The 103,050-nt window shown below is 40.9% G+C and overlaps 1 protein-coding gene across 6 annotated transcripts; it reads right to left on the bottom strand.

Annotated features, from left to right (window-relative positions):
- Positions 1–25,951: 25,951 nt before the first annotated feature.
- On the bottom strand, positions 25,952–76,114 carry ZNF644 (zinc finger protein 644). 6 transcript variants are annotated; one of them, XM_082287117.1, is made up of 9 exons: positions 76,074–76,114; positions 56,554–56,609; positions 44,410–44,482; positions 41,097–43,143; positions 40,112–40,667; positions 39,333–39,938; positions 36,657–36,779; positions 29,235–29,337; positions 25,952–28,750 (listed from the first exon to the last, which is right to left on the bottom strand). In XM_082287117.1, exons 4-9 carry the CDS (start codon positions 43,110–43,112, stop codon positions 28,558–28,560), a joined length of 3,597 nt encoding a protein of 1,198 aa, XP_082143243.1. In that variant the 5' UTR covers positions 43,113–43,143; positions 44,410–44,482; positions 56,554–56,609; positions 76,074–76,114; the 3' UTR covers positions 25,952–28,557. The 6 variants fall into 6 exon arrangements, with proteins under 6 accessions (XP_082143243.1, XP_082143240.1, XP_082143244.1 ...); XM_082287114.1 differs by having other exon boundaries at positions 40,112–43,143; XM_082287118.1 differs by lacking the exon at positions 36,657–36,779.
- Positions 76,115–103,050: the final 26,936 nt, after the last annotated feature.

Below are 103,050 nucleotides of genomic sequence, written 5' to 3'. Positions count from 1 at the left end.
GTGTCATGGAAACGAGGCTCATCCCTTAAACAAGGGTTAACTGCTGCAACAAACTCTTCGGGACAAGAGCAAAATCTCCATCTCTTGAAACCCTCAGGACCATGAGACTTTCTTGAAGGCACATTTTACTCGAACACAAATTATCTAGCTTAATGCCTTAGGACTGGATGGAGTTACACGGCCCTGTAATGCAGAAGGTCAGGCAGATGATTTAATGGTCTCTTCAGGCCTTAAGAGATGTTAACTTCCTCACTTTCCCGCCCACCGGTACCAATTCATCCCCCTCGGCCGCGGGAACGCAGTGCGGTGCGGTGCGGGCGAGGGTGGGAAGCCCCGCCCTTGGAGGCTGCCGCTCTCCCTGCTCTCAGCTGGGACCCGCCCGCTCAGCGCTGCCCCGGCTCCCTGTGCCCACCGAGAGGCACAGGCCTGGAGGAAGGGGCTCGGAGGCGTCTCCTTCCATCGCGGTGTCGCGGTAATTGCCCCCTTTGCCGTCTGGGGAGCGGGCAGAGCTGCCTGGCCGCTGAGCACACGAGGGTTTCGGGATGGCGTGTGCAGCCGCCCGCCCCGTCGGGCCTCGGGGCCTGGCGCGGGGTCCCCAAGGCGCGGGGTCCCCAAGGCGCGGAGCAGAGCGTACCCCGGCACTGTCTCAGTGCCGCTGGGGCTCGCACCCTGAATGACAGCCAGGCGGGGATGCCCCTTCGGCACGGGCTGCCCCGGGAACCCTGTCTCCATTTCCGAAGGGCCGAGCCCCAGCGGGCGAGACCTCGTTTAGCATCGACCCTCACTCCTTGCAGGGAGCGGGCAGTGGGTCTGAGGGTGCTGTTGCTGCTCCAGGGGCGGGGAAGGGCTGTCCGTGCCACCCGACCCCGCCGTAGTGCACCGGCTCCGCCAGCGCCCACGGACGCGGAGTGCCCGGCCCGGGGCGGCGGCGGGCGGGGAGGGCTGTCCCGCCTAAAGGGGCAGTGAACCTGCTGCTGAGGCACTCTGCACGGAGAAATGGGGGCAACCGACAATCCCCCGGGCGGAGAGGGGAGCCTCCGGCGGGGAGAAACCCAGGCGCCGCTGCCCCCACCGCGAGGGTGGGCTGGCAGCCGCGACGCCGGGCATCCCTGGCCACGGCACCTCTCATTGCCCTGGACACCTCTAAGGCTGCTGGAGAGTGCCGTGGGGTTAACAGTGGCTCCCCGAGCCCATCCTTACCCAGCGCTCCCGTCTGCAGAAAGAGCGTTTACGTTTACAGTGCTGGGACTGGAGGGACATTTACAACAAAACAGTTCGGATTCCTGAGGACGTTTTCTCTTCCAGCTGATTTCTAAATATAGCTCACGGCAATGCACTACCCAGCACCGTATCCTCACTCTGGCACTTAAGGAAATTCAAAGTCAAGCTAGAGAAAAAATCAGTGGACATAAAAGCAAGACAATCTTAAGAAAAACAAAATTAGCATCGAGTATTTAAAATCCGCGTCTACATTAAGGTCACCCGAATAGTGAGAAGGACCGACTATTCGTATTTTAAACCAGCTGTCTTTTCTATGGAGACAGTTGTTTGCCTCCTGACCCATCGACAGCTTATTAATACAACTTAATTCTGCAGTTGTTTCTGTTTAAAGAGTGTTTGGAGCGAATTGTTTCTTTTGTTTATGATCAAACAAACGAGGTCTGGTAATCTTGTGTTTTATCTTCCTAACATATGGAAAAGCTATTTATCCCAGCCAATCACAATAAAGTGAAGAAAACCCCATTTTATGGAAAGGTATATATCACAAGTTTGTTCATCATTAAAGATATGATTACCAGTGAAAACCCTCCGAAAGTGGCACATTTATGATTCCAGGAACAGATGGGGACATCCATTTTCCTTGCAAATACTTTTGAAATTGCTCTACTGGTAGCAGTATAAAAATGATATACAGATGCCAGTGCCAACGAAGCCGGGACAAGAGGTCCAGATTTACACAGTAAAAGCTTCACATGCGCTCTGTCAGCTTTGATTGATCTGCTCTATACCTCAGAAACTTGTTGACTGGGAAAGGAAACAGCGCAAATAATTCACTGCAACAAGGCAGATAATTCACCCGGCCAATCGCTCCGCTCCGCTCCTCCGGGCGGTGACATACGAGTCCTCCTGCCGCACAAAGAAGCATCATTCTCCAACGTGAACAGCGGTCGGTGTCACGGAGGGGGGAAGAGGGGGAGAGAGAGAAAGAAAGGTGAGAGAAGTGAACACAAAAGGAGAGGCGAGAAAGGAGAAGTTGCTTTTGGGCAAGGGGCACAGCCGTCTACCTTTTCCGTGCTGAGCACAGGCCGAGCCATTCAGCCCCAATTGTCATTATCATATTGATTAAGTTCATCAGAGAGCAATTTTAGGTTTAACGCCAGCGGATTGGGAGAGGGAGCAAAGAATTATCTAAGAAAAGCACAACATTCTTACCTCAGGGACGTTTCCCTGTTCCAGTTCATTGAGGGAGTTGATTAAGTTTAAATGAAGCAGACACTGGATAAAAGTAAGGGTATTGACCACTGGGCAGCGCGGTCTGTGCTTGAAAAGGCCTGATACATGCAGAAAAGCAAGATTTGCTAAATGCTCTAATCTTCAATCAAATCTTACATCAATACAGACAAAGTTTGGTAATGAGAGATTCAATGAAGCATGCGGGAGAAAGAATTAATCCTCTTGGTCTAAACTGGGTTCAACTTTGAAGCCTGCTCCGAAGGAAAGACAGTTATCTAAATGCTAAATAAGAAACTTATTGTACTTTTCATGGCATGCTAATCTTTTGTCTATTTCATCTCTATTATTTGTATGCTTATAGGCGGCAGTTGTCATGGTGATTATATCAAACCACTTCTGTGTGGATGGCTGCGAGGAATCAGGGCCTCCCTCCAGCCGTCCGCCGGGGCCAGCCCGCCCGCCCGCTGCTCTGTGCGCCCGCGGCCGGCCCCGCACCAGCGCCCCGCCGTTCGGCCCGCGGGGACACGGGCGGGGCAGGAATCGCCTCCCTGGCACCGGCAGCGTTTTGACAACACCGGCCCCTTCCTCCCACCTTTACATCACCCAAACCATAGGGATCTCCCTCCATGAAGAGGTACTTCTTTTTCCTCCTTCTTTTTCTCTCTTTTTTTTTTTTCTTTTCTTCTCCTTTTTTTTTTTTTTTTTTTTTTTTTTGGTGAGCTTGCCTTGATAAGCTTTTGATGTCACAAATCAAACACTCGCCAGGAGGTAGATAATGGGGAGTGTGATCTCCTCTATTTGTACATAGACAGCGCTTTTGCACCGGCGCTGCCTTGAACCAGTGTCAAATTCCCCGGGCTTTGTTGGACTCTGCCCGCCGCCCCCGGCCCAGAGCCCGGCTCCGCGGGAGGGGCCTCCCCGCTTCCCGCCCGGTCCCACCGGGAGCCGCGGCTGCCCTGGGCCGGGGCAGCCCCTGACAAGGGGAATTTAGATTCATGTTATGCAAATGCCGAGGTGAGTGCAGACACTCTAATCGCGAAAGGTTTGAAGAAAGAGAAGAGGAGCCGGGGGCAGGGGGCGGGAAGAGAGGAAGAGTGCAAGGATTTATCTTTTTTTTTTTTTTTTTTTTTTTTTTTTACTGCACGTCGCTGACACTTGAGGCAGGCAACCGGCCCAAGGGCAGCGCTGCGGGACGGGCTGGGGGCACCGGCCGCCCCGGCAGCCCACGCCCAGCAGAGCCTGGTAGAGCTATCGTGGCGGGGGGGAAATTTCCAGGGTGTCGATCCTAATTTCTCTCCCGGTGCCCGTGAGGCACGAACAGAGGCTTTTTGCACAGCTCCTGAGGGGAGGGAACCAACTCAAATAGGTGGGTGCGGGATAGAGGGGGCCTTCCCCCGGTTTGTTCCCTGCGGCATTATAATCTGAGCGCACAAGGGTGGCACCCGAGCTTTTATGTTTTTTACAAAAGTTGCCAAATTAAGGTCGGATTAGGGCTCCATTCAGGATTTGTGGGCTCTTTAGAGGCTGGGAGCTGCACGTACAGCCCGCTAGTGCTTATGAAAAGCTTAAAAAGTAATAAAAGGGGGAGTGATCCCGAGAGAAAGTAACATGTATAACTCTTATTAAAGGAGCAGCGAGCGGGGCTGTGAACTTGAATAACTGTTTTGAACTTTAATTTGTTCATTAACAGGATTTGCCCCTGACTGTGAATGTTATTACTTCTCTTAAAAGCGAGGTGCAAATGCAAAGCCATAATGAAAGAGCCTGGCAAAAAGTTAAACGCCTCGTAATTACACTAGCCTCACTGAAAACTTAAAGTAACACAAAAGTGAAGAAAACGGGAGCCGGGTTGATGCTCTACCAGCGCCCCAGCCTTGCACAACGGTGGCGATGAGCTCCGGGCCCCAGCTCCCGACCCTATCAAATCCCGATAGCTCCCTAAATCCGTGTGCACAGCAGTTGTGTTTAAAGAAGTTTACCCCATAAAACATTAAAAGAAAATTCCATGTTTTCCTCGGTGGGGGAAGCCTGGTTTATTCCTCCGACTGTCCTAAATCTTGAGTGAAACACTGTGTCTGAAGTCTGATCTAATCTGCATGTTTGTATCCTAAACAGTGCACATTAGCTCCTCTCTACCCCATCACATCGATAGGAGATAAAACTCTGGAGCACGGCAATAAAACAAACTACTCCTCCTCTCAGAAGGTATCTGACTTTGTACCAATGCGTTTGCCAGTTAGCTCCGCGCTGACTCTCGTTTCATCTGTCAGTTATCCCTTTCCCGGGCTTGTCAACTGCGTTTTTATAGATTCGCTTGTGATCTGCATCCTTCCTCAACAGGAACATGCAGCCAGGTCGCAATTAAATATACAGATACACGAGCTGTTAGCAAGATTCCGCCCTCCCATCCGCAGCCGAGCCGAGGAGATGATTGCCTTGTCACTTCTCCTTTAGACTTAAAGCGCCTTAAAATTCGCCGGCGGAGCCCCGTGTTCGGTAGCCCGGCGCTTGCTTTGTCCGCCTCCTCTCGCCCCCGACGGCTCCTTTGAAGTCCTCCCTTCAGCGGCTCCCGGCGGCGCCGCGCCCGAGCCCGCCCCGCCCCGCACTGCCCCGCACCGCCGGCACGGTGCGTTCCTCGGCAGCGGGGGCTCGAGAATGGGTTCGGCCGGTCTTGGGGGGCTCCCCACGCTGGGGAGACACGCCCAAAGCGGTGGACAAGAAATGCGACGTGCCCCGGCAAGGCCCAGAGCTGCCGGACCAGCGAGGCTCTGCCAACACCGCCGGCAGCCGGCACCTCCTCCGGCCGGCCGGATGTGCTTTGCAGCGTAGGTGCATATGGAGAATCCCGATCGAACCAGGTTTGCAGTCATCTTTAAGAACAGAGGAAAAGCAAGACGGCGCCTCATTGAGGAAGCGAGTGTGAAAACCCTTCTACTAGTTTAAAATGCTTTCCTATTTCTACAGCTGCCTGCACCATAAGGAGATTATACTATTTTAACACTAACAACTGGAGCCGATTCAATTAGACCACTATAAATAAACGCCCTATTTTATGTCTAATTACTTTCTTTTTATGTTTTAAGCACCATTAATCTCATTTTAAAAAAACAAAAACAAAACCAAACAAACCAACCCACAAAACTGTTTAATCGAACTGGTACTCAGAAAAAAAATTACCATATTACTCACAAAGCACATAACTTTAACTTCAACTCTACTTGCCAATTCTAGCGTGGACAGTCAGCACTGTCACCCCAGGGAAGATCTGAAAGCCCGGCAAACCCAGCTACCGTTTGAGAAGCAATAAATACAGTCTAGGCTTGACCAAGAAAACATCAGGCAGGACGGGGATACCATTTTCTGTGCTTCAACTCATCAGAATCGTAGTGTTAACTTGGAACTGGAAAAGAACTTGCTAAAATAACCATGTCCCAAGACAGTAACATCTTAACCAAAAAAACCCCACCCTTCTTCTACACCTGTAGATGAAGCAGCAGGCTGGGCAGGGCATGAAGCATGGGTGGGGCATGTTTCCTGCAAGAAACACGACAAACCCACACAGTGCCATTCAGCGCCACATCTGAGGGGCCTTCAGATCCCATCGTCCTGCCACTGTATCGCAAAAACTCTGCACACAAGCAACAGGGCAGTTATCTGACAGTGTCCTTGAAGGAAGAGTTCCAGCCTTCTCACCAAGCAAAGGAAAAGCGTTCCTGGCAAGGGTTGCTAAGTAATGCATACCCAAGCTGTAATCTGGTAAATAGTTCGAGAGCGTCGTGGGAACAGGAGCATCACCTCGGCCTTGACGTGGCCACACACACCAGTACAGGCTGCCGTGCTCGAATGGCTGTACTGTGGTGCAGCCACACAGCATTTCTCCCAGGACCAGGGCAGGAACTGCCAGTGTGTTGTTACTTCCCCCACATCTCGCGTCTGACGACTGCTTTACATTTGAAGACAATTTGATATAACAGAGATATATCCAAGGCTTCATCAGACACTGATTAAATTGTTCAACTTCACCAAGCAGGCTTGATTAACCACAGACTTGGAGCTGGATGTCACCTTCCTATGAGCACCACAAGCCTACCTATGAACAGGAAAGCCTACCTGCAGGCTGGTGGGAGGATGGCAAAACGGAGCCTGCAGGAGAACACCCCAACCTCCCCCCCCCCCCCAATCCCCCAGAGCCCCCTTGGGCTCAGAGGCTACTGGGGCTTCTCAGAGAGCAACTGCTTATGGGAAAGCAACACCCTCGGAGCTCATAGGCCCGAGGATGTGTCACCTGCTGGTCAAGAGCCCGTCGAAGTCAGAAAAGATTTTGTAAAATGAGCAGGCATCTATTTGGCTCGCAGGTGGTGTTTTTCACCATAAGCAGGGCAGGGTGCTTACCGCTCCCAGCAAGGCTGGGGTGAGGGTTAGGTCTTGGGGGTTTGTTATCGGGGTACATGATTGCTTTGCCATAGCGTCTCCAGGCTGGGGTGCGTTTGAAGATGCACCTTCTGGCTTCTGCTCCGTTATGTCTCTGGCATCCTCACCTTTAGAGACAACACGATGCTTTAAAATAAGCACTGGAAGATTAATCCTCTATGTATTTCTGATCATATAACGCATGCAATTCGACCTGCAAGATATATGGATTGTAACACTTTTATAAATCAGCATTTTACACAACACATCCTGCTTCTGTGAGCTAACCTTGTCTTCAGAGCTGACAATTCCCAGCACCATTGCTTTGAAGCATTGAAATGGTGAGACAGCAATCTACTCAGCCAGAATGTACCTCTCAAAATAAGTATATAAATACTGTACAATGCAACTGGAGTTGATTTATTAAATAGTCAGGAGTTAAAATCTTGATATATTAGCAAAAATAACCAGACCTTTAAAGCCAAGAGGCTCGTAGGCTGTAGTGAAAAAAATCATTCATGTAGGAAAAACATCTGTATTTTGATAACAGTACTATCACACACAGGAAAAAAAATCATAAAACTGTTTTTCCTTTCCGGTAGATAAACAATCACAGTGAAAAACCTTGCGATTTTGCACCATCTGCGTGAAATGCTTCCTAGTGAAGCGTTTGCATTTTAACTTTCTGTTATTAGCGATCCAACTTTATATTGCCGCATGAAAACGACTGCTTCTTTTCAGAGAAAATAGAAAGAATGATAACAAACAAAAGCAAGTCCTCGTCCGGCAGGGTCTACAGCCTGCGCGGGGACTTCCTGCGCCCCGGGGCTGCGGCAGCCGCCGGGGCCACCGGCGCGGCGGGAGCGCTGCCCGCGGCACGGAGGGAGGCCCGCGGTGCCGCTCACCTGCGCGGCCAGGGCGGGACGGTGCGGAGCCCCGGTATCGCGCTCACCTACGGATTTACCCCAGCGTCCTCTGCGCGTACAGCCTTTTTATTTTATTTTATTTTTTAAATAAGAATACTAATGCACTCGGTTGTATAATTTTTTTTTAATGGGAAATTATTGATTTCCACGCGGGAAATGCAGTCCGCAGGTATCGGTAGCAGCAGGGTGGCACCTCCGAGCATCGCCGGCGCTACCTTGCCGCCGGCTTCAGCGCCGTGGCTGCCGGCCGCTGCCGGGCTAGTGTCCGCGGCCATCCGAGTCCCCGCTCTAGCTCAGCAGAGATACAGATTTTTATATATTTGATAGGGATAATTAATCTATCTATCTCGTTAGCGATGCTCCCCAGCAGGTTGCGAGGGGACAAGGAGCCTGGCGGGGCGGGGATCGCCGAGCGGCGGGGCTGGCGCTCGGCACGGGCTCGGCGGGCGCAGGGCAGGGCCGGGCGCGGGCGGCGGGGCGCGGTGGCGGCGGGCGGTACTTACGGTGCTGTAAGCGGTACTTACGCTGCTGCGGAGCCGGGCCCGGCCGAGGGACGCGGAGCGAGCGCGGGCACGGCCGGGGCGCGGAGCCGCCGCCGCGCGGGAGCGGCGCCCCCTGGCGGCCGCGGGGGGAGGCGCCGCAGCCCCGCCGGTGCCGGTGCCCGCCGAGGCGGGTCCGTCCCGCGGCCCCCGGTGTCCTTCCCATGGCCGCCACTCGTGCCGCACTCTCCTCGGGCTGTGGCGATCAATTAGCGCCGCCAGGCCAATTGCCTCACGCCGCGTCGTGGGGGACACGCGCATCGGGCGCCCGGGAGGTGCCCCAATGCCGCACCCGCGGGCCCGCTACTGTCCCCGGTCGCAGCTTCCAGCCGGGATCCTCGCCCGGGCACGGCCCAGCTCACCCGGCCCGGTCGCTTCGCTCGCCTCGCCTCGGCTTTGCCCGCGCACGGAGCCGCCCGCTACCCGCCCTCCCCCCCCCCCAGCATCTGGAATCTGCAATCAAGAGCCCAATTTTGTCATTTGGAAACACTAATTATCTAATCACGCCACGCTGCAGAGCGTACTTGTCTGCCCAATTAGCTAGGACAATTATTAAAATTCGGGGGCCTAATTATGTCTCAATTTAATGCTGGCAAACTCGCGCACAGCGCAGTAATTAAAATCCTCCCCTCGCCTCTGCCTTTAGGGCAGCGGCTGATGGGACCTGTCAGGGGCCGCGCCGCGCCGAACCAGCCAAGCGGATTGTGCTACATGACCCCGCATTGTTAAGTGTGTCAACATATTAACCTGAATTCCCTTCAGCCCCCGTAATCACATTTGGAAGGAGGAAGAAAAGGGGCTAAAACATGAAGCATTTTATTAAAAAAACATAAATTCTTTTTAATTAATGCTGTAAGAGATCTGACGCGGCTTGAGCTACCAAATGCTGCAAGTCATATAAGACTGGTGTTTCTAATTACCAGTAAAGGAAGGTTTGCTCTTCTCTGTTAAAAAGACTTCCCTCTCCTCTCATTTAAAGCAAATGATCTTTCTTTTGGGTAGTGTATTTTTTAAAACCCAGCTAGTTGGCTTCCAGTGATAAAGTTGATTACCAGTTTTTTGTTTGATGATGGAGCACAAGTGAATATTGACTTCTGTGAGAATCAAACAGACGACCGGAGGCATAAATAAAACGGTCAGGATTTAACACTTGAAAGAAGTTAATAAAGTTGAAAATTAAAAATCATAATATTGGGATAATTTCCAAATATTTATTTTTGCTCTGCACTCAAATTTGATAGAAAGTCAGTGCTAAAACACAGAGCAGAAATGGAGTTAACCCTGTCATCTGCATTCCTGCCCGATGCAGCATGGGCACCTGCCACAGACAAGAAGCCCTGAGCCCACATCCCTCAGCAGTGGTCACTGCAGGCAGAAGTGGTTCTCTGGCCTTGCTGGCAGAAGCAGTCCCTTTTAGCACACCCCTTTCTGGCTGCAAAAACACAGCGCTGAGGAAGGTGGTTCCTTCATCTCCACTTAGTGAGTTCTCTGGTGTTTGGGACTACAGAAACAAACCTTAATTCCCTGAGCAGGGAAGGCCTGTCTGATGTGTGGCAGGGAGGGGGAAAGGGGGCCTCTTCTCCCACAGTGAGTGTCCTGCATCTTGGAAAAGGCCCACTCCCAGCCTTCTCAGATGGTAAACCCAAGTGCAAATCTGTGTTCTGGCTTGGTCCAGTGGCTGTCAGCATGTTTTCCTCTTGTCAGCAGCAATTGACTGGTCAGGTTCACCCTTGTACAGCAATTGTAACAGCTCATTGACAGACTAGTGACCCAGCCAGACCTGATAATGGAAAACTATTGATTTCTGTGGGCTCAGCAGTTCTAAAATGAATACCCAATATAATGTCATCAGCTGTCTTGGACTCAGATATCCCCTGGACTTGGATAAAGAGACAATTGCCTATCCTGACAATTTACTCACAAAAAACATACTGGATACAAACAATGAAGTGATCTCTCTCAGTATTCCCCCATCCCAATAAGCAACCAGCGATCAATGCTCCGAAAAATGTCAAGAAACTGCAGCCCAGATGTGGTGGTGACTCCAGCTGTCCCACTAACCAAGGAGGCCTGTGACAGCCTCTCCAGGTTTTAACCCTTGCCACCGAAGAATAAGCACGTAGGTAAGTGACACTACACTCCAGAGCCGTCCAGCAGCCTCTGGAGAGTGAGTAACGCAACCGGCACAAAGGCTGCCAGGAGACGTAACCCAACAGGGATGACAATTTACTCCCACCTGCAGGAGAGCAAAAAGGCTTGAACAAGTCCATGATGCTTAAGTTAATCATACTCCCTTCTGTGTCACAACAAATGCTCTGGGCTGGGGAGGATATCACGTAATAACAATAAATTCTGGTTAATAAAAATGCAGTAATGCAAGGCAAAATTTTAAATTTGTACAGCAGCCCTTACAGAGTTGAGATGGTTTGGGATAAAAAAGTACTGCAAGTCCAATTGAAATTTTTGGAGGGGGGAGATCAATGTTTAAAGATTTGCAGAATTGGATGGACTCTTTGCCATAAGCAACACCATATGTAATTTTATAGGGGAAGAGACACAAGTATGGCAGTCTTCTTGGAAAATGTTTAACTTGGGGGGGGGGAAATCAATAGCTCAAAGATTCAAAAACTCAAAGCATTTTTTGGTCTTAGGGAGTCAAATTGTGGTCTTTCCGTAGTAGCTCATTGCACACAGATAAAGCAGCTGTCACTTCTGTGCCCCTGACAGAACTCAAACCTCACTGACACACTGGCACATCAGGAACACGGGGATGTTTACCAGCACAAGGTCTATGGAAATTTGGATCAGAAAGATACTGGCTTTCTATGGGATCCCAAGAGCTTGCAGGAGAAGCTTTACTGCACCCCAGATCTCTTCCTCTAGGGCTTGGGGCCTTCCAGAACTTAAATTCTTCCAGATGAACCAAGTTTCCTGTAAGGGGTAGGAGGAGGAAGCAAAGATACTTACCCTGGCAGATGTCAGCAGACATTTAATTCAAGCTCCAACACCAGTGGAGATTAAAACAGCTTTATGATCCTGGCGAAAAAATTCAAGTGACCTTGGGGAAACATTTTTAATTATGAACAACTGGTCAGTTTTATCACAAAAATATCAGCCCTTCTTGAATGCACTTTCATCTTTTGTAGCCTTCTGCTCAGTGGCTTCTCCCTATACGTGCCTCATCCCCTGGCATCGCTGCTGTCCATGACATGCACATATGTATGTGTTGCCTTTGCCTTTCCCTGACAACAGCCCAGCTCTGTGATGTGCTACATGCACTCGTCAGGAGGAAATGACTGCACGGATTACGCTGACATGACTGCTGCTGAATACCTTTCAGTTTCTACATACTTTCATTTTCTACACACTTCCCGCTGTGTAGCCTTGGCTCCCTCTCCTGAAGACAGCTCCTGAACCTACCTATCTCCACTCGAGCTTTTACTTCGTGTTCAATTTCCATATGTTGCTTTCAAGCATTTCTCTTCTTGGCATCCCCTCAGGGCCTGATCCTGAGAAAGTAACTGTGCTGTACCTGAGAAGTGTTAAACAAGGCTGTGTGAATTGCCAAGTATACTTTGGGGTTTGCTTTTTTAATGATCATTTTGAATTAAATTAAATGTAAATCCTTTCATATCTTTGTTTTGTTTATCCAAAACAACCCCTAAACATTTCCCATTAGTTAGAATGAGGAACCAAAATCCCTCTTATCCATGTGGCTTGCAGAAGAGTTTTTCAGAGCACCAGAACCTCATGGGTGGTGCTCAGACCCAGATGTCTTGTCCCTGGAGAGGCTCAGCTCTATTCTCAGCTCCTCTTCCTGCCCATTTCTCAGAACCCCAAACCTCATGTTAAGCCAAGCGTAGATAACACCTCCACACTACTCCCTCCCTAAGTATCATGAATACTTTCAGGCCTTCAGATAAGAAGCTCCTGAGGCAGGGATTATGCTCTGTAGTATTACTGTTGTCATATTTTCCCTGTTGTAATGTTCCATGTACATTTATGTCATTTATAAACACAATTAACAGACATAGTGGAATCCATAATGGCCCAAAGAAGGGAATAACAGCAGAGTAAGCATGTACATTTTCTTCCTACAACTATGCTGGCTGTGGTGACTCCTAACCAGCAGATGAGTAGTAAAAATGAAACACAATTCTGGATATTTAAAAAGTATGGCAAAGCTGTCCATAGTTCTTTTTCACTTAGCAGAGGCTTCATAATGATGTTCAGCTTTTCTGTGCCTGAAGACACAGAGCTTGCTTTGTCCTCACAGCACATCTCACCTTCTTCCAGTGACTTACAGTAAGTCATAACTACAATGACCTACTGTCTTGATCAGCCACCAAAGAAGCATCCAAACACGGTCATCCAAAATGAGCCACAGGAAGGATTGGACCAGTCATTATCCTTCCCCAAGAAAGGCCACTCCGATGTGGACCCAACTGCACCTCCTGAAGATAATCACTAAGGGACCAGCTGTCACGTGTTTTCAATGAAAGGCATCAAGGGAATATAGAGTGCCACTTATTTACTAAAATTTCTAAATCAATCTAAATATATATTTTACAGTGTTCAGCATCTCAATAGCGTGCACACATACCTGTCTACTCACAGGTCCATGCCTATTGTACCACGTCAGTGAGCTCTGCTCTACTGGAGTTATTGTCACTGGGGTCACAGTCTGCCAGTATAGGCTGAGAATTTGTAGGCAAATGTCCTCCAGCAAAGCCCAAACTGGTTTTTTTAACATTTACACATTGGTTTGTGCAAATAATTGATTATGCTCTCAAGCAATGGAATGAAACTAAAGGGAGAAAAAAACCACAAACAGATCAATCTGAAATATTTTTTTCTGGTTTTCTTTGCTAAAACAAAACAAATCCATACATTTTGCAGTGAGGAAAGTGCTTTGTTTCATCCAAAATGTTTTGTTTTGGGCACTTGCAACAGAAAGAAAAAAAAATCCTCAAAGATATAAGAGGCTGGATTCACCACAGCTGCTGTCATTCCCTTCTTATCCCCTAACCTAGTAATTAGGGCAGTGACCCAGGATGTGGGAGATCCATGTTCAATCCCTTTTCTGCCTGAAGGGATTTGAACCTCCATCTCTCCATCTCCAAGGGCAGGGTTAGAGCCACGGTGCTGGAGGGGCCCTTCCCTGCTGTCTCCTTCCAGCTTGTCCCTCCTGGACAGGTGCTTGGCATCCTTGGACACCGTGTGTAACTTGGGTGCCCCATCTCAGCTGGCTACAGCCCAGCTCCTGAAGTCTGGCATGATGCCCCTGCCTCTGCCCTGTGGCTTGGCAAGTGCAGAGCTGCTCTGTGCCAGGTGGAGGAGTTTCAGTGACTCAGATCACTCTCAGCCACACTGCACCAAAATGTTTAAGGTGCATCCATAACCAGACCAGCAAGGTGTCCTAGGTCTGGGTATCAATGCTGTAAGGCAGAATGTGAGTCCTTCTTAGTTCCATACCATAATGCCAGGGCCTTCCCCCAGTAAATAAGAAATATGCTAGTATTAAAAAAATATATAAATATAGTTTACATAAATATCATATTTCTCTAAGCCTAAATCTCTTCCCATGTTTCTAATCACAGTTTGCTTCTATTTTCAATTATTCCCCTAATGATTTTTTTCTATTATTGTAAATTGCCTGTGATGTTAGGAAGGATTTACCTTAAGAAGAGTTTAGTAATGTGAACTTGTTACTCTCTTGCCATCTTTTCTTGTACCTTTTAACCATAATCAGCTTCAGAAGCAGCTTACACTCACCCAGAAATTGGTTGTACAGTATCGAGTATAGAACTGGACACGTGAAACATTCAGCCTTATGCATATGTTTGCAGAGAAACTTTGTACATACTAGTTCATATGCATCATTTTCATGTCACCAGTGAGATCAGCTGAAGTTCTCTAATTAGGAAAATTTGGCACCTCAATGCTACGTTTTTGCCAATTTTAAAATTAGAATAATATTAATAATGGTTTTTAAAATTATGTTCTAGTACATATTTCTATTGAAAATATTATCCTCCTTTATTCAGTTTTTGCTCTATTTTTTCCAGAAGATGAGTAAATTATCTGGCACTTCTTAGGAGCAGACTTTGATTACTGAGAAGCCTATAATTTCTTGGTATTTGATAACCTTTTATTTGGGCTGACCTCTAGGGACTGTCCAGACAAGTGGCCACACAAAGCCACAGTCAGAGAAGAGGATTCACCCATCCAAGTGTGAGAAGGACTCCTTTGTAATGAACATTAAAAAAACCCCTCTACTTTCATCTTGCTGTAAGAGCCTCTAGCACAGCATATTTACAGAATAATAAAACAGAGCTTCAGGCCTTTTCTTCTCATACATCAGTAACAGGATTCTCACATCACACTTACATGCTCTGTTTACTGTATAGTTTTCTGCATCTCACTTCTCATAGTGATTAGTCTCAAATACACTAAATGAAATACATCTTCTGCTACTGTTCTCACACAAGAATTAAATCAGGGCACAAAACTGGCTGAGAACATCCCTGTGGCAACTTCTGTCCCCTCCTCCCTCTGTGAGTACCCAGTCGCTACCATGGCACACCCACTTGTGTGACTCATTTATTGATGCTTAGAACAAACCATTATAAGATTGCTATTTATTCATGCTATGAAGAAGGAACTTCAAATGAAATCCCTAGTATGAAAAGCTATACAGATACAAAGCTAAGATGCTTCCCCTATCAAAGAGCCAATGCTCTAAAGAGACAGGAGGTGGGAGGAAAGAGCAGGGTGTTTTCAAGTACAGTCATCAGAGCCAACTGTGTGCACAAATAAAGGGAAACCGCCGCTCTCAGAATTAATGTTTTCTCTCCTTTGCACTGATTTTAGAAATTATAAAAAACTGTGGGGTTACTAGAGTTAGAAATAAAAACAGTGAATGAATGGTTTGTTCTGGGGAAAAGCATGAATCACAATCCATCAAGGTAAACCCGGACTTTCATCTCGAAAGCAAGAAACATCTGGGATTTTTATACTCACTTATGTTGGTGGGTATTGAAAATCATCTGCATCTCATGTGCATGTGTGAATGGGTGTGTGTGTATATATATGCTCATTGTTTCATTTAAACTTTATATCAATCAAAAATATATTAAATGGTACAGAAAAAGTAAGTCTTTCTTCTCATTGTAATTTTAATCTGAACTTGCACAAGAGAGGAAAAACCCAAGGTCTTGTGCTATTTTGGATCATCAGGAGGGGGTGGTTTTTTGTAATGAAGGTTCAGAGAGGCTGTAAACACTAAAGGAAGTCACTGAACTCATGCACCCTCAAGCCCAGAGATGCAGCCCCAGAATTCAGACACCCAAAGCCCAGCCCAAGGAGGGTGCAGCACCCAGTTGTCAGCACAAAGCCTACAGCTCCCTGCCTTCTCCGGTCTGCAACACTAAACCTGTCATAAACATACATCTGGCTCTCCTGAGTCCTCTCCAGTAAGGAGAAACAAGGGCACTGAGGAGTCAGGGCATGGATTTAGAGGCATCCTGCTGCCTGTGTGGGCCTGTGCCCACCCTTGTCCAGGAATGCTGATGCAGTGTTCCTGCAGCAGTGCTGGTACTCCATTGCAAGCTTCCCTAGCAAACAGACTGAAAAAGGAAAGAAAGCCCCTCTCATTCTGCTCTCTTATGTCTCCATCCATTAGCCCAAACACAGTTTTGAAGTGATTCAGGATCATGACCCAGGAGTCCGTCCACAGAATGATGGGCAACGCATCAGTGTGATCCTACTGCCATCCTGCTTTGCAGAGAAGTGTGAAGTGGTAACACTTTCATTGGCTACTGACAATCCCTGCCAGGAACGCCCCTATTCCTAAGCCCTATGGGTGCTTTCAATTTAGTCTCACTTGGAGCACCAGATGCTCTAATTACATCATCCTGGTCTTCTATACGAATTTTCAGATGAACAAATGCCACATCTGTAACAATGACAAGTACTATTTTTAACCACATCCACGATGGTTTTGTTTCAAAGCTCAAGAATCCTTTCCTAGCAGGCCCATTTAATGTTTTTACATGACCCAAGAGTCTCAGTGAGGAATTCCTGAGATACATTCGCTTGTATCTGTTTACCAATAGTTGAAGGCACATAAGGCCATGAACATTTTTTGCCCATCTGCTCCATAAATTTTTTTGTAAGGCTTACTGCAGAGCACAGTAAATGAGTTATAGGTGATCAGCTTCAGCTGCTGCTTTCCATTTTTGCCACATTTGTTGCTCAGCAGGCTGCACGTAAAGCCCATACCTGCATCAGCCTGCTTGATACAATCTCTGTCCCAGTGAAACTGTTAGATCCAGCATCCAAGTCACTGTACCTGCATCGTCACTTAATTAGTCCTCTGCCCTGGTTATATACAGCTGCTGGAAAAGACCCTGAGGTCTGTAAGTTATTTTATTAGAATATTATAGGAAACAGATGTTTTCCCCCTAATCCTGATGACATGTTTAAACACAGCCTGGGACAATTAGAAATACAATGCCCTGGAGACTAATTATCCATCACTGACAATTTTCCAGATTATCCTTTTTTGTTCTCACATTTGATACTTTACCTACCTCCATCCTCTTAGAGTGTAAAGAAAACTTCTGAAAAGCAGTTCTCTCCCAAATTGCTTCAACAACACAGCAGTAACATCCAACCTGACAAGTGACTATTCAGAAATAACAGATCAACTTAATTTAAATATTTAAATTAAAAAATGTAACTTACAGAAACTGTTTATGAAATTGTTATTTCTATAAAATATCCAGTTACTCGTTTATTTTACAGAATAATTTCGACTAAAAAAACTGTGTGGTCCAAGTTGTCTTACAAATAAGGCAACCCTTATGCCTCTGTATTTATGTCATACAAGGAAAAAAAGCTAAGTTTTTTACACAGTGCAATCAGAAGGAGAGAGCTATAAGGAGACAATTCCCCTCAGAGCCAAGACAAGAGCTGACAAAAAAAGCAGAGAGAGGAGTGACTGAGTTCAATTCTCAAAAAAGTTGTTGCCCAGGAGGAACACAGAGCAGCTTGGACTGGGACTTCAGAAATGGGAGCTGCCCGGCCTGCTGTTAGTGACAGTCTCTGAGGACCAGTGAAATTTAATCCATGATGCTTTAAAGGACAGTAACATGTACCCGCACCAGACTTGGGAACACACAGTAGATGGCACCTGTGTAGACGGCACAGGAAGTTTAGAAGATGGCACAGGAAGTTTGGAAGGGGAAGCAAATAAATCACCTCCCCATTGGTCACGCACTGGTGAAAAGAAAGCAGAAAACTTAAAAAAAAAAAAAAAAAAAAAGAAGAAAGTTTTAAATACGGGCAACTGGAAAACCGGTGCCTTTTTAAAGGACTTAAAAGCACAAGTACTCTGCCAGATGGAAGCTGTGGAGAAAACAAGCCCAGCTCCCACGTCCTTGCCCCTGCAGGACTGCGGCCGCCTGTCACACCTTTGCCAGCTCTCTGGAGTGAGAGCAGAGCTGCTGCACAGCCCCCACCGCCAGCACATCCCTCACCCACTGCACCCGAGAGCGACACAAGCACGGGCGGGAGATTTACAGGTGTGTCCAAAACACGCTGTGCCTTCGTCTTTAATCTCTTTCCAGTGACATACTCGCGCAGGAGGCAAAGTTAGGGGCGTATTGGCGCTTTTGTCGTGCGAGGTGCGGTGCCGGGTCCGGCCGTGCCGTGTCCCCCGGCCCGGTGGCCGCGGAGAGCCCCTTGCAGGAGCACGGCCCTGCGGAGGAGGCTGTCCCAGGGTCCTGGGTGACCAGGCTGTCACCGAATGCAACTCCGTCACGGTATTTAAATCACATTAAAGCTTTCTTTTATTACATATCCCCTTGTGATTTTGCCTGGCTACATTCTAATTACCAGCCTTGCTGCAGCACACGTGGGTTCTACTGCTCGCTCCTCCTCCCATTTTATGGGAAATGGCTTATCTTGAACAATCCTAATGCAAATATTGCAGCAACATAACTCTCTCCTTTCATCTTGCAGTTACCACTCTAAAGTACGAAATGTTTTCTGTGGGGGAGAGAGACCACAAAATATTCAGGGTTTCATGCATTTTTAGAAAAAGGAGATGCATCTGTTAAGGCTCCCCAAAGTAGTTTAATCACTGCACTATTCTCTTACATAATATCTGATCTTGAAGTATCAATATATTTTTCCACATCCGATGTTAGCTGCACCTGCTTTTCACAGATTTTGAAATTCTTTTTTTCTTTTATTTTTAAAAAAAAATTTTAAAAAACATTTTGCTTTTCTTATGCCCCACCTATTAACTGCTCAAATAGAGTATTTTAAAGGAGATGTGTCTCACTAACTTCTCATGACTTACACATTTTTTTTCTGAGCAATCTTTTTGGCAGTAGGCACAAATCCTCTCTCCAATTAGCTCACAGAACTAATCAGGTCAGAGATCATGTCAATTTTAATGGAGAACTTAATAATGTTCAGGAAAGCTTAAGAACTAGGATGTGGTTTCATTTGGTGTGTCCATAGCCCCATCCTTGGCCATGGCTCTGCCATCCCCCATTTTCCAATTACAGCACTAACCATACCTAAACAACAGAAAGATTTTATACCGCCTTGCTCTTGAGTAAGATCAAAATAATGTTAACGAAGGCAAAGTACCCATATGGTGAAGGGCTACATTTATACTTGCTATTTCATTTGATTTATCACAGTTCCATAGATGTAGATCCATAGCTCCTGGGTACAGGTCTGGAGATGGGTCTCATTAACCTGCGTGCAGAGACCACCTTTGAGTAGGGAAGTAGTTCGGATCTGCAGTGTGAAGAGGGGTAAGAATCTCACCTTTGCAAGTCTTCTAGAATTAAGACAGGATTTTAACAAGAACCTTTCCAGTTAAAAACAACACAACTAACACTTTCCTGAGGGCAGGGGAAAGGAACTGAGAGAGAAAGTACATACAGGGAAAGTTTAAAAAAAATAGGGAAAGTGCTCAGGTTTGCTCTGATAATAAACGAGCTCTCCATGACAGCAGCAAACAGCAGCTCTGGCTGCGGGCAGCACATGCTGCTGTTTCCTGGCAGCAGGAACATGAAGCAGTTGAAGCTCTGAATACATCTGGTTCAATTTTCTGTAACGGCTCAATTTTTATTGTGATCCCAAACCTGTCAGAGCTTTCTCTCTGTGCAACAATAATAACAGCAACAGCAGAACAGATTTTCAGCTTTGGTCAAATTCCCAGAGACAGAAAGCTGAAATAAAGCACCTGTGGTGGGCTGACCCTGGCTGGACAACAGGTGCCAACAAAAGCTACTCTGTCACTTCTCTCCTCAGCTGGACATGGGAAGAAATAAAACAAGCCTATGGGTCAGAATAAGGATAGGGAGAAACCACTCACCAATGGGCAAAAGACACTTAACTTGGGGAAATTAGTTGAATTTATTACAAATCAAATCAGAATAGGATCATGGGAAATGAAAAAATAAATCTTAAAACACCTTCCCCCCACCCACTCTTTTTCCTGGGCGTAACTTTTTCCCCGTGAGGACTGCAGTCAGTTCACAGCAGGTTGTCTCTGCCTTTTATTCCTCTGCAGAGGCAGGACTCCTCACACCCTTACCTGCTCCAGCGTGGAGTCCCTCCCCCGGGAGACAGTCCTCCATGAAATTCTCCAATATGAGTCTTCCCCACAGGCTGCAGCTCTTCATGAACTGCTCCAGCATAGGTCCCTCATGGGGTCACAGCCTCCTTCAGACATTCACTGGATCCAGTGTGGGGTCCTCCAGAGGCTGCAGGTGGATCTCTGCTCCCCCCTGAACCTCCATGGGCTGCAGGGGAATGTGCTCTGGCACCTGGAGCACCTCCTGCCCCTCCTTCTGCACTGACTTTGGTGTCAGCAGAGCTGTGGCTCTACATATTCTCTCTCCTGTCTCTGGCTGAAGCTGTACAGTTTTATCCCTTTAAATATGTTATCCCAGAGTCACTACCACCATCACTGATGGGCTTGGCCTTGGCCAGCAGTGGGTCCATCCTGGATCCATCTACTACTGGCTCTATTGGACATAAGGGAAACTTCTAGTGGCTTCTCACAGAAGCCACCCCATGACCCCTCCTGCTACCAAAATCTTGTCATGGAAACCCAGCACAGAACCTAAATTCAAATCCAGCCTTGATTACTTGAGTATGGGGAGCTCTCACAGGCCATTCAGGCATCTCTCTCAGATCAGGACTCTAGTTCAGTGCCTAGCATCAGACAGCCAGGATTGACATTCTTAGTCTGCTAAGGTAGGAGAAAAGCCTGAGATCTGTAAGACACAGCAAGATAAGCACCCCTCCACTTCAGAAGAGAAAAAAAAGTGCCCACTGTAAATCTGGGTGCTACAGCAGCAGGTATCATACACATCCAGATTGTAGATACCCTCCTGTGACACACTCACTGCTTTCAATTTTGAATGCAGCAAGAAGAAAAGTCTGGGCCATCGTACAACTTCCACAGCCCAGCACACAACATACATTGCAGCAGGAGCAACTGAAAAGCAGTTCTGACCTCTCTTCTCCCCACTCTTCATGAACCGGCTGCCAACTGGTCCGTAACATAGGAAATTACAGAAACCTGTAGGTTGCTGATTTTGTTTGCTGCTGGCAGTGGAGAGGGCTGCTCACATACTTTTTGCACAGTTCTCCATCTAAATCTGAAATCACAGTTTAATATCCTAAGAATTTCATGCCATCTATTGCATTTATCTTTTATCAGTAAATGGGCTGAGATTCTTAGCTCCAACGTTTCTACCAGTTTTTAATAGATATCCCTGTTTCACTGTGCTAAAACAACCTAACCAGCTGTGTATTCACACAAATCATTCAAGCAAGTGCTCCATTTTCTAAATTCTTCTGTGATTTCAGAAAGGCCAGGAAAAAAAAAAGAAAAGAAAGAAAAAAGAAAAGACAGTAAATTCAGCCCTATGCAGAAAAACCAGAAAGGTAACTTACGAGTTCAGCTCCCAGCAGCAGTTATCAAGGGTTGGTACCAGCTGTGTAACTTGGGAATTTTGGTTTGTGTAATCCAAAGTCACTCTAAAATCTAAACATTTCCTCCTCCCCCTCCATTTAGGTACAGAGAGCTACTGTCTCTATAGAAAATAAATCATAAATCAGGCCAATAGCTATGCTTTTAAGAGTACTAAGCAGTACTTCATCTGTTTTCACAGTAATATAGGACTTCCCCAAAAAGCTTCATCACTGGTAGCCAGCGGTAAAATGAAGTCCTAAAGAACAAGAGAGATGAAAAATGAAGACAAAACCCCAAATATGGATATAAGCAAAAACTGCAGAAAGGGAAAACAAACCAAGCTAGGGATGAAGATAATGAAAGCGGTCAGGTTAGCAGCCCAGTGAGACGCAGCTAAGTACCGTTCCCAGATGGGAACCTGGGCCTGAGGGCAAAGAAACGAGTTTGGGATCCTGCAAGAACACTCACATTCTGGGTCAGGGTCTTTAGTCATTTATTAGTACTCATGGTCAGCTGCAGCCAGAGAACACTGGGTTTGGTAGTGGAGGTTATTTCAATGAGAAGAGAATGTTGTAAAATGATGGATGTCAAATAGTAAAGGAGAAAATTTTTGGAGGCAATGAATGGCAATCTACGATGAACAGAACATGAAAAATCAGATTTCAGTGGCACATTTGTAACTGAGGCCATACATGGGAAGAGCAGCTCACATTCTTCCATGATTGGACTAATTGTCTATGGATTTATACACAGCACTCACAAAGATTCAGTAAATGTACTCCAGATAGCAAAGAGAATGGGTACAGTTGACTTCCAACACAAGAAATTGGATTTAAAGCCTCTTTTCCCTGTCACTGCCTATCTCTTCAACAGTTTTTGGCGAAAACTCCTTCCTTGGCTGTTTGGCTATGGATAGTATTTGCCTTAGCTTCCTCTGTGCCAGGAACCCAAGTGCACCCCTGAAGATTTAGAGGCACAGCAAATGCAGCCATCAGCTAGATTTCAGGGACTACAAACAAGTGTCAACCCCAGGCTTATACTGTCTTCTCTTCTTTGCAGTTTCTCTTTCAACCTATGGGGCTTTTGTTTGTTTGTTTTTAAAAGATTTTATTCCCCTGCTTTTTTATCCAAATAAGGCTGTTTTCTTTCTCCTACTTTCACACAATTAAGTTTTTTCAGGGAAGAGACAGATGAAAGAAATATTTATTGTCAGCAAGACTTCTACCTGGGTGACACACAATTCCTTATTTGGTTAAAACACAGATTAATGGTGTTAGTTTGCATTCTCCTTTATCAGTCTCTTCTTTTCTGAAGCCGTTTCAAAGAGCACAATGGGATTCAGAGCTTCAGCATTTGTTGCTACAGCAGTGAGAATGGATTTGGCTGAGTTTCACGGAGAGATATAAACATGATTCACAACTGCTACTGACTTAAAGATACATAATCAAAAGTTTACATGAGAAATTTTCAGTTTCCAATAAACAGATTTTTTAAAAGGGGTAGATTATATTTAGGAACACTTACCATGAGTATCATGTAAGCATGTTCCATGTTGCAGGTCTCTAACACAAAAGAAGAAGGGTTACCATCACTTGGTACACAAACCTCAGATCTCACAAGTTGGAAGTGTACTTTTAAGTGAAAATGTAGAATAGAAAGCCCAACAGTTGAGATGTATACAGCATATGGAGTACAAGCACCTTGAAAGCTCTGAAAAGGCTCCAAGGCCCCCTTTGTTCCCTAACTGGACAGTAAGAGTTGGAATTTTGGAACATCTGGGTTTCACAGTTACTGAGGATGCTATTTGCTTGGGGTTTAATTGCAGTGAAAAGAGCATGGGAGCCTGCATGAGAAAGATCTTTCAGGGCTTTTGTAAAAAATTTCGCCTCTACCTAGAGAAAAGCATCCCCACAGGAATGCATTTATTCCCATTTTTATTTCTAGCCAAAGTAACACCTTGTCAGTCCTCAGGCACCCTGTGCAAACCACCCTCATAGTCAGTGACACACTGCTCAGATCCCTCCACCTGCCATTCTGGCACACTGGAGCCACCCACACGTGAGCTAAGGCAGCCACGACCACTTTCCTGAGGGGGAAAGACTGCAGCCAGCTACTGGACTACAAGGTTTTTTCTACTTGATGGACTTGAGAATTACTAAGTAGTTTTATAAAAAGGCTGTTAGCTGACTTATGCTCAAATCTTGATAGGGGGATAGGGCACTAAAGTTAGAGGTATTTCTTAACTGCTTTTGTAAAATACAAGTTTATTAGCCTAGAGTACAACTAGAAATGTAAATGAGCACTGCCAGAGTTCAACCTCAGCAAAACATGAAAGGGATCCCCACTCCAGCCCTTATTTAAAACAAACCCACACCCCAAGAGTCTTTTATGCTGTATTTGATCAACCTCTGCATTTTTTTCTTACAGTGTGTGTGAATGGCTGTGGTATGGCAATGAATCCTTTCACACTGCAGGAGGACACCAGGGACTTGCAGAGCACCAGGCAGACTGGGTTTTTCAGTGTACTCTGTCCAGGTACATGTGGCAGACACTGTGCAGCCAGAGCTGCACGGAAAAATTGCTCTTAACTGGGAGAGAAGGCACCAGTGAGATCAGCAGCGAGACTGCAGAGTGAAAAGTGGGCAGACAGATGAGAGTCACTGTCATTTGGGATTCAGCTTCAGATTTGGGCCCTTGGCTCTGGTGATGTTCCTTTTCAGCCTTAGTCTCCAACACTGGAATGTAAATACCCCCCTTCTTGCCTCACCTCTCTAAATTTTCAGGTGGCTACAGCCAGCAAACGTGCCCTCTGCATCAGCACGTGACTGCTCTGGCTGGGGTGGAATTCCCCGGTTAAGTGACACGTGCAGTGCAGCTCACCTCCGAACAATGGGAAGAACACCAAGAAGCCTGCAGTGTTAAAAAGGAACATTTTATTGCAAGAGATTACAAACCTGGCACTACGGCCAAATGTTTCCATTACATCACAATTGCTACCCATGTATCAGGCAACAGCACCTACAAAGCATGGTGGATTGAAATATCTGAAATCATAATGCAGTCAGCTTTTTAAAGTAAGTACCACCCTGAAAAGTTTGGGTTGTTTCTTTAAACAAACTCAAAGCTATACAAATCAATTTTTTAAATATGAAATTGGTGTTTAAATATCCAGGCCACTAACTACTATTATAAAAAGTGGAAAAGTCTGTTAACCATAGTGCTGAACTAAAGAGGCTTTGTTCACAGCCCATAACCACTCAGTTAAAAGCAAGTACTTCTTATTCACTGCTAATGTTTCCACATTTGTTCAGCCCAATTTATCTTCTATAGGTTTTCAGAATCAGGTAGATTTAATGCATAACCCCTCTAAAGCACTGCAGGAAACCTAGAACCGTAACTGGCCCAGGAAAAGCATCACAGTCAGAATAGCACTGCATCTCCCCATCTCAGTCCTGTGACACTGACCTGTAGAAATTTTGGCTGCTCTTCTCTGAACCCCAATTCAGAACTCGTGTTTCTCCTGTGATCCACTTACCTCAAAGAGCTTGGTGATTTCCCTGAGCATGGCTGAAACAGCAGGAATTGGCGCAGGCACACAGCTCAAACCCAACCCCGCCTGGCCCAGGGCTCGCACCCGCCTGCTACAGTGCCCACCTTCGGCATGGCCGCGCTCGCTCTCCCTCCCCAACAGCTACCGACACCTACGCTCAGGTCCTTCCTCTCCCACCGGGAGGAGCCAGCAGCTCATTTCCTGACGCTGCTGCCTGGGGAAGGCGAGCCCCGAGGAAGAAGTTGGATCTGCGGGCAGAGCTGGGCTCCCTCAGCCCGTGGGAGCAGTCCACCTCATACAGTTCCCCCAGTCCACATGCGGCAGCACAGGGCAAACCGCAGGAAATGCCCAGAGGTCTCTGTGCGACAACGCGTGTTGTCTGCCCACCTCCATTTCCCACGCACCCAGCCCGAACACACTACCACTTGGCAGCAGCTACCACGGGCACTTTAAATTAATCCCCTGTCCAAGGTTCTGCAGAAACATCTTCTCAAGGAATGCAAGCAGTTTTAATTTTTGAAGAGAATTTGGAAATATCACTGGGACTAGGGAATATAGGCCATCACCTTATGAAAAGTGTATGGGGGTGGTCTTCTACAGTTTTCCCGAGGCTACTACTGAAGAGACCTTTACCAGAAACTAGGATAACTTCAAAAACAAGACTGTGATAAAGAACCAAAATCAACCAAACAAAAATTCCTGTGCCACTGCAGTCTTTACCCCAAAGCAATCTAAGCCAACCTGAACAGACTAACACTCGTGTTTAGATGGGCAACTCTGGAAGTCCAGCTCTTCAGCACAGACTGCCACAGAGCCTCTCAAGCAACGTAACATCGAATTGGCATCACAAAGTGTCTGATTTCATTTCCCCTCTTCTATCATATTATTTAGAATTTTGCTAACTCCAGAGAGGGAGATTTATATTTCCTTGTAGCTAGTGACAAAAAATACCTGTACTTCCAAACAACAGAAACCAAGAAAATAAATAGCCCCACTTGAGGACTAGAGGCTAAAGACAGCTAATGGTACTCTCATTTTTTTTTAAGATTATTCAGCCTGTATCAACCACATATGCAATTAATTTAATAATCAGAAGAGTTCTAGAACTCCTACATATTTTTTGAACTATATGATCACAACGATCTGATGCCAGCAGAGCACACAGCCTGTCACTGAAAATTGCTCCTCATCAATAGAATCTCATTTTGGAAACTGATCAGCCCTAGAGCTCACTGCTCTTCAGACACAACATTGCATCTTAGTATTACATAAAGTAGCTCGCAATTGGGGTTTAATGAATTAAACAGAATTAACCAGGGTTTTAAAAATTATTATTATGAATCTAGTAAGAGTTTTTTGCTAATGCAAAATTCTGCACAGTATGGCTTCACCTTACAAGCATTCTTAACAACATTAGATAAATAGCATTTGCACTTAATTGATTTTTTCATTTGCTAAACAGCCACAAAATATGGTGCTCTCACAAGCACCTTTTTTGGTGAGAAGGGTAAACAAGCACTCTATTAAAGCATTATAAACATTCAAGGTGATGGATCACTTCCCTCTATTCTGCTTCAACACATTGCTTTAAATCTTCCATTTTCACATCGTATAAAAAAGTCCCACAAGTACCCACAAATTCAGAAATTTGTTAGTCTGCATACACATAATTTGTCTGCAATACACTTCAGTATCCCAGTTATCTTTTCTAAAATCTCTAAAGTATTTATTCCTCCAGCCTTTAAATGTAACCATGTAGATTTTCCACTTACAAGAGAATAAATTTCAACAAGAAAGCTAAACATAACTGTAGCAATTTGTACAGTTAAACACCTGACAGCACTAATTTAATGATAGCCTTGACAGAGCTAGGATGGCCTTGTCTGAGGCCTCTGTCTTGCACAGCTGTGCATTTTTAGCCCATCTATTCTATCAGAACATTAACAAGCCTCATGTGTTAACTCTGAACTCTGTGCATCCAGGAAGACAGACATTTATTCATACTTTCCACCAATCAAATGTAATGCGTCTGTGAACAATTCAGTTTATTGCAAGTAAATGTACTTTTACTTAAGATCATGAGAAGATTCTAATCTCAAGCAAGACAAATCAATTCCACAAACTTAATTCACACAATGCAAATAAATGCTTCACATTATAGACATTTAGATTTTCTTTAAACCTTTTTATTTAGAGATTTTTCTGGTAAGGAGATATACCATAGGAAAGCAATTTCACTGGCAGTGAGGTATGTATATACTCTACCAAAATACTCCTCTTGCTTTAACTGCTTTTAACTTTATTTACATATAAAGAAAATATCAATGCATATCCTTGGCTTAACTACAGTATCTGTTACCCTATATGAGTAAAATGAAATGTTACTTGCATACAAAATTGATTTGTAGAGGAATCTAATTTGATTTAAACAAAAATCATGTTCTGAAGACAGTTTAAATGAACAAACACGATTCATCATGACCAAGACACCTGCACCATATTTCCATCCTCACAGCACATTTATTTCAATAAATCTGTAAGTAGGTCCTTAGCATGAGCATAGTGTTACAGTTTTCATACATATAATCACATCCAAAACAAGCTCTAAAATTTAAGTTGTAAACATTCTCTTCATATGTAGAAACATTTCAATCTGTGTTTGAATTTTCTAAAATGATCAATCTTTTAAACAGAATTATAAATGAAAAGCCTACTCTAACCGTGTAGTGAGCAATGCTTATTAGTACATTTCTACAGTGTTAAATAAAATAGTAGAGGCAAACTTCTGGAAGCAAGTCAGACTTTAAGTAAATTGTCATAAAAGTAACAAACTTGTTAACAAAAAGATGCTTTGTAATAAAGAAAGTTGGACTGAATCTACTATGATACAAAAACATAAGGGTAAATACCATCTTTGTTGACAAGTAGGAGGTAGCATGGATGCACCACTTTATTGTCAGTGAGAAATGCAACTGAAGTAAAGAATATTTCCTTACCACAAATTTCCAGTATTATGTACATATTTCTCTTAGAAATTTGTTTAAACAAGTTTCCCTCCACTTTTTAGTACAAAAAGCCTCATGTGATTTAAAAAAAAACACTTACACACCTAGATAGAATAGTACTAATTGCCCTATTTGAACAAAACAGTCTCTTGAACTATGAAGTACATGGTATTTAATGCCCTAAGTTGAGTAAATTGTATTAGCAGTTCTTGGTATTATACAAAACACTACATACATACAAACAAAATATAATAGTATCTTATTTTACTATGTAATTCTTTTTGGAATAAACAGAGCCTTGATTTGGGTAACACTGAAGAGAATGTGGTTTCTTTGTTTTATTAAAATCTGTCTTTTAAGTACCCATGTGCAACAATTTAAAAATGGCTGCCATACATATAATGGTCTTGTATTGATAGTGAACACAGTAACTGACAAAAACATAATAAACCTTAAAAACACATCTTCCACCCTATATAAAATATAAAGACTACTTACTGTAACTGTTAGGTATTCAATTTATTTTGATGTTACTGTAATCCACTTCCTCTATTTTCTGTCTTTAGCATTTATAAACATAATTTAGTGTAGCAATTTATTTTAAAAAATGATGAACTATTTCAAATTTACATCCAATTAAAATTTAAAATGTTTCTGTGTTCTATGATGCTGCTTCTGCCATCAGTAAAGAAAATGAAGTTTCAGTAATTGAAGCAGGCTTTTTAAGTAGTGATGTGACTTCAACCATGCCAGCTCCAGTCCGTGGAAGATTTGCGTTGACAATGTGTCGCTGCAAGTGCTTTATCCAGTCTTCTTGAACAGACAAAGGTCCTCGAAAGACCAGACCACAAAACCTATGCAAATATTACAATTAATCCATCAAGATATATTTATCTCTACTGAAAAATTACAAAACAGAGATAGTAAGAGGAAAGTCTCAATTTTTTTAAAATTTGTTTCTAAATGTTTTAGCTGAAAAGCTTAGTAATTGAGTTCATTAGTAGTGAGCACAAAACCCTGTAGCTTATACAACTCACACTCACACTTTCAACACCAGTAATAACAATCTGTTGTTCTTATATAAAGTTTCTTTGGAAGGACAAAGTATTACTCAGACACGACCATAGGATTTTAGCTAGAGAAACAATTGGCAAACTAACAACCAAGTATGACTGAATCAAATCCTCTTGTTCAAATTAATGAAAACAGGCAATTGCTTTCCCCCCTTATCATTCAATTTAATCACAAACATTTATGGATCCAATCATGAATCTTTTAATGACTAACATTAGCAAGCTCTTAAGAATGTATTCTTCCAATTAAAGTAACACTATGTACCTGCATCTGAGTATGTAAACTTCATCAGCACTATGAGGTAACGGCAGCATTTTCTTCTTGCTTCCAGATCTTGACCTTGACTTCTTTTGCTTACAGTCTAAAGCTAAGAAGAGAAATTTCCATATGTGAAAGTAATACTTCAATGAGTGTTAGTAAATAGAGATAATTCAGTAAATATTCCCTATGGCAGTAGTGAAAAGACATCTAACTCCTTATTATTCTATATTTAATTATAATGTAAATCCAAAACAATTACCGAGTAGTCTAAGAAATATACTGGCAAAACACATGAAGCTGGTTTTTTTTAGCTTAGCATAGTGCTTGCTCTTTGAAAGACTAGATAATTGACACAGCATTAAACTGTTGTTTTAGTATCAGCAAGCACCTACAAACCTATTGCAGAATTACACAGAAGCAAAGCACCACTGGAAATTCCCTTCATGCACAAAACACTGTCAAAATCTCAGAACTTGTTTTGTAGTTGAAGTACCATCGTAAAACCACTCATGTTCAACCAAGTTACAACTTTATGAAGTTGTAGCTTTCAGCTAGTACAATAAAAAATTTCTAGTTTGAATAAAACACCTGCCATTTGTTTTCAACACAAAGCAAAAATTTGTCCTTTTGTTCTAAGAATTTCAAATGAAGCTTCCCCTTCACTGCTGTCTGAATTCGAATGAAGCTTACAAGAAGTATGTATTAGTCCTTGGCAGTGGGAGCTGGTATTAGGACAATCAACAGGGATGGCAAGGCCACTTTTTAAATTCAGTCTAAGCATTTGAAACTATGTATGAAAGTAATGCGTGTGAACAGGAAACACATAGCAAATGAGTTCAGATAGCTTTGAGGTTTGTACCCCCCATAAACACATGTAATGGGAATCTGAAACAAAACCTGGAGATTCTAAGAAGCAGCCAAAGTGGATGAGTAGATTAAACTGAATTAATATTGTTATAATGCAAACAGCTGATAAAGCTCAAGAAGTTTGTGACTGCTTGAACTGAGAAGTGTATCTAGCTATGCTCTATTCCGAAACACAAGACACCAACAATAGAACTCCAACACAAAAACTTTTGCAAACAACCAGTTACATCACTTCAACAAAAACTCCACAGAAACCAGAAAGACAGTACCAGGTGGTATTCTTGATACCAAGAAGGCATAATGCTATGCTACTGAAGCATCTTAACAGTAAAATGGAAAAAAAAATTGTTACACTTGGCTAAGTTTTGACTCCTAGAATATAAAACAGAAGAATTAACCTCTGAGCATTCTGAAGCATAAGACATCGCCTGGTAAGGTAAAACATGTTGATTTAAAGAACACACAGTCTTGATTGCATCCTTAATTTTTCTCATGCCCTCCAAATGAGCACCTCTCAAGCTTTTACCTTGTGGCCCAACTTTTAACTTGGTAGACATACCAGATGTTTCCCAGTTCCATCCCCAGACTTAAAGATTCCTACCAATCTAATTTAAAATTTAGAATGAATTTCTGAGGCTTGAAGGTATGAGAGAACCAATAAAATAAGTAGAAAGCAGATACCAACCTAGAGAGACTTCTTCAGATCAACATTAGGAAAATGAGGCTTAACACCATTTTTTTCTGACAGCAACAACAAAACCAGTCTGGATATAAAGGCAGTAACCCAAAGTGGCACGGGGGGGAGAGAGAGAGAGAGAGAGAGAGAGAGAGAAATGGCCAAGATAACTTCTGGAAAAGCATTAAGGGGTTCTTAATACTTTATTCTCTCACCAAAAGCATATTCTTCATTTAATTAGGAAGAGAAAAGCGAACCATCATATCAGGTAGGAACTACCACATGCATAAATATTTACACACCGCCACTTCAGTAACATCATCAGCAATGTAAGCAGATAAAATACTGGAACCCAGACACCCATGATTTGAAGAGAACTGTTGGTATGAGGGGCAACTTATCTGCAGCAGTTACTACAGCAAAAGCTTTGCCTTTGCCAATTTTGTGGAACATCATGGGAAGAAGGGAAACAGAAGTTGGTACTATCCAAATGCAAACATGCCCATGAGTTCCATCTGATGACAGTTAGTTGATGTCAGTTGATATAAGTGGAAAAAAACAAAGCAGTAGACAACAGACTCCTCCTAGAGAGACCAACCTGCATTTGAAACAAGGGCTTGCTGATTTCCTTGATGTTGGCGAAGACATTCATTCCCATCAAGAAATTTGATTCTACTCACACGCATCTGGAGCATTTCAGAGAGCCTTCCCTTTCTTATTAGACCTGGACTGGTCTTCTGCAAGATTCCTGACACCTAACTGGTTTGTGCGTGTGCATGTATAATTTTCTTTTTATAAGAAAAAACCCCTCTGAACTACTGTGCAACCAAACAACAGCACCACTGACAGAAACTGCCATAATGAACCAGGAGAGGTAGCTTCTACTTCCTTGAAAGGTACCTTTTCCAAGAACAATGAGAAAACAAGGAAAACAAATGAAAGGGCATGTTCTCTGTGCTGTTTATGATGGAGACTCTGGATAGGGAAATTACAAAAGAAAGAACAGAAAGTATTACAGCAAAAGACCAAGAAAAAGACTCCAATGACGCAATGAATTGTCAGAGCAACTTAGCTAAATTTGAAAGTAGATTTGCCCAAGCAAGAAGCTGTTACAAAAGATAGAAAATACTAAGAACACTAAACCTGTGTTCAGCAAGGGTCATTTTTTGTTCCCCTTGTCTTTTGAGCTAGTGAACATACTCTTTCATATTTTAGGGAGCTCAAAGCAGCACCAGTACATTTTGAGGTTACTCCAGTGAAGCTGAAAAGTGAATGAAGAAGGAGTATCTGAGTAAAGCTGATTGAAAACCACAATTCAAACAGTAGTTATCAGGCATGTGTACCAGTAACTGTCACAATAATTTCATTTTGTCTATCCAGGGAGCAACAAGTTTAAATAAAGCCACAGACTTGAGTACTCTGTTGATATGATGCTTACAAGTGGTTGCAAACATCAAGTAAGTCACACAATTGCCTCCCCATAAAGTAGCCATGTTCTGACCAAAACTCAGTTACTGCTTTTTCTATGCCTTTACTGTAACAAAACATGACCTCCTCAGAAAGTATATTTTTATCACATCTGGGAAGAGACCAAGGATAATTTAGCTCTAGTAAACTGCATGGAAACTGCCACAAATTGCTAGAGAGAGGCAGGAACTACCTATCATTAGCACCTACTTAGTAGTTACAAAAGCTTCCAAACTATTATCCTTCATTCTCCATAAAGGCCTACTTCTTTTTGGAAGAAGTCTCTTTCAACTTCGGCCACCTGGTGTTTCCCAGTTAATAACTGAAAAACTTCTTGTAAACAACCAGTCACATCACTTCCTCAAACTGCTGATAAGACATGATGGAGAAAACAACCCATCGAAAACAAAAGACAACCAAACTCCGGAGGAATCTCCTTGAGGTACTTAGGTACAATTTCAGAGCACACTACTTCGAAAAATATATGCTAGGTAAAAACACTGCATATAAAAACCTCTGTGACCACTTATCAAGAAAGACTACAAGCAGATGGAGATAGGAGGTTTCAGTGAGCATGCCTAAGACAACATGAATTATACAGGTCACAATTAGAGGCCCTTTCACGCCGTGACATTTGGTCTGCGGTTCCAAATTAAACGGCTCTTCTTCCTGATGTCCCCCAACATGAAATGGTTCTTATTTCAGGAAAACTGAAGCTGGGTCTTTTACTCAGGCTTCATTACTTTTCTCATAATGTATGTAAGCTAAAACAAGTTGAATCATTGCACACAGAAGTAGAACTAATTAACCATTTGAAAACACCTGCAATTAAAAAGTAAAAAATAATGAATTATCCTTCTCGTACAATTAGTCACTAATTTTTCAAATTCAATCACTTGCTACCCATCCTCATCACTACCGCACAAATAAAGTACATTTAAAAAAACCCTCTGTGATTTGCTCTCTATAGGATTTTATAGGATACTGAAAATTAGATCATCATGCCAGTTGATTCATTATGACTGTAACAGCACAGAATAAAGACACACAAAGCCAGTAGATCTCAGATTTCTGCATACCTGATATGCTTCCACTGCAAACTTCCCAAAGCTACAAGTTTGACAAAATAATATTTGAAATTATTTGAACATGTAGTAGCCCTCATGAACTGCTACCTCAGTCACACTGTTGGCTTGAAGGCCAGACTCCTTGCTCTGTACTTTATTGTTCCCTCCCAAACTTCTGACAAAGCAGTCTCCACCTACAGAAGCAGAGACCAAAGGAAAGTAGTGATTCCCAGAAGATGACAGCCAGTAAGAAGAGACTGAGCAGGTGAAAAGAGTCAACGAAGAGAAGATGTAAAAAGCCAGGGCACAAGAAAGTATCAAGAGACTCGGGGAGGAGGGAGGAAGAGAAGCCCAGAGAGATAAGAAGAAAGGAAGCTGAATATACAACTATAACGAAGAAGAGTGAGATGCATTTTGAAGATTTTGTGTAGGTCTATCCAATGCTCTAAAGATACTCAGAAGAAAGAAGCAAGTTTACCACATGCTCTGAGAAACACCAATGTGTTGTTACACATCAAAACAGGTATAAAAGGAAATGAACATCTACTCAAGATGAACAGTTAGATCATTACATTATTAAAAATTGGACTGAATAACAACAACAAAAAAGTTCCAGCCAGACATCTGAAGACACAGGTATTTGCTCTACAGTGGATCTATAATGTGTAAGTATAGGCACAAATAAGGTTTAATAAAGACTAACCTCAAACAGCCAACGGTCTAGCAACTTTCACTTCTAGGATGTTTTTCTTGAGTCCATTCTAGGATGTTTTTCTTGAGTCCATTCTCCAAAGCTACCATTATGCCTAACTATGTCTACTATACTGCTGAAGCTGTAAAGTTGCATTTGAAAAGAAAAATAGGCTAAGATTTAACTAAATATGATGAAATTACTGGCTGGAGAAGCAGGGCATCGGCCAGAAGAGCAATATGGTAACAGTCAGTATCAAAAACATGTGCACACAAATGGAAAATCTGAGACTAGTACATAAGCTGAGGTAGTGCTCGGAAAGGTCTCACTTTGGTGGCATCCAGAGATCACATATTTCTCATCTATTTCTCCTAGTAAACCGTAGTGCCTAGATAGGTCCCATAACAACTGCCAAATAAAAGAATTAGTGTTCATGTTTAGTGAACAATTATTTTATTACAGCAAGAAAATGAGAATTATTCAACTGATGTGATTTATTTTTGGTAGTTATATTTACTTCAGAAGATATAAGAAAGGCTTAATGGGAAGAAGGAACCTGTATAAACGTGTCCTCATTGTCTCCATAGAATGGCTGAAGACCATTGAAGGTTCAGCTGTGGCTGAGGCCAAACAGAAGACATCTCAAAACTGCTCTCAACCACAACCATCTTTTAATAAGAAAACCCAAGATCTACCTAAGAGCAACACTCATAAGAAGTGTGTACTTTAAAACTAGTGTGTACCAGTTAAATCTTGTATTAAAATAATTCTCACAAAACTTACATTATGAAGTGGAATATCAAATCAAACAGCTGTTTAAAAGCATATTTTTTGGTCTACAAGCCTCGCATTAAGCTTGCTTGAATGAGAAGTCAATGAGCAAAGCTTACAACCTTCACAGAGTTGCAGCAGTGTCATGACTAAATTACTACAAATATACATTGGTTGCATGATGTTTTAACTAGAACTCAACACTGACTCCTTAAGTCAATGGTTTCAGCCACAGGCCTATATCCATGGTATAAATTATCTGGATTAGTTCCAGCTTCTGAGATCAAAAGATTTTTTTTTTTTCCAAAGTTTTGTTTCTAACCTTTTACTTAAACTTTGTTTCTAACCCCATTTTGTTTCTAGCCTGATTTTAAACCAAAGTCTAGGTCCAATGACACAAGATACATGGGTTTTCTTTCCATTCTTTTAAGAAAAGTGGCAACTGTTCTGATGACTATGCAACTACTTCACTAGCAGAATACATTTCTTAGAGGAAACAAAAATCCCTGAAAGCACCTTAACAAGCTTCCTTCACTTTTTTCACTTAGCAAAATGGAAGCTAGGTACAAAGTGCTTGTCCAGGATTCAATCTTTGTGTACTATTCTGTTTGCCAGTGTCTCCCTCACTGAATTACTGTTAAGTTATTAATGTGCAATTTAAATATACAGCTATTGAAAAATACCTCCTCGGTAGGTATATAAGAAAGGAACCATACCACAGGGCTAATATCAAATCACAGCAGTGATAAATGAAGTCCACTACCATCACCTTTTTACTGAATAAATATGAAAAATTTCAGAATCCCTGACTAAAGGCATATTCTTCTACATGTTAGATATTACTGCATCTGCTGACTTCCTTCCAAATCTCCTTTGTTATAGTATTAATGTAGTGTAACATAAGACCTGGCAGCCACAGGCCTATACTGTAAAAATATTTCTTTTAACCTTCTACAGAGAAAGCCTGCAACTCAGTTTGTCATTTTTAGCATAATGAATTACATCTGCAGATAAAAAAAGGATTATGCATTTTCCAAGACCATTATGTAAAAGTCTGTGTTTGTTGACACAGAGAACTGATGGCTGCCCTTCTTAATTATAGAATATTTCAGGCTTCATATCTCCAAATTTTCCTCATTATATTGCATCTCTGCTCCTCAATTTGCTGTTGATCATGTGAAGTCCCACTAATCTTAGCAATAATCCAAGTAAACTCAGAAACTGCCTACAGCCAAGCAAGCTGCAGGTCTCTGGAAACAAGCCAAAATACAGCATATTAGAAGAATTTCAAAATGAAGTTTGTTTTAATAAAAAGACATTAATAGCAGTGCTAAATGCTGTACGACCCTCACTCAATGTCAGAGCAGGTAGTTTTTGAGTTGTGAGTCGAACAAGATATGAAACAACTACACACAATATGCTGTTAGAAATATACAAGGTGTAAAATTACTTGCTTTTCCTATTTTACTGGACTATTCTTTGTAATTATATGTACTAGACAGTAAAAACTACTTGTTGTTTTGTGGCCTTTTTTTTCTCCCCACCGCTCTCATTTCTGAGATACTTTTAAGCATGTCATTAGAAGGCCAACTATCTGGTTTGGAAGTTGTGGTATCATAGGAGAATGAATTTAAGCAACCATCTCTTAGTTTTGCTTACATACCTTAAGTGTTGGATCCAAAATCAAAGAGTAAGAATGAAAATCAGACATGAGAGTGGACAACAGCAACATACGTTTTCTTACAAGTTGCTGAAGTTTTATGGCAAATAAATTGTTTACCAGCAGAAGCTTCAAAATTATTTTGAATTAACATATGCTTTTGTCCAGTCTGATGAAGAAAATGTATCATAGACAGACTTGCTTTTACATCTGTAACAAAACATACCTGTCCCAGTCAAAAGTCCAGCACTCTTCTTTCGTGCATAAGCGCGTAAGTGGTTGGACAGGCTAACAGCACTTGTAAACGTCGTATTGCAATGCACACACGTTCTAAGCTTCACAGGCATACCTATCATTCAAAAGAAAACTATAATCCAGTTCTCTCTTCAAAAAATGAAATTCTCAAAGCGTTGTAAAAAGTTTTCTGCAATAAAGATGGTTTAAAATATATTCACTGCATTGATGCGATTGTTTAGTATATTAGAAGGATCCAAGTTAACCGTTATTAGTTTTCCACCTAGTGCTTTAAGCCAAACCATGTTATTTGAAAAAGAACAGAAAGGAGGCAACTTGAGCCCAGTAGGCTACTCTGCATTTAGTACTTACTATCAAGTTCCTACAGATCTCCACATTATGAAGCTCTAATTCCAAAATACAATCCTGCAATTTGTACAGCACAATTCTGTTGAGAAATTTCAGAGCTTTCAACATTTCCAATAAAAAGAATTTGAAAAGCCAAGTTGACAAAGTGGTAATTAGAAGTGTTTTACCCGTAAGACTGAAGAGCTCAATACTAAAATTAGGCGGCTGTTGAAGGCTCAGAGAAAACGGTGGTAAAACACACCACTGAACAGTTGTTAGACCAAACATTTTGTTCAGTGCGTTTTCTATTCATTACTTTAGGTGCACAATTGATAATGAAAGTAAATGATTTGAAGTTTTTTGCTAAAATCTTTGTGCTAAATAAATATCAACAAAGCAATATGCTATTTATCACAGGAAAACAATGAAACAATACTGAATTCCTCACTTACAGACAAAGAAACCATCGTAACTTCTCCCCTGCTCAACTTCACCATAATGTTTCTCCCTGCATTTTACCAAAGATATATTGTTTTGGTCAACTAATATTTCAGGCTCTCTACTAATAAATTATTAGAAGAATAAATGAAAAAGCTAAAACTACTCAGCTGGAAAGTCTCTGTTTGCAGGAAAGAAAGAATGCTATTCTCCAGCAGCCCACAGAAGACATGCTGTTTTTTCAGGCAAGTTACAGAAGAAGAATACCTGGTTGGTTAAAGCCTTTTTAAAACTAAAACCAGAATTAGGAATATTTGCCCTTTTTTAGGAAAAACAGAAGATGTTCAACTTGATGTTAAATATTTTTTCATTAACTCAACTGGCACAGTGCGTTAGTTATCAAATTCTGTTACCTCAGCCACAGAAAACTATCGGGCCCCATTCATAACCGTTAGTACTATGCGAGCGTATGTTTATTTTTACTTGGTTGTTCATCACAACCAAACAGGTTCTACCTAGCATTGAGCAGTAAATATTATACAGAAAGCAAAACACAGTGTCAGGTTTGGCAAGCTGTTCCTTGAGCATTGTTTTTCAAATCATTAAACCTGTCAAAGATACACTTCTTTATTAAGCAATCTCCTGTCTTAAGGGACAGCCACAGACGTACAGAAGACATAAAATACAATTCTTTTCCACTTCTACTACGTTATTTTAGAAAGCTGCCTTTGTTAAGAGATTGATTGCCACACTTTTGTAGTCCCTTAAAAGAACTTCTGAGCACATCAGATTGTTGGGGTTTTTTGTTTAAAGGAAGAAAAGAATATAGGTGAAAAAGTACTAGGCACTGCCAGTTTTACTAACCTGGTTAATAACAAGAAAAGAAACAGAACCAAAAAAAAGTCAGGGGTATAAAAATAAGATCCTGCTCCTCATCTAAAGAATTCTGCAGCATTGGTGGTGTCCAACCAAGAAACCGGTAAATGCAAGCTCTACATACACATTAAAAAGGATGTTGGAAGAGTTCCCCAAGACTAGAAATAATTCTCATGTGACAAGTAAGTTAAAAACATCACTCTAAGAGCCTGCTCTATTAGTATACAGAGTAGCTAGGAAGCTGATTGTAGAATTGTTTCATTAGCACAATTCTCAGTGGAGGGACAATCTAGGTCCTTACTGGTCAGAGGCCGTGCATTGGAAACCTGCTGGCTACAACTGTGTGCCAACAAAGCTTGAACCAGCACAGGTTGTCACTCAGAATAGACAGGCCCTAAGCAAGCATGAGTTTCTCACAGCAGCCACAATTTGCAACAAACAAGAATTAATCTATGTTGTAAGAGTATGTTTGCCTAAAACCATCAGAATTAGTTGACAGTGATTCACCAATTTGCAGTATTATGCATTTATAATGGTATCAACAGTTCTGTTAGTTTGAGCAAATGCTGCCTTGCACAAACCTCAAAGATTTAAATGCAGTATTCCCAAACCAGCTGTTTTAATGCCCAAAAACAGGGTTGCAAGCCCAAACATTTCAGAACTGTTAGTCTACCAAATATGCAGGGACACTTCAACTTGTTTACTGCAGGATGTGTCTTCTTCCTTACTGAGGCTCACTTTGTGTCCGCTTTGAATTTGCATGCCCAGTCATATGCAGAACAGGAACTATGTTCCATGCAAAAACCCTTCAGTGCTGCTGAGGTGTTTTTCCACTTTAGGAAAAACATGTCAGAAAAATTTGCTGTGCTACCTCTCGCAGTCAAGTGTCCTCTGGAAATGAAACAAGAATTAAGAGAACAGAAACCCAAATAAAATACTCTGCACTTGTACATTTTCTATGAATTACACGATTCTTCGGAAATGTTGTCAAGAAACACCTTCTTACCTGACTGCATAGTCAAGTCCATTTTTTGTGGCTGATACATCAATGGACTGTCTTCATTTAATGGAAGAACACATTTCTGAACAAACCTCTTTCTTGCAGTTTGATTATGAATCTTTTGAGGGGAAATATCAGGATTCCTTTCTTCTCCTAATCTCTTGCTTTTCAGGAGTTCTATCAGTGTAAGCGACTGATTTCTTTTTTCATCATGTAGTACTGCTTTTGTTTCATCACATTCATTTAGGAAACTCAGCCCTTCTTCCTCCGATGCAGACACAGATATATCTTCAGTCTTTAGGCCATTATGGTATGCTTCAAGAGGTATAACATTCTGAGATAAAAAGTCATCATTTGATGCAAATTTCTGAGCAACAAATGGTCTGGGAATAATACGGCGACTGTTCAAAGCCTTTAGGATTTTTTCATACTTTTCTTCATTTTGCATCATCTCATTCAGAACACAGATGGGAGACTTGTGTGCATCCCACTTGGTTTTGCCAAGCCTCTTCAGGTGTCCTCGCACATGATTAGACAATCCAATTTTAGTATCGAACCAGCCACCACAGAGCTGACATGTATGCTCAGAGGAAGTTTCAGACTTCTCAATTGCTACAAAGAAAATAATTATAATGTTTGTTGACAATTATATATAGTTAAACATGACAACAGCAAATCACAAGAAGAGAGGCTTTACAACAAGATAAAGCAAGTCTTGTTTAACATTCAATAAATCCCTTTGTCCCCCCTTTACTTCATACCCAAATAAAAAAAACAAATCTTACCTTTTCTAACACGTTTAACAGGAGTCCCTGTTCCAGCTCTTTTAAAATGCTGCATTTTGTCACTTGTTGCTATCTGTTCTGGTGAAACAACATGGCGGGCTTCATAGCTTAGTCCAGCTCTGTGAAGATGTCCTCTGACATGATTGGACAAGCCAACACCTGTTTCAAAGGTTGCTGGACAGTACGGGCAGGACTTCTTTTCAAGCGACAAATCAGTCCAGTGGAAAACTGAATTATGCTTTGGCAATGCTGATCCTACATTTTCTAAATTCTGAGGATCATGCAAATCATGCAAGAAGTTACTACCCTCCGCATCTTCGTAATACTCAAAATAAAAGCCATCATTCTGCTCATAACCAAGTGAAGATTTATCACCAGCTTCATTATCTTCCATTTTACCTTTGAATATGGGGAATAGGTTTACATGCTCCTGATTAATATCATTGTAAGATTCATCCTCCACAGACTGTGTAGTGTAATCACATAGTTCAACATTATCCCATGAACTTTCATCCTCCGTTTCATAGCTGTCTTTTTTTTCAGCAGAGTTTAGTTTCTGTAAAACAACAACAGTCATTTTATGCAGAAAATCTGGATAGCAATCCAAATCATCTCCTGTAACAGAGCCTTCCCTCTTGGATTCTTTAACCACTCTTTTTACAGCTACATGCCTATGATCTTTACAGCCTTCTGCCCTTTTGCAATCAAGGCTATTTGAATCCATGACAAAACAATTATTACTTGATGAAGAAAATAAATGCAAAGCACTGACAGATTTGGACTCTTCCTTTTTTAAATGCAAAGGGTAAGAGTCACTAGATTTTTTAATCATCCTGTAGTTTTCATATTTGTGTCTATATAAATAATTACTTTTTTTGGCACTAGCTTTCTGCTTTGCTGCTTGATGAAAACATTTACGTTTTTGGTCAATGCTATTTCTAATAAAAAAGTTCTTGTTTGTAGAATTTAGATTGCACACACTTACAGATGACTGTGAAACGCTTTTCCGAGCCTTCTGTATCCTGTAGGGTCTCTTGTGAAGTTTTGCGAAGTTACTGGACTGTGAAGTAGAGCCAAATGATCTTTTTACATCCTGTTTTAAAGCAGAGTTCTTTGGAAAAGTAGAAGAATGTTTCATCAACTGTTTCGTCCTGCTACGAAAATCTAAAGATTCTTCTATTATGCTGCCTTTTCTTTTCTCTAGTCTAAGATGACTACCAAAGGGATCAACACATGATGCTGAATGCAAATATGCCATGTGTTTTTTTAAAATGCTTCTAGTTGAAGTAGCAAACGGACACAACTTACACATATATGTTGATGACTTTCTTGAGGATCCTAAATAAGGATCTTTCAAGGATGCCTTTTTCTGAGTTTTTCTCTGGGACAAGTCGCTACCAATAATTGAACATTTGACTACTGCTCCATGAGCGATCCCTCGATGGCATTCCAGTTCATTTTCTGTCACAGCCATGAAATTGCATTCCTCACAACAGTAATATCTTTTATCTTTTTCATGGGTCTTCGCATGCTGCACAAATGTTTTGGGACAATTGGTACCAAATACACACTGTGGGCATTGTAACCGTGCGCTCCTACCCTCATCCTGAAGTTCTTTCAGCTCACGGATTTCTTCCATCAGTTTCTGCCTTCTTTCCTGGTGAATTATCATATGTTTAAGAAGTGAATTACGATCCCGAAATGTCCTTCCACATTCCCTACATGCATAGGGCCTGGGGACATTGAGATGCCGAAAATGACTGTTCCCATCTAAATGGTACATCATATGCCTATGCAGATGTTTTTTCTCTCTAAAATTCACATTGCACTTTGTACAGGGATAAAATGATGGTTCATCAGTACTGAAAGTAGATGGCGGTTCAGAATCATTCTCTTCACATTTGTTTTTCAAAGTATTGGATAGAAAAGTGCTAGTGTGAACAGGAGAAGTATCTTCTGCACAGTTACTAGTGGGACTATAAATGAGCTGCTGGATAGCATCAACAGTTTCCAGCTCTTCATCTGTGGATTCAGGCTTTACTTTACTCAACGAATATTTCTGTGGTTCTACTATTTGCAGCTCCTCATTCTGCTCTAAAAATTCAACATTTAATAGTTTTGATTTACTAGGAATACAACTGGTATCATCAAAACAGTCTTCAGTATAGCGTGTTATTTTACTAACATCCATTTTCCTTTTTCGCTTCTTTTCTAGCCCTACCTTACAGTGAATGGGAGACTTCTCTACTGTTTCTTCATTTGTCATGAGAAACTGTATAAACTCTTTTTGCGGATCCCAGCTGGGATCACATCCCGATCTGAAGCCACCTGTACCTGAGGAAATGCCTGTTAATGTATCGACACAATCATCTTTTAATAGTAAATTCTTATCATCCTCACAAACTTCTACTTGGCCTACTAAAGTGCTATCTACACTATTTCCTACTGTTTTCTGTGAATCACAACCAATTGAAGCAGAGGTAGGTAGATTTTTAATGGAATGAGTCAGGTTCTTAGCATGTGCTACATCAGGTAACAAAAATAAAACTTGGTGCTGATTTGATTTCTGTGTTGCACTCTTTGCAGGCAGCTGAAGATCATGAACCACTGTCAAAGTTGAGCAGGAATCTGCAAGATGACCTCCAGGCTGTCCAGTGGTTAACGAAACACTGCCTTTACTCATAATGGAAGTCTTTGTTGAGGTGGAGTGTGAAACTGGTCCATTAACAGCAGTTCCTCTAGACAACATGAAGTTTTCACTAGAAACAGTAGGAGCACCAGTGTGTATAAACAGAGAAGCCTGGCCTCCACTTAAGGCTTTTTCAGATCTGTCCCTTGATAGCTCCTCAGTCAGAGTCAATGTGCTGTTCTTCTGAAATGACGTGTCACTCTCTTCTGGTTTAGGAATGCCACCTTCTTCCTCAGACACAAAATTATCATCACATAGGATTTCTTCTTCTTTAGCACCAGTGACTTCAGTATTTATCTCTAAATCATCCATATTGCTGGTCTGTCCATTAAGTACATTTATACTAAAAAACAAACAAGAAAAAAATCAGGCAATTGCAGAAATAAAGAATGGCAATTTTAATTTACAGCTTTTCTTCAGGATCACTCTTCACACTGTAATCTAAAAAGATGTTTTGAACTTGTCAAAAATTTATTTTTCATTTAGGATATTCAGGACATTTATAGTGAATCAATGAAGCAACAAAAATTACACTTTTTTTGCTATGTAATATTAATAACCATACAGCAAACTAGTCACTGCCGAGTATCCCAGTTTGAAGAAGTCTGAGACCTACACACGATGGGGAAAATCAAATTGTCAAAACAAACACAAAAACGTTCTACATGTACATAAATACAGATTATCTTCAGTTGTTCTCTGGAAGTAAAAGTAAGGAGCAAAGGCTACCCAGACATCTATTAGCAATTCTGCTTTTTTTTTAAAACATACTTTCTTCAGGAAACTAAAACAATCTTTATGTTTCTCAAGGCAGCACTTTTTTCAAAGTACTTCCATACAATTGACCTGATGCTACACAAAAGCCTACAGAAAGAAAAAACACAATGAAGCTGATTTTGAACATCTGATTAGTGACAGAGACACAGCAAAGGATCAAACTCACTGAGGAAACTAGACGTCTTCCTATTCCCTTCTGACAAAAGGACTCTCCTTGCTTTAAAACAAATAAATCCCATTCCACTTGTAAGGCTATTTTAAATGATAAACCAATTAAACAACATCTTATCAAAGGTGGGGGAAAAAATACTGTAAGAACGAAACATTTCATTAGGATTTACCTACCAGATGAAGTCACCGTGTTGAATCCAGAGGATGCCAATAACAGGATCTACTAGTACAGAGAACTACTGCATATTAATTCCCTGTGGGTGGCCTTGTCTTTCTACAAGTGACTTTTATTCATACATCAAATCATCTACTCAGTGCTTAGTGAGCACAAAGGAGTTGCCTACACATGAAAATCATTGTGTGACCAACAGAAATGTAAACTTTAGTCTACATTCACTTCTTAAAAGGGTCCTCAGAACACAGTGAGCATAAGGCACTAAAACATTCATCTAGGAGCCAGAACATCTGTATTTTACAGAAACCATATATTTTACCCTTAGAGAATACTACTCACTTTGATCTTTTGGGGGATTTGATTCCTGCCATCACAGAGTTTTATTCAAAATGTTAATTAGTAACTGTTACTAATTAACATTTTGAATAAAACTCAGTTAAAAGGAGTTATTACCTAGACTCTTTGAATTAAGTTGTTATAACTTACAACTAATATCCATGGCTTCCTGCAATGGTCCTTTGTCAAAATCCAGGAAGACCACTTTGGACATCCTTTTTTCCTAAGGAGAGAAAACAACCTGGTTAAACAACATCAGTTTCATCTTCATACATCACATTTTAAAATACTGACACAATTCAAAACTAACTGGCTTCATGGAAATTCTCTGTTATTGCATTTGTTTTGTTACAAATCAGCAAAAGGACAAAACAATTATTAAACCTCTTCTGAGTTTGTAAAAACCAAACTTTCTTTTGCAGATAAAAGTAATTGTATTTGGAGTAGAAATACAATGAAAAATTAAGTCATTAAAAAATATTTCCTTTGCTACTCCATCACTGAACTAGCCAATTTAAAAAATACAGCAATGCTCACATCGGAAGCATAATAAATGCTTGAAGTGTGTGAAATATTTTATTGTATTATTTATCTATAACATACCTTTACACAAATGTTCTACTAGACACCCCAGTTTCTCATCTTGCCATTTCTTAGATTTTTGCTTTTCTTTGCTGTTTTGAGATGGGTCATTTTTCACTATAATAACGACTTCCAATAAGATCACATTCAAAGCTATCACCCTAAAATGGTGATAATGCACCACCCAGCAGGAGTCTTTACATCACATACACAAGTTAGAAATGGGCAGTGCAAACATGCGCTAAGAATCAGTAGTGCAAAAGTCAATTAAACTAAGTGAAACCTCTAATGATGCACAATAGCTCCAGCAATTTTACAACTGAATAATGTAGGCTTCATATAGTATCAGGCAGCAGGGTATAAAACTGTTCACAAAACATTTATAAGAAAGTAAGACAATTTTGCCTGGAAGATGTGCATTTTCCTTGGTTTATTGCTGCACAAGCAGACAAAAGCGTGCTCAGTCAATCTGAGAGCCTGTATTAGCTTTTCTCAACAGGAAGCAACATCGCTAACGAAGTGGTAAATTCAGTGTTAATGAGTGGCTTCACTGTTACCACCTCTGAGGTAAAACCTTCCATGTTCCAAGTTCCACCCATCTGTTCTGGTGTGAGGGGTTCAGAGAAAGAACAGACGCTTCCCATTTAAAGCAACTTCACTGCTACCCCCTGAACAGCGGGGAGGCAGACTGAGAATATTGTGCTGCTTGGAGACTGCAATCCTCATTATCAGAATGGCTCCTCAAAACTTCTCACAGGTTTACAAGATGAAGACAATGTATGTTGCTCTACATACAAAACCCTACTGATAATAAATATTAGTGTTAAAGCTGAAGTTAAGAAGGTGGCTAGGACACCCTGTGGTCACCATTAAACTGATATTCTCTTCAGAGTTATTAGAGATATCTAAAGCATCACCTCACACCATCTTGTAATAGACTCCTTTCCATACGGTGTATTTATGGAGATTGTGAACTATTCCACATGGGTATGATTAGAAGTCTTCTATGGTAATACAGGTAATCCCTACAGATTTCCATCTTTGAATCAAGCCTGAAATGCTTACTGTATCAATAACATCACTGCTACATTTTAATAATTTTCTGCTAATTGTAATTTTTATTCTTATCATCATATATTATTATTTTTTCCAGCTCTCAAGGTGGTATAATTCACTGGTTTTTGTGCAGGACAACAACAATAAAGTTAACAGTTTTAACAGTGTGGTATTAGAAAAAACAGAAAACATACTTTTAAATTACAATAATTTAGTCTTGTGATAACACTAAACCGAGATGCAATACTTCAGTTACATTATCTATTCCACGTGTCACAATTTATGCAGTAACAACAATAGGTAGAACCAAAGACACAATGCCATGCTTTTTGAGGAAATGTTACCATCTAACTTGTCTCCTGGGAAAAAAAGAAAAATCAATCATTGTAACTAAGATGTAACCAAGGCTATGCAATATTCTTCGTATGCTTCCATCAGAGTTTTAAAATTGTCTTTTCTATATCATATCAGGAATACAAAATTATCAAAATATATAGCATTTAATACTTGGTGTACTTGAAAAATTAAAATTTGAGATCAAACTTTAAATTTGTTGAAAGTACTGCTTATCATATCCACTACCAGGACTGTACTATCTCAACGATATAATTGAGGTAATTTTTATTTAAGCACCCAGTGCAATATACTTAAGAGATACATACATGTAAAAATGCTGATGGAAAATGGCTGAAAAAGCCTACACAAGAATACACAATCCCAACTCATACCTTTGAAACACACTTTATCTAAAGGCTAGGTCAAATTCAATCCAATTATTTCAGTTAAGCCTAGAATGACTGCAGTGCACTTAACAGCGTTATTCCTGGTTTACATACTATGCTATTTACTATACAGAAATTATTTCATATTCAAAAATAGACAGAAACCAATTCTTTATCCAGATAAGCCACACTCCACTCCCTATTGATTTAAAAATTACTTATTTTTAAATACTGTTTTTATTAATAAAGTATCAGTTTTAAAAATCATAATATGTTCTGCAGATATGACTGCCTGTGGCCAGACAGTCTAAACATTAAAGAAGTGTAAGGTCAGATCTATCTTCAAGCTGACAGATCATAATTTAAATGCCTTAAGCTAATCTTATTGTCTTAAAAATCTTGAACATCAGTATTTTTGCAAACTATCAGCACTTGCTATAACACCCCGCTACACTACATCTTGAGGTTACTACAGAAGAAATAAGGTGATAATTGCATATTAACATAATTATTTGGTAATCCCCCCAAGCAAGCTTCCTAGGTCACTCAGTAATTCAGATTAGATGCAACCTTCCTGTCATCAGATCTATGCTGTCCACTTTCTGTTCATTAATAATTCTTTTTGATAGGAATGTACTTAAATCCGTTGTTCTATGTACATTATTAATTGTATTTATTACCAGTAGGTTTATGACCTTTCCAAGTTTTTATTTCATAATGACAACCTTTACTATGCAGCAGGGTCACACACCAAATTAAGAGCACTGCCTTCATGCAAGGCTAGCTCAGTAAAGCTTCCACCTCAGTGCCAAGTATACCATGCTGTTGCCTACTAGCAGGTGTAGGCAAGAGACTTGTAAGTCTCTGTTGCAAGCCTCATGTTATTTTATAGGGATTTACAATAAATTTGAAAGCACACTGGAGCTGAAAAACCAAGATGGAAGAATTTGGAAGTGCCTTTATGGGTTCTGATATCAAGTTTCTCATTAAATTCATAAATACAAGCCAATGAGCTAAAAGCCCAGAGCAACTATTAAGTAGCACAAAAACTCAGAAGCCATCTCCTAAATGGATTGAATTTAATCAGCCTGGCTAAAGAAACTGAAGAAATACAGTGTCTTTCAGCAGTGCTCTAACAAAGGCAAAAACATACTTGTTCTGTGCTAAATAACTCCTCGTAAGTCAAGTTCTTTAAGCAGGTATGTGAATAACCAGGACACTCAAGGGATTATTCAAATATTCAAGAGATAGGAAAGGTGCTTCCCTGTTCCCATTTAGATTTTTCTTCAAGACTTCATTATGTAAATAGAGAAAACTAACAAAACCTATTGTTTTTCCACAAGCATTCCTGTAATAAAGCTTTCTCAAGTGACAGATTATATTAAAGATGATGGAACCAAAGTAACAGATTTTTAGGCGACAAACAGCAGAACAGAAAGAGTTTAAGTACATCATGGCACAGGGCTAAAAAGGCATCTCCTTCCATTTTGCCCCATCACAGTCTATGCTTTAAAACCTTAATCATGGCAAACATCAAGCACAGAACTTCTGCCTAAAGAGAAAGTTTTAAGAACTTCTGGAAAATGAAGGTTTGTACAGAGTAGTAGAGGAACTAGTATAAAATCAACACAAACCAGCCACATCTTGAGAGAAAAAAAAAAATTTTAGAGGACAGCTGCAAAATATTTTTGCCTCTTCCATATAGTAATGCAGAGTTTATGCCTGGGGAACTTTGGATGTTATCTAGCAATATTAATACCCAAAATCAATAAAATCATGATACTCTGATCATTAGAAGAAGACCTATTTCTTGTTTTCCAATTTATTTCCTTGTTAAAAAGCTACCCTGATCCACCCTTCAGACGGAAATAAAACCACAAAGCCTGACAAGTGACTCGCCTTCCTCCAGCTTCTATTTGTGTTTGCAAATTAAGTTGTTGAAAATACATCTCCTTCTGCACAGGAGAAACACTATTTGTAGACTGCCTTACTTAGCTTTGAAATCTACAAATTCACCTGAACACTTCTGCATTTCTTCAAGCTTCTGTAGTCAAGAGACAGCTTGTTTAATATGCATAATACCACGAGTGTTGTGCATATTAAACACTCCACCACACCTACCTTACAAACGGTCCACAGTTATTAATCTAACTACAACATGAAGAGCTCCACTCAAAACTAGTTATCTTCAATACAATTCAAATCCACAGCTGTTCACATAAAAATAGGAACACTGGAAAACTCTCATAGCTAATTAGACTGCCATATTAGAATTTTTTAAAGCAGTATGAAATATTAGCAATACAACATTTGTATTATACCCGAATAAATACAAAGCTACTGCTATCCACAGTATAACCTTTTTTTATACTGTTGAAAAGTTCACCAAGTTGTCAAATATCTGCAGAAAAAGTTGATCAAAGAGAAACTCTCAGTTATAGAGCAGCCATGACAAAAGCAGCTCGTCTTTTCAGTAAGATTATAATTGGGAAGATCAAACCTGAAGCACACTTTTTCAGGAAGTTACTTTCCTTAAACTTAGTTCCTAATGCAACAATGTCTTCAAAAGCTGTCTGTCAGGAACAGTAAGGAAATCAAAAAATTCCTTAAAAATGTCAAAATTTCAGAAACTTGATTTCTGGTCTAAAACACCTAAGAATGATACGTTAACATCTCATGTGAAAGGAAACTGAACACAACTTAAGAACAACCATCTTACAATTAGAAATCACAAAAGAGAATTCCATTACTGCCACCAACCATTCTTAATCTTACTCCTCTAGTATTGACTTGCTTGAGGAAATAAACCAGTTTACCACAATGGGGGGGGCATCACACTAAAATTCGATACTGAAATCAATAATAATAAATGACAATACAATTTCAGTGTCACAAGAATCATAGGTGTACCTATAAAAAATACTCTTCTAGTTTGAAGTGCTCATGCAGCAGCTTAAGATGGTTTCACTAGCAGATGCTTTTCAAAATGAACTAGGTATTTCTAAAAGATGACCACCCAGAACAAAAAACCAAGATGTTGAATCTGGTAACTTAAGAACAGTCACACATTGTCTGGCAACTCCACAGGCTTCATAACTCCTGCCCAGAATTCCACAGCCCTGTTCACAGAGGACAGCCAGCTACTTAAGTCTTCATATTACTGCAGCTCTCTAGTTTGGATTTTTAGTAGTGCAATCTAGTTTGAATTGCACTGTCATTAGCTCTAATAAAGATGAGAACTACAATCAAATATTGAATTGTCCTAAATGCAGACACACATGGTAATGACTAGCAGTATTCCAATAAAGACACAGAAGCATTAAAAATAGAGAATGAATGCTCTGTGAAAATACACACTATTTCTCTTCTAAACCATTCCCTTACTTTTACATGCATAAATTTTCTTCCTTGATGCCATCTCACATGCCCACATGCTTTCTCTCTAAAGAAACTAAATGTTTGAGAAAATACAATTCAACTCTTTCTGCACCATTACCTGTGTTTTTCAGTGAAATGTATTCCTAATCCTCAAGTGTGGCACAAAAAATTGCTTTTATCTAGACACAACACAATAAAAAAATTTTATTAACCAGCAGCATTATTAAAACCAGAAAACTTTTCTTCATTACAGTCTACAAATAAAAGTCCTGCTCGTATCCTTGCTGTGAGACACTTTATCCCACTGCCAAAAAATTAATGGTCATGATCAGTGGTACAGAGTGCACATGGCCAGGAACTAAAGCTCTACCCTGGGGCCAGTACCAGGTCCCACACTGTTCAACATCTTCATTAATGACATGGATGATGGGGCAGAAGGTACCCTTGGCAAGGCTGCTGATCACACAAGACTGACACACTAGCAGGTTGTGATGCCATTGAAAGGGACCTCAACAGAATGGACAGAGGGACAGGACAAGATCACTACAGGTTCATCCCAAAGTCAACTATTCTGTGATTCTGTTTTAATACACTTTGCCACACAGTATTCCAACTCTTGCTTACTTCAGTCCTCTTTAGAGTGCTCCATGTGCTCAGACTATCCACAATTTTTCAGTTTCAAAATATCATCAATACAGGCACTAAAGTATTTTAATTTAAAAAGGTTTACGACTACCAACTTTGAATTCATCATTCTGAAAGCTGAAGAAAATGACACGAAAATTATTAGGCATACGGTAAAAGTGTATTCTCTCTATCCCAAGTTAGACAGAATAAATTGACAGCAAAACTAGAATTTGATGCTCCTCTCCCTTCTACCTCTCTTCCAGTGATCCTGTTTTCCAGAGTTGTATCACTACATAAAATAATATTATCACTAAGTGGAGTAGTATTTTCACACTCAAATTTATAAACCTGCATTTCCCAACTCCCACCTCATTTTCTAGTTGTATTTCTACAATTTTCGATTTTACACAGGATGAATCCCTCTTCTTCACCACAATATACTTAAATACCTTCTTGATGTGTCACACCTCAAAGAAGCTTCTCAGTGTTGGCTCTTCAGGCAATACAGTAGAAGTATTTCCTCCTTACAGAACCCACTGCCACTGGCAATGTTCACCTCCAGTCACAGTAAGTGAGACATTTCACAAGGAGACCATGTTTAGGAAAGTATCTCCACTCTTCCAGACTTTAAGCTCACCACTACAGTCCTTACATGGGGCATAATACTAAAATTAAAGGACCTGCTGACCATTGCAGATGATTTTGGCTTGCAGAGAAGAGGAAGTATTTTCCACATGGCATCATATACTGTCAAATTACTGTGCTATTCATTGGAATTACGCCTTTCTTCACAGCAAAGCTAGTTTAAATAACTGCTGCCTTCTTCCACTCCCCCAAGTTCCTTCTTTCACACTTTATCAACAATTTCGTTATCCACTTTAAAAGGCTGTGACCCAAACACTGCTGAATCGGCACAGACGAGAGGCGACAACTATGACTAAGGGCACAAACTTTTACTAGCTTTGTTGACAGAAAAATCCACTGGGGAATCTCTCTAAAATCTATATGAACAAATCAAGAAGTAAAAACGTAGAGAACATTTCATAAGGCAAAAAGAAGCTTTGACAGTCCTCCATTTAACTGCAGAATGCAGCACTATAAAGAATACTACCATGAAGCAAATTTTATGTTCTAAAATTACTTGAACTAAACTACTCAAAGCAAAATGCTAGAAGTAAATGCTAAAATAATTCAACTGGGGAACATTAAATACATCTTCTGAGAATACTACTAACACAAGAAATACTCTTAAATTACATATTAGACATGACAGCTAGATTTTCCACAGAGACATACAAATATAATTCCTTCCAGTAAGTTAAATAGAAAGTATTTTCATTTCTAAAACACATAACTAACTTTTAGAAACATAAAAACTAATTATTCCCTCTTAACCTATAGTTTTATAGGATCAGCCACCTTATCTGCTCAGAGACAAATCCTTTTGAAGCCAGGTACTGCCACCAAGTGGTAGTGAAAATCGGTATGTAAATCCAGTTATTCCCACGTGTAGAGCATACAGAGCTGAAAAACGTTCCTGAAGCTGCCAAATACGAGCAATGCTCTGCTAACACGAGACATTTAAAAATTAATCAAAGCAAACTCCAGATATCCAAATCTAAAACTGATCTTCAAGGTAAATCAAAGTTTTTTCCAACAATTCAGTCCCTTTGTTCAGATACCGCCTGTAAGCAGTTGGGTAAAAACCCCTTTTTTACAATACAAATCCAATATATATCAATAAAACAATTAGTAATTAGGTGGTTTACGTAATGTTATGCAAATCCCCAATGATTACAACTGTATCACCAGAGACGTCTTATTTTCACCATAATCTCAAACTTCAGGAAAAAGTGAATTCAGTAACTGACATAAGAGACCTCTTAAGGTATAAATATCCAGTTTGTTATCTGGATGTGCTACCCACTCAATCTACTTTCATTAGTATGTACTGATGACAATCAGACTGGAAGGAATGTTTAGAAATCAGGTATACTTGACTATTTTTACAGGAATATTTCACAAGTTAATTAAAACAATATTATTAGTTAACTGCATGAACTAGTTGTGAAGTGTCAATCCAACAAATCACAGATGACAACACCACGATGCTGCATAATGGATTCACAGTGCGACTTTCTTAAAGATGATATTAAGAACAGTTTAACCCAATTAACACTACACAACTTAGAACAATTCTGACCTTATTTCCTGTTATATTAAACAAAAGTCATCATTCTTTTTATCCAGCACGACCTGAAACACATCTAGCAGTTCCTCATGATTTTTGCTTTTTTGGTTGATAACCACTTGCTGTACAAATGTTAATGTTATCACATTAAGACTGTATCTCCTCTCCTGCTAATGTAGAGAGATTTTTTAACTTCTAAAGCATGGCACCTTTCCCAATTACAAAACCACTAGCTGAAACAAACACTGTGCTTTTACTAATTTAATTTAAAACCTTAGAGTAATGAACTACATTAGTAATATTCACTCATCAGGAAACTAGCTCTCATCCTCTATGTTCTTTCAGTGATCAAGGATTAAAAAATCTAGTATTCTAGCTAGGATTCTAAGTAGCAGTACCAGGTAAGGCAAAAAAAGCCATCTGGTACCTTTTCAGATTAAGACCAAAAAATTCTGCTAACTTGGAGAAAGTTATCGTTCTTGCTGATGAAAAGACAAAATCACAGCTTTTAAAAGACCCAAACCTATATAATACTGTACGTGACCAGAAAAAGGTAAGTGAGAAAAAAAGCTCAGGTCAGGCCACCAATAACTGGGTTTTGTTGTTTTGTTTTGTTTTTTTTTTAATTTAAACAAATAAAGTCATCACCAGAAGTGATTTAATGGCAGAAAATTCAACTCCATGTTACCAGGATAACAAGAACCAGATAAAAATTATATGAGATCCTGTCTGAGACAAAGAAACAAAAATCCCACATACTAAAATTTATCCTGTGCAGAATTCTGTATATAACATATCCTTCTTCAGTATTCAGGGTACTACTATTCACTAACTACAGCCTTCTACTTTTAGGCAAAGCAATATTAAATGCATTCAAGGCAGTTTCTGGAAGCAAGTTTAGTTTTGCCTGGTATCTAAAACACTTAAAATATGACCTCACTTCCCTGTACACACTATTACAGGGAAATTCAGCACAATCATCTACCTTCTCCAACCTATCCTGCTATACAGAAGTGTGGCCCATTGCACTTTTAACACATTCAGACCAAGCTTATTTTTTACTAACTTCCCCCTGTATTTAAAACAAAACAGATTCTCCTATGGAGTTCAGAAGATGCAGTCTGTAAATCAGAAAATTTAAGAACAAATACTACAGTTACCACAATAAAGTATATTCACTATTTGTAAACAGTATCTTATACCTGTGTGTTTTAAACTAGTAACATATTTCTTGATTTATTTCCAAAAGTCAGGATATATCTTTTATATTTGCCTTATGAAAGTGAATGACTTGAAATTACAAGAAAAAAACCCCAACCCCTTTACAAAACAAACAAACAAACAAACAAACAAAAAAAACCAACAAACCCTACACATGGAAAGCACACTAGCAGAGTAATCAGGAAATGCATTCTGGTCAAGTGTACAAGAAAAACGCTTGAGCAAATCATTAAATCACATTTTCAGCTCTTGCTTTAAAAGACATAAGCTTACACAAAAAGGCAGCTCTGCACTGAGCTGTGGGAGTGAAATTTATTGTTTAGAAGTCTATAAAATGCTGCAGCCACTACCCTCATGAGTGGAGACTGAAGGCAGTTGGGAAATGCAGGTTGTTCTTGAAAATGAACTCTTTCAGTCATCCCTGCTGCCTGTCTCTGAACCTTCTTCAGTTCTGCTACGCTGTTTTTCAGTCACAGGACTAGACCAGTACTCAAGAAGCAATACACATTGCAATGCAATTATGGTACACCACAAATTTGTAGAACTGGATCTGGCTTTTGTTTTGTTCCCTAATAAAGCACAATAACTTCATTGATTTAGTGACTATTCAGTTGTCATTTTTACTGAACTCTGGGAACCTCACGATCTCCTCCAAGCAGTAACAATACTGATCAAACATCATTACACTGTTTCCATTTATTCTTTTACACATTTTTCTGTCCTCTCGCTGTGAATGCAATACTACAGGCTTTCTCCTCAGAGACCAGCTTTTTCCTACTAAACACAGATAACCACCATTAAGATGAAAGGCCTTCAGAGTTTCATTCAGAAGACTTCATGCTTAAAAAACACACTCAGTAATACATTAGACTTTTCAACTAATTTTCTGTATTTAAACCAGTAATTAGATAACACATAAATTAAAAAGAAACAGAATGTAAATGGCAAGCATTAAATACTGAAAGCATTAGCAGGCAGAAGAACAGCTTGAACTTTACTGTCAATTCAAGTTCCTTTCCTAGCCACAATTCTTGTTTTACACTCAGATGAAGTATTTCCTTTTGCCGAGTTATATTCTGTTATATATCTGTTTTCTCAAAGCACATTCCAGAAACCAGCAAAGTCAGGCTAAGGCAGTAAACATCCTCTACACACAAGTATATGCATATCACAGCAGTAGAGCTTACTTTTAATTGTTCATAGTTCAGAAGACAATTCAGAAGACAACTCATAACCAAAGTCCTGAATCAGTTAAACATTATACGAAAGATCAACACTCAACAGAAGAGTATTTTAAATTCCCCAAAAAGCACTCTTCTACAATCAGTATTTTAAAGTTGACAGCACTAGTTCTGAAGAAGCCTTAGTGGAACAGAAGATACGAACAAAGCAGTTCATGTCTTTTAAAATGCACATAATACAATTTCAAGGCAAAATTAAGTCTACATATTAACTGGAGTTTGGAATTCAGGAACAAACTCATTTAAGCAAATGGGCTCTCCCTCTCACCTCTTCAAAGTAGCAAGTCATTGCAAGAAGCTACGTTCTGAGATGGCACATTAGTCAAACAGCAAGCAGGAAACTTGAGGAGACAGCTTTGGTTGGTTACAGAAGCCTCTGTACCAGAGTCCATCATGCCATGTCTCCAAAGTATCGAATTTACTGAACTGTGGGGCCTTACCTAAACATTTTCTTGAATAGACTTAAGTTAAAACAGGTTAAAACTCTTTGTTACATGCTTCACATAATTATATGGTGAAGAGATTCATTTTATAGTTCAAATTATTCCTGGAGTAGCAAGTAAATGGAAGAGCAAAAACCTACACTTATCTAAACTCTTTTTCTCAAAATAACAGAAGAAGGGGGTGGGGGAAGGAGGAAAATGTCAGTTACAGAAAATTCTTCCTCGATGGACACTTTGCAATTGCAAATGGCCACTTAAGTTCTGCCAGCAGTAAATCTCCATATACTTTGTCCTTCAAATAGCTTGCAAATGGGTTCCTAAGGACAGAAAAGGAGGGAAAATTCCAACAGAATTTCATTATTTACAACTTGAAGTGCTATTCTGATAGTTGGTCAAATTTCCCACAGTTATTTATTAATACCGGAAGTGCAAGTTTAACATGCTGCTTTTACAGTGCAAAGTACACTTTCAGTACTTTGAAACCAGGTGGATAATATGTGAAGAACAAAATTAATTTGAAGCACTCATAATTGTGGCTCTCAACAGCTAGTAGGACAGCTCAAAAGCTAGTTGACAGCTTTCTGACTATAACAACTTATGGAAGAAAAACATAACTGTCATCATAATATTAAATAATGGGGCAATATCTTCTGTGCCTCTTTTGGTTTCCTAGAAGTAACACTGCACCATTACAGCACATACACTGCATACATTACAGTAATCAAGATACAAATTTCAAGTAAATTTTCACTGACCACTTTTCTGCATGTTTACCAGTATATGCCAATGCCATTTTGGGGGGAAAAAACCACCAATACAAAACTCCTACTCACCTTTGCTTGTTTGATTTACATTATGCTGTAAGATCCACTTCCACATTAAAACAAACCTGCAAAATGAAACAAGAACTTATTGTACAGCTGTCATTGTTTTCTGCTTGTGTCCTAGATTATCAGATAAGCCAAGCAAAACAGAGAGGTAAAAAACCCACAGCCATAAAAGTATTCTATCTTTTTCTTCTCAGGGTAGGACATCAACTCCAGTGCTCTTCTCTCAAACACGTGTAATTTCTAAATAACATAGCTATTGGCATTTTAATTAAAAAATCTACCAAGAAGTTGTATCAAATATACACATCCTATTGAACTAAGTGGGCAGAACAGGGGAAAAGAAGTTGCATGGCAAGAAAATCTCTGCATTTGCTGCTAGTGCCTTCAAACTAAGCTATCTCAAGTTCCCCGAATGACAATGATATACAGAAAGGAAATGGTTACAAACGAAAGCTTTTTAAAAATCTTTTTAGCAAAAATGATCAACATATCTGAGATTAGGTGTTGGAGGACTTTATGCCTGGGCCTTTCTAATTCCTCAACTTTTCTAGGGCAAAGTTGTGTTTATTATTCCAAGACTACCTGGCCCACTTAAAAATTGTAATTTATATGTCTTCATGAAAACTGATCAGTGTCAGATAAACTTGTTTTGCTCATGTATCTTTAGCAATAACTATACAAGGACATTTTTCACTTCCTATTTGGAAATTTGGAAGACTCCAAAAGCCACTGAAGAAGCTGCACAGAAACAAGAATGGATTTGGGTATGGTACCTCTGTAGAACTGTGTCTACTAATGAAGACACAACTACTAGCATAAAGCTTTACAGAAAGGGTAGGTTACTCTTATCTAGACTAAATGTTTAGGCATCATCAAAACTGACTATGAATGAGGTAACTATCCTCACACACTGGTGACGATTACTTACCTCATTTTATTCACACACAGCTTTTTGACTCAGAGTTCCCCAATCAACCTGCAACTGTCTCAAAGCCACTTGTCCAAATTACAAAGACAGACAGTATGGGAAGACAGATCTTTCAAAAAACTCTGACTGGATAATATAAAGCAACAGAAGATTTGAGGTCCTTTCCCCAGCCCCAGGATCGTGTCCCAAGTATCACGTTAAACTGTAGCTTTATGCATGAATGTTATTCAATATACATACTCATTTTTCAAGTAAGATTTATTACATAAAAAACCCAGAATTCTTTAGTCAGGTTTTAAAGTAATATTCCATTCATCTAGAGAAGCAGAAGTGTTACTTTCAAACAGCAGTGGAGCTCTACTGTATGTTACAGAAAGTAAATGTAAAGCTACAGTTATATGCCCACAAAAATAACAGCCTCCATACATGAAGAGCCAAAACACCTTTCAAAAAATGAGAAAGAAGGTCAAACATTACCATGAGCACTAAACCAGACATCTCAATAAGCCTATGCACTTTGGCTGGGCAGTGAAAACCGAAGTCTAACATTTCTCTCATTAAGAACTACAATGACTCTTCCCCCGTGCAAAATGGCCTCAACACCCGCATCTTCTAAACACTGCAATTAACTAAACATTACCAATAACTGTTCTCAACACAGATTTCATAGCTTGTCACTCAAATGCAGACAGAATCTTTCCATCAAAGGACTGTGCCCAGACAACTGCAGATCACTGGGGTGATACTGCAGTACAGTGTCATACCACCCCCTACTCTCTCTAACAGCTTTTCCACCGGAACACTTTACTTTGGACCAATCAATTCACTTTGTTGACATAAAATGGGAAGTCTTAACCTACACCATCTATCTAGAGGGCATGCACTCTTGTACTCATTAAAAGTCCACTTAGCAGAAAACTTAAATCCAAGTACGCTTTCATTTCAGTATTCTTTGGATCACAGGAGCTCACAAACCACTCTGGGGATAAATCTGGGGTTATCCTACATCTGGCACAGAGGGAAAAAGAAGAAAAAAGAGAAGATGGGCCATCATAATTTGGATATTGTCCAGCTGAAGGAGAGGTCACGAGTTTCACAAAGATCACCAGCAAGTAAACTGCTGAAGTACCAAAGGGCTGGTCACTGCAGCCCTGCAGAAGGCCCTGCATAATTAACTCCCCCTTTTTGGAATTTCAAGCCCTCTGTTGTACAAAGCTCCACCCAACGGGAGATGATGCTTGCAATGTCATGCAAACATCTTGATGAAGGTAACACAATCCACAAGACACCAGATTTTAGCCCAAACTACTGATAGTATTGACACTGTTTAAAGCCACCCACCTATAGTGCTTAAACAGCACTCACCTCTCCTCTCAAAGGTCTTTCTGCTGTCAAATAAGATTCCTCTCACTCCAGTACAATCAAACTCTAACACCTACTATTAATTTCAAGGGTGATGACATTTGAAATAGCTGAGCGCCTGACATTCTTTACCACCAGATTCGAGCAAGGTACTTCTCCAAAAATTTCCTTAGGGAAAGGCTAGGATTTCAACATCATAAATGTTTTTGCTCCAATTTGCCTGTGTTAATTCTCATTATCAGGAAAGGAAGCGAGAATGAAATTCACTCTCCCATACCAGGTAATAAAAGATGGCATCAAAAGGATGCAGGACTGAGTAAGAAATGTAGGTGCAGAGCATTCACCTGGAGGCCTTGATATTCAAAGAGTGAGAAGGGGGACCACAGCAGGGAAAAAGGACTGCTGTAAAATGGTCAGGCTTCTGAACAGCGATAAGCAGCTGCCTGTTCTGATAAGGGCAGTGAACAGGAAGTGGAAGAAAACAGAAATGGCAGAGATGAGAGCAATCACAAGTGCACCCCCAGTGACACTAAACAAAAAGATGGACTGAAACTTTTTTATAGCAAGAGTTATCTCCTAACAACACACCCCTCCCTCTCTGAGGGAAAAGTTTAAGAAACACTAGAATGCAAAGGTGTACAACGACTAAGTAAAATTTGTTGTAATCCTGACAAGAGTTTTGATCCATCTATTTACTATGCAGCCCTTATTAGTAACAGATCTCTGTTAAAACTGACATTTCTATATCTATCTGGGAAAAGACACAACCACCTTTAACTACAACCTTCTCCCAGAATGGCTGCAGCCAGGAATGTAACTCACATGGAAGTTTTTCAGGTGGTTTGTTCGATGGTTTTTGTTTCGCTGTGTGTTGTTGTTTAACACAAAACCAGCTTTTGCCCCTATAGCTGATTATGCCTGTGTGAGTAGGAAGAAAGAGGCAGAAACAAAGACTAGAGTAACTATACTATACAAACTACTTTTGTTGCTATAAACTGTGGCTAAACAGTCAATTCCACCAGCTTGACATGACATAGCAAAAGGCTTGCAACTGTAGTCTTGACTTCACGGCTTAGAAAAAATTATTAGTTAGTCGAGAGCAGCAGCTACATTTATGAGGATATGACCATCCCAGCATTAAATTCAAAAGCAGGGTGTGGGGCATGAATAAATTTCATTGCAGCTCTGGAAAACATCTATCAACTTATAAAAATCTAACAATCCTAAATATCAGTGCAGGAAAAAACAGCCAGCAGAAAGCAGAGATTACTCTAAGAAAAGGCTATTACAACAAACCCAGAAGTTCATGCCAAAACTGTACATACAGTATCAGGGATAAAGTAATTTCAGAAAATGACTGAAAAGGCAAAAACTTAGCCGACTAGAGTCTCCTCTATCAGTTAACAGAGCTGAAAAGCTCTTTAAAGACAAGCCTATACCGCCATTTTCCAAACAAGTAGTCAGCAATGACCTTGTCTGTACAAAATGTAGTTTCCTGCTTTCTATTTGCAGAAGGAGCTTTGATTTCTATTTAAAAAGTACAAAAACAACTTAATCTACTTTCAGTACTCACAAATATCTAGAACTAACATTCAGTGTAGATTAAATAATCATTTGAATTGAAACATGAGGTGTTCTAAAACCACAAAATTAATACCCTCTGAGAATTTGTAGAACCTCTCCATCTATGCTATTCCAACTGTAGTTTAACCAACTGAATTATATATGCCACAATCCCACTTAACAAAATTAAATTTGTAAAGAAAAAATAATAATCAGTCTCCTTAAAACAGTTAATGAAGAGCGGTACTTAAGAGCAGATACTATACTGAAGCCTGAATTACCCAGAAGTCAAATTAAGCAAAAGCTTAACACTTTATAACATGAAGAGACAAAATTTAAGTCTTTTTACTGGAGATGCTTCTGACTTCAAAGAATCCGCAGTGAGTGAACAAAAGCAAGCAAGGGACTGCAAGAGAGAAGACTGCCTCCTGCATTTTGAATCTCCTGCTAGATTTTGAGAGTTATGGGGAAAATAGTTCAAAGAAGTTACAGTTCTTCCTTTGTCTATTCATCACAGTAAAAGCCACATGCACAGTTCCCAAAGCTGTGGTAGGGCTTTCACGTGGAAATGTCGAAATCTCTCATTTTTTCTACTCGTAGGAAGTTTTGCTTTTTGACAATGCTCCGTATGGGACGGTGAAACACTTCAAGGAAATGTGTCACAGCATAGGAAATGAACACAACTGATCATACCTCAGACTGAGAAGCTGCTTCAGTCCAAACAAGATTGTAAGTAGTTGAATGCAACATTAATAGGCGTATCACAGTAGGAAAAAAAGTAGTCTGAGAGAGTAGCTTGAATGAAAAAAAGAACTGCTGTTTATACCATCAATTAGGTCAAACAAGAGATTTAATTATTTCAAAAATGTGCATACCATAAATAAAAAAAATTGAAAAGTCATCACAGCGAAAAGTATTCTAGGTAGGCATGAGTTTGGACTAACAAAACATATTGGTTGAAAAGACTGTTTTTCCTCTCTAAACAGATCAGATGCAAACATTCAAAGATGTACACAACAGGCACACTACAAAGATTCAAAGATGTCCACAGAGAAGCCAGAGGAAACAAACAATTTGAGAGCTATTTACTTTGAGCATACATTATCCAGTAAGCAAATATGTAACGATCAACATACAAATGAAAGCATCATAAAAGCACAAAACGGAAGCATCAGTTTGAAGATGGGAGTCCTGAAAACATTTATAATTTCAAGACCTTAAGAGAAAATACTAACATGTTGTTTATGAAGGTGACTTACCAATGCAGTTTCCCCCCTCAGCTAAGATGGGCACAACTTTCTAAGTATCATTGATATTGAAAAGTTTACAGTCCATCAATACCCAACTAAAATTGAATGGCATTCTTCACAATGAGATTTACCATAAGCAATAAGCTACAGAGAAATAATTCACCTTCTTTACAATTTCCCTATCCGTTTAAACTACAGCTCAACCTACCACTCGCATAATAAACATCCAAACATTTTCAGTCACCCTTCAGCCTATTCATCTTGACCACACGAACTAGCTCTTCATTTGCTGCACTTATATACCTTAAGTAACAGTTTTTCTCAAATAGGGAAAGCTTAAAGCACAGAATGACATCATCTCTCCACTCCGAACTACTAATGGCACTGTACACATCCTTGGCATCACCCTTGACTCTGAACACTTCTCCACTCATTATGTTGTCAGCAAAATCTTGCCAATACATTGCCTGTACAGGAACAGCCCCTAACCTTCCAGTTATACAATCACTTTGTGCCCAGTCTGCATTTATATATATATATATATATATATATATATATTCCTTCACAAAATCATCATGTACACTTTACACAGAGCACCTCAAAATACAGTGACATACTCTATAGGCACTGTATAAAACCATTCCAGGAAACAGTTACACAAAATCTTCCCTACCTCATAAAAAATTTGATTATGGTTCCTTTAAAAATTTTAGTCCAAGTCTGCACCTCCCATTTCTCAGCTGAAACGTAACTGAAAATACAAACCAGGAAAGCTTGATCACTGAAGTGCCTTCTAAGGAACCAAAAGCCTTAATTAAAAAACATGCTTTTTCTGTCTTTAAAAAACAAAAAAAGCAGCAAGCTTTTAGAAACATCTGAGGCAGCTCATTTTAAGAAAACAGCCTCTTATATTTCAAAGCTTGTTTTTAAAATACCAAACTGTGATGTTAGACATTTTTAGTGTTGTCCTCTCCTTTCTCCAGAACTACAGAATTTTAATAAAAACATGAAGCAGGCCAAGTTAAGCATAATAGCAAAAAAAAGTTTAAGATTGTATCCATCAAATTAGTGCATCCCCTTTTGTGCACCACTAAGCAACACCATTCTACATCTACATTCAAACATCTGTCTTCACATACTACTCATTTTTCTACAACTTCAAAGTTTTATCTTATGCATATTTGGCACTCATGCCTGTAAATAGTTTACCAGCCCCACCTCTAGTAAACGAATCCAGTGCCTTTTCAGTCAAGGACGTCCGACACAGAGCTTCACCAAAACCCCAAAAGGTGAAAAAAGTACAGAAAAATGGCATCTTCTCTAGGTATAAAACACACCATACATATGGGACTTTGATGAAGAGCAGACACAGTTTATTGTCTGTCCATACCTGTCATCAATCTGCCACCTGTGGAATCCTGATAGAGACAGAAATGCATCAATTATTCTTCACACATTCACTGAACTTGACATATCCCTTTCCTGACATACTGCATAAAGTAACTCTGAAATTCCTCAATGTTACTGCAATCTATTACTTGAAAACCTGTGAGAAGTTTACTACACAATGCACACAGTTACATCCTTATGAAATAAAATACAATACAATTTCCCAAGCAGATTCCACTCCATAATCTGACCCTTATTTATATATTTGATCCTTACTTATAAATCTTCAAATAGGATGTAGGCTGGGCATATTTATTTCAAACTCAAAATATTTTAAAAATCTTAAAAAAAAAAAAAAAAAAAAGCTTTGCTCCATGCAGAAAAAACACTCAGGGCTTCATTTCAGAAAGCCAGAATTATGTTATCAGACACAACATATTTTGTGAAATAGTATCTCTGTACTGTTTTTTTCCTCGCAAGTTGTTTTATAGGGACATTATGTTTATTAATAAAATTTAAAACCGTTACCTAATTTCTTAGTGTAGAGAAGGCAATAATGAGGTTTTAAAAAATATTTAATAGAAATGACTTTATCCACTAAATAGACTGGCATTCTAAAACAAGAATGCCTGATCATATCCATTAATATCTAAATAGATTAAAACATCTCTTCCCTTCAAGGACACTTCTACTTCAAGGCAGTATCTCACACAACATTTTTAACAGTAGTTAAATCAGCACATTAATAATCACGCCATGTTGTTACTGTAGCAACAATGATTTCTGGTAGCCATTTTCTTTCCAGCTTTAACACTGTTTCATAGCCAACAGTCCTTCCTGCAAACTCTGTATAAACCCAAAGGCAGCAAACTGCTCAGCAGTTTTCTCTGGCTACACGCTTCAGATGCCTCCCTCCAGACCATCTTCAGTCCACTGTACTCACCTATCAGTATTCTCTAGCGCTGCACTCAACTCAATTTATATTTACACTAATGGAAATACAACAACATGGCAGCTCCCGTTTTAAAAAGCCCCAAACGACCAAACCCCACATTTAGGAGACTGAACAGTTTGCTACTAAAGGATACTTTAAGGGGAGATCAGCGCTGCAGTTCATTATTTCCACCTGCAGGCGCTAAGAACACACAGCCCAATACAGGATCACCAAGCCGCAGGCTGCGCCTCGGTCACAGCACCGACAGCAGCCACTGAACCCTTCGCAGATCGCAGATTACGACATCAAAGCGAGTGCTGGAGCCAAAACCAATTTCTTAATAGACTTATTCTGAATATCTCTGAATTTTCTACGCTGTAAGGCAAACTAGTGTACACATTCATTTCCAAGTCTTTCTCTCTATTTCTAAAGTCTTAAAAAATGACAAAACTTGGAACACTTTCTTGAATTAAAACTGCAATGCAGATTTTAAAAAAGGTTGAGCCTAAAATCCTACAGTTCAAAATTAGTGATAAATTACTCTTTTCTTTTTTCCTTTTTTAAAAAAAAATCTCCCTTTCTTGTTATCATGACAGTTTGAAAGAAAGCAGTACAGAACAGAAGTGAATTACATAAACATTTATAACAGCAATGGGAGGAAATAGTGAACTGGTATTATCATATAAGTACCCCCTCCAAAACAGAATCCTAAGTCCAAATTCAGTTCTTTCCAAGTTTGTTCCAGTCGAAAGGGTATCTATGCTGGGATCACGAGCTCTAATGCCTGCTGTTGTCTGTCTAGACAGCATTTCTGACATTTCCTGACCATGGCAGGAAAGGGAATCTCCTGTTCCTAGCCTCAGAGGAAGTGTATTTTCTGTGCCCGTGAAAATGTAAAATCTAACAAAAATTTCCTAGAGATTTCATGCACACTTTTCATAAGCAAAGCTTTGCTCATCAAGTGCTAAGAAATATCTCATATATAAGGGCTTACACTTAAAATGAAGGTAGGGTTACGATGAACTCTGAATTGGTGCGGCAGAGATTTTATTCTGATATCCCTATGACAGTACCTTCCAGCAGAGGACAGAGTAGACAGTCTGGAGTATTACCCTCTGTAAACAGCACTGCTAACTCCCAAACAGGCTTCTTCCTTACCAGAGGACTAAGCTGTGACTACAATGAATGTTCCAGGATGAAGAATATAACCATATAAAACAATCCCCCCATAATATAAACTCCAAAACAATCACATAAAAAGATAAATCCCAGCACTGCCATTCTTCCAGCAAAAGCTTTTTTCCAAATAAAAGACACTTATTTCATACAATAGGATTTAGCCACTGCTTATCAGATTTGAAGTGAAGCTACAAAATGAGTCCTAATTGGGTCGATATACAAGCTATAATCTTTATAATCTATGAAAGAGCACTGTGGGGAGTCACATATACTCGAGCAGTAACATAAAGACTTCCTTTCATTTTGCAGGAGCCTGCTTTTTGGTGACAGAGGAATGGTTTTGGTGAAGAAGGAAAGTTATAACATGCTGTCAACACAACCACCTTAACAGCCATTCCTCTCCGAACTTTTCAGTGTTCACGTTCAGTTTGGTGACACTGTAAGTTTCCAGCATTGTCCATTGCCTACAGAAACAGGTAAAAACTATTTCCTACCTTAGATAAGCTGCAGCAATGCAACCTAATTAAGCCAACTGTGTTTCATTTTACACCTTCATGCCAGATAGCTGCATTAGTGTTTTTTGAATAGGAACAACACACATCTTGCAACTCAGGTTATACTACCAGACCTGGCAAGCAAGCTGGAGCAAATGCTTCCACATCCCTCTCTGAAATGTAGTTTGTGACCACCAGTTACCATTGTGAACACTCAATGGAGCCAGTCACACACCACCAGCACCACAACCGCAGTTCAGCTCGGACACAGCATCCATGTCTTGTTAGTAAGCTCCTATTCGGGGTCCCTGTGTGCAATTGGACAGTGTCCACAAGCTTTATTACTAATACAGTCATCATGCAGGAGTGTTTCCTATAGTAAATTTTCAAAGCGTTTTGTAAAGTCACGCCTTTGCTACAAAATTATTCCACGAAAAGTATTCTGCTGTTATGCAGTACTTTGAGGTCTACTTTCTAAACTGTTTAATAAACATCTATGGAGTCTCCATGGGAGATTGCAAGAAGATACGGCAGTTCTATACAGGTGTCACTTTAAGATTAGGGCTTCATCAATCTTTCTCTTTTCAGCCTTGAACCCTTTAAATGCTTGTGGACTTGTTCACTTCTTTTGCTTAGTTATCAATCAGGCAAAAGCTTTTACTCTTTGATTCTTTTGCTATTTGAATCAGTTCTTCCAAATACATGAAGGCAAATGGAATAACTTGGTATTTCCAGCATGCCACACTAGTTATCCTCACCTGTGCATATCCGGCTCATTGGCTGTCCTTAGGCATCTCATCTGGTTGGAGCTAAAGAATCCATATACACTTGATTTGTTAGTTATCCTAACCAAAACAGGTTTCCCAACAAAATTTGCAAAAGTAACTCAAATAACAGAAGAGACAAGACACTCTAAGCCCGTTTCATATGCTTTACACTGGATTACTAAGACAGCACGAAAGAACTGGATCTGCATGGGCTAAGATTGCATAAAATCAGAGTATAAATGACACAAGTCATTCACATCATTACTCTGTTTCAGTTTTTTAACTGAAGCAAAGAAACCTGTATGTTTCCCACCCTAAAAAGGACATAATCCCAAGACAGAAATATTTTCTTGCTGTTAAGCAAGTATAAAGCTTACGTTTATTTGCAGTAATAACAAAGCTTCTTAAAACAAACGGAAGTGAGCACCAAAGATAAAGGAAACTTTGCCATTGTCTTGGACATTCATAGTTAAAATAAAAACTCCCTGAACACCTTGTTCGAAGGCTTCATAAATTCACAATGATATTGACTAATATGTCCCAAAAGCTTAGTGCTCTACATCAACAGAGGTTCTGTGCCTACTTTTGGGCCCATAAATTCAGCTGACTATTTGCCTACTGACTGGCCCCAGAGCTACTATTTTTCCTCATTATTGGGAATTTTGTAAGCATACAAGTTAGATTTTTTAAGGTTAGCTCCAGTTACCTCATGCTTGTTTTCCACTGGAACACTAAAGAAAATATAACCAACACTTAAATGTTGAGAGAATACGTATGAATATGAAATCTTGTGGTTTAAATGGATAAAAGGAGCAAGAGTAACTTTTCCTTAAGTTCGAGGACAACATATAGAAGCACACTAAATTAATGCAATTCTGATAAAAAGGTTCAGAACTTACTCAATACCTACTTAATCAACTTCAACAGCTTCAGAGAAAACAAGAGCTACGAATGACTCTGCAGAACTCTAATAAAAGTACAGAAATATGTAAGGTATTATTACAAATTTAAGAAATAACCTGTCTTTATGCTCAGATTCACAAAACTAAAGAAATTCTGAGAACAAATAAAACAGAAAACAAAGGAAGTTAAAGAACAGGTCAACTTCTCCAAAATTAAGCCTTCAGAATATCCTAACCAAAGCTCTTGATGATATTTTGGCCTACCAGACAACTGTTTGGAATTCACAATATTTAGAGAAAAACAGTGATATTTGTATCTTTGATTTTTTATGAGGTATAGGCAGCCATAAACCACTCAGATTTGTACTTTAGTCTTAAAAAGCCAAGGGAGTTTTGAGGTGGAGGTGGTTTTTTTTTGTTTTCTGGTCAGGATTGGGGGGGCTGGGGGGGAGGATGACTAAGGTGGGTTTTTTACACTAATAGGACTGTCCTGCGGAAAAGTATTCGTAAGTTTAACAATTCTGCATTCTTTTAAATAGCTGCCAATTTAATCATGCAGGTTTGGTTTTTATTTCTGAATGCTAAAATCTCCTTTAAGGAAAGGAAGAAATGCTAATGAACCTACAGTGACAGAAAACATGAAGAAAGAGGACAGCCTCCAGCATGTAAAAACCAGAGCACCCTTTCCTGCTGAAAATGGCATTCTGGAAAATTATTTTTAAAAATGGAAGGAAAGTTAAGGTAAAACTGTTTGTCAGAATGAAAGTGAAATCACAGAGATATTACTTTGGACAAAAGCACCCTAGCTCCTAGTATCAACATCACTAAGTTGGAAGAAAACTTTGTTTAAAGAAGATCATGGAAACCACAACACAGATGATCACTAATTAATCCTCCCTCCTTTTTACATCCTTTGCAAATAGTATGCATTAGCATGCTTCAGGACCAGCCTACTAGACAGACTTAAAGCCAAGTTACTAGAAATACATTAAATAGAACTTTATTTAAAACAGCACCCAATATCCTAAAGATTGAAGTGATCACCTTGCAGAAGTCAAATAAACCTACTTTTCTCAAAATGGCTCCGCAAGAAAAAAAAAAAAACCAAAACAACCAAAACTCAAAAACTAACTCATCATTAAAGCTCCAAATGAGAGGAAGAAAGGTCCTGCTGCAATACTGAAGTACTTCTTATGCAAAACTATCAACTCACCTCTCTGATTTCCTAATGGACATAGCTGAACTTCTGAAGAGACTACAGAACCTGGATGCCTTCAGTTTTACTGAATGTCAGTACATTGTCCTACATATTGCCTTCATTTGGAACTTCGTATGATCTTCCATAATACAATATTCCAACTTTTAACTGTTTGTCTATATACAAATGTTGATAAATATCTATAAAGATATACAAAGAAACACAACCGCTTGTTTGTTCTTGACATAACTCCTTGCTAGACAAGTCATCATCTCTGCTCACCTCTGGTAGTACTTCACTGGACTGAAAAACAGAAGGCAAATTCAGAAGTTGTTTTTACTGTCTAAAAGAGATTTCTAAAAATGAATTACCACAGTACCCGCACAGTATTTTTAGAAACACTGTGACGTTTCAGTTCTATAGGAACCTGAATGGCTTCTCCCAAGCATCATTTCCATTTTTTGCACTCTCCTTTGTGCAAAAATACCTTATGCCTTCTAGCGCTCACTACTGTTGGCAAAACATTGAAAAGCAACAGCAGTCTTTCAGCCACATGCACAGCAGTGAGAATCACAATGAACTTCATCAGCAAGTCTCACCACCTCGAAAGTTGGGGAACAAGGGCTTGGCATTTAGGGGAATATGGCACGGAACACTAGTGATGTACCCACCTTACTTCAAAACACTAACAAAAGGAGAAGTCTGTAAGAATCCATGCTAAAGCAGCTCACCAAGTCTACTGCTTTTCATCACTCAAGTTACTTTTGTCCAACGCAGTAAAAGGACACAGAAAAAAACAATCACTATCCAAAACCACTTTTATAAGAAAACAAGTCAGACAAAACAAACCTTCAAAGGTTTCCCCAAAGCAAAGATCTAAAAAGACTATGGACAGTACCTACTATCTTTGGTTTATGTAACAACACAAGCCAACTTTCCACCTCAGTTTCTGCAGCACTTCAGCTCAACTTGCATTCCAGACATGCAAGCTCTACCCCCTCCCATTCTGTAAGTGCTCCAAACCCCTCCAATTTTTTCACTGCAGCTTATCTAGGATAATTCACCATCGCATGTCCCCCCCAACTTACCTTCCCCCTTTTACCCCAGCAAAAAAACTGTCACAACATATTTTTTTTGTTGATAACTACCTGATTAGGGAGTTCTAACTGCCATTTTGTTCTTAACTTCCTAGAAAATGAGAAACTCTTTTTTAAAGTAACTTCAGAGTGCTAATATTCACTACAATTCATATACAGTGCAGTTATTTTCATTACATGCCACAGATTCTCAGTTTTAAAGTTTTGCCCAAGAACAGAAAAGATTAGGTGATTTCAATATGTCAATAAGTATGTTAAGAAAAAGGAAGCAAAAAAGGGCAGAGTACTCACTTCAGTGTGGGAGAGAACTGCGAGAAGCCAGCTGCAGAACTGCCACTTCCCACTCCCTGTGACAGCACACACAATCAAGACTTTCTCACAGAAGATACACTCATAGCCATGGTATTAAAACAAGAAACCCAGAACTTCTGTGTGAAGAAAAAAAGTTATTTATATTGGAATTTTGCAGGCAGAGCCTGTTCTCTGTTGAAAATATTGTTTCTAATACTGAGCCGACTTAGTAGTAACAACAAAAATACAGCTGTTGGAAAAAAATACTCCCCTTCTCTGCCCTCCCTACCCATTATCACAGGGGAGAACATAGAATCCAGTGTCTTTGGTGAAGGCTCCTAAGAACATTCATAAAAACACACAATATTCTTATATGCATAAATACAATAACCTACGTAAGTATAAACGTAATGATAAATACAATAAACTACAACCACTGTTTTGGTTGTTGGGAGCCTGATTTTAGGATACAAATTCTATAAACCTCCAAACTCTTCTGACTGAAGAAGATAAATCCAGAAAACTAAATTAACATAAGAGACAGTTCCTGAAACTCTACAGTCACAAAACTGTTGTATATGCCCACATCTGAAGATGAAGAAAGGTATCAGCAACAAACATTATGAACATTAAGGGCTTTCCAAAAGTAACCATCAAAAATTATATCACATAGTGCTCCCAGGAGAGCTGAGCAGAAGCAGAAGCAAACAGCAGAAATATACAGAGGACAATCACTCCAGAAGATAAAAACTGAAGCTAAAATAGAATAAAAAAACCTTTTAGCCAGAACACTCACTGAAGAGCACCAAAACAAAAAAATACCCCAACCAAACCAATGAAAACCCTAAACCATAACCACCACCCATTGACTGCAGCCAGGCAGGTAACACACACTAGCCACTTCCTACCAGCAGCAGCAAGGAGCAGCTTCAGAGCTGCCACACTTTATGGGCAGATATTAGGATCAGTTTTTCAAAAGCAGCCACCTGACCTCCTTTTGTATGCCTTTTTTGGAAAGCCCACCCCTCACCCTACCAAAGAGCCACACTGGGAAAGTAGATGGGATAAAGCACAACTCAATGCTATCAATCTACCAAATTATTATTCTGTGAAAAGGCAAGCAGAAGGGACTCATTATTACATTTCAATGATTACAGCTGCTAAGGAATTCCTTGTCTTTCACTCAAACTAAAAATGGATGCATCAGCTAAAGCCTGTAAATAAAGGTAAATTACAGAAGAGATACTTTGCTGTGGACAATATTTTTACAAGTGGGTGTTAACAGCTGGTCCAGAGAACAGGGAAGGTACAATGATCTCAATTCACGTCTTCAGCTATAATTGGACCTATCAATAAGGTACCTGCAATTCCTCCCATCCTGTTTCCCAAAATGCACCCTCTCTCCTGCTCTACTACTTTGTAAAGATGAAGATTATCAAGCAGTCATTTATGGCAAGCAAAAAATACAATCATTCAAATACTCACAAAATAATGTCCTTTTATGAAAAAAAAAAAAAAAGGTCCAATTAAGTATAAGTATCTAACTTGTAGTGTTCAGCATACTGAAAAGTTACAACACACTAACAATAGGCCTGAAATATTCTCAAACCCAGCAATGTGACCTTTATTCTGATTTGAGCATGAACTTTGCATAAACTGGATTAAGTTTCAAGAAATACTGAATTACTAAATAGCCCATCATCCTTAAACCAGTTAACTATTTGTAAGACAAAGCATTCAATATCAATCAATAAACATCAGCTAGAGAATTCCATTTCCAGTATCTGAATTAAGTATGAACCATCAGTTCCCATACCAAGCCCATTACAATTACTTCTACTGGAGTGAGACTTCTCTGTATTCCCAAGTTTGCTCAAAAGTATTGTATCAGTTACTATTTAGTGTAACCAAAACATGCATACACACTGTTAAGCCACTGTCTTCCCCCATTTAACCTCACTGGCAATGTAAGGACACGGCTGCAACACTTTGTCAGCCTAACAGCTGCTGTGTGCAGTTAAACAGTGACAGAAAGGCAGCACAACTACATATTTTTAAAAATTGTTTTATTTCTTAATTATTATTTTATATGTAATTATGTTATAATAAATTTCATTATGAAATTTTAAAAAGCTTGCTCTCCTTCTCCTCTACCACTACAGGTAAATCCCATGGCTGACTATCATGCTTTTTCAAATTTTGAAAACAACACACATTAGAAGTTTATGCAAAGTCATTACATGCTCTTTCTTGATGGAGAACTGTGATTTGAGCATCAAATTACATCCCACAGGATTACTGCACTGTAGAGGTGCACGGTATTTCCATCTGGTTTTACATGGCCATTTCTCATCCTTGTGCTTAAAGAGCTTTTCTACAAATCTGTGAACAATGTGGGCATGCCTTCTACCATCACTGCTTGCATGAAAGGTTCCTATTAATTGATCTAAGGGACACAATGTATACAGGCATTAACATTTATGTGAGCTTTTTGTTTGGGGTCTTCTGATTTTTTTTGTTAATCAGGCATAAAAAGGATATTTTTTCATGATACTACAAACTTATGAAACCCTTTAACTCAGTCTGACAGTAACTTTATGTACATCAGCCAGAATGATCAACAACCACAATTTCCACAGGTAACGTAAGCTCATTATGCACTACAAATAGGAAGTTTGCATCTACATTGGAAAAAAAAATTATGCAGCAAATAAAAATGTTAATTATCAAAATCAGCTTACAGATTTGGGTTACAGGCAGAGTGCTCAATAAGACCAATGAATATATTTTCAGAGAAAACAGACGTGTTTTGGTTTTTTTCACTAGGAATTCCTTTATGCTCTGAAGTAGGGTGGACATTACTTTCATCTGAACAAACCCAGTTTTGGAGATTATACCAAGTTTACTCAGTCTCAAAATCAATTTAAGTGAGTACAACATTGTTTAATTTTATTGTCATTTCCCAGTCTCTGGATATATAATACATAGTGCTCTGCAATCCAGAGCACAACGGAAACAAACTGAATGTGGCTTGTAGTAACTAATATTAGAGCAATGTTTCTTACTAAAAGAACAGAGGGAACAAAACAAGTACCTTAAGGCAGGCCTCTGACAGTCACATCACTTGAACTTTGCTGAAGATAAAAAGTTGCTTGAAAACGTAAAAATATGAGGACAGTGTTACTGACACAGTGAATCAGCAGCTGTTCAAAAATCTTTAATTCAAACCAACTTCAGGCGAAGCTGCAGAGCAAGTCACATAACTATTCTGTATTTTCTCCAGTTTTAAGTTCTCAGATCTTTTGCAAAGTGGTTGGAAGTCTGAAAGTGTTTGAAACTAATAACTGCGTGTGAGCATGTGTATGTTTTATTACTATTGAGAATTTTACTCCTTTTTCAGTTCAATTTCCGTCATAAGTGACCTGAAAAGGCTTGAATTTAAAAAGTATACATAGTAGTAGGCTGTTCTAATACTTGCAAGTGTAAGCACAAACTATTGCTCAAGAAATTCCACTAACAACCCTTGACTCCAGTGTCCATATGAAATTCAGTTATTTTAATGTCTAAGGCATTGCCATTCTTGTTTAATATCCTGTTTATTCAGCTGCTGATACTTCAATCAATCTTTTCTGTACTAAATAACCTCAAAAAGATGCTCTAAGTGGTCAGTGCTTTTTTCTCCTACTAGCTAGGCCACATGTTGAGATTTCGACTCCCTTTTTGCCTTCACTTAAGAACTTTCATACTTTCCTAGACATATTCCTCCTAGTGCTACTAAGTATAAATCAGACACTAGACTTCATGAAACTTCTGAAAAAAAAAAAAAAACAAACAAAACAGTACACCCTTGGTTGTTTGGTTGGTTTTGGGGGCTTTTTTACAGTGATATTTGCCCAGGACTTTTTTAAATTAAAAAGACCAAAAATCATACAGACTGAGCAAAAGAAAACAAAAAAAGTATAAAAAGAAAGTCAAGTCTCTTTGCTGACATTACAGGTTTTTTCCTCTACAAGATTCCTGTTCCTTGGGTAGGTCTTTTCAGTAAAAAAGAAATCTGTTGCAATGAATACTAGACACCAGAAGAAACTATTCTAAGAAGATACCCTGAAGATTATTCATTTCAATTCTCACTGTAATTCTTGTATAACTCTGCACCATATCCCTCTGCAGTTGCATTAGACAGGTTTGCAACATCAGCTCTGACTCTAAGTCAGTGTAACAGGACTGCCACACTGTGCTGCTCTTTCATGCACTCTACTTAAACTCCTCTCCAATAAGAAAATTGCTGCATTTTCTCTGCACCTAAGTGACCCACTAAAAGATGCCCCAGATTTACTTTGCATTGTCTAATTGGTCCATTTATTCTGTCCTCAAACCGCCAACCTTGCACAAGTCAGGTAGTAAAGAATCCTATACAGAAGAATCACATTAAGTTACCAAAATTCTGAAGCACTTCACCCTCCACTGTGAAGAATCTTCTCTTTAAAATTTGTTTCCTAATTTGAATCAAAAAATTATGTTGCAACTTGTATTTAAAAAAATGTCAGTAAGAGATAACAGTCCATAGCTGAATTCCACAAATGCTTATCAGCCTCTTATGAGTCTTTGTCCCAGGTGTTAATTCATTACTCTATACAACATGAAATTACTTCTTACTCTAAAATCTGGTGCACATTTATTCCTCATATGCGTTTGAAAGGGAAGTTCCACGACACAGTCTTCATAATTAAATTATGTGCTAGAAAGGGGGGCAGGAATCAGAATATCAGTGCAAATGAGGTTGTGCCTAAAGGGCTAGAGCGGTACAGCACTGATGGAAACCTGTTTTGATATATCATACTTGTTTTCCATTACCACTGTGACTTGTCAGTTTACAGACCACAACAGAACTATTTCCAATAGGCTGAAGATTACACACAAGCCATAAGAAAAAAAAACTTTCCACATTTCACGCAAGTTACATTTGTCAAGATGATGCTCATCACTGCAACCTGGTAACACAAACTTTGTGAGAGAAACCGCCAGATCCTGAAGCTGCTGGCAGCCCGAACACAGGACTTTGATACCAGAACTGGTAACTTTTACCTGCTGTTGTAAACCACTTCTGCGCCGGGAGCTCTACTACCGCTCCCGGAGGGCACACGGGCCAGCGCCGCGGCGTGCCGGGGACTCGCCAGCCCTTGGTACCGACACCGGGCGTTTCAGAGCTCCTCCGCTGCACGCCAAGCAGGAAAGGAACGAAGGGGAGGGGGAGGAGCGCACGCTCCCCCTGTCCCAGGACGGCAGCACAACCTTTCCCGGACTGGCCACCAGCACGGGGAGGCAGTGTGGGAGGGACCCGCACCCGGGAGACGCGCGGCGGGGCGCGGGCGGCCCTGCGGGACCCGCCGGGGCGGGCGGCGGTAGGGCACGGACGCCTGCGGGGCCCCCAGGGTGACCCCGGCCACCCTCGAGCGACAGCATCGTCCCGCTCGGCCGCCCCCGCCTGCGGGGCATTACCTGGCTTCCCCGGCCGCACTGCCGCCGGCCCGGCCCCGGGCGGCGCGCCCCGGCCTCAGGCCCCGAGCGGCGGCCCCGGGTTGCCCAGCTTCTCCGTGCTTGGCAATGGCGGCGGCCCCGCTCCCCCTCCCCGCTCCGCGCTCACTGGCTGCGCCGCTTCATGTGACCGAACAAAACCCTCCTCGACACAGCCCTTTGTGTCCCGCCCGGCCGGGGCACCGGGAACGCCGCTCGCCGGCTTGGGGAGGTGGCGAGGGACGCTGGTGGGCACAGAGAGAGGCGACGAGGCGGGCTGGAGAGGGAAAGGCCGGGGAGGGCAGTGCCCGCTGCGCCTGCCCGATTTCCGCCACGCCGCCGCTGCCGCCGCCCCGGCCCGGCCACTTACCGCGGGGCGGGCGGCTGCGGCCGAGCCGCGGTGCCGCACCAGATCGGAGGCGGCCGCCATGTTCCCGATGCGGCAGGATGGGGCAGAGCCGCCCGCTCCGCCACCCGCCGCTAGGGCGGTCGGCCCGGCCCGGCCCGGGTTGGACTGGGTGGGCTCCGCTCGGCCCCGGCCCGCGCCCCCGGCCCGCGCGGCCCCGCACCTCCCGCTCTTCTCCCCCCCACTTCGCGGCCGGGCGGGGGCGGCGGGGGCGCGATACAAAAAAATAAATCGTAACGGGAAACTCACGGGCTCGCCGGGCTGTGCGTCACGCCGGGGTTACGTCCTGCGCGCGCCGTCGTGACGTCATCGCGCAAACCTCCCGACCGCCCCACCGCTCCGCGCGCGGCTACTTGCATACACACACACGCGCGCGCACGCGCCCCGCGATGGGCGGAGAACGCACGCGCACGGCATCACCTCCCTTCCCCCGCAGGGAGAGCGCGCGCCCGTACCGGCCCCGCGGGCGAGGCTCGCCCGGGGCAGCTCCCCAAAGGCGCCGGGCGCACAACGCCGGCTGCCAGCGCGGCCGCTGCCCGCCCTGCGGCCTCTCCTCACCTCCCCCCAGGCCTGGGAAACCAGGTCAGGTGCGGCAGGATCTGCGCCGGGGCGCTCCCGAGCCGGCGGGGAGGCAGAGGCAGCCTCAGGCCGCTGCGAACGGGCCCAGGGGGCGCGGGGAACCTGAGCGCAGCGGGCACGGCCCGGGGGGCGGGAAGCCACGAGGTGACAAAAAGTTCGGTGCCATTCTTCCCTGAGATTAATGCTGCTGAGGCAAACCCCGGCTCAGAGAGGGAATTCTCCCGGAGTCAGGGGAGAATGGTAAGTGCGTAGAGACTGCTTAGGTGAGTTAATTTTTTCCCTTCAGACTTGCTGGGCCCGGAGAATTTCACACTAGAGTGAGAAGCTGATAAAGGCAACGTTAGAGGTGTGAGCGGTGGTCAGAGAGCTCAGGGAGACAACAGATGTCAGGAGACAGGAAGAGGAATAACAGGGCACATACAATTCAAAAGGGGGGAACAGGTAGAGCCAAGCACTGTCAGTCATTTCAGCCTGTATTCCCAGAAAAGTACTGAAGCAAATAATCACACATCTTTTAAGTACATGGTAACTAATGAAGTGATAAATTAGAGCCAACATAGATTTGTCAAAAAAATCACATCAAGCCAAACTCATCCGAAGCTGTGACAGGATAACAGGCCTTGGATGTGAGTAGTGCTCGATCTGTTACACCTTGACTTAAGTAAGGTTTTTGACACCATCTCAAAACTCTTAACTGAGCAAGCAAAAAACATAACATAAGGAAATGACTGCAGTGGTGCAAAATTACATCAGCAACGTTTCACTGTGACAAATAGCAGGACAGAGCAAATGTAGTTCCCTGGAGATGGGTATGTCCTGAGTTTGATACCAAGTCTAATTATATGAGTGACAGAATACAGTTTACATGGATTGGATTTGCCAACAATGCCAAACTGGCAGAGCTGGAAGCATGTTGCAGCACAAGAAAAGAATTCAAAATCTTCCTGAAAAAGTGGTTGCAGAAATATGATGCAATTGAATAAATACAAGTGCCAACTTCAACATTTAAGCAGGAAAATAACAATTGCACAATTGCAAGACTGGGAACAGATGAATAAACACCAGGTTTACAGAAAAGGGGCTGGGGATCAGAGTAAATCTCAAACTGAACATGCATCAACAGTGTCACACTGTTGTGAAAAAAGCTGCAGTACAGAGAGATGCGTAAACAGAACTGTTGTATCTAGGACATAGGAAGAATTCCTCATGTCTAACACTGGTGAAGCCTCATCTGTATGTTTAGATTTGGCCTCTGCATTTCAAGAAAAATTTCTTTCAAAAACTTCCAGTAGAAGACAGTACGGGGGGGAAGGGGGGATGGATGGACAGAGAATTTCACCATTTTAAAAGATGTGACCCTAATTGAAAATAGGAATGTGTGAGATTTTTTAGTCTAGAAAATAAAAGATCATGGGCAGAAAAATCCATTGTTCACTAAGTCCACTGCAGGCAGGGCTAAACTTAACAATTTTAAACGGTACTGAAAGAAATTTCAGTTAGACATTAGGAACAGCTCTATTACAATATGGATAAATAAAATTGGCATATATTCTCTACAGGATCCTGGAAATGTTATTAGTATGTTTTTTAAGATTAAGTTAAATATCCATAAGAAAAATATAGAAGCATTTGACTGCTGTGAAGTAATGGAGGCACACTAGGTAATAATTGTTTTCAGCATAATTTTCTGTAGCTGCAGTTACTATCCAGATATCTGTTCTGATCCTATTTTTTTTCTGATAAAAGTGAATCCCAGAGGCACTGAAACATTTAATGTGTTGTTGTGATCTTATGCACAGGTGTAGATATCCCCTTTGGGAGTATTTGTCATGTCACAATCAGTATAGATGTGTGGCAACATATGTCACATGCTCAGCTAATTTGCTAATTTATAAACTTTATATACCACTATAAATTCCACATTTAAAAATAATGTATGTGTTAGTGCTCATGTAACCATCGTCTATCACAGCTTTTGCTTTTCTTTGCTTTTTCTCCATGGTACCAGAGCCTAATTTTCCCCAAAATCCATTTAATGTGGGGGTTTCTCTGGAGCTTGCCAGTTGGGATAAGGCAGTGTGAGCGGTTTATGTTGTGGGACTGAGACCCACCAAACTCAACTCATTAGAGATGACTAAAAGGCCATTAAATAGGCCAATTTTCAATCTCCACTGAGTTAGACTGAATTCAAACTGATAGCCCACAGGCAAAAGGCTATGAATTTCATTAACAGTACCCCAAAGCATTCAGTCCCCTAATGAGTGCTAATATTATTCTTCTGAGAATTAAGCTTGTTTTCTGAAAGTATACATTTATAAAATCGAGCTCTAATTATTTTGGAGCTTGTAAGGACAGTTTTTTCACTGCTATTAAACACAAGAAACATTATCATCTTGTGCAATCCAGAGATTTCTTCTAAGATTCTTACATCATATGTGCTCCATGCTAACCAAAATACAAACAATAAAAATTTGAAAAAGCAAATATTAATACTACCCCTATTCTTCTGGCTGAAAATCATGTATTTTATTGCACGCAATCACTTTAAGGTCATCACACTTACTTAAATAAAATTTGTCCCATAGAAGGTAAGATTTAAGGAACAGCAATTCTTGCTTCAATTCTGCAGTTAGTAACTGAAAGAAAACACCGAATTCCATAAAAGTATTAACTTATAGAATAAGATGCAGTGTTTTATTATATTTCACATCAATTTGTGAACAAGTAAAATGCTTAGCATAAGAAAACCTGAACTTCAGTTGTAATGCTGCCAAATCCCACAATTTATTAATAGTTTACAGATACCTAGCAATTTTTTAATCTCTCAACTTAATACCTGAACTAAAAGGTCCAATTGCATTAGCACTAGTGGACTCTTAAAAATGCTTATGATTCATATAATCTGTGGATCAAAAGCAAAATCCACATTTGGTGTGAATGAATAGAGCACATAAATGCAGTATTTCATTAAAATGGCAGTGTGGTAAAAGATTATGTCCAGTGGTGTCAAAAGTCTTTTTTGATTTCTAATTCCACTTCTGTTGCCATTTATAATATGTGAAAAGTAGTAGATGATTTTAAAGGTTGCATGATGGATTAAGAAGACTTGAGAAATAGACACAAAATAACACAAAATTGAGATTGCATGTCTACATGAAGTAGAAACTTTAGGATCAGTGAGGCATTCTAATGTCAGTAAAAGAACATGTATGGCCAGTAAAGAACCACACAATAGGATTCTTGAAAATCAAGCCAGATATTGCACAGCTGGCTTTTTGTTTGCAGGAATTCTGGCTGCGTCCTGTATTTTTTTTTTTTTTATGCAGACAAGGCCTAATAATGGTAAAAACAGCACTTGAAAACCTCTTGAGAGAATGATGCTACCTAGCTCCTCCTGGTCTTCAGCATGGCTATAAAAAGCTTAAACCAAGGCAGGTTCTTTAAAGTTAGCAGCAAAGTGTGATTAACTGGAACCAATTTAGAAACTGTTTCTTCATATAAACGTTTTTGTAGCTGAAGCTGCCAAGGGAGAGCTGGAACAGGTCTAAGCTGAAGCATTTTGAATGAAAGAAGACTGCAAATGCCTCCTTGTAATACATAGCAAAATCCCAAATGCCTGGAGGGAAAACTTTTTAATGATAATTTCTTACATTTATGTAGTACCTTTTAATTCCCTAGGACCCCAAGCACTTCATTAACTCTATGCAAAAAGCTTCACCATGGAAATAGCACCACTATATGCATCATTCTTTGAAAATTTCATATTCAGTTGACACATATTCTGCTTATCCTGTGTACAGCAAACAAAACAACAACAGGTAAAATATTAAGCTCTATACTTCTGAGTTCTAGAACAATTTAAGGCTCTATGGTTTACAAAATGCTCTCATGTAATGGATACATTTAGTTTAGCCCATTAATTTTTCTTCTCCGTTTACTATTTCCATCTCATCTTTATACCATAGCCCTTGGTAGAAAATTTTGTCTTCCATAACATTTTCAAAATTGAAATGATTCTTGATGTCTGAATTTTCAGACAAAAATGGTCTCTATAGGGAAAAGTAGCAGCTTTCATTAAATTCACTACCATAAACTGAAAAAGTAGAGTTTTTGAGTACCTAAGATATAATGTTGGGATTTTTTAAGGTGAGATGGTTGTACTAATAAAATCCCTTACCTTTATGTATTAAGTTTGTCTTGTCTTTGCCCTTAGACCCTTGTAACTACAAAAATACACAGAAGAATGATGTGAAAGATATCTGTTTTTCATTGTTCAGCTTGCCACAGAGTTTTTCTTTTCACCCTAGAGAGATGTTTCTGGTTTCTTGGCCTTTCTTACAATGACATAATGCTGATTTCACGAATATCCATGAATTTAGGAACTCAATGTACTGGTTGTTTCAACAAACAGTAATCAACATTATTTCAATTGAAATATTAGAAGAACTAATAAAAGAATTAACTGGAGCAGTTTGATTTATCTCAACATTGCAAAAACTGAAAGGGGGAAAGTGACTTTTCCTAATATTTTTTTTTTGCGGTTTGAGCTGTTGATTCCTGTTTTGCTGGCTTGCTTGTTTCACAGGCTCTTTTGAAATACAGTTGTCAATGTTAATTAAAGAGGACTGTCTTGTCTATTTTTCAGACAGAAAAAAAAAGTATTTTATTTATAAATTTAGTCTCTGCTATAAATCAAGATATTCTATGCATCTTTGTCAATAGGAATTAAACTTTTAGAATTGTCAGTAAATTATGAGAGCAGTAAGAGCATACAGGTAAAATTAAAACCATTAGCCATTAAACCTACATCTCTCTTAACAGTGATCCCAAGATAAGGTTACTCCTGAAATAAAATATTTTGCAACAGAAGGGTGTTAGACAGCATGCCTAGGGAAATATTACTGCTTGGCTGTGGATCGCCTTTAGAACTGTCCTAGTGTTGTAAGTGTTTGAAATCTCCCAGCTAGGAGAAGATTGCCCAGATTACATAATAAAGACAACTGCCACTCTGTTTTCTCACTGCTCAGCTTCTGTCCATAGGCAATGGTAGGAAAATTTCCATGTCTGTTGCTTAGACCTGCTCCCCTTGCAATTACAGGGTAAGGCCTGTGCTTGCAGTTACAAAACAGCTTTTGTCAGGAGGACAGCAGTTCGTTCCCAGCTTCCCACAGTTGTCTCCTGTTCTCAGTCTCACCACTATGGAGTGTTCCTGTCATCTGCCACTGGTCAGAGGGAAGCAGCTGCTGGGGCAGCACTGCCTGCCTGGCACACCAGGCTCCATTCTTAACTGTTCCACAGGTACCACCACAGGAAACACTATCAATTACAAATCCTGGATTAGTTATCAATAGTATTTAATTAACCTTGGTCCTTATGCTAATTTTATTTCATCTGGTGTTATTCTAATTCATCCTCCATTAAAAAGACAACAGCTAAGCCTACATCTGTGTTCCCTTCAGGAGGATCTTCCATCTCTCTTCTCATGTCTGAGTTACTGAGCTCAAGTCTCGCAGAATTCAAAGATCACAAGAAAGCAGATTAGTGTAGAAAAATACCACCATATATTATAACACTGACCTTCTTAAAAACAATGTATTGCTTTGGAGAGTTGCCATTTGCATCACACACAGGAAGCATTAATATATGAAAATATGCCATGAGCAATGAAACCATAACAAGTTTCTTCCTGAATCTGTTGATTAATGATAATTTAGTGTGAGGGGAAGAAAGCAGTGGCAGTAAACTGGCCTTCAATAGATGATGGAAAAGGACCTAAATCTAATAGGTATAAATTGTCATAGCTCTGCTTAACTGATGATTCAGTTCACATTATAGTGCCAAAATGATACACAGGGAGAAGACAGAAATAACAATTTCAAGATCCTTGTTTCAGGTGTTATACTGGTAGCCTTAACACCCCCTTGCAGAGGTCACAGTACAAATGAATCGTGCTCCTACCACTATGGGCCACATGCTGGACCTTTGCCATGACTGCACTATGCTGGCAAAGTGTTAGTGACGAGAGGGAAACTGCACTAGATCTGAGAGTGTCATGTTCTGTCTCCTTCAAGGCGTGTCACCCCATTCCTACATCCACCTCTGTGACTACCATCAGGGTCACACCCATGTCTGCAGCATATTGCAGACCAGAGCAATATCAATGTGGAGAATTAGTGACAAGGATCCTTTCAGGCACACTCCAGCTCCAAAGTTGTGACTTCTCTATGTCCAGTGAGGGACAAGGTGGCACAACAGGAAGTCACCTCCCTCAGACAAAGACCATTTCAACACACCCAAAAAGGAAAAGGCTTTGCTAGTCAACCCCCACCACTCCTGTACTTCAAAGTCATCTGGCCAGATGGAAGCCAGGACAAAGATCCAAGTGAAGACATCTTCACCAAAAGCCTTTGCCTTTAGAAGCAAGTTCCATATGTTTTAGCTACACTTGAAAAATGAACAGCGTCTCTCAGTTGTCAAAATCATTGCCAGGCATGATTTCAAACCACCTTCTTTTCCCTGCAGTTTCCTACTCCTCTGCCTGGTAGGCAATTACTACATCAGCAATTCTGATGTCTCTCACTGTTGCATGGACATACACCTTCTTGTCCTTATGCTTGACACAAACAATTACAAAAACCTTTATAATCATTTGTTTGTAAAGTGCCAGAGATTTGTGTACGGGAAAATACAACAATCGTACTGAAAGAAGAAGTAAAGAAAGCAAAAAAACCATTTTACTACTATTAATGTGGAACTACTGGGGATCTTATTTTGTGTTTAGGTAAGATCACAGCAGCAGAAAGTCTGTTTGATATGCCATACCTTCTGTTTGTTTCTTAATTGTAAGGAGTTTGGTTTTGATCAAGACAATTAATTATGAATATACCTGAGTTTTCTAACATCAGAGATAAACCTTAAAAAAGAACTACAAAAGCTTTTTTAGACTATATTGTAGTGTATGGATAAGTATATATCTTCAGGGCATAAAAACAGACATCTTTGTAATTGAATCCTGAAATGGAGGGGGGAAAAAACTACATAAAACTGTGGTAGTTCTACACAGTCTTACACTTAATATGCAATTGTGAAAAATTATATTAAATTTTGTGGCTGTACAGAATCAGTGTATGGTGTGGTATGTTAACAAAAAAGGAAGGACCAAGTTACAGCCTAGGGTTATTATAATGACAGCATTGTTACCCAGTAACTTTTTCGTTTCCAACCTCCCTGCCAATCCCTTTTTGTGCCAAAGGAAGAAGAGCATCTCTTAGCTCCTCAGTTTGACCACATCCATTACCACTCATCTGCCAAAAAGTATCTTCAGTGCAATGATCAAAAGCTGTATTAAAATTTTTGCTTCTTTCTTGTTCATCCAGTATTTCCATATCACATCCCACTTAAACTCTCAGGTGAATTATTTTGAACAGCAGTTCATTTGCCATTATCTCATTCAGGAAATACTGTCAGGTTTGGGATTTGCAGGCAGATCTTGTATTATACCACTACTGTTTTTAGTGTGAAGCTCATATGAACCTAAAAAGTCTCATTATAAGCTTACTGAAATAACTGTAAAGACTTTAATAACCTTTCAACCAGGCTCTAAGAAAAAATATTCTAACACTAATTTTCCTACTAACAAAAATCTACATATTTAAAATAACTGTAAAATAGTTATTTCAATATCCTGGAATGCATGCTGAGTAGAGGCTTCTCAGACAAAAGAAAGAGTGAAGAAACTTTGAAGAACAGTCATGTTCAGTTTTAAAATTTGTCCCAGATTCACAGCCCTTGGCTCTGGGTTCCAACAAAGTGTGTGGAAATGGACTCAGATAAAGCTTTGGAAGTGTATTTTTAGTTTGATCGTGCAGATAATTCATAGAGTAAAAATGGGGTATCTGTAAAAGCAGAAATAGTCAGCAGAGCAGTATAATTTTGGAAATTTTAGCAGAAGAAGCTGTATCTAAACACTCAGGAAGCACTCAGATCTGTCTACTAGTGTGTCAAATGTGTCTCTCTAATTCCATCCTAAGCATATTAGAACTTCTTCTTAAGTTATGTGTGAATTGTCATTCAAATATACCTCTGGCTTTTACTTACCACATTTATATTCTACTCTAAAACAGCACAGAAGTTTTTACTTACTCTGCACAAAAGAGAATCCTGATTTTGAATTTTAACAGGAGCCAGATAATGGCGGTTTAATATTTCATGCAGATGTCTTAATCAGCAAGTCATTTAACCCAATCAATGTAAGAGAGTACTTTTAAAAGTATCCCATTTACAAATAAGCAATAACCATGTTTTGTCACATTTTATCAATTATGCTTTCCAAAAGAGGAGGGCGTCATCTCATTTGTGATAGTTTTAGGAAGCACAGCTCTCCACAGTGACTGTTAAAATGGCACATGCTGGGGAAAACAGTGCTTATTAGGATTAATTTAAGACAATGGGTACTCACTAAGCCTGAATTGTGTATGATCACTTCCACCATTAATGCATTACAGTTTATCTCATCCTTTAAAAAGAAATAATTATATATTGAGAACTCCTTTTTTTTCCCTGACAGAGCTGACAGAATTTAAATCTCAGGCCCAAAGGAGGAGAGCAGTGGCTCGAGGCATGCAGCCCTCCTGTGCTGCAGCAGAACAGTGCAGAGGGCAGTTCAGGCCAGCAAGGGCTACAAGGACCAGTGACAGCCCATCCTTTCAGGAGTTTCAAGGAGTAGGTTGTGGAAAATTAATGATGCCTGACTGTCAAAGCTTGTGTTGATCAAACAGCTCTGCAGCCTGCTGAGACCAAGAGAGGCTGAAAACGCCCTCTGAGAGCACATACTGCTTTTGCTGCATAGGACCCAGAAACAGGAGATCACAGTGCTTCACAGTAGTTCAGGGAGCTGATACCAGGTGTTAACAAGAGGCCCGGGCTGGAAATGAGGGTGAACACTGAGGACAGGGAGCCACCATTTCTAACCCCAGGCATACGTGAACTTTGGCCTCTTTATACCTCCTGTGCTGAAAAGGGTCATTATAAAGTACAGCCTGGAGCAACGGCAAGTGGGGGAGCTCCTGAATGCAGAGATGTTGGGAATCAAGGTAGGAAAATCATGACAGGTGCATAGGGACTGTCCCTACCTGCTGTGGTAGGTCTCCAGATCTCTTAGGTACCTCTGTCCCATAGCAGCAGCAGGACACCATGTGAGGCCTTTCCAGAAATCATGTGACATCAGTACACACATACCACATACAACCCACAACCTACACACCCCACCTTTATGTACAAAGCCTCATCCATCACCAGCCTTCTGATCCTGCTGCAGCAGCCTGTTGATCTCTTCCCTGGGATGGTCAGCACCTCTGTGGTCCCACAGTCCATTCTGGGATGACCCACTCAGGCCTTCACTTCAGAAACAAAATCTGTAGCACTCTCTCCTTTTGCTTTGCAAACAATATAGAGCTACCTTCTGGGAAGGAAGGTAGCTGATCCTCTGGGTTAAGAGATGCAGAAAAGGCTTGGCTCGTAGCTGTGGCTTCCCAAATGTGGAAGACTGTGAGAAGGCCAAAGTGTATGCAGATGGCAGCTCAGGGCCAGGTGGAGGGGGCTGGACTGGGGGTGATGAAGAGCACATCACTGTTAACCAGAGGGCTGCATGGCCAGCTGGTGCTGAACAGGTGTGGGCAGGTGTGGCACACAGGTGCAGAGCTGTAGTCTAAAGATTTAGCCACATGGCTCTGTTGGACAGGTATGGGGGTGCTTCTGGGAAAGGCACTGAGTACTAAAGATGGTTGAGATTCTGTGTATGTGGGGAGGGAACTGAGAAGGTTTCCAAGCAATTTCCCTGTAGCATCCTATCTGGAGCACTCCCAGGGTGTCCCAGAGGGCACATGATGCTCAGGCAATAGAGCCTTAATGGTGGCACAGGAGCACTTCTACTGGACAGAAGGACAAAACTAGTTAGCCTCCCCACATCTGGCAGTTCTTTTGTTTTGAGCAGGATGAGGATATTTTACTTGCAGGGAGGGGAGGATGACTGAACAAGTCCCACTTCCCAGCAGGAGCAGGAAAATTAAATAGCTTGGGAAGTACTCCACTGGCAATGTCACATGAGTGATTCCCTGTGCACCTAAAAGGAAAAATAACCTAATATAAAATGTAGTATGTATCAATCTCAAATTGCAATGCCTCCTAACCATGGGATCTCAAAAAGACCCCACAAGCTCAAGCCTTGAGTTTCATTTAATTTCGAAATTACAATTTTTTTTTTTCCTACACTGGGCTGGGTTTGAAAAGAGACTATAGAAAAAGAAACTACAATGGAAGAGCTTGTAGAAGAACCCAAAATTTCTCCTTATTTTATATGTTACTTCAATGGGACTTTAAGTGTAAGAAGACTGGCCTGGTCCAGATTTGATCATTCTCTTCCAAAGCCTGGGAAACTTGCAGGAGTACCTGTGCTTCACATTCTGCTTCATGGGAATATTATTTTGATTTTTATTTTACTAGTATTTAAAAGCATTCACTAGAAGTTCCTGCAGCTGTTTGGCCACATAATTACAGACAGACTCTAATTCTTCATGCATGGCACTCAGCAGGGTGTAATCAGAAAAAAGGCCCCAAACCTGTTCCTGCATTCTAATAAGTGTGTGTGTCACTTTGTAGGAGATCAGAATCCTGTCCAAATTCTGCAAAGTCTAACAGAACAACAGTTGCCAAATGACAAAACCTATCAGAAGACACAGAGTAAAAAGGCACATCTTTGTTTCTGATCTTCACAGCGCCAGTACTGGCAAGAGAAATGTCAAGGTTTCCAAAATAAAGCCAGTTAACCACTGTAACTGCTATTAAATATAAACAAAGACATAAAAGTAGAATCGTTGGAAGCCAGTATATAAATGTTTGAAACAGTAGCTATGTATACAATTACTGCTTTGTTAACATGATCTACTCCCGGAGCTGTGCAGCTCCACTGCCTGTGCTGGGAACACAGGCACAGATCTCTGGGGCCTGTACCAGGAATTCCAAGAGCAAAACATATGTGCAGCCACACTGGAGTGGAGAACAGAGACTGCAGAGAGGTGCAGCTTCTTCCCCTTTACTGTCAGGCAGGACACATTGCACAAGGAAGCAGCATGAGTACCTTCACTGTCCTTCTCCCCAGTAACTCCCCTCATTGTAGTGAAGGCCAGCAAGCTAAATTCATGACAGCAGCTAGTTGTTTTAAAGGCTCTGCCACTGTGGCAGTAAGAAAACATGTACTAGCAGCCTAAGCCAGGTAAAATTACTTGGAAGATAACAAAAAAGTGAGAACTTAATGGGTATTAATTACTATGTTAAAAATACAGCCGATTTTCTTGCATTGACACAGCTGTTCAATAAACAGTGCACTGTTCAGCACTGATCACCCATAAGATATGGTAAATAAAGATGGCATTTTCCTAAGTAAGAATTATAGTCTTGTCTGTACACAAAACCTGTATCCATTCAATTTAATAAGTAAAGAAATGGATGCAGTACCATCAACATGCAGACAAAATGCAGAGGGTAAAATGGCATTGTATGGGTCTGTTCAATACTTCAAACTTCAGCAACCTCATTTTCTGCAGATACAATGCCAGCATTTTTCATCCGAACACAACCTACAATGATCCAGATTCTGGATGTGAGGAACAAGACTCTGATCCACTGGAGTCTAAGCTGGTGTTTTGGGGAACAGCTAAAAGAATCCAAACATAACTGTTTGTGCAGAATTGCACTGAACTGCTCTCCAAGACATGGCCATTATTGGACTATTCCTGGCGCTTCAGTATTACAAAAGACATACACTAAAATAATTATTGATGTCATTAAACTGCTGTGGTGTTGAACACATACTGCACTCAAACGTATTGAACCTTGGCAATTTATTATTTCAGGTTTTATGACAATGCCTCTGTGGTAATATTTCTGCAAATTCTGTAAGTCAGATATAGGAAGGAGAAGTCTGCACACTATAAAGTACCACAGAACTGAAGAGTTGTCAAAACAAAATGAGCTATAAAAACAATAATATTCAGGCAACTTCACTCTCATTAAACACCTAATGATGCCACAGGCATATTAGTGGGGAAATGCTCATGAGGCTCATGAAGAATTAGGAGAAAAAAAAACCAAAAAAAAACCTCCTTCTCCTAAAACCGCTTGCCAAGCTGTTTGTACATTCTGCTGCAGGCAGTTTCTTGAAAAAGATGGAGACATGAATGGAGACAGGCAGTGACTATTAGATGCTGATGATGGTGAGGGCAAGCAGAACTGATGCTAGAGATTAAGGGCTACATTTTGCTTTCAGTTGTCTTGCCTGTCTCAACATTTCATAGTATTTAAATGAATCTGTTACATAAGGCATTTCTCCTGTCTACGCCGCTCAGCAGCCATATTCTCCTTTCTGGTATGGATTGTCTTGGGAAACTTGCCAAGCTGTGACAGAGCAGTGCATAAAAGGAAATCATGCTCATAAGCTGGGGGTGGGGAGAGCTGCAGGTGAACAGCTCAGTGCAGCAATATGTATACACTCTGCTGTCTCACAGACTGAGGGTTTAAAGGAAAGGGGAGCCACAGTGCTGCTTTCAAAAAGTGCATAGGGCTGCTAAAGACCCCAATCAATCCCATTCATTTGCTCCAGGGACAGTGTGAGCACAGTGGAACAGAACTGCTCAACACTGCACTGGCTGCTGCTTTGGCAGGTTGGAAGAACAAGTAAGAACTTTCTCTTAAGATGCCAGAAAAGTCGGATCCAGTTTTGGAGCCCATTCCTGACAGATACTGAACACCTCCTTTACACTAAGGGAGTATCTAGACCTTTTAGTTAAAGACAGAGGGAAACACAGGTGGACCCTGCCTCTTGTAGGAGTAAGTTACCACCTCCCTGCCAGGACCTGCCTGCAAGGTTTGACATTTCCTATAGAATTCGGGGAATGCACTCATTGTTGTTAACATTAATTATTTCATTTATTAATAGTCAAGCTTTCAGGTAGCTGTTGGCTTTTCATCTCTATATCTCAAAATACTTTATAAAGGAGATCATTATCAACAAAAGAATACAGACATCTTCATTTGGGCTTTGGCATGTAAAGAGTGTCACAGTTCATGTGTAAAGTAGATTTGCCAGCTCAGCTTTACTCTGGCCACCTGAAACTCCAAATCTTAAATGATTGGGGGCGGGTGGAGGGATTCTTAGCTGAAGTTCAGTAACACAAACATCTACAGGAGATAAGGCAACTCTACACAATGTTGTGCCTGGCTGGAAGATGTGGAGATCAAGGAGACTCTCAGCTTGAAGTCTACAACACTGCAGCAACCTCCATGCATCTCCAGATCAGACCGAGATTCATTACTACAAGATACTGTTGTGGATTACTGATCACTTTTAACTGCTCCATCCCTGAAGAAGATTTACTGTCCTTTCACCATCTTCACTTGCTAGAGCAAAAGACAGGTAAAGAAATGTGCTTGAGCTGATAAATTTTTTGACAGTTTTGTACTGCACACAGACTAGGGTTTTTTATCTTAATGACCTGCAGCTGAAACAGATGTTTTGCTTTAGTGTTTTAAAGCACTTCACAAAACTTAACACTAATTTATTCCTTCACAGTGCAGGGGAAAAAAAAGTTTGATATCGTTACTCACATAACAGAACAATGTGAAAAATGGCAACAGATGTGTCTAATTTAAGCATGAATAAGAAGGAAGTGAAAAAAAAAGACAATGATGTACCAGTGATTAAGAGAAAAATGATGGCTTGGTTAAGTCAAGACAATTTCTTATGGATCTCTAGTGAGTCCCGAAAGATCTTCCTAACAACTTGGTCCCTGATTCAGCAAGCACATGGAAGTGCTTAACTCCAGCTGTGGAGGTTATCCCACATGCTTCATTTATAATACTTTTAAAAGCTGTATAGCCAAATGAATGCTTTACAGTTAGGAGTTGAGGGATCAATGGCATTGTTCCTGTAGACAGTAAGGCACTTACTGTTTACACAAACTACAGACATCAAAATTTGAGTATCAGAATAGAAATAAAGTCAAACTGAAAATACATTGTTCCTGAAACATGAATAAGTGCTTTGATTTCTGCAACGCAGACAGAGCATTGCAAGATCCATAAACCGCAGCCAGGGACCCGCTGAGAGCTCCAGCTTTCCCCCCAAGGGGTGCAGCTCCTGGCAGCAGGGATCTGATCTGCTCTGGCAACTGCCTCTCATCAGAGACTGTCCCTGCAGAAAGAAAGGTCCAACTTCAGCTGCCTTTCCCTTTAAAAATCTTTTGTAAACCTTCAGAGACATGAGTTTCACTGAGGGATATGCAACCCTTTAACAATCCACCACTGAGAAAAAAATTACTTGCAGGGATGCACTGAACCTGGGCAAGGAGTGTATATAAGAGTGTCCTACTATTTCTGCGTCTGGTGGGATTTGGGTGCAGACAACCCATCTTTCGTTGTTGGTACTAATTTTGTCTTAAGCCTGCCTTGGAAGGTGAAGGGTCCAAGGCAGACCATCAGGCTTAGACAAGATTGTTCCCTCCCTCCTTCCTTCCAGAGTAAAACCCAGGCCAAGAGATGTATCCTTGTCCCAGAGGCACTGCCATGACTTCCAGTGGCCTCCAAGGTGCACTAGGGCTCTCACCACCATCAAAGGCAGGACAACCCCACCTGTGGTTACAGCCAGGAGTGAGGTGCAGAGATTTTTTCCACCACAGGAGATCCTCCTGGTATTTCCATTTCATCAAATGCCTGCTCAAGACAGTTTTCACCCCAGAGAAAATGATCCTCTCTCCAGCCTAATTGAATTATTTTTGGTCCATCTGCAACTGCATGTCCTTCCCCAACTGGAAGAAGTGTAGCTACTCCTGATGTTCCCAACAAGGAAGAAAGGCAAAAGAAATGTTCAGATTCCCCATGGATTACAGCAATGTTAAAATAATTAAATTGTTTCATTTCTAGACTGTACCAATTTATTAGGAACCATTGGGTAGAAACACAGAGCAGTATAAAATTCCTTTTACAAAGGAATTCTTAGAAGGAAAAATTGAAAACTTCAAATACTCTTGTTTGACTTTTAAGGACAACATTTCAGGTCTAGGAAACTGTCACTTTCCACTCAGCATTTTTAATATGAAAATAATCTTTCTGAATATGTCACTGATTTCAGCACAGCTGCCAAGAGAGATTTGGCCCTGTATGCAGTCCACAGACTGTGCATGCAGAATTAATACTCTCGTTAACATTACTATATGCAAATGCTCCCAGGATGCAAAGAGAGATTTGTATTACAGATTAATATTTTATGGGAGTTTTGTGTGTACATGATAAATGAATAAATGGAGGGACACAAGGGGACATGAAGAACATGTGCATGATGTGTGAGAACTGCATTAATTCTTAAATGTTTGCAATGGCCACAAGATGGTTAAGGAACAAAAAGATTTATTATTGCAATTACACAGGCGGAGAGAATAAGGGAAGAAAAATGAGAGATCAAGGGAGTAGTTTCATGTTACAGTTTCTCCAGCTGCAGAGCTGGCTTGAGAGGTTCTCCAGACCCTCTCGCCCCCATTCTTTCCACCCTATGTGCCTTCCCCTGGCTACAGATCACCATGCCTTTAATTCTGCCAATTCAACCATTTGCATGATCAAACTTTAAACCAGCTCTTAATTACAACATGGAATCACACCCTTAGTTTACTTGGTCTCTCCTTCTTTTCCATATTGAGGGCCAATACCATATAGAATCTCAGCACTAACATAGTGCTGTGGATATGAAAAAATAGGCATGTCAGGGAGACTGAGATCTCAGAATCTGTGGGTCAAAAAGGAGAGTTATGTGGAAAAACTGTCACTGATTTCCTGCTCTTCTGGCTTCTGAGTCACCCCTTCCCTATCTTTCCAGTTACCCTTATTCCACTGAAGTTTTATTGCTACTCTGGAATGACACGAAGCTCCCTCACACTTTAACTATAAGAGATGTAATATTGTATTTGTCCAAAAACCTACAGGAGTAAAAGAAGATCCCTGAGGGGATATTATTAACTGCCTGCTACTTACCGTTGATGGTTATTCTCTGAGACAACTCTCCTGTTTAATCTTTATGCTCTCGACAATAACCCTTTTCTCTTTTTGATCAAGTGTTTAATTTTCTTGAAAGATTTTCTCTGACTTTAGTTATTATTGAAGGGGATTTTAATTTTACCCCAACTCTTTAATGGCTAAATCTTGCATATCCACTATTTCAAATAGGGGTATTTCAGTTACTCTAAGTAAACAGTTCAAGGATTTGGTCTTGATAGGTAGCTGGAAAATTTCAAATCAAAACAAAATTGAAATTGCAGTTTCTTTTCCACTTCAGAATAGAGTTTTTAGTCTCCCTGAATGACCTGTCAGTGTATTGGAATAAGAAATGGATACAGCTAGACTGCTACAGAGCATACTCACATGTCAGCACAGTTTCATCAGCATGAGTGGCAGCCCTGTATGGGAAATCAGTTAGCTGGTTATTTCATCTGCAGCTGATCAAAGATAAACAAGATTAAAAAGACAAACAAAAGAAAGCAGTGATGTAGAATGTGTTCTTATTTTCCTAGCCTCCACAGGCAATATCATTGCTAAATTTACTCTAATTGTTTATAGTAGAACTTTAAAGCAAAAAATAAGAGAAAAATAAAGAAAAAAACAAAGGAGGTTCAGAAGAAAGCAAAGCCCACAAACCCTTGAAACATTCTTGCTCTCCCTTCTCACAAGCATTCTCAATCCTTCCCCATTGTCACTGCATTCCACAGCACAGTTTAAGTCCAGATCATTGGTAAATATCTAATAATATACCAGTTACATTTAGAACAGCCCATTGAGCATGGAAAGGTTGCACTGTAGGACTGAGAAATCATTCTGGGAGGCTGGTTTTGTTTTGTTATACTGGGCACTCCTATTTCCAATGACCTTGTTGGCTGTGGTAATTACAGTTTACAACATTCTCCTGTTCCTGGAGACAATAAATTATTAGAGGGCCCATGATTTTGTCTGTCTTCCCAATATTGGTTCACTGTCTTCTCTTGTCTGATCTGAATGTCTGGGAATGGAAACACAGAGCCTCAGTCTGCTCCCTCCCATGCAGCCACTCTCCTTCCCTGTTTTCCAGGTTTAAAATGGGAACTTGGTACATCTTTCTTAGAGCCTGAAGCAAGACAGTCATTCACTTATCTTCCTTGCCCCTTTTCCACAATAACCCACCCTCACTACTAAACTCCCTCCCAGCACGGACTTGTTCACAGGCTGCAATTAGAGAGCTGCATAGGACACAGCTGCTCAATGACCAGGAATTCAGGTGAGGAAATGACTTGTGTGAAAGTAAGCAGGGCCAAATGCTAGTTAGCAAACAGTAGAATATACAGATTTAAATCCATACATCTGAGCCTTAGGTATCCCAGTCTGTACAAACAATGTTGAAATACTTCCCTATTTCTCAAGAAAGTTACTAGGGTTAATAAATGAATGCTCACATAACACCATACTGTCAGAAAAGTATTTTTCCTAAATCAACATGTTTTCAAATATTTCAATTAATGCCAGAAATTAATTTTAAAAACATGTACAACACAGACTATGAATGGTGACTAATAATCTCAAAACAATCCCTTAAGATTATTCTAATATTGCAATTCAGACTGAGTATTCAATTCCCCTGTTGCATTTCTGTTGAGGCAGTTGGGTGAAGCAGCCCCACTTGCTTTCACAGCATTAGATGCCAAAGTACACAACAGTACGGGTGGAAAAAGCACAGCAAGATCGAGGTGTAATCACCAAACACATGGAGCAACAGACTTAAGAAGAGCATGATTCTCACAGCAGGTCAGCTGAAGTGGCAGCTGTGCATTTTTGGGCTAGTACCAAGAGTCCACTACTACCTTACAAAAGTATTGTGGGTTTAGATTTTATCCTGATTCACTCAAATACATACAGATTTTCTAACAGTACCACTGCTTTTCAGGAAGTACTGGTTCTGCCCCAGCACAGGACAAACTTGCTCCAATACTTAATTTTTCTACCCTCTAAGGCTCAAACAAGAGATGTGTGGAGAATCTTTGCGTGCTGCCCTTCACACATTCAATCAAATCTTCCCTGCTTAATGAGCCATGGGCTGTTGCTCTGAAACAGAGGGCATTAACAGTTCAGAAAAAATAAACCCCTGCAGGTTAATCACCTGGCTTCTTCATGGGCCCAATTCCAACCAGCAGACAATGTGCAAGCAGAGCATCTCCACGTACCTTGCCTGACTGATAAATATGTTAGCTGATCCCTATGCCTGGCTTTGACAAGCATATAGCACGAGTCTTATTTCATTGATTATTTCAAATAAATACCAGAGGTCTCCAAATGTCACTATATTCACAGAAATTAACAATATGCAGCCATTTCATGATTCTCCTAGTGTTCTCCCCTTCCTGTCCCAGTGAAATAGTATCTGTTTCATGCTTCTTGATTTTTAAAGTGAGTGCTTTATTGCTTTCTGAACAGCACTTAACTGCTAGGTATCATTTCTGCACCTACCATGCAGTAATCCTTGCAAAGACAAGGGCCTCAATTCGTCTTGAGAACTACACTTTGCTAGAAAACTGCCCCCTGGATAAGGGTTTTCCTGCTCCTTGGTAAATCACTAGTAGCTTCATTGTTGCTCAGTCTGACCACTGCATTTTGGTACAGAAGGTATAGTACTAAAAGGAAACAGGATTAAGTGTTGGCCAAAAGGATGGCAAACCCATTAAAAGCCCTTTGCCAAACCTTGAACATAGCATAGGCAGGACACAGGGCTTAATTTTCTGGAAACACAGACAAAAGAAACAGCCAAACAACCAGCTGTGCTGTTAGTACAGTTTCCCCCATTTCACTGCAAAGTAAGCTCAGAAAAACAAATGGGATATGGCACTAAACAGTTAAACAGACTTGAACTGGTCCAATATACGTAATGACAGTACCCTTCCATCATCATAACTCACCTCTTCACCCCTGCCCGCCCCAGCTCTCCATGGTTTGGGAGACTTTTTGAACAGAGTGATTCTAGCATAACATGAAGGAAATACCAGCTTTATCTTTTTGATCATTTCTTACTTATCTCCTTTCTCTTGCTGGGTCAAATCTCAGTCTCACTGAACTCCTGATTTAGCCTGTAGCAGGTAACACTGAACCCTCATCCTCATTTCATATATCTATGAGCCTGTTTCCCATGTTTCCATTTTTATAGCCCTTAGAGACTACAGGAGTGTGCTGCTTTGATTGCCTTTACCTTATCCTTCCTATAGGTCATGTGGGTCAGTGGCATACCTGAAATAAACTGGGACTGTTTTTGCAACCATCAGTCACTCTGCGGCTGGAAGGCAGAGTCCTGCTGGCAGGGAGACTGCAGAGCACAGCAGAGGACAGTGGTGTCTTTGATGGTAACTGCGTACTTCAGCTCCCACCTGTTAAGAGGTATCCATGGGCACCACTGTTCCCCCGGCTCTGTTTCCATCTGATCATGTTGTGTTACTATTGGAGCATTTCAGTAAACAGGACTCAGAGCAGGGTGTCTTGCCTCTGTGACCATGCACCACAGGCTAGATCCTCCAGAGATTAAGTCAAAAAAAGCTGTGACGTTCTCCTGAGCTGAGGATTTGGCCCTACAGTATTAATGTTACTCTGTCACCAAGCAGGGCTCTTTTCAGGTGAGACACTGAACAGCATTTGATTAAGACCAATGTGAGTGGAATGTGCACAGCACCACAAATTCCTCAGAAATGGTCCTTTACAAAGAACCACCTGGATGCTACAGAATGAGCCATAAATGTGGAGATCCCATAAATATAACAGCACTTCAAACTGGACATCTTTGTAGCCCTTCAGTGTCTGCTGGGGTCACAAGCCCTGGAGTTGGGCACATTAATTCACCACATCTTCAAAGAGGTAAAAACACTGCTGAGAGGGATGCAAACATGTTTGCTTTATGATGACGCATAAAGACAATGCCTGGAGTCTTCCAAACAAGCCTTCCCTTTCCTTTAGTGGCATGAGAACAGTGCATACTACATGCTTTAAAAGGGATTCAAGTCACTTTTTCATTGCTACTAGAGCAGGTACTGCTGGAGATAAAAGCAACTGTGTCAGAAGAGCAGGTATGACATCTGGTACATAGCACCAAAAATAAATCTTTAACTTCCTCTCATACCTGCCAAGCCTGTTCCAAGGAAATAACCCTGGGAAATATTACAAATACACACTTCTCTCTGATTTCAAAGGAAGAACTGACCTATTTTTTCTTTGCCCATTTAAAACATTTCCTATGAGAAGACCAGTTTGCTAAAACAATAGGCTGTGTTTGGAATAACCACAATCATAAAAGAAAACTGCATGCATATGAAAAGGGCAAGTGGCCTGGTGTTTGCACCGGAGGTAATTCACGCTAACACCACTATTTATAGTGCAGCAGCACCTTAGGGACCCAGTCATGCTCAGCACACCCACTTGGTACACACTATACAAACATGAAATGTGATAGTCTCTCCCCTGCAGAGTACTCATCATACTGGTGATTTATGGAAACTGGTTCTGTAATGCCATATAATTTGGGAGTGGTCCTTTGTGAGGTCATCTTCTCTGGTCATATTTGTGTAGTAAGTATTTTCCATATCCTTTTCAACAGCCGACCTGGCTTACAAGAAGACAAGAGATTTGTGTATTGGCAAAGATGACCTACTTAAATCAGGAACAATTAAAGACCCAGTTCCTATTCACAGGCTTGTGTAAGGAGCCACACACACACACAAATCAAAATGAAGATGCCAGGAAATGTTTCTCAGTGCTACAATTCTGGTCATACAGGAGGGTCTAAGATGGGGGGAAACAATAAAAGGAAGTGCTTGTGATTCATTATTAGCAATGTAAATAGGACACATTTGGAGCCTGTCATCATCCTGATCGCTCATATGCTTTTATTAGTCCTCATTCTTTATTCTTATTGTCTTGTTTTCTGTGCTTGTCGTTAAAGTTAGTTATATTATAGGCATCTGTTTAGCATATTCTATATGAAAATGCAAATAGAGATGAAAACCACCCGTTAAATAAATATATGCAGCTTCCATGTCATGTACATATTTGACTGTAGCACGTCAAATACAAAAGAATTATCACTTCCTATGTCTGCATGTTCATTATGCGCATTACTTTTTTACCAGCAGATGGCAGTTTACTATTGCTTCAAATAGGTTATTTTATTAATGTCAGATATTTCAAAGTTCTGCAGGGTTGGTAAAAAGCTTTCAGCTCATTTCAAAGTTAATTTTTAATTCAATTTTCTTCTGCATCATCCCCTCCAGAAAATGTAATCAGGACCAAGCTATTTGCTTCATTTACAGTCCTGCCACTGACCAGTGCTTAGCACTACCTGAACAGTTCCCTGACAGCAAGTTCATGCAGTGCCAGTGGGTATCATCCAGCCTCAAGCACTCCCCTGCTGCTACCAGCCCCTTGAGGCACACCTCCCTTCCAAGCTCCCAGTCTGTGCTTAGGAAATTGTGCAGAACATTATTAACACTGGTAGCAGGGGCAACATGAGGGATGTGACTGTACAAAGAGGCCAGTGGTTTATTTACTGCTGTGTTGCTTTGAAACTGTCGAATTTTAGGTAACAAAGAGTTAAAACTACCACTCGGGCAATGCTGGCCGCCTCCTACACAGCAGCCAAGGAGGACCAAGAGCAGCAGGGAGTCTGTGCCAGGAGATGCAGCCTACCGGGGCTTTCAGAAATCCTGCCGCTGTCCAAGGCCATCCTTTAACCCAGTCAGAGCTCAACTATGAGCCCATCTTGCCCTCTCTAAAAGGGCTGAGAATGTGAGCTGTTCAAGTGAAACACTCCAGCAGGGAGCACAAGCAAAATGAAGGGATAGGTCTATCCAATGCTGCTTTAACACCTGGGCACGGATTTTCCCTGGGCATCAACTGACATGTACAGACCTCACAGGCACAGCCGCATCCTCAAACCAGGCACCAGGCAGAGACTCATGCCCCAGGTGCCTCTCTGTCCACTGACCATGTGGTGACATTGCTCAGTCTGTGTCAGTCCATCTTCCCTTTGCCCCAACAATTCCCTCCTTTGTCTCAATACCAACATTCAGGTTTGCCTCATGAGGCAAAGTGGTAGCTTGCAGCTGGATTTGCTCCCTCGTCCAACTCTGCCACCCACCACAGAAAACAAATGCTCCTTTTGGCTGCATCAGACACAGAGATTTGTGCTGGATTAAAGCAATCACATGACTCCTGGCTTCTCAGAGGAGCAGAACTCCTCCCACCTTACACCACAGGTGTGCCAGCTTAGCCTTTCACTAAGTGGTGGTATTTCAGGCACATATCCATTTCTGCCAGCTCACCAGCTACTGATCACAGTGGTGGGTTTAAACCAACTTTACAGCGGGTGGGAAGGAGGAAAGGACTCCCCTAAACTGCCCATAGGCTGGGGACAGACTAGTTTTGTGGCTGGACAGGGATTTTGTTAATCTGATTTTTAGCTTTGCTTACATGGGGAACGGCCATTTTCCTAGGGCTACACATGTCAAGTCCTGCAACACTTGACTTTGTTCCTTGTATTCTCACACTGAAGTGGCAAACACTAGATGCAGAGATCACTTTGCATCTGTTAAAGAACTAAACAAAACTAAAAGTTCCAAAACAGAGTACTTCCACACACAAGTTTGTAACCTATCTTGGGAATGCAGTGTTTTCTTTTACAAGCAGTCCCACATAGCCTCTTTTTAATGATCTGCAGAGACACACAAATTCACTGGTGGTATTAAATTAGGAGTGAAAAACAACAGAGACAGTAGACACATTATACAAATGCGAAAGAGCAATGAAAAATATAGGAAGGAGAAAGGAAATGTAACAACATTTGGAAAAAAGAGAACAGCATTACAGTGTGGAGAACAATAAGATGTATGTATACATGGTATCAGGCACAGATTGACCAAGGGAGATCAAAAATGTGGCAAGAGGAACAGTTCAGCAGTAGAAGGGGAAAGACTAACAGTTCTTTTCTCCTCAATGCTGAAGATGCAGGACACTGGATACCCTTTGTGGTGAAGTCCTCATGCATAGAGCCGTGCCTGTAAAATAACATGGATACAGTTCCAACAGCCTTTTGTTGAAACAAAGAGCAAATGGAAGTATTTAAAAATCGCATAATGAATGACTTTTGATGATTCCTAAACAACCATATAACCAGAAAATACATGCTGATCAACCTCTCTTCCTCATGTGGACAACTGCATAAGTAAAGCTGATGTCCATGTGAACCTGACACCATCCTATCAACTTTTGTTTCCATCTGAGAAATCCTTTAAATAACATTCAGAATAGGTTTAACATCAGTTATCACTCTGATTATTTCATTCCTAAGACAATGGATTTTAAAATTGTACTTTCCAGTTGCAGATTAAAGAGATACTTCTAGGCTTCCTACCTTCTTTAACAAAGTAAGATCCATTGGGTCTCAGAAGCTGAACATTAATACAGATGAGATTTGCTGTCATTTTAGTAAATGTTAGCAGCAAACGTTTAGCATTCTCATTACTTTCCCACCCAAACCTCATCTACTCCTGTTGAGAAGTAAACTGGATTTCTTATACCCTCATGCTGCCTTCGTCTTGTGCTCAGGGATACCTGCCACTGTTGGACCCCAGCTTTTCTGCTTGGCTTCACAAAGTGAAAGCAGGTTGTTGCCTCAGGGCGTAAAGAGGGCAGCTTTTCACGCCTGTGATGCACAGGTACCTAGCTGACCTTTTAAGCAGCCTTCTGTCCTCCAGGGAGGCTGCTGGAACAGGGGGAATGCTGCTCACTCACCGCATGGCACACGTGCAAACAGCAACTTGCCACATCTGATGCTGTGGTATGTACCTGGCACTGGAAAGCAACATACATTGCTGCAGAGGGCAAGGCACGAAGGGAATCTTTTCATTGTGCATCAGCAAGCAGTGGAAGTCCATTTAGCTTGCCTTGCATTTCTTACAGACACATCACCTTCACACTGCAGCCAGAGTCACAGCACTTGCCTCTGACTACAGCATACATCCCCAGAAACAGGGGTGGAGGGGAGACGGGGAGACAGGACAAGTCTCTTAGCAAGGGACAGAGTTGGGCCCTCTCAATCTCACCCTGCAGAGCCATGAACTCCTGGCCCTGCTGCTGGAGAAAAGATGGAAAATCCCACATCCTGATAACAATCCAGATCAAAACTATGCCCTGTGGATTTTGTATGAGGTACGGCATTGCCTAAATCAGGTCTAATTGCCACACAATATAGGATGAAGAATCTCTTAATTCCTCAGAATCAGTCCCAAAGGCTGAGCACTCTTAGCGTTCATAATCTTGTGCACCGAGTCATATTAAATAAGTTGCAGAACTCAGCCCAGGTTTGCCACACTTCCTCCAGTGCACTGCATTAGCAGGAAGGATGAGCTGCAATCTGAGCCTAAAAACCAGGGTGTTCATTCTCTTCTTCCACTTTCCCCAGGTTTTATATACCTAAAGCAGAGCAGGAACTAGGTGACTTATCTGCTGTCAGCACCTTCCATGTTCTAAAGTTTTCTATCAGGGCACAGAAGAGCCATAATAATGAAGAACTACATTATCTCACTTTGCATCAGATTTTCCACCTCCCTTTGTGACTTACCATGCCAAAATCTCTGCTATTTGAGTGATATAGAAAGCAGGAGATGAAGGCTCAAAACACACAATTTTGCCTAGAATATGCAGCAAATAGAGTCTAATTAGAATTTAATACTTATGAGCTATGTTCATCTAACATAATTCGTTCTGCACCACGGTATCACTCGAGTATCACTTAGAAGACAAGAAGGTTTGAGGTGAAGTCTCTTAGAGAAACACAGCAGATGCCATGTGGGAAGCAGCAGCCTGGAGGCTGACAGGACCTGCTCTGCAGAGACGCCGGCCTGCAGGACAGCGGCAGAGGAGCCCACGGACAGGAGGGCTCCGAGACATTAAATACCTGCTGGCTGAAAGCTGGGAGAGCTACAACAACCAAGAAGGGTTTGTCCTCATCAGCTGCGCAGGGCTGCGGGCTCCTTCCCGGCGGAGGCTGACGTGGGCGCGTCACGTGCGGCCGTGTCCCCGGAGCCCCGCTTCCCGCAGCCGTGTCCCCGCAGCCGTGTCCCCGCAGCCGTGTCCCCGGAGCCCCGCTTCCCTCAGCCGTGTCCCCGCAGCCGTGTCCCCGGAGCCCCGCTTCCCTCAGCCGTGTCCCCGCAGCCGTGTCCCCGGAGCCCCGCTTCCCGCGGCCGAGTCCTCTCAGCCCCGCTTCCCGCGGCCGAGTCCTCTCAGCCCCGCTTCCCGCGGCCGAGTCCCCTCAGTCCCGCTTCCCGCGGCCGAGTCCCCTCAGCCCCGCTTCCCGCGGCCGTGTCCTCTCAGCCCCGCTTCCCGCGGCCGAGTCCCCTCAGCCCCGCTTCCCGCGGCCGAGTCCCCTCAGCCCCGCTTCCCGCGGCCGAGTCCCCTCAGCCCCGCTTCCCGCGGCGCGCCCCGCGGAGGGCAGCGGCTCAGGCAGCACAGCGGCTGCGGCCAGCGGGAAAACGCCACTCTCCCGGCACGGCTCACTGGGACAATGTCCCTGAACAACATCCCTGCCTCTGCCTGTTGGTTTGTAGAACTAAGTCCTAGAAATGAGTGACCCACAAAACGGAGCTTCCACACAACTGGATGCTTAATGAAAGTGCACCACAGTGTGTATAACGAAGTCGGGAATTAAACACTGGGGAGAAATTCAGGATTTGACTGGGGGTATCAAGGAGGCCTTGTCTCATCAGAAGTCAAACGTTGACTAAAACCGGGAACAAAGCAAACCCTGAGCACCTACATGACGGAGAATACCCTCGAATGAAGCAAACAGCTAAAAATAAAATAACCATTAGAGTTATATCCCCTTTCACCTCCTAGTAGTATGTAAAAAAACACATTAAGGCCACACCTAGACAGAACTGTTGGGTGTATGACAAGTTTCCTCCAAGAACCTGTGTTTTTAGTCCAGCATCTGAGATCTCTGCACAAGCTCCACACTGCTGCACACCGCAGTTCTCCTTGGCTGGGGTGTGGGACAAACACAAGACCAATTCTTCAGCCAAGACTCATCTACTATGGCAAAAACAATGAACTAAGGATACACTCACTGTGTCAGGAGATCCTATAAATTAGAAGCACTGCAAGGGTTAATAACAAAAGAAATGGCAGGATATACGGAGTTGCATTTACAGCTTGTATTTTTGTACTGAAAGTAAGGATCCTTATTCAGGAGTGAATTTTACTCAATGAAATTTTAAGTAAATGCAAACAGCCTACACTGAAAATGTGAAAAATAAACAAAATATCATTTAATTTAATTTGAGTGCCCAAGCAAGTAATTTTGAAGTCTGTTTAATGTTTAGGAAGAAAAAGCCTTAGTTCAGTCCCTACAAATGGTTTTAGTTACTTCTGTGACTTTCCATCTCTTGAGGATAATCTGCTCCTAATAAGGACAATTGCTTAGATTTATTACCCCACTGAGGTCTTGTTAAAGATCTAACAAAAATCCTATTTAAATGAAAAGGACAATAGAATC

The sequence above is a fragment of the Coloeus monedula genome, assembly GCF_965178545.1.
Source record: "Coloeus monedula genome assembly, chromosome: 9".
NCBI classification, from domain to species: Eukaryota; Metazoa; Chordata; class Aves; order Passeriformes; family Corvidae; genus Coloeus; species Coloeus monedula.
This window is presented reverse-complemented; position numbering and strand designations above follow the sequence as displayed.

Bases quoted from the DNA above. Each gene is read 5' to 3' on its own strand.
- ZNF644 (XM_082287114.1), bottom strand. From the start codon at position 43,112: ATGGATGATTTAGAGATAAATACTGAAGTCACTGGTGCTAAAGAAGAA. The intron at 39,939-40,111 runs GTAAGATTTGTT...TTTTCTTTGTAG, and splicing joins TGTTAAACGTGTTAGAAAAG to CAATTGAGAAGTCTGAAACT. The intron at 29,338-36,656 runs GTATGTTTTGTT...TTCTCTTCTTAG, and splicing joins TGGACTTTTGACTGGGACAG to CTTTAGACTGTAAGCAAAAG.